This window comes from Tinamus guttatus, unplaced genomic scaffold, assembly GCF_059628265.1.
Source record: "Tinamus guttatus ecotype Peru unplaced genomic scaffold, ASM5962826v1 Tinamus_guttatus_pri_ptg000314l, whole genome shotgun sequence".
NCBI classification, from domain to species: domain Eukaryota; kingdom Metazoa; phylum Chordata; class Aves; order Tinamiformes; family Tinamidae; genus Tinamus; species Tinamus guttatus.
The window spans coordinates 8,519,353-8,633,031 of NW_028288848.1; the positions used below are offsets into that span (position 1 = coordinate 8,519,353).

Below are 113,679 nucleotides of genomic sequence, written 5' to 3' on the forward strand. Positions count from 1 at the left end.
CAGGGTCGCAAACCCCTTGTTTCAATAGATTTAGTTCATTATAAAGGCAATAGTCGTTAATCAACACTGGTGGTGCATAAATCTAGACAGCGAACTGGTACTGTGACATCCCTATTATCTCCTTAAATCATTTTGATAAAGGAAAAGGCTTTTCAAAATATCACATTTTTTCTGCTTCATTCTGTCATTTTATTGCCCAATTCTTTGTTACAATTTTCCAATCACTTTACATAACCAACCATTTTTATCATTGCCACACTATTGTAAACCACATCAGCAAGTTAATACATAAAGCTTTGCATTTCAAAAAACTAGACACTTTAGTAACAATATTACAAAGATTTTAGCTTCAAAAATAACTGAAAATGAAAAAAATAAACTTTTAAAGAATTAGCATCATAAAATTAATTTATTCCAAGTAAAAATACAAAATAATATTAATGACATTGACCAGATATGAAAGTCTCTCCCAGAAACAACTATATTAATGGTTGAGAAAGCACTCCTTAAAGAAAATACGAAATAAAAATGAAAAATATGTAAATATGTTTAATTTTTTTCTTAGCAAAAAATCTTTCTAAAAATAACAATGAAAATTTGTCTCAGTACAAAGGCTACATTACTATTGAAAAAATACCAGCATGAAGAAAAGGTACATATTTGACAGTAGAAAAATGATTTTAGTGAATCACAATGTCTAAAGTCTGCAATGAAAATAAATCTGCAATAAAGATTTATGCCTTTTTTCTTTTCATTTTTCTTTTTTTTTATACAAACAGTACAAACAGTATTGCACATAACAACAAATAGTCGAGGTTAGGTTAGCCTTCAAAAAAATCGACTAGTTCAAGTCTCACATCAGAAAAGGCCACAATAGGACCTGTTGTACCCAGGGGCTTCTTAAGTCAAGTTGCAGTTCAGAACTCCATATTTTAAAAAATAACTTTTTTTTTTTTTTTGAAGGACCCTCTTTTAATATAACATATCAACAACTCGGGGCACATTCATTTACAAAACAAAAGGGAGCATGTTATAATTTAATAAACTAAAAAAAGTTCTCTTTAAAAAAATACAAACAGAAGAACTCTCACAATTCTGGTCAGTCGTGCAGAATCACACTGATTATAAATATACAAATTAAGGGAAAAGATTTTTTTCACCTTCTATTCACAACTTTCAGCACCAAATGGAGTTTGTGTTTACAAGTGTTCTTTATGATAACTGTTTTAGTTTTAATCCAACATTACGCTGTATTGTTCGTTTTCCAGCTTCTCTCTCTCTCGCTCTCTTATTTCGCTCGCTCTCGCTCGCTCTCGCTCTCTCTGGGGGTGTTTCTACATGAAAGAGGGGGTTTTCTTCAAAAACTTCTTTCACATAATTAGGTAGATTTCTGTAGGTTAGCTATGATCTTTAATATTACAGTTATAAAGCTCTAACTTCTTCATTTTTCAAAAAAACTCAAATAAGCATGAAAAAAATAAAGTTACCCATCTGTTAAATCATTTTTCTTGCAGAATTAAATTAATATATATTTTTCTGAATAAACTTACTTAGAAAATATCATTTTCTTTCCTATATTTCAAAATTGAGGTATTGCAAAAGATCATGTCAGTCAGAAAGCATGCCTTTTTCTTTAAAAAAAATCATCAGCCGACTGTTGAAAACTGTCTAGATACAAAAAGTAGTGCATAACAAAATGTCTTGTACAGATGAAAAAACAGAAAAGACACCTGGGCTGGGAAAAGCAATATCACAAAAATGCCCAGAAATAACCTTGAAAGGGATCATTATAATAAGCATTTTAAACCAGTAAAAAACTATTTTTTCTTTTTTTTTTTTCCAAAAACAGAAAAGTTCCTTTCAAAGCCAATACGCGCAACAAAACACTGGGAGAAAAAAAACCACAAACAAACGAACAAAAAAAAAAACAAAAGAAGAGCTTGCTAAATTAGACACAAACGAGGACATCACAACAAATAAAACCGACATTTAAATCTACTATGCGGTGTCATATCCAGTCAGATTGTCCCCAGAACTGCAAAACCCAAAGGAGGCAAAAGGAAAGGACATAGTGTACACATTCTCACAATCGTTAGGATACCAGGTGTGTGTGTGTCATTGTTAGCTATCCGCAGCCCCACAGTTCATGCTAAAAAAATGTCCACTGTGTTAGCGGCTCTTGCTTGTGTTCAAGCTTCACAGGATGCAGGGGCTGGGCGAGATAACCGCGTGCACAGAGCGGAGCTCTCGTGGTAACGGGTTTGTGCAGACATTTCTTTAGCACCCCTTTTTTCCCAACTTCCTTAATTTGTGCCTAGTCTGTGAGTCTGCCGGGCGCCTGGGCGGCAGCGCGGGGCGGCCAGGCTGAGCTCTTTGGTGTCCGGGCCAGGGTCTGCGGCTACGGGAGGGCTGCAAGCGTTAGGAGAGAGGTGGTGCCTAAGAGCTCATTCCTGTTTATGTACCGGTTATGAACTGTGTTAATGTTGGATACAGAGGCTTTAACAGTTAAGTTTGATCACAGTACTAGACATAATCACTTTACTATATAAAATAAATTGCACGATATATAACAGAGCACCGCAAAGTACTTCATCTACCATCCACAAATTTGTTTTAAGAATATCCTACAGCTAGTTTTTAATATTTGTTGTAATATAGGTCATTCTGTAATGGGCTGATCCTAATTTCAGAAGCATTACATTTACTGAGGCATGCCTTCCTCCAGTCAGTAATCGATTTTTTTTCTTTTGTTACTGAGTATTTTTTAGCCTACATAGATTCATAATTTGTGCATTGTGGGCAGGTTTTACATTAGACATATATAAAATTTATTGCATGCAGCAACCTGATTAAGTAAACATGCAGTCAAAATATTGACCTTCCTTGGAAGCTTTTCTGTATGCTATACTGATCTCCTTTCAGCAGCCATCACTATTTTAATCACATATTCATTTTTTAATTGATACCCTAGCCTGAATAGAGTATTATGGTATTAGTAATACCATTTTAATAGCAGCAAAAGCTATTGCAGCATACATTTACATAACACTAAAAGACCTAACCAAAAAAAACAAAACAAAACAAAAAAAACAAAAACAAAAACAAAAAAAACCCTCAGCAAAACAAAAGAAAAAAGTCTGATCCAGCTTATGAGGTATCATCCTTACAAGTCAAAATGGAGAGCAACTAAAGGCTTATTTTCTTTAAGGGTTATTACTACTCTAAATGACCCAAACTAATGATTGCTGAATATCCTTTTAAGTAAGTTTTTGCTACATCTGCCACCTACTTGTGAATATTACCTTTGGTAAGTCATCTGCTAGGGGCAAGTCTAAATTTCTGAAAATAAGTGCATGCTCCAGTTTCAAAATAAAAATAATTATAATAAAAAATCTTCATCACATACACATCAACCCAGTGAAGGCTGATGAGAATGGCAGTCTACATAATGTCACTAGTGACAAGTCTTGTGTAGGAAATTAAGGTACCAAGCAGATGTTTGTGTGAATCAAAGTGCAAAATCAGTACAGTTACACTCTGCCGGTTTGTATTATACTGGACACTGAGTTCAGTAATGTGACTGTAAATAATAATAATAGTAAGAAAAAGACCCATCTCTTCATTAAAGTCGAGGACGAATGCACAGATTTCCAGAACACTAAGCCCTGAGGCAGCGCTCGCTTTTCCCTCGATTTTATCTACTCCGGGCCGCGGTGCCGCCGGGCCGGGGCTCAGCTCCAGCGGAAGGGCACATGCCGGGGCCGGTCACCTCCCTCCTTCACCAGGGGCTTGTGGAACTCGCGGCCGGCGCGCGAGTGGATGCTCGCCCAGCAGTATTCGCAGTAATACTGCAAGCAGGTGACGTTGGCACAGAAGAACGGAGCAAACTTCCCGCCGCAGCGCGTGCCCTGGCATTCGTCACACATCTGATCATCCAGCACGTATGGCTTCACTTCCACCTGCAGCGGGAAGAGAGGGAGAGCCGTGAGGCGGCGGGATGGGACGGGAGAGCCTGGAGCTCCCTGGGGCACCACCCTGGGGCTGCAGGAGCCCCAGGGCTCATTTAATCGTGTTTAACTGGAGTCCCCCGTGCAGCCACTATGGAACTGCTATGGAACTGCTGGAATTGCTAAAATGAAAAAAAAAAAAAAAAGACATATTTTAAGTTACACTGTACTATTAGTATTCTGGAAAACGGTCTAAATATCTGCCATGCTGCGTATCAGGTACTTAGTAGGTTTAGAAGCATCATGTAAAATAAAACAGTCCTGTCTCAACTGAACTTGGAAGCAAGCAGATCCAGAGACCAGCATATGTCCAAATCCCTGCCTACTCACAATTCCAAAGGCTTGGAATAGATTCTCCCTCTCTCCTTTGCTTGTTGGGATTACTAGTGAAAGTCATTTTAAGGATGTGTGCTGCACAATTGAGGAATTTTAATCACCACCTGTCCTGATGAAGGACAGAAATAGGAGAGTTTGCACTTCAAATTCAAGGTGCTTTAAGTAGTTTTATCTGTGAAAACAGTGAAAAGATGATTAAGTAAGCTTATATCCTCAATCAGCCATCTGGGAAAAGTACTGGCTGCAAGGAAACAGCTAACAGCTAGCATAATTTAGTGGTATATTTTAACACTTATGAGAAAACAAGATTTTAATCATGGATGATATTATATAAATCTCAGAGGGTTCAACAGTCTGATTAAGAATCCAAAATTAGTCTTGCTATTCTTACCAGAACAGTCTCTCAGTGAGAATGTTCAGAATTCCTTGGACAAGCAGTGCTGAAGAACAGTCTCGTCTTAGTTAAATCATAAGTAGTGGAACCACAGAAAAATAATTGGAGAGATAACTGCAATAACTCACCAAATTTCAGGAAAGAAGGTCAGACTTTTAACAAGAAAATGTAAGAGCTGAGATTCTACGGGTCTGTTTTTAAATACACACTGCACACACAGGCTTTCCCAATAGCTGTCCAGCTGCCTCCTCAATAAATAATCTATAGCAGATTAAACAGGAAAGCAGCCCTCCTTATTTTAGCAATAGGGAAGGGCAGTGCACATGCTGTGCTCTTTGGAGTAATTTCAAACACTGAGTTCTCAAAACCAAAGGTGGTGTTTGCACACGCAGTTAGAGGCAAAGTCAGATGGTCCAGAGAAAAAAAAAGTTTTGTGGAAAAAAATAATAGTTTCTTCTAATTCTTCAATTCGGATCTCATGAAATATATTAACTTCACCCCGTGCTTGGGAAAGCTGCTTAGAACCCAGGAACTTGTAAGCTCTGAAAAATGGTTTTTCCCTCTTTTGCCTGTGAAGCATCTCCCTGGATCTGTTCGTAGTGAAACGATCCTGGAGACTGCCGAGGTCGGCACTGATGTTATCACCCTGAGCCCCGTGATTTGGAAACCTCAGCCTCGACCCGTGGTGGAGAGGGAGAGCATTGCCTAAGAACAGCATAAATGCCACCAACTCCAGGCTGTTGACACGCAGTGACCAAACATCCAGAGGAGGAGAAGGAATGGTGCACGTCACCGGGAGCATTGCCGAGGCTCACGGCCAGCCTTCCCGGGTGCTGCACAATCAGTCAAGATCTTTAAGGTCCATCGGCTTCACTCTGCTCTGGCCACTTAAATAAGCTTTTACGTAGTTAGCAAACATCATCTGAAGAACAGAGGTTACAGTGCCCTCTTCCATTATATTCTTGCAGGGGTTTCTCCTCCTTTCCACCCTCGGTTTACTCACCCGTTTGTCAATGTCGTTGTGCTGGAGCTGCACAAAGCGAGCGCTGATGGCAGCGATGTAGCTCTGCTGGTTGGAGAAGGCCACGCGGCCAGCGCCTTTCGGGTACTTCAGCTCCGGGTCTGTGTCGATGCCCGCGTAGCAGACACCTCCGTATAAACGGTCCATAATCATTGCCAATTCAACTGCAAGGATGCAATCGTTACATATTACGTATTCAACAGAAATGATACTTTTCTGTTTGCGTAAGAGAAAAGCTCTGTTTGTTGTATTGTGCTTATCTTTAAAAGTGCAAAATAGCAAACATAAACGTTGGTTTGAAGGTGAAGACAAAAAAACAGAATCTGTCACAAGAAACTCAGTGTGATGGTGTGAAAATATTAGATTTTTAATGTATTTATGAGGCCAATATCACTCAAAGAATTTATCATCTTGGTGACCTGGTCATTTGATAGTCAGGATCTCCCCAGACCCAAACAGGCTTGGTAATGCCAGCTAACGTGTAGGCCCCGTACAGATACACAACATAGTTAGGACCAGGTATTTTAGCCTACAGACTAGGAGACTGAAAACACAGTAGCAAAGTATTCTGTATTTAAAACAAAAGCTGGTGAAACTTTAAAAGTTATGCTTCAGGAAGCCTAAATTTGGAGCCCAGTTTAACATGTTTCAAACTTAATTCACTATCTTTTAAAAGTGCTCTTTCTCTAACTAACAGCTTTTAAAGCATAAAATCTGTTTCCATATTTATGACGTGTTTCTATCATAACATAGAACAGGTTGATTGAGCAGCTGAGGAACCATACAGAGAGATTAAGAGAAAGCCCTGAAGGAAATGGAACAGTTTACACAAGCACACCCTTTACATAATGATAACCGTTGTCAAGTTCTCTGTAGAAAGGGATAGACACGTTTGTTAGATGGAGGACAAACCCTCACAAATCAAGTTACTGGGACCACTACAGGCTCCTGCCAAATCAAGCATTTTTGTTCTGTGAATGCATCAAAAGACTTTCAACAGAGCAAGTTTAAACCTAGCTATGCAAGACGAAGTGAAAAGTATACTACATTTTAAAATCCCTGTAATTATTGCCAAATTAGTTCATTATTCATAAAACAGACACAATTATTAAAATAAATACGCATGTGCGTATAAATAAAGCGTCTGTGCCACATTAGGGAACACCACATGCCAATTTGTCCATTTGCAGCGAGCAAACAGAGGTCTGACTCATTCTGCCGAGCTAGGCGCAACAGATCACGAGGGATAACGGTCACACAGAGTGTAGGGACTTGGGGATCCTCTTACTTCCTAATGATTTATAATCATCACTTAGGTAGTGATCCCAGAAAACAGCAGAATGGACTGAACATCAAGAACAGTTAAAACAGCAGTTTCAATAAGATCCTCCTACCACTGGGCAAAGGTAGTTTGCACGGTCAAAACCGCAGAGCTCAAACTCTTGGACCGAACTCCTGTCTCAGATTTGGAAAGGTGCACACAAGAAAAACTGGAAACTCTGTCTGCCTTGAAAAAAAACACTAATTCAAGGCATTGGCTTCCAGGTATAAGGTATAAACAAGCTAAGAGAGGCCGAATGACACTTCTTTTAAAAAATGCTGCAATTAGAAATGAGTTAATGTTTAACTATTATTATTTACTTAATTGCTCTTTCTTACAGTTTTGCTTTATTTTAAATGGGAAAGAATTAGGGGCCACCGAGAAACCTGGTCTTCCCTACAGCTCTCTGAGAGCAGCAGGGCTAGGATCAGGGTGGGGAGACGGAGAAAGTGAGAAGCTGCAGGCGGAGGTGGCTGCAAAGGGGCTCGGAGAGCTCCGAACAAAGTGTGGCGGGACTCACCGCCGGTGCAGCCAGAGAATCAGCATTGGGGCTAAAATAGTATTTATTAAGGAAAAAAAAAGACAGTTGTAGGATATTATTCAAGCTTGAGTCTTTACGAAGACTGTTTTTAGTGAATATACTAATCAGTAACCCATTTAAAAGATCCAAAGTTTAGTACAGATTTTTCATTTTGCTGCGTTTCTTCTACATGTATTTTATATAACCTTTCTCATCATTTTTGCTCAATCTCAAGGTCTGTGCTACCGGCCCTGCATTTATCTTGCACTCACCAGCTCGGAGGGGCCGTGGAACTCCTCCAACAAAGATAGTTTTCCGTGGGTCCAGAGGCTGAGACCCATCCATCACAAAGTCACTGTCACTTAGGTTCCATGGCCGAATTTGCACCTGAAAAGAACAATAAAAATTACTCTTCGTAGGGAAACTTGACAATTCAATAAGCAGCAATAGAACAACTGCCTGATCTTTCTAAAATTGAAATTATATTAAAAGCAAAAGCAGCAAATTGGTGGTATAGCCAACAAAACAATTCAAGGACACAGCTTGTCTAAGGGTTTAAATGAAGGTGGACAATTCACTTATTACCTCTAGAGGCCAGGCTTGAGTTAAATTTCTTCAAGGCAAACTCTCCTACCTTACTAATTCCCTGCCTCCAACTGCCATTGTAATAAGAAATCTGTTAAAGGACTTGCAGAACATTTGGCCAGCTCTGTGCTACTACAGGTGCAGTTTCCTGTAATCACATACAGCAAGTCACTGATTTTAAAGCACTGATACAAATAGGGAGAAGAGAGAAAATTAGTTCTTGTGTTCTTAAACAGGAGTTTGTAAAAGTGTGCCTCCCTATTTCTGTTTAGCCGCAAGCAACACACTGGAAGAGGAGGCACACAGTGGAGGAGGCCGTGCTCAGGGTGCTCTGGGGAGAGGCTTTGCTTAGCCAGGCCAACTCCTGAGCGGTGCGTGTCGACAAGGCAGCACGGGATCATGCTTCTTTAGAAGACTATGTATTAAGTACGGGGTAATTATTACCATTAGATAAATGATTGAGACTTCAAGCATGCATGTGACACAAGGAAATAGATCTTACTAAGCTTAAATGTTTGTAGGACTGGGAGCAACACTTAGTTCCATTAAATGTTTAAATAGAAAATCCTGAAAAATATTTTGGATATGGTCTGAGGGAGTTGGTAAACTTATATATTTATTCCTGATATCTATTTGAGTAATATTACGTATTGTATTACAAGTTTCAACATACTGATACTACTTATTTTACTCTCTACTTGTTACACTTAGGAAGTTGCTACTCCACCAAATAGGCACTATTTTTAAAAAAATCAATAATAATCAATAATTATTATTCAATATATTTTCAGCACTTTTATCTACTTTGTACATATCCATGGTCCAAAAGGCAAATAGTAAAGAAAGATAAAAAGGTGAATATAGGAACAAGATACCATATCTTCTGTTCTGCAATAGTGTCTCCATACATGTTTTTACTCTAATTTATATAGGCTAATCTACTGAAATCAGAATTGCTCAGCTATCAAATGTGTGGGGAAGCAAGAAAGAAACCTAATGAAGCACTGGGTTATCTCTGAAGCTTGTACAATTTGCACATTTATTGCATCAGGTTTTAGGGTTTTTTTGTTTGTTTGCTTTGAACATTATAGAAGGAAGAACCTTAATTTGATTCTCTTTTACAGCTAACCCTGTAAAAGGATGCATACGCTTACGAGATTACCAGAAACACGAAATCTAAAAGGTAATTGAATGTAGCAGTTATCAAAGAAGCAAATGTTAAAGCCATGTTATGCTGATACAAAAAGCCAGTGAAACAGAAAGGACAGCAACAGCAAATGGATGAGCCAATTAGCTACAAGTAATTTTTATTTATTTATTAACTGAAAAGAGCAACAGCAACTGGGTTAGCAGCCAGCATAAGGGTCATGGCCTAAGCTACTTACTGGTTTGTCCTTAATTGTGGGACTTGACACACACAGGTAAAGTTTCCCATCTTCTTCCAGACAGGCATCTATCAGGGCTTGTACTGAGCTTTCCTCTTGGAACAGCAAGAAGGCATAACCTTGGAAAGGGCAAATGCAAAGAAAAAGATGAATTCTTAGAGCATTTTTTTCAATAAAGATAACAACTCCAAAAATTAATAAAATCTAAGAAGTTACAAATAACTGTTTGTTTTCATAAAATTAATTCACCTAGTATATCACGCCCTTACTTATTTTTATTTGATTAGTGCATACAGTATTGATTTCGTAAGGGAGAAGAGAACACCTTATGGGTGCAAATGTATTTGATTAATGATTTTATGCAGTAAGTATATAGGTTGTTAAATGAGGATTTCCTATTATCCAACAACTGCATCTGAGCTCTTTTTCTGCTGGTGTCAATGATTACCATGTCACAGTTGAGGCACTAGCATCCGGAAAAGCGGACAGGCAGACAGACGAATACATCGGTGACACAAGACAAAAATAAAAGTTAATACTAATTCTTCTTATTTAGTCACATTTAACAGGGTGTCTTACATTTTCATAGGAAGTTCTAAAATTCTGAAATCTTTTCCACATAGGAACATACCAAAATTCTGCAAATTCTCCCCCTTCTGCTGAAAGCAAAGCAATTCCAAGCAAAGGCAACCTCTTCTGATGAGAGATTAGTGATTTAGAAAGAAACCTACGGCCTTACAAGTTACAAGCATGCTATAAATAAGGCACTGCCATAATTCCGAATCAAATGGTAACTTTTGCTGAGTACACCAAGGAATAAAAGAAACTCTATACATTATAAGATAAACCTTAAAATAGCTATTACTTTAAATTTACAGCAAGGAGAGTATTTCCATATTCATCTACTTAGCACTGTTTAGAAAAACAATGCTTACCTAGAAATAATAAGCATGAGAAAAAAAGAAGCGTGTTTGTTGTATTTTGAGCCAAAGACCTGCTGTTGTTATTTACATTTAAATGCAGCAGTTCAAGAGAAAGAAAATATCCCACAAAGATTCCTCCAGGCCCCTCAGAGCTCTGAGACCCGAAGGCAGCGGGCAGGGCAGCGGGCACAGCCAGCTGTGCCAGGCTCTGCTCGCAGAAGGCCGGCTCCAGCCTTCCCCGGCGCAGCCCCGCGCCCAGCCCTGCTCCCGGCGAGGAGGACGCTCTCCGCAGCGCTCCTCACTCGCGCCGGCATCGGGCCGGGTTACCTCGCTGCCCGTGAAGCTGTTGGTTTGGATCTCTCTGTTTGCCCTGCGTGTCCGGGAGGCTGCCTCCTTCCTTCCCGAGGCGGCAGCGGGAGCGGAGCAGGGGCCCGCGCTGCCGCCCGCCCCGCGCTGCCCCACAGCAGCCCCTGCGGCGCCCGGCACCGTGTGGGGCTGGCGAACGGGGCCGAGACGGAACGAGCTCTGCAGCACCTCTTCGGTGAATGCCGTTAATGTTTGCTTTAGGTAAAGGCTACACAAGTATGGTTTATTAAAAAAAAACAGCAAGACACTGAAATTATTATTGAACTAGTTAGCTGTCACCCTATATCTCTAGTTCTTTGTGAGTCTGTGTGTTTTTAATTCCTTCAATGGAGTTTAAAACATTAAAATCTATGGGGCCATCTTTTTTTGTCCTTCCCCAGAAGCCAACAGAAATTTGCATTATCATCATTATTTACTGCCCAGAACAAGCCTAGAAAGACTGACCTCCCCAAGAAGACAAAACCGCTTCATCATCACCCCTCTCCAGCAAACAGGGATCAACCACACACCTATACTTGGAGTTAAAGACACCAGGCCCAATACGAGGTGAAATACTTCATGAGGAAAAACATTGGTTTTCTTTCTAGCAGGCATAATACTTTATAACAGTGCTCAAAAGATATATAAAAAACAAGCATTTAAAATGTAACTTTCTAAAACTAATTGCATTTAATTATTAAGAAAACAATTCACTTGCAATCATTGTCATCTCTAGCTTCACGTTATTCTCCACTCATGCACTTGTTTTACCTTCTGAATGCTGTCCCTTCTGAATATATTTGATAATAACAGCCCAAACTTTTATTATTTACATCAGTTTCTTTTGTTTAGCTGTATTCTTTCTGTCTCACGCCAAATCAAACAAGTAGACCCTAGGAAGAAACCACCGCAATGCTCCACCTCTAAAACCAACCCATATCCTTTTGTAGTTCAGGCCAATTCAAATTATATATTTTATTATAAATGGCTTACGAGACATCCCCATAGAGATGCAGTACAGATCATTAAATATTAAGAATATAAATATAGATATTAAATATTAAGAATATAAATAAGAATACATTTATGTTTAGGTATACTGTAAAATAATATTTCTTGCAATGTATTTAAGGGTTTAGGATTTATCTCCTGAACAGGCCCTAAGATTTGAATTCCAGGAAATAAAAGCTTGTCCATTTCAGATTTTTCTAATCTTAAACCATCATTATACCTGAAATCCTTTTTTGCATAAAATCCAAGTCGGGAGATGTGCTTTGAGGCTTAACTATTTAGTAAAAATCTGGACAACAGCTTGGGGTGCTGCTGCTTTCTTCTACGAGCCCGTGCCAGGGCCCTGGGTCATGGCAGAAGGCTGCAGCTGTGGCCATTTCGGGACAAGGTAAGTGGTGCCATCATCATGTTCACGAGCCAGTTAAAATTAACCAAACAAATACTTGGCAATTCTGTTTGGCTGATAGATTACAAGGGCAGCCCCGGTTAGTCAGAATTCAGTTTTCTAACCTGCAGTTGGCAGCAGCTGGGAGCATTAATAAGTTAACACGCTCCGCATTTCCCGAGGCAGAGGCCTAGGGAGTCAACGTATTTCGCATTTTTAATCCTCTACAAGATTCCTTCTGCCTCGGAAGCCTGTTCTGGTAGCGTGTTCCTCAGCCAACCTTCCTTATCTGACTGGACAGTGTGAAAGAGCTCACAGGATTCTCCATGACAGAGACCTCCACCAAGGTGAAGAGCCACCGTACGTGAAGCCGCACAAGGAAACACCCGGGCGAGGGCCGATCCTCCTGCATCCGCAGGGAAAGGCTTCCCGGCACAGCACCAACAGCCCCGCTCGTCCCGCTGCTCCGCGCTGCCCGGAGCGCCCCACCAGCATCCCGCTAGCACAAGGCCACGTTCCTGCTGCACAGAGCCCCTACAACCTGTAAAGGGCGACAGCAGCTGAAGATGAGCAGAACATTCATTCCCCCCATTCTCAAGCACAGCCCAGGTGCTCTTCATTCCTGAGTACAGGGATCATTGGTTATTTTATGAAAAGCAGCTAAGAGCTGAGCTCTTTGTATACACGCCAGTCCCACACCTTAACAGTGACATGATTTCCATGTGAAAGAGTATTTTGTCCAGGACATCTAATTTCACTTACCCTTGCTGTGAACAAGTGGCAAAGTCTGGCACAAACTCATCACTTGAAGGGCAAGACTGCTTGGAACAACCACCTGATGTTGCTACTGCCTGTAGCTGGTGTTCAAGATACCCTTTTGTCAACCTGGAAAGTCGGGGATCTCTCTGCTTCACGTACTGGCATCAAAGACCTCTCATTTCTAACGATGGGGACCCTTCTGTATTGCAGGGAGCACGTGTTGCAGTAAGACTGTACAAATTACAGAATTATAGCCAAAAAGTGCATCATGTTCTGCCCATACTTTCACCAATTTCACTCATCTACCAGAGTGAAAAGAACTTCTCTGGAACCTTTATTAGGGTACAATGTATACTGACCATTCAGCAAGGAAAAAATAAACTTTTTTAAATGGCGAGGCACGCAACTAGCTAGTAGAGTTTATCAGAGAAGACTGCTGCCTTGACCGGACCAAAATTTTTCTCAGAGTTAAAGACAGGCCACTTCCATGGCTCACCAGAAAAAAAAGCTTTTTGACTGCATTTCAGAGCATTCAAGGACAAAAGAGTTAAAAACATCCAGCTTTTTTTTTTTTTTTCTTTTTTTCCTTCCTTCCTTCACACTTGCTGACACCTTCCTTGTACAACTGAAACATGAGGCACAAAGTCTGCTGAAGTAAAATGAAATCACTGATGGTGTTTCTTAACCTCTGGGAGAAGGTAGGAAGGAAGCTTGGGGTGCTAAAATTTTTATACTCCTTTCATTTTAAGTCATTAGTTACTTAGGTTGTGTGAACGGTCTCCAGTTACTTAATGATAAAGGAATATTTCAGAAAGGCATTAACAGAAAATCTGGGCAGATCTCATGCTGGAATGAACTTTAAAATACATTTTATTCAGTCAGAAGATTTTCAAACATTTCAGTTAATTGACAATTAGTTCCATCTCTTCATCTTATCAGAAGTTTACCATTTTATGTTCAGCTTCTAGACACTAGAAGTAACTCATAAATGCTTTAAATCTTGCATTTGAGAGAGTATATAAATTGCTTTTCAAATATGTCAACCATGAGCTATGTCTTTTGATATAAAGCCAGCATTTTAGGATTCAAACGTTATATAACCCATAGTGAAAGATTAACCTATTTCTGGCTTTTAGAATCACAGTTACTTTTCAAATATAGAAAAATAAAATGTAACAAAGAACGCTATATGAGATCAAAGACTGTATTTGAATATCCATGTCAGAGGTCCCTATATCATCCCTTGATGTCCTGCATTGACCTCGGGCACACACTGTCCCAGAGCTCGGCCCACTTTGCAGAGCGAGGTGCAGAAACCCTGTGCCCAGGGGCTGGCTGACAACTGCGTTATCAGATCCGCGCCGGCGCTGCTGAGCCGCACAGCCAGGGCGCGGGAGACCGGGGCTTTCTCAGGGGTCCCTCTGCACACCCCTTGAACCATCACGGATATTCAATCTCACAGACAAAATGGAAAGATGACTAACTTGGAAATAGCTAAATTACCTTTGAAGAACGTTTTCTTTCACTCTGCCTTCTGCAAGCTGAGAGAGCATCTCCTGGGGTTTTGTGGGCCCCTGATGTAGTTCACAGATTACAATAAATCTGCCACCCAGTGAAGATATTGCATATATAACATGGCAATGTATTTCTAACTTCCATTTTTATGTAAAAAATACAGTGGGAGTTAACCTGACAAAGAAATTAATGTTCTTGCCCCACATTGGTGGTTATTTTTATACAGCTAAGATGGCTACGTCAAAAAGCAGATTTAAATGGACTTAATTTTTTTCTTGAACTATAAATAACACCTTCACTCCACTTTTTTCTGGAGTTTTAAAAATAATTTTGAATTGAATTACAGTTGCATTTACCAGAACTTTTGAAATAAATTTGTTTTAAAAACCCACAAAAAAGGAACACTTAGAAACAGTTTGAACCAAATTTCTATTTTGGTTAATGTGATGACAAAGGGTCATTGCTCAAAGTCACTCTTAGTAATCTTATTAGAAAATGCTTTGAACATGAATAAAACACATTTCTAAATCCAGAGATGAAATGACTATTAAAAATGAAACTGATGTTTGAAAAATAAAAATCCAAGGTATTAAAAAAATGCAGACTTTCTTTTTAACATTGCAGTGACATGACTGGATTTTCAAAAGACATCAAAGGCTTTAAATGCTTAAGAAACCTCAAAATAGAAAGGACTGTAATCTCACTTAGCTACTGCAGAAGAAGAGTGAAATTATGTATTAGTCAGGGCTGCAAAGATGAATTTCTTTAGTTAGACTAATTTTAAGTGGCAGTGTATGACACTGTCAGCTGGTTTATTTCTCTAAAAAAGGATGCATAAGAAATGCAAGTAGTTTAATATTTTACAACTGGATTCCTATTCATTTCACATGGTTTTCATGAGTATTAGACTTCAAGTCTGAGTAATTTGATATTTAAGAAGTTCCCCGTATGCCACATTAAAAGCCAGGGTTTAGGGTAGGTTTGGTCTGTTTGTTTTTAATTAATGGTATGTAGTTCATCTCCTCAATTGCAAAACTGTGAGAAGTACCTGTGATCCTAAAGTCATATGGCAATTAAATGGAACTTACTCAGTTAAATGCAAGAAAAGTCCTTCACCAAGTATATTGCATGGCAGAACACAGTGAAAACTGAGGTTCTTGTTCAATAATCTCTGTGAAATAAATTACCCGATTCTATCATAATCCCTATGTTACCATTTGATAGTCCACATCATGGGGATTGCCAACAGAACAGAAACAAGCTTGGGTCTTCCCATAACATATACACAGGGAAAAAACAAAGCAAAAAACCCTACAAAAGCACTAACTTGATCCCTTGTAATAAACACTATAAGGACTGTATTTTCCCTCAGCATCTCCTAATCCAAGCGTGTTTGCTGCGTGATGACAAACGTTATTTCCAACAGCGGAGAGCGCTGCCCGGCAATTCCCTTCATTTCGGCGCTCACAGGGGAGGGCAACCTTTCCATAGCGCGTGCATACATATGGAACTAAGGATTTACCAAGGCCTTTCAATTCTGAAAGGTGCCGAGGAAGAGAAAGGATTAGCAAGTCCCCACTACGTGGAAGTGCTGCGCGCTCTGGTCCAACCAGCCTGCACAAACCGCCTCCATTTGCGCGGGAGCAGGACTGTTTCCCCCCAACTCCATTGAAGGAAACGTGAAACGCAGCGTTTCTTGTTTTGCTCTGTTTTTACTGAAAGGAAAATATTCCATAGGGGACTAAACCGTGTCTTTTTAGTTATCTGACATTTTAATTCTACACTAGTTTAAAACATTGCAACAGCAAATTTATAGGGTTGTCTCTTCTTTCAAAGGTCACAGCCATTTTAAAACTTCAGACTTTGGACTGCAACATGATCCATAGCAGGTATAAATCAGAATTAAAGGGTATAAACAAATAAAAGAAAGGCTGTAACATATAGTGTGGTTTATTATAGTTATAATAGTAGTCGCATGAATTAATCATATGACAAAGATTAAATTTTTGATGAGGCAAGAGCTATTTTTGTGAAGCTTACTGGGTCAGCAGCATGAAATTGCACACATTCACCTTCATAAGCAGCAAAAAAAGTCAAGTAACCAAATTCAACATTGAATTTGTCCATTTCAGTTTTGAAGTGCAATATAAACGGTGACTGCTCTGGGCAAAGAAGTTCATTTTCGTCAGAGGTGGCTCAGGTTTGCTGCTACTGCTTTAACTCTGAGCAAATAGTTGGAAAGAAGATCAGGTTTCAAATTTGAAGAAAATGTTTATTTTTCTTCTTTGCTAAATATGCCAATTTCTAATTCTACTCCTAGCAAAATTAATATAGAAGAACTCTAGATAAATATTAATCAATAGTTTATTTAATTTTAGCATCCCCTCCAAGCGTACCATCAAGCATGATACCAATCTAATCTTACCATTATTAAAAATATTCAGCACAATCTTCAGGGGAAGAAAACAAGATCAAAGAATAGAGGGAAAAAAAACAGGCTGCTTTTTAGCTGAAGTTTTAATTATGAAAATTTGTCAGTAAGTTTCATGATATCTCCCCTCTTCAGTGATACTTTTCTTTAGAATTTTGTTTTTTAAAAACAAAGGAAATGGACCTTCTTACAGCAAGGGGTGCACGCAGCACTCAGTGCCGCTGTGTAGTAAAGAGGGGCTTCATTCAGAAAATATAAGCAGCCTCAACACCCAATGTCACCTACATCAGCTAAGAATCCGCGGGACATTTTCTGATTTCCTGTGATTCCAGCTCTTCTAGGGGCGGATAATCTCTGCTTCACAGGGCATTGAAGACTGCCTAGAGAGGAACTGAGGTTGCAAAACATTTCTTAGGACAGAGCACAGATGCTTGGCAGGATAATTCTGAGGGGGAAAAGAATGAAAACAAGAAAAGCACATTTTGTTCCTGCAGTTGTTGAAACAGGTTATGTTCTACATCCTCTACCCTAAGGCTTATCTTCACTCACATGAGAGTTGCCTAGAAAGCCAAAAGCTTAGGAAAGACTAGGACTCTGGGTATAAGCTAACTCTGCATTACTCCTTTTAATTCCCTCAAAATAGCACCCTGAATTCTATGCATTGTTCATCTAGGGGCCAAAAAAACTAGCAGAAACTCCCTGGTTTTACTTGTGCTAAAGAGCTTTCACAAGCAATTTTTCAGCATGAGAAGCATCAGTCTCCCGCACCCGAGAACAACCCTCCTGCTGCTGGTGCGCAGACACGCGCCGGCACCACAGTTAATAAAGGAAACGTCGTTACACGGGAGCATCCAGCCGGGCACGGACACCGTCCGCACGGACACCCGGGCTGCACGGCCCGGCAGAACTGCCCCGAGACACATCCACACAGGCAGAGCCAGTAACGCACGGAGAAAAAAACCAGAGCACAAAACACCATTACGAAGTCCTCATAACACCACTACTCAAAGGGTCATGTTTATCTTGAGGCCCATAATTTTTGAAGATCCACTACGATACTCACACTTGAAAATGAGGAAAAGGCAACACATTGAAAACAGAAGTTAGATTTGATGGTAGTGGGTTGAAAAACGAAAACAAAAAAAAAAAGCAGACTGTCAGTAAAATGTCTCAGTTTTAGAAGCAGTTAGTGAATATCAGGCTGAACTATTTACTGTTTTTATTTGGCAAAGGTGGTCTGGTTATTTCCTACAAACAAGTAAATGAAACCTTTTCCTGTACTCTGAGTATCTCCAAATCTGCACTGTATTTTTGCAGCCTTAAACCTTTATTAGCCTGCAGGTCATTAGTGGCTTTCAAAAAATGACTAGAAACACCGATTGACAAAAAATCCCTAAGTTTTATTCTCCTTCAGGGCACTAATAGTCTGTTGATCTAAAACAATTTCCACAAAATCTATTTTGGCAACAAGCATCTCTGTGCTAAAGTAGGATCAATGGTTATTTCTGGGAGACTTCAATTAAGAAGGGCTTTAGTGACCTTTCCTGAAGATAAAAATAAAACGCGTGTGTCAAAGTCAGATGTCTCTCTTTTCTAATGTTAGGCTTTCTGGATCCCTTATTACATCATTAAACACTACGAGAGGTTGAGAGCTGGGGTCTTGCAAAGACATCGCCGTGCTATCGATACAGCCACAACATCTCCAAGAGTCCGGAAGGGAAACACGGTGCTTGGAGATCGGGGGGGAGGGCAGAATAGATGCTTGTACGCAAATAGCTACACGAATCTCGGACTATATTGATAGATTTAGCAGCATGTTGAGCAACCTCTCATGCTTGCATGTATGTAAATGTGAACACTACAAAAATATCAACTCCAAATTTTCTTTCTATTTTTCACAATCTATTTTCCACCACGTATATGTGGACATTTCCGTGATCTCTTTTCTGGAACAGTGATTCCCTTTCCAGGGGCATACTGAATATTTGGCGTGAATACTTGACTTTTCCCACAGTGTTGCTAAGGCAGCATGTGTCTAGAGGACCTACAGAACACAATTGCTCTGATGTCTGTCTAAGCACCTGAAGGGGAAACTGTATTGTAAGTAATATGCATTTATTTGGCCTATCTATCTTGAATTTACAGGTTAGCACAGTAAAACTTTTTTTCACTCCCAGATATTACATTAGTTTTCCTGCATAGTCGACAGTAATGGGTTTAGGTTGGAGAAAATTGTTATTTGACTACTGCTGCTGCCCAAGCCTGCCACAGACTAACCAAAAATGAAGAAATTGATTTGAGAGAGAGGTTAGCCAGATACTAGGAACAGGCAGTCATTCAAATTGGAAACAGCAGCTTTTTTTTTTTTTTTTTCATTTGTGTACTATGAAGTGACTACAGTCAAGGAAAAATGTATTTTTCAGTCCAAAATTCTTCAGCCCTTATCCCGGGAAAAATTACAGTATGAACAGCTATGTGGAACTATTTAATAAAACTCATTTTAGCTACAGTATCTATTATTTTAACAGATTACGAGTAAGAGAGTTAACGATTGGAAGCCATAGGTTCTTCCCTCTTCTTTTCCAGCCCCCATGCAGACACATTTTAGCAGCTACAAACCCGGTGCGATGCCCCCACCTGCCCGGGCACCTCCTGCCAGAGGAGGCCACGTGTGATGTGTCACCTACCCCGTGACTCAGCTTGATGTAAGCAATGTAATTGGTTTGATTACATTCAACTGGTTACAGCATATCTTCAAGATCTCCTATTTCTGTGCAAAAGGGACACCAGGAAACTTATCTGAAACATACACTTTTTGGCCAATATCAGTTCTTCAGTCTACTGCATCACTTAAACACTTGTCTATTTTCCATCAGAGTTAAGTCTGCAGGATGTTCAAATAAGACAGAATTTCAAGAATTTTCACTGCATAACAACTTCACAAGAGAGTAAAATGTATGGGGACTGTGCATAGAAAAGTCTTTTTGAAAATTCATAGTCAGTTCTTACTTGATTTTGTTACTTAGCATCCAAACAGCAACAGTTAGTTTTCTTCTCAGCAAGCGGATGTCTGGAATCCCTATTGACACAGAACCTCCTGATTTAAAGCTTATGATCAGCACCAGCTAAAGGCAAATGCAGGAACCCAACTACAACCATCTGTGCTTTGGTTTTTGTCAACCACAGCCCTGTTGAGAAGTGTCTCAGCACAGGAAACCCTGCTGCGATCCCAGCCCATGCAGGCAGCGAGTGAGAAAGCAACTTGCCTCTTGGGCATGTGACTAAGAGAGAAGAGTGGAGATGATTTGTGGGCAGGCCTTGTTCTGCAAAGAGAAAGTGATGCAACTGCAGCACGTGGCCTTGAGCTTTCCCCAAGGAGCCGTAAGGCTTATGAAGAAACCCCTACCAGTAGCTGCAGATGTGGCGCATGCAGCTTCAGAGCCGGCTTGGCTGGAACCCACATCGGTGGGCTAAGCCTCTCTCCTCAAAGCGCATTACGTAGCAGATCAGTCAGAGCAAAACGCAACGACATAAAACACATTTTAATAGAAAAGCAATGCAGAGGCCACAGACCACAGCCCGGGCTTCAGAAGTGTGCCTGCTTTAATCGCTGCAGACACATCAGTTAGGCCTCTTAGAAACCTGAAAATTGTCTGCGGGAAATTAAGGCCTTTCAGTGAACAGAACAGAACACTGGGCTACCGAGTTCCCTGACATCCCCACTCAAATAAGCCAAGAAAGGAACTAAGTGTGATTTTTAATATAGCAAAACGATCTTCCATATTGACATGTGTTTTAGTAAAGCGATTTTTCCTCTATATCAAAACCTCTGAACAACCACTGAACACTGAAGACCATAAAACTCTTCTAACAATTTACTGCCAGTGCTGCAAAATGTAGCTACTTCATGGGTAAGCGCATTCGAGCCCTTGACTATATAAAGCACTTTCAAACAGGCTCAGAGAGGAAAGAGGTTGGTTGACAGATGCGCACCCTAGGCTGGGATCACAAACATCACTCGGGATTTGCTTTGGCAGCTCTTTCTGGAAACTCTGGGGACTAACACAGCAAAAACAAGTTGTTTCTTTGCTGAGCAGAGAACTGCGGCCATGAGAAACTGTAGCTTGTATCACCTTCAGATACCAAGTACTAAAATCTTCCTGGTCATGTGGATAACAAAGTTCACCAGTTAAATTCATAATTTTGACAACATTGAAAAAGCTACTGAGCAATATTGAGCAGTACTTGAACTCCCCCTTCCAAGAGAAACTTTCGTACTCAAATATGTGCTTGAGCAATGAAGAGGGTCCTAGATGATGGCAAGATACCAGATTTATTTGCTATATGACTCACTAGCCCTAAACGTGTGTTTCTTTAGAACACCTGGAAAAAATAGGTATTTGTCTGTTCATACAGTACACAACAATCTATCATCTAATATGATTTGACTATTAATCCTAAAAATGTTATCCATTGGAACAGACAAACTGCTGAAAAATCTAGAACACTGGAGAGGATCTGTTCAGGATATATCGGAGACATCTTATCAGCTTTGAGAGAGAAAAAATGAAAAAAAAGGAGAAAGAAAGGAAAATTTATTGACAGAACAGATATCTGAATCTGCACAACAGCCACCTTTGGGATGAGAGTCAGAAATTAATGGACCTTGGTCCCATTACCTGCAAATTTCACAAGAGGCTACAGCACTTGGGAAAATGACAGGCGTCTTGTCAAGTCCATAGTGTTACAACGTAATTTCTTAGAGAAGAATGAAGGTTGGCAGAAATCAGAGGAACATGCATCATTTTTGAGAGCTGCTCACTACCAGTAATTGTAGCTCCGTCCTTGCTGCTCCCACCCCCAAAACAGTGCTGAAAAGGAACCAAAGAGGAAATCATGGACATGACATTTGTGATCTTTCGGTGGGAAAAAGCTTTCTGATGACAGATAAAGAAAGGAGCAAAGCAGGCAGAAATGTTTTGGAAAAGCAAGACTTCACTCTAGTAAGAGCACTTGCTCTACACTAATGAGGAAGGTGCAAGTTGCTACCCAGTGGATCTACTGTTTTGTGACTGGAGCCCAGAAACCAAAATTTCATTCCTGAATTTTCACTCATGACTTGTGAAATTGGGCCATTCTGGCTCTCAAAACAGGGTTTTCAGTAACAACCTGAACTACCTGGAGAATATTTGGCTACAGTCATGATGTTCTTCTGGTAATAAATAGCTATAGTTATTTGGTTACTACCGTCATACGCAACCAGAGAAAAGTGTCTTTCCTACTGAACTCTTGTGGAGCCTATGAGGGCTGATGCCCATCGGAAGAGATCTGGTCATCCCTTCCCTCCGGCATCACAAGATGCTGAGCAAAGAAGGCAGGACCGAAGTTCGTGAGGAAATTATGGTTTCTTCAGGGTTTAAAAAGAAAAAAAAATCTTGCAATCTAGCATTTCTGAGAGAAACAGCATGAAAGCTGGGAGAGCCCAATCCTGCAAAGCTACCTCTGAATCAGATTTGTTCTGCCTGGGCTTGATTCTGCAGAAATATCTTTATATTGTTTCATGAGAGTCTCATTTACCCTTAGAATAAGAAAAAGCAAGCGGCACAGTACTAGGGACAGGGACAGCTTCTTGCACGTTCTTTGACAGCCGGCCCAGCAGTCCCAAAGTCCGACATTTTAGCATCATCCGTAGCAGCTCTCCTCTCGCAAGGGCTTACTCTGCAGTCAGTTAGCACAAGGCTGACAGAAACGGGGCAAAGGAAGGCTTACAGAAAAGCTATCTAAAGCCTAAAAGAAAATTCTATACTGCAAAAAAACCCTTTTAGAAAGATATTGATATCTTTCAAAATAATATCAATATTTACCATGCCATGTCTTTTTGGATAAGGAATTTCAGGTCTCCATTTCAGGGCCTACCTCATGTTACCTTAGGGAACATGAGGAATGCTCATACAGTCCCTCCCCCTTTGTGGCCTAAATTAAAGCATGACAACAACTTCACCGTGTTATCCTCTGCAATCCGACATGCGCTATTTTCTCCTGCGTGAGATTTTGTCACTGATTTTCACCCTTAATGTCCTCTTGGGAGCAGTGTGGACAAGTATGTTTATTTTTGTCAAATAACAAACTGAGGGAGAGGGTAAATATGAGAGGATCAGGCCATCTGTTGCACTTCACATCCAAATCGGTTGTAATATCAAATCATTCCTCCCTTTTCAAACCCACACTGTCTCTAGTTCCACCGTGCTTCATTTTCTCATTTTTATCCAAACATCAGTCTTCCTAAATGGAAAAGAGCACAGAAAGATTCCTGCGTAGTTTTGTTGTTTTAAAATGAGTCATGCAGTTTAATTTCTGGAAAAATAATAGTTATTTAAAAAAAGAAAAAAGATGGTTTAAAGCTTGAAATCTATTAGAAAAATAAAATGAGAATGTTTTCAAAATGGCTAGCACCAGCTTTTTAATAAAAGAAATAAGAAAATTAACTGCAGTTAGCATAAACACTGCTCAGCTCCTTAGACCTGCAAATGGTCAAAAGTAGCAACGTATATTTTAATTAAATAGGAATTAACAGGATTTTGCCAGAGTAAATTGAGATGCACTAAGAGGACTACATCATGGTAACATTCAACTGCATTCAATAACGCTCATTAGATTATTTATTGCCATTTGATAGGTACTCAAAAAAAAAAAAAAAAAAAAAAACCTTAACCACAAACCACATTTAATTCCCAAAACTGTGTGGTAAAAGCCAAGTAAACACATTATAAACTGGGCATCTGCTTACCCAGGACCAGCACATGATTTTTATAATTTTGCAAGTTCCGTTACAAACATATCCAAACAGATGCTGAAGTTATCTGAAGACTCTTCAAGGCAACCGTAATAAATTGGCCTTATTCAGAAGCAAGCATTAAAATCACTGCATGGATGACACCAACATAAAAACATGGTGCTAAGCTTTTCAGTGCATAAGAGAAGGGGCAAAATAAAATAAGGCAATAATACAGATGCTCAGAGCTAGAAATAGCAACCTCTTATGCACATTGTCAGCTGTTACCAACTTCTCTTGCCCAAGTGCCTAATCTGCACTTTTAGTGACAAAACAGCTGGGTGTCACCAGTACCACCTCAGCAATCCAAATATTCAGCTCACTGGCAACCAGCTGCACCCCCATGGGCTGTTTGAGCTATCAGATACTTGGGGGTTGTATTTTGATACCCTAAAACGTGAACTGTTGACCAAGCCAGATCTCTGCCTCTCGAACGTACACCCGTGTGCACGCGCGCACAGCGTGCGTTTGCCACAAGACACAGACAGGGTAATGAAGAGCTGGATATCTGGGAAAACAGGAAAACCTGGATAAGATAGCTGGCAACGTGCTTGAGGAATGTGGTGCAGATGCATCCACACTGATCTGCAATTCACTAAGGTCCAGCAAAAGGGCCCACGAAGGCTCAAAACAGCAGAAGCGGAGCCTTGGGGCGGCACTGAAATAGCCCGTGTGCAACTCACCGTGCCAGAGAAGAGTCCAGCTTCTCCCACACAACCAGGGCATGTCCCTCAAGTCCAGCACTGATCCCGAGATCATCGCGGGGCTGTGGTGACTACACAGGGCCAGAGACACCAACCTGCTCAGGACACCGAATTCAGGCACCTTCTTTGTTCAACTTAACAGCACAGAGTGTTTCAGGACCCCAGTTGGTCCTGAAAGTAGCTTATATGACACTGGTGAGTTAATCAAATGCACCTGCTAATACACTGCATAATAAGGCTGGCTGGATCCAGACTGACTACCCATCTGTGGCCTGACTTGCCACTAAACCAACCAGATAAACCACTCACAGCAAGGAGAGGTCACTGGGCTGGTGAGTGGCACTTTGTTGTCACCTTTCTGGTCACATACCTTACCGGGTGAGCCACAGCTAAAGTTGCTCGTGCTAGAAAAGCTCCACGTGGGTGCTGGGAGCAACTACCATGTGCAGGAGGCCGACAAAACGGTCCTAATGCAGTGCAACCACATTGCAGCACCATAGTAAACACTTCACAAATTCCCTCTTTTGCCAATGAGGCACTGCATTTTTCACATGCAGCAGATGACAGGATCTGGATGTAGCTACGAAGATGCAAACCCAGTGTAAAACTCAACTGATTGCTGCCTGCTGAGAAACTACTGAATAAACCTGCTCCAAACCTGGAGCTGAGTGCTTACTAAAGCAAACAAAAATCAAAAGTTGCTCTGAGAGTCCACCGGCCTGACCCCACAGAAATGAAGGAGCAATGAAAAAGGCTACTATCAAATGGGCACTGAAAGCCGGCTGGAGGTGAGAACAAATTTTCAGAAAAGAGCAGGGTTCAGTTTTACTGCCAGTAGGGCAGGCTCTGATAAGTGGGAGAAACTTCAAACTCAGATTCTCAGATTTTATTAATGGGCAAACACAGATTAGCCTCCGCATCCTCCCACTGCATTCCCACAATCCAGTTTTTTGTTTTCCTTTGGGATTGCTAGAGCACAAAAAGTAACTCTCTTCTCCTATATAATTTAGTGCGTGTCTTCTTTTCTGGTCTGATTTTCACATTTTCCGGTTCAAAATATCAGAGAATTTACGCATTAGCAATATGACATGGAAGAGCAGATACTAGAGCAAAAGAAGAGAGAACATTTTAATTGAAGAGTATTTAACTTCCGAATAAATTGTTTCACTGAATTTTTTACCCGAGGATAATTTCAAACATCCCTTTCACATTGTTGCATTTTAGGGAAATGCCTGATAAAATAAATCAGAGCAGCTTAAAATAAAAAGTTTTTGAAAAGTCTGTTTTAGTTCTAAAGGAGTTTCTAATGAAAAACAGAAATGGAGGCATTTTTTGTAGTACTTCTGTCAGTATTTCCATAATAACTTTTGAAAAAGAAAGTATTCTTCATGTGTATAACAGATCAAAGAGAAGGAAATATTCAGAATATATGCTCTGACTTCACCGATTGACTCCAGGTAATAACATTTCTATCTTCTATGCGGATATGATCCATGTGGGACCACAGTCAATCAAGGGTATTTGACCTACCACGCTGAACATGACTGTAAGTGAAACTCAGAGACAGGAATGCAGAACGTATGATGCTGAAGCCCTGATTGATAACTCAGAAGTCAGTTATAAATAAATCAGGAACAGTTGGGAGTGACTGTTGTTTAGCACTTTCAGACAGACATTCAGGGCAACTGGCAAGGGCTTTGAAAGCTGTTTCCTATATTAGAAGCATGACAGAAATAGAGGAGAGGCTGCATTCCCTTGTCTTCTGCTAAAATAGCTCTTACTCAAAAACATTTCTACAAGTTTGGCAAGGCTTAACTACTGCACTGTCAGATGCAGAACAAATTCAGTTCTAATTAGAAGTATCATGCTGATCTGCCATAAATATATAGTTACTTACTAAACTAGCAGGAACAATGAACTGGGTAGGACTAGCAGGTATTATGGACAAGCAGAAGCTGGTTTTATAACTGTTTCTAAACTTTTGAGTGAAGGTGCAATCACATTTTCCTAGCCAGAAAGATCCTAAAGACTGTAAAAATGAAAAAAGGAAAGTATACCAACTATGTGTAGAAATATATGCTAATGTTTTATTTATGCAAGAGCACATGTTGCATAATAGCTATGGACAGGAAGACTCAGTTTTGAGAGAGGAACAGGAAAGGAAGAGCATGTATTTTTTGTTCTGTTTTCAAGTAAAGTATCTTAAGTTGTGCTTGCAGGGGAAACTGTTGTCACAAGGCTACCTTGCCTCTAGCTTTCACATAAGTGTAGTGGGGTTTTGTTTAGGGTTTTTTTTTTTTATCATCAGGATATATCCATAAAATACTGTAGCATTTGCTAGTTCATTCACTGAACAACTCCATTGTGCTGCCAAATTACACAGTGACTTTAAGGAGCAGTTAGAAGTTTGCAGGATCAGAGAGAGTGCAAAAATATCAACACATAGATCCAAAATTCTGTGTCTAACTTCATGCCACTGTTTCAGATCCATAAGTGAACTCAAATGATACACAAGTTCCCGACTTGATTGAAAACAAAAAGGATACTGTACAGTACCTACAAATTCTTGGAAGAGGACAGGAAACAATAAAAATCAATTGGCATTAGCAAAGCAAACCTGTTTTTTCCTCACCCCAAATGCACCTGCATAGTATTTTGCTGACAGATACATTATTATCCTACCTGCACTTTAGGTCACCCTGAAACAAATACCTCCAAACTAGCAACTCCATGACCAGGGAGTGCAACACCAACCCTTGGCAATTTTGCAGGCTCTTAGCAGAAATGGGTGCTGTGGTTCAGCACCCAACTAACCGCTGATACAAAACTTTGGTTCTGAGCAGGATCACAGCTTCTCAGCAGACTCACATTTCCTGATGAAATACCATGTACCCCATCTACCAGCAAGTTTTAGACCCTGAAAAAAGATCTTGTCTACACAGTCGTTCCAATAGTTTCTACAGAAAACACACTGCAGATTCAGCATTAGAAAACATAACTTCCTCCTAAAGGAAGTTCCTTCCTTCTTCCTTCTAAAATGCAACTTTCCTTCTAAAGTTAACCTAGTATAAATTAAGGCCCAGTTCATGGATTCTAGGCTCAACCCTTTTCACAGCTGGACGTGCATACACAAGACCACATCTTGTTCATTGATCTGTGTTTCTCCCATCATGACAACTCCTAAAAATATGCTTACTGAAAGAGAAAGAATTCATCAAATCCTTTCTTTGTTATGGATCACCACATTGCAGAAATAGTTTCCTTTTACCAGAACAGTCTGCATACATGTATTTTAAGTTAATTACCTTTAGGTGGAAAATATGACTTGCTTTCAGCTTTGTGAGGCCAGTCCACCACAAGAGGTCCAAACCTACGAAAGCTGGCAGTGATCTCATCTACAAAATACAAATGAGGCACCTTAGAGAAAAACTGAATACTGACAGTGGCAAACATTCTTACTTTAAAAACATTACAGATGGTTTTCCGTATGTTTTAAAAACAAGGAAAATTGAAACAATATACGTATAAAATGTCCAAATATTCCTTCATCTCTGTGTTATACTCTGCTACTTAAAAATGGCTTTGCCTTCCACTAATGCAGGGTTGCAGCAGGATTAAATGCAAACATGATCTATCAAAAGTGAATATGCTTCAGCTGTGGTCTACTTCTAATAATAGCCACAAAGCTGGGTCAGATGCAGCCACCTGGGACTGATGGAAGAGCTACATGTCAGCATGGCCACTCCTTGTTGCATGACCTAGAACACAGGCTGCATCAGATGACATGACTGGGGAGGGCTACACCTTCCTCTGTCCCCTCTGAGCATTTCCCCTGAACTAACAAATTATTTCTTTGCTTTTGAAACATCATTTAAAAAAAAAAAAAAAAAGGAAAACACCTCTCTCAAACCTTTCCACAGGACAATCTGTACATGCAGATGTTTCTGGAAAAAGCATGTTCAGTTCTGTTAATATTTTTGTCTGTATTAGGTCTAATGTGATGCTAGATAAATGAGTGACAAACCATCAAGGGAAAAAAAAACAGTCTGAAGAGAAAGGAAGTGGTTTCCTAACTTTTTGATTGCAATTTGAGATGCAGACAGTTTATGTGACCCAACAAACTGCACTAGAGCCACAAAACACATACACGTCCTCAGAAGCTGAAGGAAAAAGGTGTTATTGTAGTAGGTGTCTCATAGGAAGGTAATAACTCCCAGGTGGCCACGCTGCTTCCTTGTGGGACAAGGCCGAGTGCGTATTTTGGTTCGGAGCGCCCAGCAGTGCTCATGGCAGCAATTCCTGCTGACTGGCTCCTTCCAAGAGCTGCGGAGGGAGATTTCCCAGCAGCAGCAGCCCCGGTTCCAACGGCCCTGCGACTCACTGTGTGACACGGGAACTACATTCGAGCTGTTGGTAAACCACAGGCTGCCAATGTGTACTGTTCCTTTATGGAAATTGTGCCTTGTTTAGGCTTAGCAAGGCTGAACCATATAGCTATTTCTTTATTAAAACTATATATAGTTTAGGCTTTTAAATTTGGCAGAAAATCAGGATCAGTGATGCCTTTAGGCTGGGTGGGAAGAGTGTTGGCATGTACAAGTAAAGGAGGTATGGACTGGAAAAATGACTGTTCCTACTAAGATAGTTATTATAACCATATGAAATGGCCTGCATTTGCCAACTGAATCACTGTATGTAAGTTGGGGATGAGAGCTGTTTAAGTCCAATTTATGATTATGGTCAGAATCCATTAACAAGTTACTTAGAGTACCCAAAAATTTTTAAAAGAAAAGGGATAGAGTGCAGAGGCACAAATGATAGCACAAATCTCCCTTTTTCAGTTTTCCCACTTTACACATACAGACAGGCACTTCTGTCCTTATCTTTTCCGATCTATAGTACAACAGAACATCAAGTAAGTTTTCAGATCTGAGGGGGATTTGGTTTGTTTTAAATAATGCCCCAAACACTACCAATGGCATACCTGAAAAATACACCTGTTTTACAAAAAGGTGACCTTTCCTAAGTAATTATATGAATGCCAATGCCCCCCACCATCATAACTCTTTCACAGTACCTTCATCAATGTCAGGAGGAAGACCTCCAACAAACACCTTTCTAGAATAGCGTTCCACTCTTTCACCATTCTGACAGCGTGTTGGAGAGCTGAGACCCGATGATAACGACTGATCACCATGACTGTCGTCTAGGAAGCCATCTTCAAAAGGAAAGAGTGAAGACCGACCTGTAACAGATTTTGTAGTATCTATAGTTAAAGCTATTTTCTCGAGAAATAAATCTTTCAGTAAAAACCTAAGTGTTATAACTTTTTTTTTTAAGGTTCAGCTTTGTTTTAACAGAATTTGCATTATAGGGCTCAATTAAGTACCTCAGTAATCCAAATTATATGTTCATTAGTATTTCTTATGTTTTTCCAGTATTTAACTGTATTATTCTTAGTAGCCAAACCTAACAGCTTTAAAAATAGAAGTTCTTATAAATGCCTAATAAATAAAAAAAACAGGTTATGTGATTAAATTGTGTGTCATAGCCGCAGAAGGAACCTTTGCAAGATTTGTATTTTAAACCAATTCTGAGAGGTTTAAATCTTCAAGACCAGGTCTTAAAGAGCAGATCCCTCGAGACGCTGCTCGGAGGGCCCGCAGGGTCCCAGCCCCGAGGCTGCATCATCTCCTCCTCGGCACAGAGGGGCTCAGGCAGGGCAGAGCAGAGGGGCAAAGAGCAAAATAAGCAGAGAAAAGCTTTGGGGAGTTGATATTACGCAGGTAGGCGAGGCAAGCAGCTCGGATAATAGGATCTAATCTTTAAGAGATTTACTAAATAAACCACAAAAGCTTACATTCTGCCTGAAGAGAAAAGTTGTTAACTGGGGCAACCTGTTAAGCTGCTACTCGGTGTTAAAACATACTTTCAGTAATGAACCAACACAAACCAACATAAATGGCTGCTATTTGCCTGATTGATGAAAATACATAAGTTAGTTGCTATTGAGCAGGTATGCAGGAATTACCATAAGAACAGACATTCAACCAGAAGATAGGAAAAGTATTCAAAGGCTTTATATAAGGAGTACTATAGCTCATGCCAACTTTAGCATTTATCTCCTTATACCTGAGCTGAAAACTAAATTTTTTAATATAGAGAGACATAGAAATGGAAACCACATCTGAGCTCTGAAAAGGCTAACTGCCTCCTCATATCATGGAGGATTGCTTCCAGGAGCAGAATTATAATTGATACAAACAGTTTATAGCAGATTTAAAATACCCATATATAATATATATAATTAAATATAACACACATGATTAAATTCAAAAATAATGAAACACATTAAAGTGACTTCCAGCAAAAGCTAAGAAGAGTTAATCTATATATTGGTGTTAACAATATATGGAAGTACAGAGAAGTAAAAATGGGAGCAAGGAGAAAAATCAAGATGTGCAGGAGCACACTATAGAAAAAAAAAAAAAAAAAGTCTATCCTGGGAGAATCAGTAACAGAAACTTCAGTAGTAAAGCGTAGATTACAAAAAGAAGCAGTAATCCTATTTATGGAGAACAAACAAATGAAAAACAGAAAGATGTTCTGACAGACAATGAGCACCAGCCTGAGCTTTTACGCACAACCAGGTACAAGGAAAGGATTAGAACATACAGAGTGCATCATGTTGACAGAGACCTGAGGTGCAAAATCTACTGAAGCGCTCCATTATTGTGCTTGGAAGCACCAACATGAGAGTTGGTGCTTCCAACTGCTTCCATGTGGCAAATGCCACAACTGCAAAAGGGTTTTGAGATGCTGTTAGTTGAAGTCTAGAACAACTATTATCTGAAATGGCAGCTTTATGCCATAAAATATGAAAGACTATTCTTGCTGAACTGCTCAGTAACACGCTAGCAGGTCATGCATATACACACAGACACATTTTTGTGTAAGAGCAAATGCATGAGGAGAATAATTAGGAAGGCTAAAATAGGGTAAGAGTATCAAATCTGAAATCTCCCTAAAAAGTAGGCAATTTGAAATATGGCACTTTTAAGAAGCTAAATAATCTGTTCTAATGTATTTTCCCCACCAACTTACCTTCACATAAAAAATTATTAGCCATTAACAGAATTTGACATATCAAAGGAAGGCATGCTGGAATACAAGAGGCGATTTAAAACTTTATAATTAAATAAGATATATAGATATTTAAAGGGACTAGGATATGCTTGTTCACCATCTTTTCCACACAGCACAGGCTTTTTAGGATGCTAAGAATTTTACATGGGTTCAGAAAATGGAATGAGCATGAGCAGAAGAAAAACACATCCTATTGCAATAAATATCGGGACATCAACTCAAAAAATCCCCAGAAACAGATCTCTGGGGAGTATTATGGGAAGGCATCTCTAAATGCCCTGTTTTCTATGCTGGCTTCCTTCACCTGGAACGTACAAGCTGTTAGTGTACCTGGGCTGCCTTTCCATGGCTTTGCTTACACATCTGATAAATTGTTGAAAACAAGAGCAGCTCTAAGCAGCAAGGCTGCAAAGAAAAGGCTCTTCTCTGCTCAAAGAGAACAGGGGATCAAGCACAGCACAGATAGGCTATTGCAAACCACAAGAAACTTCTGACAAAGCCTCTTCTCACTAAAGATGCTTAGTCACAGTGTTAAGACCAAACACTAATATTGTCAATTATAATAAACTAAGAGAGGCCCTGCCCTGATCTGCCTCTGGATACTACAACAGCAAAAAAGGTAAAACCACTAATTAGGAGGGAAACATGAGACCATTTGACAAACAAATCTTATAAAATAGAGTATGGTAGAATTTCACACCTAAGATAAGAACACTCAAAGCAACATTATAAAATTCAAGGTAATGAAAAAGCATGAATGCCACAGACTTAAGTACTATACAAGTAGGCAAGTCACAAAATCCCTAACATAGATGACAAGACAAAAAAAAATCTACTTGTTACCACAGAAAAGACAATTTCACACAGCAAAAATATTATGAAGTGAAACATGCTTTTTAGTAGCATAAAAAAAAACTGAAAGTCCAACACATTCAGAACTTGCTTGCCCTGTTTTGTTATTACTACAATTTGCGTAAGACACTCATTTTACAGCCTAACTTGCATCTATCAAATTACTGCCACATCACTGTATTTCACTTCTACAAGTAAATATGAATTGCAGCAAGTCTATTGTGTCCAACTGATTCCCAAATTCTCCCCCATTTTGGTGCCATTTGATCAATCTGCAAACATTTGCCACAATCTTTTAACGAGATTAATCAGGGTTCCCATTCATAGAGAGGATATTTTATACATGACAATCTTTCCAAGTGGTGTCAGTACCATGGAGGCACTGAAGAAGCAGAAGCATTGGGATGCTTTCAACATCTGTAACAACCACCTCTTCTCAGAAAAGATGGGCAGGGAAGGAGGGCCACCAAAAAAATTGTTTTTTAATACTACATTTTTTAAAAAATAATTTTTGCTACTGAAGAAAATACAAATATTTGGATTTGAACACAAATAGTTCAAAATCTGTATTAAAAACTGCACCAGTATAGTCTGTATAGCTAACTACAACTCAGTCTCTGTATATGTGCAAGTTACAAGCTAATTCTAGACTACCGGTTTGCTTGAACAGCTAATTTTGTCTCTAAGCTTCCTCACAAATCTGCATCTCTAGACTGTAGTGAGGGAAAAAAATGACATTCAAAGTGACACAAATCATATGCTTAGCTGTCACAAAAATACATTTTTCATTTGTTTCTTTCATAAATCATAAGAAGAAACAATGAAAGTGCTCAGTTATTTTCTCCATAAGAGCTGCTTGTGTAAGCTGCAGTACAGTATATAAAACAAGATAAATCAGTAGCTTTTTTGGTGGTCATTAAGCTTGTTATTGTCCATGTTCATTAATCTCTCAAATCAAACTTACATGCAGCACTGTACTACATTTGTAAAATATTTTCAATCTGTTTTTATTTTTAGGGGTTGCTTAAACAATGAAATACAATTAGAAGAGGCTCAGTCAAATGTTATTTCTTTTCATTATAAACATTCAGTGCTGAGGACAATTATTGGTATTTCACCATGTCCCACCTCAGGCAATCCAATGCAATAGCTAAGTGTAACATTAAGTGAAAGAAAAGATGCCTCACCAAGTACTCAAGTGCTTTTGAAGTGTTCAATGAGCTAATTAAATGTAACACTTCTACCCAAAAAAAGAAGAATCCTTTTCAGGACCCTACATATTTAAATTCATAAACATTTATCTTGGAAAAAAGTCTTTACATTTACTCATCTGTCAATTCACTAGCAGTAGCAAAACATTTCAAGTTACCTGTTCAAAATCATCATTGTTTTAAGCTGGTCTTAATTGGAGATATTTTGCAAATAAAAAAATATCAGATTGATTTATAAAAAGCAATTGATCAACAAAATGATTAAAATGGTAACATCATAAGAAAACTAAATATTTATTCCTCGCACTATTCAGCAAGTAAAACATTTAGTAAATACTTTTACCTCTTCTCCGCCCATAGCTCCTGGCTGCATGTAAACACAGAAGAAAATTGTCGGTATAGCTGACATTAGATTTAGCTCCAAAAGCAAAGAAAATGTAGCTTCGACTTCTTCTCTTTCTCCCTCCCACCATAAAGAAGGAAAATACATTTTTAAAAGTTCAAGATGAATTTCAAACCACCCAGGACAAGAGAAAAAGTTTCAAGATGACACAGCCAGGGGAAAAAAAGAACATACCTGCTGTGCAAGTTTTCTATATATCAAAGTATTTGAAAAAATAAAGCAGGCAAATCAGACTTATAACACTATAAGACTTCTGAATTATGGTTTTAAGAAACAGTAAACATCACCATCTTAATTAAAATAATTCATTTCTCATTTGTGGAGTTTGTGGAGTTGTGGAGTTTATCCAAGTTTGTGGATAGTATTTTCCAATTATTTTTCAAGTTAAATAGCCATCTGTAAATGCTAAAATCCTAACAAAATCAAACTCATTATTCAATAGGTCCAGACTAATAAAAACAGATTGACTTTTTTTTTTTTTAAATAACCATCAGTTTTTTTAAATAACCATCATATACCATTTCAATATGACATTCATCTATGGCAAAATCCACAACGTTGTACAAGTGCAGAAGTAAGCCACAGAGCAATCAAATATTTGATAATATGAACAGAAATGCAAACAGCAGCACTTTTTGTTCTGAAGCTTTAGAATACAAGAAAATTACCTGAAAAACATTATATTTACACTACAGAGGAACCTCAATATTACAAGAAATATCAGTGGCCTTCCCAGGTAAGCAAATGGCTAAGAGTCCCGCCAGGCTGTTCCACCAGGAAGCAGGGCCAAACCCAGCTCTTCTCCTACGCCCTACGCAGCACCCCCAGGAGCTGCCCAGCGGCTCGCTCTTCCTCGGGACTCCTCTCTCCGTTCCACTTCATCCAGGTCCTTCATCCACCCTGCTTCCATAAGACCCCCTCCTGTAAAACCTCAGGCCTTCCCATATAGAGACAGAGATGCACTTTCTTCTGTCATTCATACTGAATGTACGTGTACTTTTGCAGCTAAACAGGAACCTCTAGTTGCACAGAAAACATTTCCAGATGGTTTCAAAATTCAACACAAGAAGTCATTCCTTCCTAGGTACCTCATCACTTTCTAGGTACCATCACAGTGTTGATGAAATGTAGCTACTTTAAGAGGCAATGAATGGATTTTACTAAAAAACATTTAAACTGATAGTTGCAGGCAGAAACCTATTGATTGTGCAACTCTGAACTTCACTGAATGATCATGATTGCATTAGCGTTTCTCCATCTCTGTGCAGTTTTCTTCAACTCTGACAAGCAGAATAAAGATGCATAAACACTATGGCCTAAACTGCATGCATGAATTAGAAAGGTACCTTATTTTTTTTTAATCTTCTGATAATCCTGGAACTGCAACTAAGTTTGCAACTAAGATGAGAATTGTTTCAATGAAACAAACTCAACTGAAATGCTGCAATGTTAAAATACAGCTCAAGAAGAGCTATATGAAACTGATGAAAGAGAAGAACTTTAAAAGCTTGAATTTGCAGTGTCTTATCTGGCAGTCAAGGGAAGGGTTCTCTCTCTGGCATAAAAAACGCACTTGCAAATTTTTATAAAGTTTATAAATTTTACCTCCTCAACCATAAAAACACCTTTATTCTAGTTCACTGCCAAGACTGGGGGCACGTTTGGTTATTTCCGTATTGTTTAAGTTGGAGAGTTCCAACACAAAAGGGGACATCTGTTTAACAAAGCAAAATGTGTAAATAAATACCAGAATTACATAAATGATTTTCCAGAATTAACAAGGCAGGTTTCGGCAATTTACTTGAAAGAGATGAAACTAAGAAGATAGCTAAAGAAAATAAAGGACTTTGACTAAACAGATTCTCACAAACTAGGCATCACCTAGTATATGTCTATGTGCCCACTGTACGTAGGCCTGAATCACATGGCTCAGCTAGAATACCTGAAAGAAATCCTAGGAAATGCCCTACTGGGTAAGCCTTAAGGGTCCGTCCAGACAGAAATACTCTGCTTTCAAGAGGGGCACTAGAAATAACATGCTAGACTGGCCACTACTCTCTCTCCCTTAGCATCCACGGTATCAGGAGGCCCCTCCTGCTCCTACCACATCCCCACCTCATGATCCTGCTCCTACCACCCCCCCGACCTCATGATCTAAAGCCTTTTTGAACCTGCTGATATCATCCACTGCCACAAGTTCTGGAGGCAGCAAGCTCCAAAAGGAGATGGAAACACTTATTTTTGTGGGCTTTAAATGGATCTACCGGAAGTTTCTCCAAGCACCTCTCATTTTGCTGTGGACTGCGGCCCTATGTTTCCCTCGCCTATCACCTTCGCTATTTTGTAAGGCTCCATCTCACCTGCCCTCAGGCCTTCTCCTCCCCAGACTGAGGGTCTCTGCTTTTTAAATCCCCTATTATATGGCTTGTGACATACATTTTTCACAATAGATTTCAGTTATAAGGTAACAGAGGTAAAATTATTGGCACCTCGCAAAAATAGACAGCAGTGATGACTACATGAAAATTCTGCCTAGGATTGTGCACTACCTGACACGGCTCAAATGGCTCAATTAAATGCTGTCACAGGACATCAGTACAAGAAGGTGTAATGATATTTTATAGCTCAATATCCCCAAGAACCAAGCCTTTTAAGTTAAGAACAACAAACACCTTACTAGATCTCCTGTTTCCCGTAGCAACAACAGATGTTAGCCATGTGAAGAAGCAATGAGTTTCCATTCTGTTTTTTTTTTTTTTTTCAATTCTAGTTAAGAGCTTAATTTTTATGGATTAGAAACTGTGGGGAAGAGCTTTCCTAGAAAAATAGCCGGCTGTACATGGGAGAAAGCCAGTAAAACAATTAAAAAGTTTCACTGACACACCAGCACATTCTTCACAATTTTTAATGCAGCTGATCACATGGTACTGGTATTTATTGAGCATGTGAAAATCACTATCATTAAGGAAATTACCTCTATAGAAATTTGAGTATTTGTCAACTATGTCAAAAAGATCAAAAGTTTTCAGCAGCTTCATTATGGCCATATTAATATGCCAGAGAACCTTCAGGAAACTTCTTTCAAATGCATCAGACCTTATTAAAAATTTGATCTTATATCTATAGACAAGTCAATGTTCTTCCAGTGTGTTCATACAGCAGATACTATTGCCAAATTAATTTTGTTACCCTGCCTTTTAGTCAGCTTCTAACAGAAATATATAACGTACAAGCTGTGAAAGCTTCTCTTTACAGATTGCAGCAATGATATAGATAGGATTATTGTTTTTCCCTTGTGCTAGAATCTGGGTGGTGCACAATGGTCTTTACTGGAAAAAATGAGACTATTAGAAAAAAGAACACAGTTGTTATAATGCTATTGCATTATAGCAATTGCTATATGCTGACCTGTGAAAATAATTTTGACTGGTTAGGTAAACCCCTTAAAAGTTTGGTTTATTTTAGACAAACTAAAATGTCTAAGTCATGACATTTCATATGACAAAGCAGATAGTGAATTATAAGTTAACCATCTGTTCTACAGATTAATTTTTCTGTCCTCACAGAGATGTCTTTTTTCTCTCTCTCCCTCTCTCTCATTCCTTTGTTATAATATGGGGCCAATCTGCCTGCCCCTTGTCTGTGATTAAATAGATGGTTAGCATTTCAAGGAAATCATAGATTTGTGAATCCAAAAATGGCTAGCTCAAAAGAGCTAGATCTAAACTATTTCTAAAACAAAGCTAAAGGTGAACTCGATCAGGATGAAGACATAAGGAACATCATTTATTTATATTATTGCATTTTACAGAACACTTAATAGAAAGTGTTTTGAGAATGTTAGCAACAGTTTTTCTACACTGTTAATGCTAAATCTTATCTTGTTCTACAGTGATAATGTCCACAATATCAAAGACACACATCTTAAATATTAGTAAAATAGCATTATCTCTATGGAAAAAAAGAGTCAACATTTCAAAATATGAAATTTGGGGTTAGAAGGGTTAAAGAAAAGCTTATTTGACATGACTGGGAACCTCCTTGATTTATAGACTACTGGTATCTTATTTCTAACTTGGAAAACTCATTTGACTTGAAGCATTCAGCAGTTCAGAACAATACTTGCTTTAGGACAGTATGAGTTATGCAATAACATTCTAAATTTGGAAAGGAAAATATGTCAGGCTTTTTGTTTTGAATAGTTAGTCTCTGAAGTACTTCAGAGATCTGGAAGTTTACAACTGAAACAATTCCAGGGAAAACTGAAATAATGAAGCCAGAGAAGGTGATGGAATCGAGGATAATCACACAATGTATCTTTGCTATAACAATATCTCTGTAACACACAACTTGAACTCAGTGAAGAACTATTTTTGTTGAACTAACATTAAAGAGCAAATGAACAGAACAATCTAGGAATCCTGCTTTTATACTGTTAAAATACTTAGACCATGAACAAGTATTTGTGTGTATTTAACAAGAAAGCCAGATGCTAGAAATATATGCGACATAGCCAGAATTTCTGTCATCTGCTTTAAAGACCTCATTCGGGTTATTGGGAATTTCTAATATTAGACATATGAATATTGCATCTTTGTAAATTACTAGATTGTTCTTAAATATGAAAAATTGAATATGCTCAAGATTGTTTAATGAACTGTCAAAACTCAGTCAAAACTCATAAGAAAAACTCAGAGATAAGTAAGGAATGTTCTATTTAAAAAGTGGATTTTCACACAGTTGGATGCATATGACCAGCAGTAGCCAAATCTGAAACAACTTGAGTAACTGATTTTGTAGCAAACCAAAAATTAAATATGAATTTGTGCTCATAAACAGAGTTTAGAATCAATTCATCATTTCTTTCAAACTGAAATAGCAGTCAAGATTGACAAGAACAGTTTCCATACAAAAATCAGGCAGATGTTTAATAAGAACAGCATAAATGTACTGCAAATAAAATACTGTTCTTTGGCTAACGATTTCTAGAGAAGAAACAAGCTGATAAAGGAATGCAGCATGATAAAACTGAGCTGGTCAAATGTGTAAACATGTGGAAAAATAAGAACTGTACTTGGAGCAATAAAGAATAAAACATGGTTCTCTATTAACTTTTGTGTTTCTTGCATTAGTATGTTTGTACTGAGCACTATAGGCATAGAAAACTATTTGTTTCCAAACAAGTTTTCTATACATTCTATCATTTGTAGATATTGCCCACCCTACTTTGTCCAGGATATCGTTTAAAAATATTTTTATTCCATCATGTTTCAGTGTTAGAGATTTGGGGGGCCTGTTTTCAGTGATGAGCAATGCAACAGAGCAACTTGTATAGGAAAATATTGTTCTTTCTTTCCCTTTTTGTATGTCTGCCCCAGGGAATAACTTTACAAAAGACAAGACTTCTGACCTCTACCATTTGTAAGAGGTGTTTGAAAGAAAGGATTAATGCAAGTAATTGAGATTTAGGGATTGGGATGAATTGTTGTCCATTTATGAGTGGTTTCAAAAGATCGTTCTCAATCTCCACTGATAGATAGGCTGGATGTGCAGATGGCTGTTAGGATAATTTCGTGATATCAGCCTCAACAGTCCCTTCTGGTTCACTTCTTCTCAATGCTAGCAGAGCAAGTGCTCCAACTAGCTCCTTGCCAATATATGTTGGCGTGTCACCAATTCCACAAGCTGAATCCCATCACTGGTAAAAACACAATCTACTTGCAAGCTGTATGCAGCTTAAGGTCCACACAGACGACCTCAAATACTCCATCAAGACATGTGAACTGCAAAACGTCTTTTTAATCTGCCATTTGATACCCAGCCATAGCTCCTCAGGCACATTTAATGGTTTAGCATCTGCGCAGGAGGGGAGACTTACCTGTTTTCATTGTTTGGTTAAGGAAGTAGATAAAGCTCACACTCTTAACAGCTTGGATGACAGGAACTATCTTCATATTGCCTCTGAACTACTGAATCTAATCCCTGACTGCAAGTCTCCTCACTTCAAGCATCATGCATAAGGGTTATGGAAAAGTTTGGCAAGGCCTGATCATAAATGCTGCAGAAACAGATGGCACTCGTTCACAGTAGAGCGGATTGCACAAATGAAAGGAATGCACATTGCTGAGGCTGCGAGGCAGCAAAAGTTGTGGAAAAGCAAATAAGGTAGTGAAGAGCTGGAAAGTGGGATTAAAAAGAAGAAATGTTAAGAAATTTGTCTCTCCTAGAAAAAGCAGTTTCAGCAGTCAATGATAAGAGATACTGCTCTCAGTAACAGCCAAATCAGAACTCCGAAAATGCAGATGCTACTATAAAAACTTGATAGGGAGAAAGAACTGAGAAGGATTTCTAATTGCTGCCCCCATGAATTATTTTATGTTATTAAACACGTATAGAAGCGACTTTGAGGTATCATAGAGTCCATTTCCTCAAGGCAGAATCAGGATTAACTATTGTTCCTAACAAAGTTTTGTATATATATAAAAAAAACTCTGAAAACCTAACAAGGCTAAATATACAGTGACAGTTTGCACACTCTGGGACACTCGTGAACCCTTTGCTATTCCATCATCGCTCCAGTGAAATAAACTCCAGGCTCTTCACAGTTTAACTAGGTTTTGCTTTGAAAATCTTAAGCATCTTTTATTCCTTTATATTATTCCCTACATGAAAATGAATCAGCAACAGATCAGTTGACTGACTTCATAACAGAGCTAAAGATTTCACTGAATTCCAGTAAGAAGGTACCAATTTTCTTGCAAAATTTAGCAATTTATCTTACAGATTGTTTGAAATTTGGAATTGAGCTATATAACCAGAAATTGAGTAAGTATTTTCACATCTGATACTGATTTTTCCAATCAGTATTTTCACAAAGACGGAGGGTTAAACTCATTCCAGATAGCCTTCAATTTTATAGCAAATTCAAGCATCAACTTTTGGACCTCTATCCAGTAAAATCATTACTCGCGTAAATCCTACTCAGGATAGGAAAAGAAAAGAAAAAAGAAAAAAGAGAGAGTGAAGAAAAAGAAAAAACTATTAGACAAGAGAAACACCTCTGGCAAGTTAGCTGCATATTCACCCAGAATGTTATCGCTGCAAAAATCATGCTTTTGTCAACTACTAAATTGCCACTAAGCTACTGAACTGAGGATTTTGGAAGACAAAAATAATTCAATAAATCTATTAAGAACTGCTCATTTCAAGGTGTATCAATTAAAACAGCAAAAGATTCAAACACAAGACCCTATTTCAGAAACTTTCCTATAAGGTTTGAAAAAAATATACATAAGATAAAGAGCCAAGTACAATAGATCTCAAGAGACAAAGCAACTTTAAAAGCCATAGAAGCAAGTAAATACAAAATCAAATAATCTCTCTGACACTACATTCTTTGTCATAGCACAAACAATTCCTCACCTAACTATTATTTATATTAATGAAAACAAACTCTTCATACAAATATCAAAAATGTTCCCCAAAACAATACCTCAATACACTTCTCAATCTATTTTATTCAGATCAAATTATTAAATTACACTTCTATGAAAAACAGGAAAGACAATCTGATGGGGAGCAAACAGCACCAGGCCTCACAGATGATACATGTCCAGAGGGAGCATCTGCAGCTCAATTGCAATGCAAAGTCATCGCAGGTGGGATCTTTAGGAAAAACACAATTCTAGCAGGTCACAAGTTTGTTTGTTCTTAAATCTATTTTTAGTGCAAACTCATTTTATAGAAGCTAATACAAGCCCCCAGTAACAGTGCTGGGCTTCTTTGGGGAAGATCTCACCCCAGTTGACTCCCCTTCTCTCCCTTTACCCCATCCACCACCCTTGCACTCAAGTTTGCTGTTGGCTTTTTGGAGTTCACCAGAAGCACTGGTGGTAGCTCACCAGCTAGCATGCAGCTGATCACTTACTTCTAATATAAGTTAAAGGACTACATAGTAACTCAAAAGAAAGCCCAGTATCCCATGACATAACCAATAGCTGTGGAAATGTTTGTTTTCAAATGGCAGCAAATGCTAGCAAGAAAAGGGGACAGAGAAACCCAGATTTTATTTAAGCCAAGCAAATTAACTTATTTTCCATTTTAATTAGTATTGTAAACATTAACTTAAGTTGTCTCAATCAATACTTAGTGTCTATAAGATCATAACAAATTTACACAAAAAAAATCAGTAATTCCATTTATGCCACTGCTAGAAATTATAGTATCACATTCATCTAATAAGTTGCTGTAGCTAAATGTTCTCTTTAAAAAAAAATCTTGTATCTTTATCTCAAGATTAAGATTATATTAATTAAAACAGAGTTTGTAATCAAGTAGTGATATTATTTGTTACTTTTTATTTTGAGAAGATTTTTTTAAGATTAAAACTAGTTATTAAAATTAGTTACTAGTTTAAAATTAAAACTTCTTGTGTAAATAGTAGTAAAGGAGAAAGTAGTGTATGTAAATTTACAGAAGTTAAATTTTATTCGGTATCAGCAAGTTCTTCAACAGTAAATATATCTAAAAACATTAGCTTTCCCTCTTCTTGTCTCAGTGTTTCCAGATGGGAATATTTTCACCTTGCTTTTGCTTATAAACTCTTGAGGTTTAGACTCAGTCACCCTGAATATTTTGCGCTGCACTTTCCTCAGTAAAACCCTTACTCTTGTTTTGACCTTCAAACCTCACTGTTCTATAAACCTGCTCTTATATATGCGTACAAGCACAACAATTAACAACAAGAAAAGCATTCATAGGATTCTAGGCATTTACAAACACTCTTTGCTGTCCCACTGATATTATAATTTCAGGTACTCAGTGCTTTGAAAGGATGACTTCCCATAGGGATGACCAAAATGGTGGTAGCAGGGCTTCCCTAAGAGAGATTTTAAGGTCAGCTGAACGGCACATGATGCCTGCTCTCCACAGGGCAACCCCGGTAATTCTACGCAGGGGCTCAAGGTGACCAGTAAGGGAAATCCCATGTTTCAAAAGGTTGTAATCGATACCAGCTAGAGCACATTTGGAAGTGAGGCCATGGCGGATGAGAAGGAGGCAAACAGCTGAACACCACTCAGAATAGCTGCCCTCTTACTCAACATTTCGAGTAAAGTTTTGTATTGCTGCAGGCATGAACTTAGACTGTAATGTAACTTCTGAGAGGTCATTATACCATATTTTGAAAAGTCTGGGGGATTATTACTGATTCTTAGCAAGAAGAGATACAAATGCTTATGTAGTGACTATAAAAGTAATGTGGAGGTTATGTTTTGTGAATTCAGCAGCAGCCAATGTTTGGTTGTATAGAAATTATATGTAGACATGACAAGTATTGTCATGATTTGAGTAAGTTACCTAAATTCTCCATTTTCTTCCAAAAATTATTGAGCTAGAATCTCTTTTGGGAAATTTTCTTTATCCAAACTGTGGCCATTCTGGCAGAAGTAAGAATAGTTCTCCTTGAATTACGATTTCTTATTGTATTTCACCAAGGCAAAGAACATGGATCATATGCGAGTTACATAGTTCCAAATTTGTTAGTTTTAGCTGCATATAAAAAGATTTACACGATCAACTACAAGTAATTTCTAAGCCTGTGTACCCAAACACTTGCTTTTGATCTTAAATTTTGAGAAATCTTTAAATCAAAGATTTAAGAGCAAAAAAGAATAGCTTCATAGTACAATAACTCTGGCTTCTGGGCACTTAGTAATGGCCAAAAATTGTTTGACTTCTAGTAAATAACGAGAGGCAGAAGAGATGCAAGAGACAGACAATGTAAAAGTCCTTATTTAATGCTTTGTCCTGAATTTTACTGAAAAGAACAGTATTGCTAGTATTTTGTATAAATTGTGTATTTATGATTCCACATCTGTAAACAATTAGTATTAAACAACTTCATATTATTTTACATTGTAAAAATGTATAAACATGTTTTGTTTAGGATCATCAGTTATTTCTGCTATTCTTTTAGCCCTATACCAGGTCTATAGCAAGGAAGAATCTTCATTTTTGCAGATTACAGAGACAGATTACAGAGCTGCCTGTAAAAATTCAAAGGCATTAGACAGGAAATTAGAAAATCATTTTTTTAAAATTTTGTTTCCACTAAAAAGGCAGTTTCTTCTATAATTTGTCTATCAATGAGAGAAACTAGAAGAGAATATATTCATCTACTTAGGGATAACAGACTCAAACCAAAAATTGCCGTATCATGCAAAATTAGAGACGTTTCATTTGGGGACTCACTTTGATCCCATCTTTCAACAATCCCTACTCTGCAAGAAATATTGCTACATATTCTATAATGGATGGATATCAATTGTTTTAAAAATTCAAATTCAACTTATTGAAATCATCTTATTGGAATGCCCACATAAGAACAAAAAAAAGCATTCTGAGACCAGAAATGATGTCAAAGCATGGCAGACTGTGCTGGGCAGAACTTATTTACACAGACCCACACATATACTTGACCAGCTTTCCCATTCAAAAATATCTTTAATTAGATGGAGCATTCTCCCAGTTAATTACCTGACTTCAATAATTTTGTGGGCCCTCTAACAAAATGTGGCGTATGTCATACCTATGACAACAGAAAGTGCCAAAAATTCATATAATTAACTATGTAAGGCTAAGGGAAAGAGTACTAAGGGTAAGTATTATACATTTTAAAAATTGTGATTAAATGTCTAAAGCTTAAAAGTTATAGCTTACTCAACTGCATACTTCCTTGAAAATGTCTATAAGGAATTTTCCATGTTTCATTTACAAAATTAATTTTTAATTACGTTTGGTACTATACAAAATGTAATTATAGGAATCTAAATATCTGAAGCTTTCAACAACACATAAAAGTAAAATTGTAAACCATAAAATATTATAAACAAGTTAGTAAACTAATGCTAATACATCTGACTAATACAACATTCTAAGCAAATACTCATATTTCAAAATACTTTCTTTTTTCTGTGAAGATGTAAATTCATTGCAGACTTTTTTAAAAAAAAAAAAAAAAAAAAAAAAAACGAGGAATAGCTTGCTGAACATTTCCACAAACATCTTTTCTTTGGGTTACACATATGTGGCAGGGAAAATTTCTTCAAAAAAATCAAGAGAAACCAAAAAACTAAATGCCACCAGTAGATTCAATTTTAAGTAAAAGTTGTAACACTTCCCAACAAAATCAGCAAGTCTGCAGAGATATCAGAAATTAAATTTACAGAAGGAACACGTGCAGAGCCACGTGTGCACGGAAGGAGCAGAACCCTATTCCAGCTGCATGACGTGCTCAGCCACCAGCTCTACCCGGGAAATCACAGATAACTGAGTTATGAAGTTATTTTAAGAGAGTGCACATAAAGCTCAGTTAAACTACTACCACTGCACATTTTTCATTTGGCAGCATAGCCGCATATACATATGGATAGTATGAGAAAGAATATTGAACATGATTATTAGTCATTAGATATTAACTACTTACTATTAAGAGCCATAATATTATCTGTTCCTGGATGATGGAAGTTTATTCCCATACGCCCTGGAATGTAAATAAAAGTTATTTTAAATATTTTTATTTCAAGACTAAATTAACTTCATGAATATTAAAGATTGCCAAAAGGGATGAACAGTTGGGGTAGCTGAAACTTCCATCTATAAAAGATACAATCCCGAGAGTACATACTTAAGATACTTAACACTGGCGTAGCTTTTATATTATGTATTTAAAATAATGAAAAAAAATTACAAAGTAAACAATATTTTTAGTACATCCTTTGTACAAGGAAAATAGTATGCTTACCCTCTCAAAATGGGGCTGCATAGCTCAGCCCACTGCTTGCTGCAGTTTTGCTATTTAAGATTTTAGCCTTCAAACAAGAAGTATAGCATTAAAAAGTACACATCATTGTAATGGCAACACTAAGTCACTACTTTCTATACCACCTCTGACACCAGAAGTCCTTGAGTCACAGATCACAGGAGACTGGGAATGCTTACCCCATTTTTATATTTAACCTTAAGAATCTGCTACTGCTCATTGTTTGAGACAAGATACAGGGCTGCAGGGAGCACAGATATTCATATGTACATATTTACTGCTGGTCCCTAACACGAGAATGTAACATACAGAAGGTTCTCCCTGAAGCTCAAGCAAGCCCTGCTGCTCTGACACAGGTTTCCCAGGAGCTAGAGAGATGCAAAATAGCACCAGTTTTCTCAGGTGAGATTTCACTGTTGAAAGGCTGGCTGAGATGATCTCTGCTGATTTCAGGAATTGGAAACGGGAGGAAATTTAGTTACTTAGCTGGAAAGGTGCTAGCCCACAAAAAATCTGCTCTCTTTCAAAGGAAGAAATGAGCTAATTCTACTATTCAGGTTAGTTTTAGTTTCTTAGATTCTGAAGCTGAAGTATTAAGAAAACAAACCCTAAGGAAACAGGGAATTTCTTCAAACCATCCCCCTCTCCAGAATTGAAAGCTGTAATTGATATTAGTCCTTGCTTGGAAAAGGATTTTAAAAAGATCTTTACAGCCACTTAAAAATTATTTCCTTTTTATATTTTAGTTATGTACAAGGGCTGTAATCCATTTCATTTACTGCTTCTACGGTTAGATTTGGGGATATGCTTGGGTGCTAAGGAAGTAGATTTACTTTTTTTTTTTTTTTTTAAAACACACGGGCACTGGAGCCTGGGAGCTCAAGATCCTGGGCTGTACCAACGAAACAGAATAGCCAGCAAGCTCCTCCTGCGTAATTTCCCCTCTCTACTTCTACCAAAGCAAGTTTAACAAATCTGATTTCATAGAACAGTACTGAAGCCAATCTTGAGGTTTCTTCTTCTCCGATATTTTCAGCTCCTACCAAGGAAATGAAGCCTTCTACTTGCAGCCACAGTGACTGCTGTGCGGTAATTAATACACTTTCTGAACAGATGTAACAAGAAGTTTCAGGACACTTCAGAAACCAAGACGCAAGCAGTTTAAAAGCTAATATATTTTCTTCACATGATAAGTTTCTCATTCCTTTAGGAAAAAAAAAATGCCCCCACAGTAGGAGGGTAATGAAGGAAACAGCACCTCCAGGAAAGAAGCACGAGGGGAGAAGAAAGGAAAATAAAACTTCCATTTCACTTTTCAACCGCTTAGACAAAACTCCTTAGGAGATTGCCTATTGATCACAATATACCTCTACATTAATCTGACACAGCAGGACCATTAAACCTACCATTATTTCAGTTAGCCTGTTCTAAATATCTCAGAAATCTTGTCAGATTGATAGCAGTTCCCATTGCTTAACAGTATATTAATGAGCATGAGGTAACAGGTATTTTTAGAGATTGGGCATATATATTAACCTATACTTGCAAATTAATATTTATAAAAGAGGGGGCTGCCATGAAAAAGATCGAGTAAAGCAGGCAGGCTCCGTGGGGGCAGCCTCTCCTCCCTTGCTTTGCTGAAGCTGAAATTGTTCTGTTTGAGCAGCTACAGAAATAGAACCGTATCTGTGACATCTGGGTTGGGGTTTCTCTCCCTGCAGGCAGTTGCTGAGCCAGGTGCTGCTTGCCTGACATTTTATCACCTGCCCTTGGCCTGCTATTTTTAAACTGTTGTCAGCTATCTTTTAAGAGCAGCAGCAAATACAGGCACAAGCAGGACGTGTTCTCATATGAGCTAAGCGATAGCGGGGGCTAATTCTGGGCGTCTTCAGAGAACCCTCAATCCCACAGCAACAAACCAGGGAAATACTATCAAAACACACTTGTACTAAAAGCATTCAAAGAGGCTGGTAACGCAGCAGGCATAGGAAAATTAGTTACCTTTTTATACAGCCTTTCATATTAAATACATTACTTGAATACATTACAAATTATTCACGCGAAAAAAAGCCACATGAAGAAGTCAGGCATAATTATCTAAGGAATAAGAAGAGAGCATGAAACTAAAATTATTAATTTATATATTGATGCAGCATAAAACTGCACAATGCAGTTAGAAACATTTGAAGAAAAATATCTGGGTTAAATGCAAGACAACATGTCGCAGTAAAAGCACCTGTATGCTGCCTAGCCCTCTAAAAAGTCTGCATAAGCACACGTTTCCAACTATAGCTTTTATATGAAGTCTCTGGATAAAATTTCTACCCTCCAAGACCCTTGAGCACAAGCAGAACTGCACCTCAGTTAGGGCACAGAGGCTACTCCAGCCGTTCCCTGAGGTCAGCAGTAGGAACCCTTCCAATAACAAGGGCCCAGGGTTTGTATTCAGGGTACATCTGCCACTTTCAGTCTGCTCATCTGGGTTTCATAACTGTCTGCCAAATAGATTTTCAATTATATACTTTTATAACACATTTATTACTGTACTTAGGCTGCAACAAAAGCTCTTTAACACAAGTCTCTTCAACAGCTAATTCAAAAAAAAAACAAAAAACCCACCCTGAATCCAGTTGCATACTTCCACTCTTGAAGTATTTCAGAGCACAAACAAGGGTGCAAACATTTCTACATAACCCAGACTGCTATTTGCATGATCCTTAGGCCATCACATCCCCTGAATTCTCTCTCCTAAGGGCCTGGGAAGGATTTCCCTGCCTAGATGCTGTGTGCCCAGGATCATGCTTGCCATGGCAAACACCTCAATCTTCGGGGCCATCCCAAGCGCTCCAAGCACATACATTTGTTCTGAATGATAATACAAATTTCTGAAGTATACTGAAAATAACAGAATATTAACTTAGATGAATTAAATGAATTTATATCGACTATTTTCCTGATATATTTGTTTTCAAAATCATTTCAGAGCTGTCTATACTCTTGGCCAGTTTACAATTACTTAGGTGGAAATGCTTTCAACAGAAGATAAATTTAATTTTCAATGAGAACAGGTCTGCAAATTTTACAGTGAATATTGTCTGCCATTTTTCCTGTTTTCCTATTTTCTAAATCCAGACAACACATCTGCCATAGAAAAACACATCCTTCACTTTCTTTAGCTTTGCCACATGCATTTCTTTTACTCTGTTCCAGATGTTTCTAAAGAAACTCCGAGAGGGCATAGGTCAGGGGCTGGTGATTGATACTGTGTGCAAAATCATCACTGTTTGAACTCATCCTTTTCTCTCTAGAAGAGAGTGCTGTGATTCTGAAACAATTTTTACATCTTCTCCACAACTGCAGGAAGGATACTTTTCCCACAGTTGAACATTCCTATTAAGACTTTGGCAAATAGGTAACCTAATTCTTTTTTTTTTTTTTTTTTTTTTTCCGAATTGTCTGGATAACTTCAAGTTACACAAACGCTATTCAGAAAGAATGTAGTTGCAAAAATTATAATCCTGGATATCAGGCCCAGGTTTACTACTATCACAGGTTTTGGCAGTGTCACGCTTGCCTACAGTGGTCACATTCTTCATTTTAAATCCTCTTAGTGAGCTGTATATAACTATCAGTAAAATTGATCTCCGATTTCATCATTGCATTTTTGTGATGGTATTGCTATTATTTTTCTTTGTGTCTGAAACATAACTTGGAAACACTAATCACCAACCAGTTCCAGATCTGCAAATAAAAATTTTGCTTTAAGAGACTTCGGAATGGTAACAATCTTTCCTTAAGTCCACTAAATGCATTTTTGTCTTTTTTTTTTTTTTTTTGCACTTATTTTTAACTATTGGACATCAACATCCACACAGTGAAGGATTTTTAACAGTATAGTTAGCTATTTGCATCATTTTAAGTAGACATTCCAAAAATCTTTTTTTTTTTTTTTGTTATACACTCAGGAAACTTCTTGCACGCTGTTACACCTCATGACTTTCACCAGGACTGACCAGCTACACTAACACAACAAATGGTATTTGACATGACTGTCTGAAACAGTGAAGTTGTTTCCTACTTCTGATCTGTTTGAACTTCCTGGGAACAAGAACTTGCTCTCACATTGACTGGATGTCAGCTACAAAGTTAGGTCAAGAGGTTCCAATGGAACTGGCAACAGGACTAAGGCAACTACACATCCTTTCTGTATTTGCATAATAAGTATTCTATATTTTTTACTTCTTCTATCATAGGTTGACGCCATCCATAGACTTCAAGGTTGGTGCCAACAAAAATCAATGCAAAGCAGCAGCAGTTATTTGGAGGAATAGGTTACACGTGTGGTATAAAGTCAAGCTCAGGCACAGAAAGTGCAAAACTCAAAGTATGGGCATCCCTCCTTCAGACATCTGCAACGGGGCTCTAGTTTGTAACCCAACTCAGCAAACAAAATACTACTGGCTCACCCACAAGCCTCTGCCCCATGGTTCACAAATGACCAAAAAGATGCTGAAAAGTAGCAATGATTTAAATTGTTACAAAATCATTTAAATTATTTTTACTTCAGTAGACCACAGATCATTCCCTCTTCCTTCTTTCCCCAAAAATAGAGACACTCACACTGATGCTGCACTAATATACAGGCCTCAAATAATTTCAGCCAATGGGCTCATGTAAGGGTCTGTAAGCACTTCCATAAGGAATCATTAGAGAATTTTATATATATAATATATATATATATATATATATAAAAAACTCCATGAAGAAATTTCCTTTTTTTTGTTGTTTTTGTTTGGTTGTTTTTAAAGTGTCTCACCCTTTTAGTCACACACACAATGTAGACGCCTGGTTGCGACCCAGGTCTTTTTCAAACATGCTCAGAATAACAAAAATACCATTGTTTGTCTGGAGGAAGCCATGCACATCTATCCTGCTTGTACAGTTTATATTTTTACTGTGCAGATACATATTGTGGCCATGTGAGCAGAAGTGCCTAATTATCAGTTATGAAAATCAGGAATAAAGAATTAACTTCTTTCTGTCATTGTTGGCATATATTTGGTAACTCAATCAGTAGAGAAAGTAAGCTATAAAATATGATACATTACTGTGAAATGCATTCTTTATAAGCAAGTTATATTGCTCTGATAACACACAAAGGTCTTGTATATCTTCGAGTAGCACATTTTTTTAAGCTTGAAAGCAATTATATTTTCAAAATATTAGTATTTTAACAGCAAGACCTGTTGAATATAAAAGGCAATCTAGCTCTACTTATAAGCTGTAGACAAGCATCTATACACAGGTACCTATACCACATTTAGCTCTAGAACTTTACTTGAAAAACAATTACAGATTGTCTAAAGGAGGTGGATAAAACTCAACCAAAATGAAATCATTTCCAACAGCAATTTACATTAAAGGATACCAAAATCCAAAAACTGGGTGGGAAGGAAGAGAGAAGGGAAAAAAAGAAAAGAGCTTTAGGTATATGCGAGGCTAGTCCTCAGCAGCATAATGAAATAATGGAAATAAAGCAAAGGAAAAATTGATATCTGCATCACCAGACCCCCTAAAATATATATATTTTTAAATCCTTCTGAAAACAGATTCAGCAGGTCAAAGACAAGGTCATGCTTGGTGCCAGCTGCAGAATTAAGAAGTATGCTCACAGTACAGGTTCACAAAGTAAACATTATTTCTAAATTAAGAAAAAAAAAAAGAAACAAAGAAAGAAACCTTTAATGGTCATATTCTGTCCTGCAACAAAGATTAAAGAAGGATTTTCTTGTATAAGCAGTCATTAAAATGCAAAGGAAATAGAGTATGTTTCCTTTAAAAGGATTAGCTCGGGTGGCCTAATTTTACACGTAAATAGAGGCGCAAACACATCTGTCTACTCACTCTGTTTTTCATGGGGATTTATGGAAAGGAGTCTGATGAGCATCTAGATTTTACGCCCTGCCTTTACAGCACACTTTTTCTACCAAAAGTGTTGCAAAGAGCTGTGCCTAGATGGCACCATTTCTAGGGCTGGGATGACATGGGCTCTATTTGCACGACCTTTGTGTTCGGCTGCGGGCCGGGAACACAACTGTGGTCATTCACCTCCGCCTCCCTCAGGTCACGCAGCGAGCTTACAGCAGCTTTGCTTAAAAAACAAAAACAAGGACAAATCAAAGAGTAGGAACAACTAGGCCAGAGCAAAATTGTGCCATGAAGACCATGAAGATCAAGATGGAAAAGTAAACATCTATTCTAGAAATATTCCAATGTTCCCTAAGTCACATACGATTTTCACTGTGCTCAAACCTCATAAGATATCGTTCAGTTGCTTTTAAAAAAACAAATCTTAAATTCCAGTGTGGTAGTACTCATATAAGTACTGAAAAACAAAATCAAAGGTTTCCCCATAGAGAGTATTTCTCTCTCTGAATGGTTGTACACTGGTGTTCCAAATCTCTATCTCAAGCCAACAAATACGCAGGCAATAAGTGTGTACTCCCTCCTGAAATATTTAATTAGCACAAATTCATTATGCATCACTTCTGGAGTTTGACAACCAGTAAAATTAATTCTAATAAAATCTACTATTGAAACTCTCCTTGTACATCTGATTCCTCCAAATGCTCATACTTCTAGACATCCCACATTGATACATCATAAAATCTCAAAATTTTGGATTGTTTGGGGATTTGAACTTATGAAGTTTGTTATCACTCTGAATGAAAAACAAATAAGTTATCTACTATAATGGTAGATGAAAAATATTTCAAATGGTGATGATTTCTCACCTCATTTTTATATTTTTATTCAGTTTCATGACTAGTCAGTAACACATGATCTAACACAGCTGAAACTATTTAATTATTTTAAAATAGGACAAAGGCAGCTGATAGTTATTACTGATCAAAATATTTTTATAGATTAAAATGCCTCTGTTTATGTTGCAATACAATAGGTTGAAACTGATAAACAAATTGCAACACTGACATGTTACACCACAGACAGGAGACACTAATGCAGGAAGGAGAAAAAGGTTTAGTCAGCAATAAATAGCCAATACCCATAGTTATTTTCATAATTCAATGTTTCCTGGAAGCACTTAGTATATGCAGTGATAAGTACCAACAGGTCATAAAATATTGCAGATACATACTTTCCTCACTCAAGGAAAAGTCTCTCCAATATTTTTGTAATATATATTTTATTGGTAACCAGGAGAGTAAGACTGGCAGTTCAGGACAGCCATCTTAGAAAATACTTTACACTTCTGCAAGGTAGGCCTGGTTATGAGCGACACACAGATCAGCTAGATGCCCATGGAACATCTGATCAGTTCCTTTATTGTACTTTTTTCACTTTTTTTTCATCCTCTGAGAAAGGATTTATGAGCACTGACTGAAAGAGACCAAAAAAAAAAAAAAAAAAAAAAAGTTGAAATTGGTCTTGAAAGCAGAGAAAAGGGGTAGGGAAGTCTAATTGTCTTCAAAGAATAAGATGAGACCTAAAATAATATTAAGCAAACAGTTTACAGTCTGTAGCTCCCAAAGCTTGAAAAAGTATAATAATTTGCAAAGCTACACAATTCTCAGACTACAAAGACAGAAAGAAAGGGACAGAAAGAAAGCAGGCCATCCCTAAGCAGCAGGAAAGACTGATGGGAGAAGAAAAAAAGAAAAAAAAAACAAACAGTTTTGGATAGAGACAGTACAAGAGTTGACACTGAAAACCTTCTCCCAAGGTCTCAAGATAAATTGCAGCACAGAAGGGTAAGTTGTTAATTGGCCTAAGTCCAGAAACCTCAGAGTTAGGCATCAATTCTCTCTTACAGCAAGACAGACCAAAAAAGAACTAAATGACCCTAGGTAGAGAGGAGCAAGCGAGGCTGCCAGTGAGACTGGGATAGCACTAGGTCAGGACAAGTAATTCAATACTGCAAGACTGAAGATCATTTCGTTTCTGCAGCACTAACAATCCTTCGGTCTCTCTTGTTCCACGCTTGAAAGCAGCACCAAAAAAAAAGCCACTGAATCACATGCCCTCCCCAAGCCAAGTGGAGCATTTAAAAAAAAGTGACCTGCTTCAGTGACCTTGAAGCAAACTGTCAGCTCGTGTGGCCCACAGGACGCAACGACTGATCATGCCGCAGCTCCAGGGTGGCTACGAAGCTTCAGCTACCACAGAAAAGATGAGAGACTCTTCCTTTCACACCCTCAAACTCTTCCTCCACCCCCAGAGACCAAAGCAGAGCATGAGCAACTTATCTAACCCCAAAGGAGAAAATATCCCAGAACCACCTCACTCTGGTCTTTGTATTGCAATCCTCAAAGTTAATCCTTGCATTCACATTGTAACCAAGAGCTGTTGCTGTTGCCCTATAAACAAAAGTACCGTTTTCCCACTTCAGGTACCTGTTTGGATGTGAGGGCACACATATGACACTAACAAGGGCTATACTCCTAGCACAGTTTCTACATTCAGACACACTAACAAATAAATACCAAGAAAGTACTTCTCGAAACATGCATTTGCTCAAAACTTTGCTGCCCAGTGGTGGGTTGTCATCACGTGGAACTGGCAGCACCAGCTCTGCCTCACACACTGCAGCTTCCATGGCACATGTAGCTCCCGCTAGAATGGAATCTCTCCATCTGTTTTCAAAGACAGAGGCCCTTGCTACTCATCTGTTCCTCTCTTCTGTTTAAAAAATTGTATGGTTAGTATTAAAACTAATAAGCCAAGTGGCATGTAAGTATTCCTACCAAGAACTGCCCGAGAAAACAAGGCTCATTTACCAAAAGGTGAATGATTAAAAAGGTGATTTGAGGGGAAGCCATTTCCTTAGTTTTTTGCTTGGCTTGTTTAACTATTTTTTGTGGTAGTTCTACCTACTAACTGTACAAGAAAAAGCTGCACAAAAACTAGGCGAGAGTATAGCCACAGATGACAAAAGAAGGCAAGATTTCAAGAAAAACAAACCAAAACAAAACATAGTTGACTATAAAAGGAAAACAAAGATGGATTACTAGCTCTGAAATTTGGGTAAGTTCCTATATTTCTGAAAGAGCAGGTTCCATTTAGTACCAGAGGCGTTCTCACTGGAATGTCTATGGGGAACTGAAAACCAAGTTTCTAAAGCATATAAACAGTTTATTCAAAAGGCTTTCAGAAGAAAATAGATGAAGAAGCAGCAGCTGCTGGACAAGGCAAAACCAAGCATAGTTGAACACATACTTTCTCAAGGCGTTTACAGCCCAAAATGTGCTGCTATTGCAAGAGGGAGAGGCAGGGGAATGAGATAAAGAAGAAGGTGAGGTACAAGATGATGTGAAATCTGAGGAAGATGTAGAGAAGGGCAGCAATCTGCATCTATGGTAGGGGAAAAGGAGAAGGTATGAGGGAAGAGTCAAGATATCAACTGTTTCTAAAAAGACAACAGAAAAAAATGCAATAGGAGAATGATTTGAGTGTTTTAACTTTGGCAGAGAAAGAGTTAGATTTTTTTAAGCAAAGAATTAAGTAAAAATAACAAAGTAGATCTGTTTAACGCAGAGGGAGACGACACTTCTTGTAGGAGAGAACAAGCCCGTCCTGAAGCAGCCACTCCTCTGAATATTGCCAGTCATGCTGCATAGTGCGAAAACAGGAGGAGGGGAAAGTGCACGCTAGGTCAGGCCAAGGCTGGGGGTTAGCGAAGGCAGCGCACGGCTCAGGGAGGAGGAGAGGAAAGCAAGGGAGGGAATTAGCTCTAGCAGTGGAAAAACAACAGCTGGGCACAGATAGAGCGAGAGAACTAACAGCAGACAGGAATGCGCCAACAGCTACCAGGCAGAGAGCTGGGAAGGACCTAGGGAACAAGGCTGGGGACAAACTGATGGCAGCACCGAGCAGGACATGCTCCAAGGTGGAGAGAGGGTGGTCAGCAAGCAACAGAAAACATTGGTAGAGAGAAAATGAAGCAAATAGAAAAGACTAACTCGAACTTTACAATTAATCCTCAATTCTTCGCTTTTCCTCTTTGAGCAAAGGAAGAACAGTTGCTACTGCTTTCAAGTATCTCCTTAGACTAATAAGTCTTCTACATAAATTTATAACCTAGCAAAGATTAAAATAATAAGGGTTTTTTGGGAAAGGATAATTCGCTTGGAAAAGCATGAATTTTAATACTGCATGAATTTTTACTTCATGCATTGCAACATCAATAAAATGTCGATATAAAATGGTCTGATGACACACTGAGCTGCAGCTGTGGTATATGCCACTTACAGCACATAAAATAAAAATAGCTAAGCTGACTATTGGAAATTATTTTTGATAGGATAAGCAAGCAACACAGAAGAATGTAAGAGTTGTATCCACTATTTTGTGTGCCTCAGGTTCTGATCTGAAACACTAAAAAAAGGTTGAGAGACAGTGATAAAAGTTCAAGCAAAATGGCTCTGATACAAATTTAAAGTCTTTTTCAAGAGGAATACAACTTCTAATCCTATTTTCCTCATTTTCACTGCTCAGGTCCCTATGGAAATTCAGCTTTAAAAATGAGTCTCAATTTATATATTTAAATATATTTAGCTGGATTATAATAAAGTTAATGAGACATAACAAATGTTTAAGTCTCCATAACAGCAATTTGGAATTTTTTTTTATTGGACAGACAGATAAAGCTAGGAGTACAGAATCCCAGAAAGATGGTGAAAGAGGCACATGAACCAGAAGATACATGTATATATTTAATATACATGAGGAGAGGGAAAGATAAGGCAATTCTCTTAACAGGATGTATAATGCATATGCATAAGAAGTGCATACAAAAGCATATTTCTTCTTTGTTGTGTCCAGTGTCCTATTTGTTAGAGGTTGGAAATAATATGTAGCTCAATCCTTGTTTCTGTAGATGGTTTATTACTGAATTCACATTTCACAGGAAAATACTTAGCAACCTTGAGAGCGAGACTGTGTATTTGTTTTGAAATGTAAACAATGAAAGATTAGGATAGATGTGTATATAGATCAATTAGGAACAATTATTCATTGAAAAGTTGCTCTAATTCTTCATTATTCAGTGTCAGGTAAGTACTAGAAATAGTTTAACCTGCAATGCTGCAAACGATAGAACAGATACACTCATGTAACCTAAGAATCAAAATTTCCCAGCACTTAACACAGTCTAATACTCGTTGGCTCTCCTCTAGCCATGTGAAATCCAAATCAGGATACACTTATAAAAACAAATCTGAAAACTTGTACAGCATCAGCATGATAAAGGGTTTGTTTTACAACTCCATAAATTAGCCGACCATCTAAAATCAGAAGTAATGTTAATTTTAAACAAGATGTTGAACAGAACTACTGGACTGCAGTTTCATGACTGCAGTAGGAGACCCAACTGAGCAATTTGCTTACACACAAAATAAGTTTCAGAAATGCCAATTATTAGATAATATTATGATTATGCACTTATAATAAATGTATAGACATTTTACCTGACTCTCCTAGAAAACATTATCTTAAAATGGGAAAAGTTTTATATAACTGACAACTCATTCATTAGCAAAAAAAAGTTATAGCAATACTGAAAAGCTGATTTTTGTTTAAACACCAAGCAAGCATGGACATATGAATATTCCTAACCTGTAAAATGATTCCTCCACATTATATCAGCGAAACTCATTGGTGGGCCACTGGGAGGGTAGTGTTTACCTTTCAGAGGCTCATGATCAGTCCTTATCATATCCATTAAGGAATTTTCCAAAGAGTGCAAGTTAAAAGTGTCATAGGGCCTATTCCGGTCCTAAAAGAAAAAAAACAAGAGGAAGGAAAAATAAGACTGTTATAGAGTAATCATTTTCTAACATAGGCTAATTTCTTATTTTGTAAAACTCCAGCATGGAGTCCAACATGAGAAATATAAAAAGTGCTATCAGCAAAGAAACCAGCAAATACACATCTACAATAGCTAAAATGATAGTCTGTATTGCAGCCACTGCTTTCACCAATAATGCTAAGGCAGAGGGGCTTTCAGTATTTCTAAAATTATCTACAATCAAAACTTCATTCCAATCATTTCAGTAACAATTTAGAAATAGAACAGTATTAAAAGTTTGTGTTGGAGAAGTGAAGTTTTTCAGTATTTCAAAGATTTTGTTTCATGTTTCACTGGACAAGCTGAAACATTTAATGTCACATCTATACCCAGAAAATTCCTGGGAATTCTTTCCGGGAAGAATCTTTTCCACACACCGGTTACTTCAAGATAATCTCCTGGCTTGCAAAAATAAAATTTTAAACGCTTGGACAGTAATACACCTAAGTAACAGTACCAGTAGAAAATGTAACTCCAATTTTGTCTCAGTATATTCAAATTATAGAAAATATAAAATAGAGGGCGGGTACGAATTCACTGGCATAGTTAAGATTTCTTTCAATAGTGCTATTCAGAAAAATATTCAAAGTTTACAGCTGTAGATGCTTCTTTGAAACACAGATCCTCTTACTCCCAAAGATCACATGTTCCCACAGTATACTCTAGCATATTGTTGAAAGTTGAATTTTCAGTTTGATTTTATATTTTCCAAAAGTGGAGTAGCACTATTTATTTAATCTACTAAGCATTTTGTGATAGTCAAACATTACATACAAAGAATAATGCTTTTTTTCCTCGTAGAAACTGTAGGAAGCAATAAAAGTGAGCTCGGATTTTTATCACTTAATTCAGATGCTACTGTTTCTGATTGTTATGTTTTCTGCAGCTGATAAAAATCCTAACATCTGTATATGATCTGTGCATATTGATCAAGGCTAATTTGAAAAGAAAAAAAAGAAAAATTAGATGCAAAGATTTCTATTTTTGTGATATATCAGTAACTCGAACAGCGTCCATACTATTGCCCCAAAGAGTATTTCTTCCTTTTAAAATATTTATCTACAAATTTGTGGTGTAAGTATCCCAAGCGTTACAGCACTAGACTACAACACGTTTTAGAAGAGAAAGTATGGAAAGTAGCATGCAGCTTTTATCCCAAAATAGGGAGTTAGCGGTAAAGAAGTATTTTTCAGTCGGGTCAGTCCCCTGGTCTGATTTACTATCCAGCTGCAGCAGAGAGCTGAGCTGGCAGAGCTAACCCTGGCAGGACAGCAAAAGGGCAGGATTGTTTCTTTTGCCACAATGATAGTTTATTCCAGTTTCAAACATTCCTGAGATTACCATTTTGGAGGCTGGGAAAAGTGAGTTCAGAAGAATACACAGCCTATACATTTGATTTCATTTTATTAACATATACATGTTAGTTCTTAAGGCAAAAAAAAATGCATACACAACAACAGTATTTGAAGATTGTTGCCTAAATGTAGTCATTTCTTCTGAGAAGCCTGGTGCTCCTGTGTACATACAAGATGAAGTTTCGGAGTTCTCAGCATCAACAAGCTGGGTTTGGTAACTGATCCTGTTCTGTCTCCTGGTTTGCCCTTTGTATCCCCTCCACAGACTACCAGATCTGCTGCCAAATAACCAGAACAGACACAATTCATAGAGGTCCTCAGTAGCACATGAGAACTTGGCTAAGAAGTCCTTGAACCAGAAATCAAAAGATAAGTGACAGAATGGCAAAGCAGACTAAAGGACTTGGGAAAGCAATCTGAAAACCCAGCAAGTCTGGAAATTCAGCTCAGGGCCCAGAGGGGACAAACACCCTTACAGCTACTTAGGCATACTAAATTATGGACAAAAGAGACCTCTCTGGCCATGAGGCCTTAGGCTACACAGCAGCCATTGAGCCAGTGGAACAGGCAGCCCAGGCAGCCAGTGCTGGATCACACTTCTGCACTGCACAGACTGCGGCTACTTTCTTGTTAGGCGTGAGTGTGCAGGACAGCAGATTTCAGGTCTTGCAATACTGGTGTCTAGATCTAAAGAAAAACAGCTAAGAAGATCAGAGAAGGTAGGGGGGTCCCAGGACTCCTAACCCCAGCCCTGATCTGGGATTCATATCCCAGGCTGAAGTACAACTGTTACGTTTGCAGTCATGCTTGGCACAGTCTTCTTCAAAGATGTATAATTAAGCATAAGGAAGAATTACAAATGCACATGCAGCATCAGATTTTTGAAGTAACATAAAGTAAGACTGGAGCTCCAGATTAAGTTAGGTATGACATTTCTACCTTTAAGCACCTTACCTCTAAGACTGATCTAAAATGCAACAAGATATATGGTATCTATAATCTGTCTCTCCATTAAATACAAAAGAAAAAAACATAACTGCCAAATGATAACTGCAGAGTCAAGACATTTAAAGAAAATGAGAAAATATAATAGCTTGCATTTTGCCTAAATTTTAGACTTTCATGCCTATGCATTATGCTAGTCTTTAATCACATAAACATCATAATTTTTCAAAAGTCTCCAGTCTCCATCCAATGGGTATAAGGTCCCTGCCCCACTAATGAATGTAAATTGCTCTGTGAAGGAGCCTGTTTATGCCTGGGACAGACGTCCGTGTTGCTTCTCCCAGGAGCTGGCCGAGGTGTAAGCAATCTGTCAGCAAATTCCAGGAAGGGAAAAAATGGTCATAAAGTTAGGCTACCATAGGCTTAATGACAAAACAGAGATTACTTAGCTGTAAGTGGAGTTCTCTGAAACATGTAATTGCCACGTATGTGCACCCCGTAATTTGGGATCAAAAGATTTGAGTGCCGAGGAGGAGAAAAGACTACATGGACCATAAGTGCCTGCATGACAGCTACTCATAATATTTTTTTAAATGACAGCCCATATGCACGTACTTACACTCTAGATGTTTCCAATATATTTTGTCCTGTCCTATTTTATGCAGAGGACAGGTTTGAAATTCTTCATGCAAACAGCAACAGCAGTCTGACCTGGTGGCCTTCAGGGACAGAGATGCTGCAGTGGTGAGCAGAAGGATGGGGCTCCCCAGAGCTGGAAACTAGAAGCTGAGACAAACATTTCTCACAACGCTACTGGAGTTTGCTCAGCCTCTTATAAACTGCATTGTGACTGCAGAAATAGGTTCCACCCTTCAAGCCTCAAAAACAAACAAAAAAACACATCACCGCATCAAGGCAGTGTTCTCTAAAAAGGGCCAGGTCCTTTCTTCATTCAGAAATGGACATGAACTGCCTAGATTTCCAAAACATTGTGTAACAGTAATCTAAAGATAAAAGCCTTGAGAGAATGCAGAATAACAGAATCCATCTTGGAAGGGTGAGCTAAAATATCAAACTTGAATAAAGTAAACCCCAGGCATCAGTTTAAGCAGAAGCGCTGCACATGTTTTCAAAGACATTATCTTTGAAAAAGATACACCTACGTGGAAGGGCAAAGAACCTGGTGGGTTCAAAGAAGGAAGCCCATGAGAACATGTAAATGTAGCTTAAAGTCTGCACCGCATGCTGGATCCCTAACGCAGAGGCATTTTAACTATCCCTTTGAGAACTGAAAATTACAGTGACAGAAAACAAGACCAGATCTACAGCTAGGGCCATAACAGATGTTAAATGAACTTTAATGCAGCCTGGCTTCTTCACTAGCTCTTTCTCCTTGAACAGGTTGCTCTTGCTCGCAATTGGAACAGATGATTCAGAAAAGCAAATGACCAACACATCCCATGGCAGAGATAAGGAGAACAAGCACTTTGATCTAAGAGCTGAAACTACTTCTTCTTCCAATGCTTCTGCAGTGGGTCGTGGCAGTGAAACCACCTCAAAACTACAGCCACAAAGGAAAAAAATGATCCTGAGAAGGCAGGGCAGGAATCTAATAATCCATAGGATAAAGAAGAAAATGGCTGTCACATCAGCAATATTTTCCTAGTATCAGCAGCAGTTCTCACCAGGACTGCTGACCTCAGTCCAGTGGTACCTCTTGGCAGTCACAGGCTCTAGAGCTAGATACGGTTTTAATGGTCCTCTCAAACAGAAAATACTGCTGCTCAAACATTCCCGACTTTAATGGGGGAATCCTTTTCACTTTAAAAAGAACAGCAGACTGATAACTCCCTAGGAATTTTTTCTTTATCTAAAGCAGATGGATACAAAGATATCTTGTATGTGTGATGAAAAACAGAATTAAACCCTCCCATTTGTCCTAAGATGAAAGAAAGGGCTTTAGGAAGAGCCAGAGAGAAGAAAAGAGAGGGGAAAAAAAAAAAAAGAAAAAAAAAATAGTTGGCTACAGAGAACAAAATATTCCTTAACAGATTTTTTAAGAACTGAAATGACATCCAATATCCCACCCTATTTTCTCTGTGAATTCAGCAAAAGAGAGGGCAGAAAATCATCTTCCTCTTAAAGATACTGCAAAGAGATTGTTAAGACTACAGTCTTGAAAGAAGGGAGGGTAGAGACCTTAGCACAGGAGGGTTATCAACTGAAGAAAACTTAGCTTCATTCAGTTCTTGGATCTGTAATGCTGGACATGCTGTCCAAGTGAAGCTACTATCCATACTCAAAATCCTTAAATATGTATTTATGCACGTGCTGAACCCACACTGCCACAGCCATCTGCTTATTGAACACAGAATACATGCTGAGTTTAGAGATACACCCAGTCTGCCCATTTTGTACTATGCAAGCAGCACAAACGTGGGTACCTAGACTATTCCAATGACAGACCAAAAACTCCTTGTGCCTATATATTTCAGTCCATATACTGACTTCCTACTAAGTTTCCTATATTCTGAACATTTTCTGTCCACCAGGGCACAGACACCACACCTACTGCTTAGATCAGAGCAATGAGATTAAGCAACTTTCCTACCAACACAAGCTCTTCACCATGGTCACTGCACTTGATTTTTCTGAGGCTGACATAAATCTGGATTTACATGGCTGCACATGATTGCTAAGCATTGCCAGCTAAAGCTGAAGTCAAGGGAAGCAAGACTCCAAATAAAAATGCTGTAAAACTGTCAATATTGCTTTAACCTTAGCTCAGTGTCTTGCACACACACTTGCTCTTGTTCTCTTTCTCTGTTCCAGCACCTGCAAGAGTAGCTACTACCAGCAGCACAAGGAAAACATGTTGACCTCACTCCAGCATCCCAATCCAAATCAGGAACAGCAGCCATAAACAAAACTGCTGTGGAAGGTTGGCCTGGGACGTGCTCAATCTGCAGGATGGTGCACATGAACCACCACACAGAGCAAGCTGCTCCTGTTCCTGGAGCCCTTCTTCCAGCTCCTAGCAGGCTGTGGTCGCGCAGTCCCCTTAAACCTGCAGAGCAACCATTCTCTTTGCACTTGCACCCACAGTACAGTTCAAAGTAATCGTTTAAGAAGTAGGAAATCTGGGGAATATGGTCACACAGTAAAATAAAATGATCATTTTGCAAAAGAATCTAAAATACTTTAAAATAGTAAGTGTTACTTCCTTTGCAGCTTGGCGCTGGAATGCTGCCAGTCACAACATGACGGACAACACAGATGCAGGCAGAACTAGAATAACCATGAATTTCAACATTTTTTCCATTTAATGGTTTTTAAAAATATATAAAATAAAAGTGGATAAAATGTAGAAAAGAAGGAAAAACATGTTAGACTTTACTAAGCCCATGGTAAAGAACATTGAGTATAGGTACTGGTATTAAGCGTTGGTGGAAATTATTCCCATTTCTCTTTCTTTTAATCTTTTCAGTTAACTTTGGGCAGTATTAAATTAAACTGAGCACGATTCATTAGGTTCCATTTCAGGAACAACAACAAAAGATTGTTTTCTTATGCTATTCTTGTTCTTGGAATGTCCATGAACACTCCTGTAGCAATTTGGTACTTTACTTCAGTAAGTGTCTAGCAGAAGCTTACTAGGCAAAAAGTGATTCTTTTCTTCCCCCTGTAGCTTGTTGAAAAAGCTAGGAAGAAGAAAGAGAAAATACAAATACAAGACAATAGTCACCTTAACACATATTACAGAAGACTTCAACATTATTTGAACAATAATATTTCAGAATTCTAGTTAACTCTATTTAATAATCTGTATTGTATTACATAACTTTCTGTAGCTTTTATGCAAAACTAAGAATGTCTCCAAAAGCTGTGAATTTTTCAACAAAGGCCATTTTTCAGCAAGACTGCTAAAGGTTCTGTTCAAGTATTAACCCTTTACAAATTCTGCATTCCCAAGCTGTTCTTTTAACAGCTGCCAAGCTTGCTACATTCATCACTCTAACATTATTTCTCCATCTCAGATTCAAAGACAGTAAATTACCTAGTCAAATGCTTAAAATACCTAGCCTAACATTCCAATAGGGAACGCTATTTCTAGCCAACAGAAACATAAGGCACTTCAATATTTCAAATGTCTTCTTTAAAACAATTAGACAATGTGAGTGAAAAAAAAATCCCACAAAACTGCTATTATTCTTACAGCCATTACTCTGCTATAGGGAATTATCTGCAGACATTACGATTGACTGAGCACTTACTGACAGCATTTATGGGTAATTATTATTTTGTTAACATGATGTTTTAGATAAAAATCTGCCTATCGGTCCAGTTGCTGAATACATCTCAAAAGGCTGATGCATCCACTTTCTATTCTAGTTCCTGAGTCCAGGAACAAATGGTTCTAGCACTTGTAAAACAAAGGATTAAAGTAGCTACACCCAAGATCACCATCAATTCACAAAAACAAGCAAGTGGGAAAAAAAAAAGAAAAAAGACGTCAGCAGTAGGATTTGCAAGGCCATTCATTATACCCTTGAACTATTAAAATGACCTAATTTAACTGGTTCATTGGTCTGCTGTGCAAGAGCCCCAAATTGAGAAGTTACCTTTGAGCAGAATGTTTCCCAGGACAGGAAAGCTGACACGGACCTAAGAACTCACCCTGCTCACTATACCAACATGCAGGGGAGTGCTAACTTCAAATCACCAGATCAAACTCCTCTTAAGAGTCCAAGACTGCAAAGAGATGAAGAGGGGGGAGCTACTGCATGAATAGATCCAAGGGATCAAGTTTTGGAGTCCAGATCCCATAAGGTACAAAAGAATAAAAACATAATTTAAAGAAGCCAGTCTCAAAAAAAAAAAAAAAAAAAAAAATCAATATGAGCAGTCTATCTCATGATATTATGAGAATGAGACAAAATGGAGGTAGAAAATAATACAAGTAATAGTCATAAACATCATAAGCTCAGAAGTCTGGTTACCATTGCCCAGCATCCTTATTTGCTTTGGCCAGAGCAGTCAAGAATCTAAAGGATTTCTCTGAAACAAAAGCAAGGATTTTGTGTATGTTCACTGATAGTCACTGACATGCAAGATACTGCTGAAGTAAAAACGGTGTCACTTAAATTTTTAAGTACTGTGGCAAACAAAATATTGTGTCTGATCCAAATTTACTGTGTTTTTAAAAACAGCATGACTAAAACAATATCTGACTGGCATATGTCAAGCCAGCCTCCTGTTCCACTTCTGTGGTGTTCAGGAAATATTGCCTAAGTGAAGCAACTTGCAGGTGCCAGAACTAACATTTCAGCAGCTAACATTTCAGTCTAAATTTCAAACTAAAGATTTCAATCAAAAAGGGATGTTCATACCCACTGTTTGAAGAACTACCCTATAGCAGAGTACATATATATTTTTTCCATTTCAATGGCAAATAGTCCTTTACTTCTAACAGGAAACCAAAATAAGTCCAGTGGGAATAACTGTTCAGTTAGAAGAAGAAAAAAAAGGAAAGGTTACTGATGTTACCTTACATTTTTTTATTAAAAAAAAAAAAAAATACACCAAACCACACTTTGTATATTTGCATCTGTTCTTACCTAAGAGGCTCAGAGGCAAACACGAAAATAGCAACTATGTCACATACCATGCCTGAATATTCACATTACAATCCTACAAAAGAGGCAGACTGGATATAACTTCTCCCTCCTGGAAGAAGGGAAGCCATAGGCATTTGCACATTGTCAGCATTACAGATTATGCGTTACAGTTACTGCTGCACATTTGCATTTAAGTAGAATAGTTCAGAAATCACACACAAAATATACAAGTGCATACTGGTCAGACAACTAATCAAAAGGAAAGCTTTTTCTTGTTAACTCCTAACAGATATTACAAGGATACTCACATGAGCAAGAAAAACATTTTCCTATTATATTCTGGCAGCTGAAAATGATTCAGCACAAAAAAACATTAGTAAAGATTGCTCCAAACAGGAAAAAGTTAATGAGGAAAAAGCCTAAGGGATTTGCAACATAATTCTCCTATTTGTAATAAAGATTGACAAGTACCTTAAAAATGTTGCTATAGAGAAGGAATGTTCAGTCACTGAAGCACATTCAAGAAAAAATATATAGTAGGTTTTACATGAGTACCTTGGACAACAAATGCCCAGGAAAAAGTCTAACAAGGCTGATTAAGAAATTAAAGGAAAAATATTAGGCAAAAATAACCCTGCAGTGACTGAAGCAAAACAGGAAATTATTGCACCAATGCCAAAAAGCACTTCTAGTATCTATGACTGCAAGACAAGGCTGTTTCTCTTTTTAAAAGAAAAAGCAGAGCTAACAATGTAGCATGATACATTAATGAGCCCGTAGAGTATGATTTCTGGTTCTAGAAGGTTATAGGGCTGTTAAAACAAGAACTTCAATCTAGACTTTTATTTACACAGTGCAACAAGTAGAGTAACTATATAAATGGGGAAAAAAAAAAGAAAGAGAATTTGTGCAATTCACATAAGGAATAAAATTATAAAAAGAGGAAAGAAGTGATAGTAGTAAACAGAAATATCAGATAAAGGAAGGTGACAAGGTGTTTCTGAAAGACCAGTCTGGACATCAAATTCATCAGGAATGTTGACAGCTGGAACACACTAATAATATTTGCAAGACATATCAAGATACAACAGATCATATAGGAAGAACTGGATGACTTTGAAGAAGTATAGCAAAGAACTATGATGTTTTATAGGACAAATTACAAGATCAAGACATTCGGGACTCAATTTTCATTATAAACTGGGACCTCATAAACCAGAAAGAAGGACATGGGAAGGAGAAAGACAAGAGCTTACTAGTTAAGTTCCAGAGAACTGTAAAGCACAAGTATAAACATAGGTGTGAAAGGGCAAACACAATTTGCAGGCTGCATGAAACAGGGCCCTTCTAATAAGGGTTGATTTTTGCATCCCGCATTTGTATCCATAAAGATATTATTCCCCTTCCACACTTCCCACTGAGCTATATTTTGAAGCATTCAGTTATACCAATAAAAGTTTATAAGGTTACTACACAATTGAAACATCAGGAAAACTTCCAAGTTTCTCTAAGAACCGAACCTTTTCATACTAGCTGTTTCTTTTACAGTATTCTGTTTTAAATTCATTTTAACCAATGCACAGGAAGTCACTTCTTTACCTAAAAGGGAAAAAAAGGTTATGCAAGGAAACTTTTACTTGTGAAATAGTGTCAGAAGCAAGTGTTCCTGTTTAAACAAGGGAGGGAAGACTGTTCACAGAAATTTTGATAAGCTCTGCTGACAAATAAGGTCAATTTTATTACCTAGATGTTAACAGGTAGAGCTGCATTTGCAAGCAGTCAGTCAAAACTAGCAGGAGTCACTGATCCTTATTAAATGTGGAATCCAGCATAAAATTTGCACGATTTTATCTGCAGAAATTCTCATCTACTGAAAGCAGATGGGTATACTATCAGCTTGGATTCCCATTCATGAACACACCACACCAGCACTTTTCTTTCTCATATTTACTCTCACCCTGACCTGTTTCCTTCACCTCCTTGTCCTATGTTAGTCTACCAGGGGAATAGTTATCTGCCAATAGGGATTATGTGAGTTTTAAGGAAAAAATATATATATATTTTCGGTTACTCTGAGGGGTTTCACCAACTATTTAGATTTTTTTTTCTTTTAAATGACACAGAAAAAGTATGAGCTTTTTACAGAGAACATACAAATAACTGAATCATTTAAAAGACAAAATATTGGTCAGATTGTGAAACTTATCATACTGTAAAATTCAAACAGGTATTTACAAACAATTTAAGGAAAATGTCAAAGTCAAAACGTATGTTATAAACATTTGACAGACTTGAATATGATGCATCTGAAATGGTTACTAGGCACACTGGGTAAATGATATTATATTTGGTTATAAGCCATCTGTTAACATGCTGGACTCTAACAATTGCTTAATACATTAATCATTTATTAACCCTTTACAAATGTGCAATTAGTGCAAAGGTCACACAGTAAACAGTAGTAACACTAGCTACCCACTTGTTAGTTCATTAATGTATCTAACAAATATTTTTCACAAAGTAAAATACTATAGTAGAGAACCTGTACAAGAAAAACTCTGAATATTAATAATTAATATTACTCAACAGATAGATAATACTTTCTTATGAGACCCCAACAACCATAGTAGTTCAAGAAATCAGAATTAAGTTTCTGAAACATCTTCTGTTGACAGCTAAGGTCAATGAAGCACTTCATGATTATCTCTAAGAAAGGGCTTATCACATGCTGTTCTCTAACATGTTCTGGTTGCTTAACAAAAAAAAGGAGGAAAAAGGGACACACTCATTCCAATGACAATATTTATACACAGGAGTGTTCTTTATTCCTAAAAGGGCACTAATAATTATGACTCATATGACTCATAATATAGCAACACCATATCTGTTATTGAAAGCCCTTTTTGGAGACACACTTTACCCTCTCTTCCTTGAAGTGCTTTTTCAGATCACTTTTCAAACAACTGCTGTTGCTGCAGCCATTACCACTATGCACCTCCCTGCACTTGGGGAGAAAGAGTCTTCTATTACAATTCCTGGCTCCAGAACAGCTTCTTTCACCATGAATAAAATGATTATTAGGGTGAGAAACAAACCTATGCCTTTAACCCTAAGTAATGTATCATAATATACAATAAGCAGATCAAGTAGAAATTGTCACACTTTAATATGAGACAAAAATGTTACTGAATATGAAAAAATGTTATTTGAACTGAAGCACAAGTATCTGTTTGTAAATAAGGGTTGAAATTTTTTTTTTTTAAACTCAACTGCCTTTCTGACACTTAATCAAATGCCACATAAAGGATGAATTTTTAGCTTAATACATAGGAAATAGAAAAAATGAAAGAAATTAAGAGAAAAAGATCAATAGGAAAGAGAAAAGGAATGACTGAATGGTCATAGTCACAAAGTCACACAAGTCACAAAAAATGAGACTATCTAACATGCAGTAGACCAAGGGAGTAGAAGCTTGTTTATTTATGCATTGATGTTAGATATTTAAGTTAGTCATACAGTTTTGTAAGCCAAACTAAGCATATATAAGTTGAAAAAATACTATTTTGAATATCATCTGAAATGTGTACAAATAGTTCACAAAAATCTAAAATTCTGTCAAAGAACACCATCCCAAATAAGAATAAAAATATAGGAGTAGAGAAAAACTCTGCATGGCTGAGCTTAGAATTTGAGCTCTGCTGACACATGACACAGGCAAGTAAATTAGCATTTACTTATTCCATGTCATTTTTAATGGGCTAAATGCTCTGAAAGTAAGAATTGTTAGCTACACAAGTTGTATAACACATAAATAAAATTAAATGACAATTCACAGTCAGATACTGGTAAGAATGTCTTAGTGCATCACAATGACTACTCATTTTACAGGATAAAGAAAGCATGGATTTAAAATAAATTTTAAGTCTTAAATTGTTTTATAGCTACATAGTCAGACCAAACCAGGATTTATTAGAAGAGAAAAGCACTAGTTTAAAGGAACACTCATAAGACTTTTTAAAATGTTAAGAAAGACTTTGTAAAGAGGGGAAAAACTGCAATTCCTACTTCACAACATTGTATTAGTCATTTAGAACAAATGCATAGATACATAAAATGTATTTCTTTTTGTGGACAACTGAAAACTAAATACAAACACTAAATGAGTTGAAGAAAAAACTGAAAAAAAAAACTTTTTTAAAAAATAAATTAGGTTAGAGATTAGAAGTTCCAGTTTCCAGAGGCAGATTAGAGAGAAAAGGTCCAATATCCAGAGACAGAGGTTCCAGTTTCCATTCCTGAATTCTACGTCATCTACATATAGAGCACAGATTTAGTAGTGCTGATGTAGCAGCACTCATGATGCAGTGAAGATTTAAACTTCATCCCTAAATCACATCATCAAAATCACTGGCCTGTCTTTTTGAATTCCTATCACATAGGAATTGCATAATCATTTAAGGCAATATGGCAACCCTTGCTTTTTTATCGCCTGCTGATAGCTAATAAACAAGAGGAGCAAAGTTTCCACTCTTTCAAGCAGAATGATGTAGCAACTTCCAAACAGGAAATCAGATTTTTCATTTAATCTAAAATAATATTTTACTGTTCATGCCTTTTAAAATAGAATGTTTGCTATCTGTTTTATTTTGAATAATTCTCATAAGAAATCCACAGACCGCCCCTAGCAAACAAGCTTTACTTGAGCCAAAAAAGAAAAAAACATAGGCTTTACCACTCTGAACACAGGTAACAAAGCTTTAGTGGCTGATTTCCTTCATTTTGAAGAACACTTTCTATACATAGGAGAGAGGAATTCAGAAGCATGTAACATTACAGAGAGTGTCACTTTCTAAAGTTACCTGACATTTCCCATTAAAGGTCAGCTCTAAGTTGCTTACATTGTTGCCAAAAATAACTTTTTGGGGGTGACTCTTTAGATGGGCACCTCTCACAATAATTCTTCAGCACAGGAAAGGCAAATTTCACCAGACCATGAACTTATGAAGACTAAGCCATAAAAGTAAATTGTGTAAACAAACAATGTCCATATTAAAGACGTAACATTTCTGCTTGTTTTGCAGAAATACTCTTTTAATGTCAGAAGTGTCCTTCCATCAGGCTGTGTGAAAATCCATCCCAAATTACACTTTTTGGAAGTCAGGAGCGGAGAGGAAAAGAGAATCAGTTCAGCATGTTCAGGCTAACTGCTCATTTCCTATCCCTTGCTTGAGGTTGGTAAAATTCAAAACTTTTAACTAACATTTCTGAAGACTCCATTTTCCCTGCGTTTGTTTAAACCTTCTCAAAACTTGTGCTAATGAGTTTGCACAGGAGTCGTTCCCAATAGAGCAAGTGAACATGATTCTGCTTATGACTACAGGGGCTTATTGGGACTTCCCTTGTAGCTTTAAGCTTTGACATACCAAATGCAATAGGAAGATAACGCAAATGAGAAGTCAACGTAAAAAGGAGATCAAAAGGCAGGAACAGAAAGGAGAAGAGAAGTTTGAAAGCAGCAGAGGTGAACAGGTCAAGGCTAAACAAAATAGGAAAAAGGGACTATGCCACAAATCAGGCTTCAGGGAAAATCTTGTCAGGAATCCCAGGCCCCCAACGCCTCTGAAAGGCCCTGGCAGCATGTGCTACTCCCACCAGCTCTGTTACTGCGGGAACGAGCTACAAGCTTGATCAAAAGATCCCAGCTTGTCTGGTGAGTCATGTGAATGTCATCATAAGAGGCAACAGAATTTGTGGGTTTGCATAAGCATTTCACGTAAGTTCAAGGAAATTCAAAAGAACTCTACATTTTGCAAAGTCAAAGCCTGAAATTGCAAGAAGTGAAGAAGCAAGACTGCCTGGGAAATATGACCACCTTGCATGAATAAAAGACAGAGTCTAACTACTTGATTAAAAACATTTTCCCCTCAGAATAGAGAGGCACTCGGAATAAACCTTTTCGGTGACCATTCTGGGCAATTCTTTGTCTACAGAACCTCTACATTATTTCTCACAGAATTTGGAAGATAACATAGGGTCTGACATTTAGAGATATTATTTTTCCCTTCTTTTCCTTAATGAAGAATTATTACCACCTAAATAGTACCTGGCATACAATTTTGAACTTTTCACATATGACAATTTTTCTTCTTCATTTCTGGTGACTAATTTGAGATTCGCAGAAGACAGTCAATAAAGGGTCTGCTTTAAATAAAGAGCTATATATGGTAATTTTTTTTGAAAAATAACTTCAGGCTTCTCAGACTGAACACTGAGAAGAGAATATCTCCTCCAAACTCTGTGCACATACACATTTGTAGAATGGGAATGGCACCACCTCTCCGCCTTCTAACACTCTGGTGACAAAGCAGACAGGATTTCCTACCCTGTTCAGCACAGTGCGCTCTCAAAATGAGTGAAAGGATGAGCCTGAAAAGCATGCAATAAAAAGAGGAAAGCATGGAAAACAAAAAAATAAGAAAGGAAGTCATCAATTAGCTGTATGTTTTTAATGATAGCCGAAACTTATAGGAAAAGACAGAATCATATGCAAATGAAAGATGTGACCAAGTGATCTGTGTATCTTAAGATGCACAGGTGAAGTTTTTCCCCAATATTTTCCCTCTTTATTTTTTTTTCATTCTAAAAGCTAAAAATAATAATAATAAGGCAATAAAAGTGAAAACTTATTTCTATGAACAAAATAGCACATCCATCTAGCCACTTTATCTCGGGACACTGCTTATTATCATTATGTGTCGTATTCCACTATCAACTGCTTAAAAGCGATGCTTTTGCACATCTCTACTCAATTTCTAACAAGGAACATTTAAATGAAGAAATAATGAAACAAGACATGGAAACTTAAATCTAGTTACAGAATGTATAAAATGCAGAAGAAGCCTAAAAAAAAAAAGAAAAGTCTAAACACTACTCAAACAAATTTGTTAGAAAACAAGAATGAAAAAGATTATATTTCAACTTTGATAGCTGCTAGAAAAAAGAAATGTAGCTTAGACACAAAAGAAAGGTGAATTATTGCATCACTAGTAAATCACACTTTGCCACTATTGTTTTAAAGCAGATGTTATTGAATATTTTTAGAAATGCTTGCTGAAGAAAATAAACTATTTATACATATAGATATAGACTTTGTGTGTGTGTGTGCGCGTGTAAATGCATATTACATACATTTACATAAAAAATGCTAATTTTCCTATGAATGGGAACCTTTGCATTGTTAAGGCACTATTGAGGTCTCCCATACTACATGTTCCACTTATTGTTGCTGGCCACAGGAAAAAAAAGAACAAAAACTGTAACCATATGGAGCCATTTAGGAAGTTTCCTTATAGAAGGGAAGTTACTATTCTAAATAGCACCAGAAAAAGTCCAAAGGGACATTTAGCTGACCTTATGCTCAGTAAACAGGAATTAGAAGGCTCTGTTTCCTGCCCGTTCTGAAATTTTATTTCCACCCCACCATAGCAAACAAGTAGCTCGGGTGAGAAGTGGTGAGAATTGTTCAGGGCAGCATTTTTTGACACCAAGCACCTAAATGTTCTTGCATCAGAGAAGAAAGTCTGAGCACCTGACCCAGGGCAGGAACTCTTCTACTGACTTTGATCACTCTCCAATCTGAAGATCATACACAACTTGTTTACCTAGCTTGTCATACCTTCTGACAATAAAAATATGATGCTTTAAAGACATGAGTAAAGAATCTTCTTTCATGTGTATAGAATAGGCTGCTCCCTTTTTGGTAGGTAAACACAACTGAATTACACAAGAAAAACTTTCTAATATCAAATTCTGGGAGGTGAGAGATAGAGGGCAAGAAATAGGGAAGATGAAAAGAGATTCCTTAAATATCTAAAGGATATTTAATTCCTTAAATATCTAATATCTGCCATTATACTAAAAGATTGAACATCATATATTAGTATGAAAAAGCAAACTCAAAGAAGTGTGCTTATTCTGGGGAAAAAAAGAATAACGTTTGTAAAGGCCTTTATTTCCGGTGGGAGCTTGTGCCAGTTTGAAATATTGTGACAAAATTTCTAGGACAAGAATCTCACACTTACGAGCAGTACTTTCAAATTTGTAACATTAACTCAATTATCACAATGAAAAAAAGAAAAATAAAGGCCAGAAAGCCTTAGATCGTCTCTGAAAGTTAATCACTGAATAGGTTTGTCATGATTTTGTTCCCTCCAGCCCACTTAGAGTTTTTGAAGAGAGAGTCTACCTAGGTCAAACAAAATTCAGATGTGAACAGTTTAATATCACTTTGTAACTTCAAACCAAGCTCTCTCTTTTACTCCCCTTCTGTGTGCTGCATGTAGAGCTCTGAAGGACAGAAGAGCTATTTCACCAAACCTTAAAAAACAAATGGACATCATCCAAAATGCAAACTCATACTTTCTCCTTGAAAATCCCCTTGACCAGGAAAATATTAATTTTCCAGTTCTCTCTTCTTCCTACATTCAATTCACAAGAGAAGCCTTTAGGCAATAAACTACACCAGGGAAGATGACCAAACAAAGGAAGTAACAAAAAATTCCTGTGCCTTTCCCTTCCCTTCTGCCTTACCTCCCAGGACAAAGACAGATAATCCTTTTGCCAAATCTTCATGACAAAATTGTATTCATTGTATTTTATTACAGCCTTTAACAAGTTAAAGGAAGTCATGTCAGTCTAGTTCATTCAGAGTACCAACTGGATCTGAGCTTGCATCCTTGTCTCACCCTCAAAAACTCCAGTCAAGAGCTTGTCTATGATTCAGTTGGTTACTTAAAACAATAAGAAATAGCATTCAAATCATCACACTTTAAACATAAAACAGTAATGCACTTATCCTTCTACACTAATGTGTTTTAATTAATCTGAAAATTCGGACACTTAGAACTCTATGAAATTAAATATCACAAAGACTGCAAGGTCATTCACAATTACTAAAGTGAGCAGATAGTATATTGGCTGGACCTGATAAACTAGAGACTACTACAAGACCATGAGACAATTTCTCACATATTAATACTCATAAGCAGACAACATATCACATTAAGCAGAACTACAACGGAACTATGCAAGAAAGCAGGGAAGAAAAAAAAAAAGTGAGACTGAGATATTTCTACAATACCTAGATATATTTATTCCAGATAGTCACAGGCTCTCCACATTTGTTTATCTTCATATAAGAAATTAGTCTACACTTTAAGAAATAGTTTTCAAAATACCAATAATGCTATTGTTACTGTGTATGTTTATCTACTAAAATGTTAAGAATCTGACTCAGATTAAATCCCAATGCAAAAGCTTTCACTCTAGTTACCACCAATTCCTGGGTAATTAACAATCTTCTGTCAAAAGATGGCATGTTATAATTATCTTTACTCAGAAGACATACCCTATTTACTTATTTCTGCTATATATACATACACACACTGGTAAAGCTGATAAGAATTACTTGATTTATGCTAAAAACTTCAGAGTACCAAATTGCTATGCATTTTTTTTTAAATCTACATATTTGGGATTTTTTCTAAAACACATTAGAAGAGCAGCATACCTAACTGAACCTGAACAATTTATGAGAAATCTTTCAAGATATTATTAAATACTTATACTACAGAGCTCCTTAATTAAGATTCTGGTCTCCAAACTTTTAATTGCTTTTCTATCTTCTCCACAGTAAAGAGAATTTCTTTTCCATGCTTTCAGTGATCTATTTCGGGCACAATCCTGAAACCTCTACTCTACTGGTATGCATCATACAGCCAAGAGACAAAAGCAATGCACTATTTACCTGAGAGAACTGAAGGAAAAGGAAACTCGGAGAGCAGCTCTGGGGCAGATGACAACAGCTCTCCTGGAGCCTCACTGTTCTGCTGTGCAAAAGGACTGGACCATGGCCTTGGTACCAGGGACAATCAGCAGTGGCAGCCTCAAATGCTCTTGGTAGCTCCTTCATTTTACAGCCAGAAATGAGGACAACGTGGCATAACACTACTGCTTGTCACATGATAACCACCACTGAGGAACTTGGCCCGAACCACTTAAAAGCCAAACAATATGGAGCAGAACAAACTGGCCACCTCCCTATATTTCATATCTAACCCTTTTTCCACATCTATTTCTGTGATCTTATCGCCAACTCTTATCCAATATATTTTATTGCTTTTTCTGTTTGCCTTCTCAACTATCAACTTTGCATATTTAGATTTTATTTTAAAGTGCAATCAGTTTTTCCTAGCAACTACACGAAAATCTGCTTCAAAGCATTTCTAGTTGCCACTCAACACCATTCAAAATTCAGATACGAACAAAATTCCTACTAATTGATATTTTAAATGCTGCTATAATTCAGCACATTTCCTCAGCACAGATACCTCAGCAGTTTTGACAATCAAGGTACACTGATGTTTTACCCAAATTAGTAGCTATAGTAGTTATATCAGAAACTGATATCAGCTATCTATAAATATTATATATATGGAATACAGTAATTATAGAGGTTTCTGTTTAAAATTGTTGATTACCACAAAAACCTGAATTAAAAATATCATTGACGTTAATTCAAGTAATTAATCCACTAATGCCTTGCTTTTATTCAGAACATCTGTAGCTTCATATCTCAGTGTTTAAGTAATTAAATGCTATACATAAAAATGTATCTTATAATCTTAAACAACAGAGAAAATAACTGCTTGGTACAAAACAATTGCTAATGTGCATTAACATTTTGATATTTTTACTGGAAGGCACTTCTGAAACAAAATTAAAAAACTGGCAGTTATGAAAAGTAGCAGATGCAAATGGATAAACCTGCCAAAATTACTTGATAGTGCTGACAGGCAGAACCTACTGTGTCAACATATTGCCCAACTTTTAGGAGAGGAGAAAAAAAAGCACACAAGCCAAGCAACAAATATTATCATTCTTATACAAATTTGTTTTTATCAAACAAAATGTGAGCTAAACAGTTATTTGTGATCAATATCATAGCTTCAGAATTCAGAATGAGGAAGAAGAGCATCCAGCATTAACTCAGGCAGAAAACTCTCAAGCAAAGTTGGGTATTTTGTATTAATTAGAGCCTGCTAGGAAAAAAAAATGTACAAGTTTCACAAGCCTCTGAAATCAGACTCTTATTCCAGCTGGTAATGAGAGTAGTCGAAGTATTTGCTTTCAGTTTAACAGGCTAAATTTACAGAGAAGAGAAAAGAAGTTTCCAAATTACATATAAATGCACACCTTATATTTTCAGAACCCTAATTTTAAAAATCAAATGAACTTTTCTTTAAAAACATTATCGTTTTTTTCTCATGATGACTAAATAACTGTCAGCTTCATTTGTGACAATTTCTGATCGTTTTTTCTGCTAGATAATTCTAGCGTAATAATGATCTGAGAAAAATAAATACATAAATTATAGTTGAGCATGCATTAAAGCTATACCTCATCGCTCAAAACATAAAAATAAGACTCTTTACTGTTATCTTTCCTATAAATACAAATTCTTCACCAGAATACATGAAGCCTTACATTTAGAGAAATTCCATAAAGGAAAAATCATAAGATGAAATGCATTTTCCCTTCATAAAAAAGATGCGGAGCTATATGTAATATGTTTTGTGCTACTGTGGACTGTGCAACGTAACAGTTTCGGCAGGCGTATCATGTCTCAAGAACAGCCCTTCTGCAGACCTCAGTGCTACAGGGCCAGGGAGCAGCAGTTTTCCAGAACCGCCCGCCCTCGTTTGGGACAGCCAATAAAAAATTAGCAACTCGCCCTTTAAACAGAATGAAGCAGCAAAATGAAATTTCAGGACCGAGTATAAGATATCCGCTTTGAATGGGACTGGAAAGTGCATAGGAATGCATATATCCTACTCCAGCAATCTCCTAAAGGGATTTTTTTGTTTGTTTCTAATGCCAAGTGTCAATTGAGATATCATTCTTATTGCACTAACCAGTTAAAAATTCTTGACAGCTCAGACTTTGTTGGAAAAGCCGTTGTACTCAAAGAGAAAGTCTATATATCATTTCACTGTATTCCAAAATGGAAAACTGTAATTTATCTGAGAGTACAAAAGCTAACCTAGAAAACATTCACAATTCGCTCCACCTTGCACAGATCTAACTGCAAGTGCACGCTCTTCTTTTTCCAATCTAAAAATGGAATTAACACCATGACAGGTTTTGTTCTGCATTAAAATTGCAAATCTTCTATGTGGCCTAGTTTCAGCTGCAATTGATCTGCTTTGTCGTCATAGGTAGAAAAAAAAATAGTGAAGGGCACTGCAGCTTTAAATATTTCAGTGCTATGTAGCTAGTAAATAGACTCCATTGCAATATGGCTCTGAAGGTCGCGTCCTATTGTCTCTTTTCCCTGCAAATATTTTGAGAAGCACGAAAAGGTTTATTTTATACAATACTTCCCTGGTATTTCTAAATCACGTCAGTTGTATTAGGCATTTCCTTACTGGAAAGGACAGATACGCCACTCTTTCCATACACACCCACGCTGCTTCTAGATGCATTCAAATCGTACACCGTCAATGTAACACCACGGCCATATGGAGCAGACAAATACAGCATTTCATGCATATACCTTACACAAACAAGTCCCCCTTAAACCCACCACAACATAAAGACAGTTAGTATTTCAACAGGGATAAACTAATTTACTAGATTTCTACTGAAAAAGCGTGTTTGGATAAAACACTCTTAGAAAACGGCAACCAGCAATTTTAATATCTCCTCCTGTTTCTCACATATGAGAGATCATGAAAAAAATAATTATACAGAGCTCCGATAGAACAAAGTCTGCCAAACCTGTTTTCTCTGAAGGTTACTGCATTTCTAATGCTAATCATAATAATGGAAAATGCTGGTGATATTTAAGAATAAATTACAAGAAAGGTAAGATACTAAACCTTAAGCTAGAATTTGGGATCTTTGTGTACACACTCCCTAGGATCAACCCCAGTAATTTCACACAGGGTAACTATTTAGTGCAGATATAAGTTATGAAGATGCCTCTCAAGTGGAAGAGTATCATGAAATAAACCCCTCCAGTAAATATAACTGTGACAGCTGTCACCATATAGAAGGTGCATGCAGTCATTTACCTGAAAAGGCAACAGATTGTTGCCATTATCCGTCCTGAAAGCGTTGTCTTCCATCCAGGATTTGGGAGTTAAGGGTGCAGCCCGTGGGAACTTCGGAGGGGCAATGACATTGCTGGAGAAGGGTTTTTTAAGGGGTGAAATGGGATTGAGCGGGGAGGGTACGCCGACCCCCACGCCCACGCCAACCCCCACTCCAACTGCCCTGCGAGGGTCCCTACCAGCCTGCAGCCCACCCCAGGGGTTGGAGGGTGTACTCCAAGCCGCATTTTGATGGTTATTCCAGCTGGAGGAGGAAGAAGAGGAGGCAGAGGAGGAAGACGGCTTGCTGGTCATGATGGGCTGATGGCTGTAAGCAGCATTTCTCTGGGCAAAAGGTGCCTGATTAGGGCTCACAGGTGACCTCCGCTGCTGCTGCTGCTGAGCTTGCTGCTGCTGCTGCTGATGTTGGTGGTGCTGAGTCTGAGCTAGGCCAATTTGAGGCGAGAAAGTGCCACCAAACACAGGATTGACGTGGTGTGGAAAATTCTGGAAAAGCATTGTCCCATTGACTGGAGTAATCCCTTGGAAAAAGCTATCATCCACCGTGTTTGTGGTCCCTGTAGACCAGGTGCTGCCGAAGGAGGGAGACAAGGAGGTGCCGGCTGCAGGTTCTTGCTGAGGCTGGTGAAAGCTCAAGCCAGGCAAAATGGGGGACTCCATCTGCATCTTCTCCTTGCTATTTTGGGCAGGAGCTGCTGTGCCGATACTAGTCACTGGGCTGCTGTCTTCTGGTTTGGGTGTCTCCGACGAGATGGGCGTAGAGGGGGCTTCAGCTGAGTTTGGATCTTGCTGCTGCTGCTGCCGCTGCTGCTGGGGCTGGGCTTTGCTTTTGTCCATCAGTAAATCATCCTGCATGGTTTGCGCAGCTGAAACAGTAGGGGAAAAAACCACAAAGACAGATTATTAGCATTGTCATTCATACTACAAACCAGGCTGTTTCAATCATTTGCCTGCCAAAAATCTCGCCCTATTGCTACGCTACAGCGAGTTGCAAGGCGAACCCGAAATCTCCCCCTCCCCCATTTCGGAATATGTAACGCTTGATCCTGCCAGATTGCCTTTAAAATATATTTTAAGATGCTTCACCCTTTTTGATGCCTTGTTTCCCTTCAGTTTAAATGAGAGATGTGCTTATAGGGCAGAGATATACAGCAATTTCGCCACGTCTCTTTTCTCTTACACCGGAACTCAGAGCTCTCACCCTGCAATGAGAAACTGATTCTGGTTCCTGTTTTTCCAAGCACCCTCCTCCTCCTCCTCCTCCTCCCCCTGGTTATTTGCATACGTCAATAAATACTGCTGCGTCCTTCAGCAAGGTTAAAAAGACACCAGTCTGCGCTCCTCTCCTCCCCTTTTCCATTAGGGGACCTTTAAAGGAGCCGGGCGCCTCTTTTCCTTAACGAACAAACAAGCCTTCAAGTCTCTAAATCTACGCGAGAGAAGCACGCAGCACATCCTGCGCGGACGGCAGGAGCTGTTCTGAGCGGCACCATCATTTTCTGCCCTTTTCTTGCCAAGCAGCTGGCTTGCTCTTTGCACATGGGAATCGTCCTGGCGATGAGGCAGGGGGCAAATAGGCGTAGGGGCACTTCATGCACACCCATGGGCAGTTATATTGGCCTCTAGAGACCTTACAACCCTTCTGTTTAAAATAGTATTTTACGTCAAAGTAATCCTTGCCGAAGTGCATTGCTACTCACTACATTCCTATATAGGAGATATCACAAGGAGAGTAATTTCTCTAAAAGAAACAAATACGGTCAAAATGAGCAAATCCGGGAGATAGTATTTGACTCTAAAGTTTCTCATGCTTTTGCAATAAAAAATAAAAAAGGATAAATCAAAATATTTTAAATATGGACATGCCACATTTCAAAAGCCATTTTTAAATGCACAAAATAAAGATTAGCAATGCAATTTATATGCTAAATCAATACACAGGCAGAAGAATTAAGAATTAAATGCAAGTAGCATGAGCGAGTCTTATATCTGCTAGAAATGTACTTCATATAGAACAGGTCAATATCATTTGGATATTATTTTAAAATACTAGCACTAATGTTTATATGGATGTCAAGGAACAGCAATTGCATCAAACTAAAACAGGCACCTCCTCTTAAAGCAGACTTTATAATGATCTCAATTATAGAGATCATTATAAATCTAAAAGTACTTTAAATGAGCCAAAATCACTTAATTGAATAACCATGTCGAAGATAGTCATTGCTGGATACCTAATCACATTTCTATTGAGCTAATCATATGATGTTGTTTAATGAAACAAAGTAAACTTAAACCAAATCTATAAATGGATTAAGAAGGGTGTCAGTGCAGTCAATGACGCTGTGCTTTCTGGCATGAACTGTTTTCACAAGGTCCACACCTACCTTTAAGACTTGTTTTTTAATCTTCTCCAAGACATACACATTTGTTAATTAGAAATGAATGTCAGGACAGGTTTCTGCTATCACTTAGGTTACTGCTCAGGCTTTCTATTATTTCCCTGTTTAATACGTAAGCCTAATGACAAGGGCTTATGAACAGGCTACATAGAGAGCCAGCACTACAGCAAGGACCTCAAAAGAAGGGAGGAAACTATTGCAAGAGAGAAGGGCAGCGCTGCTGCGGGGTGCAGGAAGCTTGCGAGGCAGTTTAAAGCAGTGCTGCAGCAACCGTAACAGTCCAAGCTCTGGGTAGCTCTCTGTTAGCTGCATTTCTACCAAAGTCACCATTACTCTTAAGGCTGCATAAAATTGCTGATGATTCCACGTTAAAGAGAGAAAAAGGTAACGTTCACCCCTCCCCAGATTCTGAGACATCGATTTAAAAATACATTCAGGCAGAAAAATATAGCAGATGAAACATCAAAAAACTTGTTTTTAATAAAGTATATTTAAATCTGTTAGTCACCAGGTTATCTATAGTTGCTACCACAGCAGTTGTTTCAAGTATGTATCTTGACCTAGCTATTTGTTTTTGAACTTTATCCTGAGGACTGCAATCCACATTTGTTTTCATATTACTTCTTAAAGGTAAAATTTCTGCATAACTTAAGCCTCTCGTCAAGGTCAAGACCTACCTTTAATGAATGAAGCCAGTCTGAATGGAAAAACACTGGATAAGAAAATGACTTTGAAAGACAGGCCAGCCAATGTCTAATGTTAGACTAATATGCAGTACCTCTCGATTATTTGCTGGTGTAAGTACTTGTGCAAATTTACAATCCAGAACAGGAAATCTATATTCCCGTAGCAATACCAGCTTCATTTCATGCAGCACTCCATGCAGTCAATGCAGAAATTCTTAAGGAACAGTTACCTTTGGATTTTCTGTATTTAAAGATCAATAAAGGGACAGTGGTTTATTTCCTTCTTTAGGATTTGGCATATGACAAACAGGCGCCCACTGTGGCAGGAGCACTTTGACAAGTGGCAGGCAGCAGCGCATGTGCTCCGAGGAATTCTGGGGCTTGGAGTCTCACCCAGCACCGCTTCTCCCGAGGTCTGGGATGAGAATGGGTGCCTGGAAAGGAAGGGGCTTAAAAACATAGAAAAAAAAAAAAAAAAAAAAAAAAAAAACCACACACACACAAGCACCCTCTCAATCTCCAGGGAAAAGTCGTGTTGCAGTCTGACTCACTAGCTCTCGGAAAATAACTATCCGTCAATGTGAGCTGTGAGTCAATAATAAAATCAGAGCTTCTAATAGTTTAATTACCCAAATCAAATAGCTACCTAGTTAGAACAGCAAACACTAGCCAAACCAGCATAAGAAATTAATTATAAGCTGTAAAAATATTGCAGCTATTACAGATGAGATTGTATCATGAGTTTTAGCTGAAGAAAATATTAATCTGCTATAGTATCATTTTTAAAAACATATTCCAAAGCTCATACACAAATAGAGCATGCAAGTTTTTTAAAAAATAAATAAAAATCAGCACATAGGCATTAAATGATGCTATATAAATACTTTCAGATTTCCGAATCACCATTTTTCAATACCAAATTATTGTTAATTCCTTGGGAATCCTACCAAGAAAAAAGTAGACATTTTTCAATTTAAAATACTGTACGCCCTGTACTCTGCAGCTCCTGATTCCAGATGCTTCCCTTCCACCATCCACAAACCACATATCTCCAACCCTCCACTGCAGTACACATTCACAGTTCGATGATTAATATAGGTCAGATGGAGTATTCAGAAGGTAGTTTACAGATGCTCATGTTTGCTGTCTTATACATGAATAACCATGGTTCTGGTTATTCTGGACTGAGTGCTAATGCCTGTATGAAGTTACATAACTGAAATCAGCATTGTGAAAACAGCAGTGTGTTATAAAATTGAATGTTGATTGTTCAAAGGATGAAATGGACTCTACGCTTTATGGATGAAAGGGACATGGCTAAAGCCAAGAAACAAAGAAAAATTAGGGAAGTTGAAAATGGGTTACTGAAAAACAGGTCTTTGCTTTCTACAGTCTGTTTATGTTGGACTGTATAGTCTGCCTGCCTTAAATCAATGTTGTAATTAAGAGTTTCTCAACACTTGCTCTGATTTGTTTCTGCTGCTCTGAATCTCTAAGGGCCAGGAAAACTGCTTTCTTACGGCAGTTGAGAATTCCTCATTTACTGAAATATCCCAGCTAGTACTGGTCTCTCTGTGTTCACTGAGTACCAATCCTTTACATCCCTTTTCATTCCTGGGACAGCATGCTTCACTGCTTTTCAGATGATGTGAGGATGAGTGTGAAAGGGACCATGGCCTGTCACTTCTGCGCAGGGGGCAGCTTCTCTCAGCAGATAGATCATTAGGCTGGACTAGATGTCCAGAAATGGAAAAGCACTCTAGAACCAAGAAAGTCAGAATATAAAGGCAAGGTTTTTTAATATTAGTAGCCACTAGGGGAAAAAAAAAAAAAAAAAAAAAAAAGTTACTTCTATCAGTTACCTCTTCAGCCAATGAAAGTTGAAAAGATAATAAGAATAGCTGCATAAGCACATAAGACCTTCATTCAATCTGATATCTGAATTACTTGACCTGCACAAGTTCCAAAGAGACAAATATAAGAAAGACACAAATGAACCTAGCTAACTTGATGCATTTTTACTTTCTAAAATACACTTAGTGCATTCTTATTTCCTGAAAATCATTGTTAATTTAAGCCTACAATGGGTAATGACGTAAGCAAGTCTTTTTACTAGAAAGTGAAGATTCCAATTATCTTGAAGGCTAAAGGAAGCATTATGGTATTGAAAAACTTTTATTCCATAAACATTTTTCTCAGGTCAGATTTCCTTCATTTTATTTTCACTGAGGGCTCCTTGTCTTGTCATGATGGAATTAAGTAAATGTAAAAGGCCTAACTGAACTTGTCATTTATTGTATGCATTGCTTTCATAGCAGTTAGAATGCAGTATTGCCTTAAGAGAAGTAATACTTCCATATTGCCAGGTTACTTCACTTTGCAGAAAACAGTGAATAATTCCTGCACGATCAGTATTGTCACATCAAAAGAACTGCTTTAAGGAACCATTACTTCATTATTCAGCCTCTTTTTCAGGTCTTGCTGAAATGATTCAGTAAGAATTTACTATTATCTACATTATTTACATTAATTACTTACAAACTTCTTTATTAGACTTTAATCTGACCAAGTTTGTTGACAAAAGATGACCTGTCAATTTATAAATCTGACAGCCTAATTTAGTGGTGAATTTGCTAAGCTCTAAATAGCTTACATAATTTTGGTGACTTTTATCAAGCACTGTACTTCTCATGGAAAGTTTTATTTAATTCAAAATAGCTGCCATCTCCTGTTAGTATCAGTGAGGCTGAGCTCAGTCTAATCTCAGTTGGTTTCCTTCACTTGCACGGGTAAAAAGGAGTCTATTCCCCAGGGATTTGTGTCTAACTGGGCTCAGATGCAGCTCCAACAAGGTGAGGACAGAGCAAGACAATGCACTGAACGCTTTGGAGACAGAAAGGAAGAAGAAAGAGCAATTTAATAGCAAATAATACGGGGAGTAATCATTTAGAAAATGCAAAAGCAGCAAGAGGCAACCTGAGCTTTGGCAATAGTGGAAATTGCCAATGCAAAGCAGGAAGCATACAGAATAAAAAGTGCAAGGAAATGGAAGAGAAAAAGGGCGAAGGGGACAATGAATTGAAGGAAAAGACTGTTGGGGAGAATAAAGGAAGCATTTGAGTAGAGCAGCTGCATATCCGGCCCTGTTAGGGGGAAGAGATGAGGGTGGAATGACAACTCCTACGCCGTCATGCAGCGAGGAGGGCTCTCCCGAAGGCAGAAACAGTTACTTATGTGTGTGTTCGTATATCACAGAGCGCCTGCGATGAGCAGACAAATTGAGAACGCGTGCCCCCAGCTGTGCAACCAACCCTGCAGCAATATGGAGGCATAAATCAGCTTTCAGATTTCAGGATTTTAAGCTATTTATGGGATGCTTTGAGAAGTGATTTTTCATGCTTGATGTTTGCAAAAAGTATGATGTACGAGCCTGCCAAGTGTTTACCATTTGACCTGGTATTCAAGCTTTGACCAGTCTTGCCAATCAATGATAGAGCAAAGGAGCCTTATTCTTCAGCCTTGCATAGTAGCCAAATAATCCTGAATTTCTTCAGATAAGTATTGTTCATGCCATTATTATTGATCATGACCTCATAGCTTTTTCCTAAACGGAAGACAACTTCCTACCTTCCAAACAGAAATTCAGAAATTACACAAATCATATAACCTTAGGAATAAATCCAGCTTCCCAGTTCATGTCCAGCTTGCAACATTTGAGGATACATATATAAAACCTAAGTATCTGGCCCATTTGTCTGATCAGTACTCTGGTCAAGAGCCAACACACATAATCCAGTCCAAGATTAGATCCCAGGAACTGAGATAGCTAATATCTCTCTTGTAGTCCACACACTGCTGTATGACTAATTAGCAAAGGATGTATTGGGCTCTCTGTGAAGAACTCATCCATGTACAGTGTACCCAGGCCACTGCAGGCCCATGACTTCTCGGCAGTGCAAGCAAAATTGAATTTCTGAATTGAATTTAACTGTTCTCAGAATAAGTACCAAATTTTCTAGCATATCAGTTCGATGTCTTCTTCCTTCCTCCTCCTACTTCTGCTTCCAATAAAATACACTCAGATCAATGAACCTACTTCAGCATTCCCTCTTAGGATACGTAGAGATTAAAAACAAACCAAACACCTCCCACACTCACTCTATACATAAAGTAGCATAACTTAAAAGTCCAAATCAGCGTGTGAAAGGACAAATGGAAAATAAGGTCTGGGAAAGATACGGTCAGATACAAAATAATGGTAGAAGCTTAAAAAACACACATAATCCCAACGCATGCTTAGTGGAGGGGACCCAACTGTGCAACCAACCTCTATGTTTATATTATTCCGTAATCTGACAATGTTGCAATGCTTTTTTTACACCCATTTTTACAACCCCTCTTTCTCCCCACAGACTCTCAAAGCAATTTGTTTTCCGTAGTTAATGTGTTAGAGTCAGAAAATTCAGGACATTGCCAAGGATCACCTTCCTATTTAACATGATCCCTACAGACACGTATACCCACCACGCAAATGCTCCATGTCTCAACTGAGAACGGTCGCATGTTGATGCAGTTGCCTGTTTGTGGGGTGGGCCTGGAAAATTACCACCTTCTGCAGCAATTACAGCATAACCAGCTTACAACTTACGCAAGGGGACTCATTTCATGTAACTCAACTCATTACAAGGCCTAGTTATTAAAACAAAAAGTAGGCGTGCTAGTGGTTTAACCTGAGAAGTAAAGGCCACAGTCCCTCCTTACTAACGGAGCGTCCCAAGAATCCGGAACGCCTTAACCGCCGCTGCAGAGTGTGACATCAGCCCTCGCCAGGGAACGTGACACAACGCAGAGCCCTCGCACACGGGCCACGCGGTGCCCGAGGGGAGCGCGACGCGGACACCGAGTCCCACGCCTGCCCAGGGCAGAGAGGCCGCAGCGTCGCTCTCCTCCCGGCACCTTTCCTCTCTAAACACATTGCAGGTCCTAAACGCCTAGCTTCTCGCACTGTGATGCTGTGTATCAACTTCTGAGCATATGTCAGATTTTAAAATCACCTCAGAAGTTTTTCCTGTCTTTTCTTTTTTTCTTTTTTTACCCCCCTATCTCTACTGAAGTAACGGGTTACCACCGCCCTGTGCCTCACGCCGCCGAGAGCCGCTTGAGGGGCGGTTCTCACCTCGCCCCGCCAACGCGCCCGCGCAAACGGGCTCCCTTCACCCGCGCCGCCCTCCCGGGGCGACGGGCACAGGCACGTGCCGGGCCGCGCGGCTGCTCCCGGGCGGCGGCTACTCCCGGGCGGTGCCCGCACCTGCCGCCGCCGCCGCCGCCACCCTCCCTCTCCGCCCGCGCTGGGCGGGGCGGCGGTTGCGCGGCCGCCCCTCACGCGCCGCGGAAAGAGGCCACGCAGGGCAACGGTCGCGCCGCCGCCGGGCCGGGATCACCTTCCCGCCCCGCCCATGCCCCGCCCCGCACCTGCCCCGCGCGAGCGGTGCCGGCAGCAGCTACTCGGCGGCGAGGAGCGGCATAGGGAGCACCGGGAGCGGGGGGACGCAGCAGCCGCGGAGGAGAACGGGGAAGGGGAGGGAGGGGTGCGCCCCGGGGGACCTTTAAATCTCCTGTAGGCGCCGGGACTACATTTCCCAGCGTGCTGCGCGCGCCGCGGCTTGTGCGTGGCGCAGGCGCGGCGAGTGGGCGGTGCCGCGGCCGACGCTCGGCTCTTACCTCACAGAGAGTAGCGGCTGCCTCCCTCCCCCCGCAACCCGCCAACGGTCGCGGCCCAGAGCGGCCCCGTTCCGGTGCCGCCCGGGCGAGCGGCTCCCGCCCGCCCCGTCCCCGCCCGCCCGCGCAGGGAGGGGCGGCCGCGGGAAGGCGGCTGCGCTGCCGCTTCCCCGGCGCCGCCCCCCTCCGCCGGCCCCGCGGCGAGGCCCGCTCCTCCTCCCGCCGCCGCGGAAGCGCGGCCTGGCGCAGCCATGTCCGAGGAGACGGGCCTGGCGCTGCCGCAGACCATGGACAGGTAGGGGCGGCGCGGGCGGCTCTGCTCGGGCCTCCCGGGAGCTCGTGGGGCGCGGGGAGCAGCGCAGGGTAACGCGGCCGCGCTGTCCCTACCCCCTCCCGCAGCCGTGACCGGGCTGGGAAGGTCGGGGGCTCGAAGAAATCCCATGAGCGCCCTTTGGGGCGCGACTTAAAGGCAAAAATATCTACGTTCCAGGCTAAGATAATGTTACTTAAATAAAGGCGAAAACTGATGTTTAGATGCTTTTTATTACACTTACCCTTTATGCTTTTCTCTGAATATGCAGCACTTTGTTCTGCTGAGGGCTGATGATAGGGTACAGTTCGAGTTAACCATGAAGCACGTAAAGCCTGACCCCGTAAACGAGTATATTATTGTAGGAGGTGAAGGCCTTATTGCAGGAAGGATTTAAAAAGGTGGGGACCTAGCAGGAAACAGACTTCTATTGATGAACCTGCCAGGCATTCATCGTAAGGAAGCAAAAAGCCCAGTGTTTTTCATTTTTCCAAGTCATCTCTAAAGAAAGAGGATTTAGTGAAATACAGAATCTCATCAGGCAAGTGATGGACAGGTTCAACTGTGTAAGACAGGAGCAGAGCTGTATACAGCTTTGAAGGTGAAGATGAGGAATTTCAGGTTGATGTAGATGGAGAATATAAGAGAGCTGAGGGAAGGAGAGAGAAAGTTGATTATTTTAGAAAAACTGGAGTGAAGTGAGGAAAAAAATGGATAATTTAGATTATAATGTAGATTGACACCTGTCAAGGAGGATAGCATTCAGGAGGCTATAAGTGTTTTTGCAAGAAGTAACAAGAAGAGGATGGATTTTTAGAGATACTATCAGGAAAATATTTAGTTTGGCATATCTCCTGTGAATGGAGAATGGAGAATCTCCTGTGGTTGGAGAATGGTAGCATTGTTGTGTAGGAAGTTTTTTTAAAAAATGAAAAAGTTCAGGAAGAGAATCAGCTTCTCTGTAATTAAAATTTTCATCTTCTAAAGATTTTCTAAGAGACCTGGAAAATCACAATATTCTGAGTGGATGTCTCACTGTTTAGTATCATATCATGAAGTCCTAGTTAGTCCCATTGGACTTATGTGGTGTGAGGTGGTATTCTGTGGACTGCAAATAGATCCAACTTGGTTGGCACTAATTAATAAAATAGAAGCCTTTCTTTGGTCCCTGCATCAGTGTTTGGGACTGTGTCATGCAGGAGGTTGCAAAAATCTTTTTTTTTTTTTGGCATTTTTTCTGTCCTTGAAGAGAAAAGGATTACTATTGACAATGTTGCAATAAATTGTATTAAAAATTATTTGTGGAATATTATGTGGGGAGTTTAGTTAAGGATGTCATGAAAGATTTGGTATAACTAATTAATAAAATCAGAAACTTTTTTTTTAATTAGAGGCCAAACTTCTTTACTGTTCTTTAATTTTTAGGCCTAGTGGATATGTGATTGATATTAACAGAGTTGATAATAAGCAACAGTTAGAAAGACTGCCTTGCTTCCTACAAGGAAGTAGAAGGCTACAAGGGCTACAAGGACAGTAGAAGGCAAGAAAAAAAAAAGGTGCTTTAAGCATTAAGAAAGAGTGGAGCTTTCATATAAGAATTCATTGGGTTCAGTTTAAGAGACGTTAGCAATAGTTACATTGGAAGTAGTGAACAGAGTGGTAAGAGAACAACTATTTAGGATTTTAATTTAATTTGGAGCATGGTACAATACCAGTAGAAGAATTTAAGAATATTGGAGTAACTTAAACCTCTAAAAGCAGCCACTGCATTTTCCTGCTACCCTTTGTGTTTATCAGAGAAGGGATTACATTAGAAGAAATAAGTTTTTATTTTTTGGGTTCACACATATTTGCTTTTAGGCTGTACTTGGTGATCATTGAGATGATCTTCAGCATTTTCAGTATCTTTGTTATAACTTCTGTGCTTTTTTACTTTTTTTTAAATGGAAGCCATTTGGATTGCTCCAGTGTAAGAAGTATTTTGATAGCATTTCCAAATTTTTGCCTAGGGTTCATCATTCTTTCACGTCAACTGTGTTCCCTCTTTCCTTATTGTTTCATTATGCAAATTCAGTCTGGAAATAGACAACACATTAGCAAAAGGGTAAATAACTGTTAAGGTGACTCTACCACAAGAACTAACTTAAGTTGTGTTGAAATATCTAGCTAATAATTTTATACTTATCAGAAAGATTGGCTGCAGAGTGAGAAATGGACATGACCATCATGTTTTCTGCTTTCTGGAGTTCTGTCATCTGTCACCCTCTCCTCTAGCTCATGTTTTAAATAAGGGGCTAAGATAATACCCTTAGGCCACTAGCCTATTCTGCATACAGAATTCTTCAGACCATATTCCTAGAATAGTGCATGCATTGAAGGCAGTGGACTTTTTGTTTTTGTTTCATTTTTTTTTGTCTGTGTAAATAGTGAGGTTTTATTTTAATCCTTTTATTCATAGAATTTTAATAGATAAATTACAGAATGATAGGAATTTCCATTACAATTTGAAATAGTTTGGCAGGGGTGTTTATATTGTTAATCAATATAAAAGTGACTTTATCACTTCTCAAATGCAATTTGACTTTCCTGTTTCTATAGTCATATTTTTAAGCAGAGATTATGCTTGTGTCCTTCTTTTTTTTTTTTAATGATAATGGCTACATCTTACCAGTTTGCTATTTTATAGTTCTCTGTGCCTGCGCATTATTGCCTGGGCGTCAGTTGGCTTTGATAGTGTTGCACTAAACCTTCTCACAGAACAGTTGAGAATTGCCACAGGGGCTGATAGTTCTTCTTTTCTCATACTTGTTTTGAGATGCAGGCATTTTGTGTGAATGTGTTTTAGTTGAGCTGTTGCTTTCTGAAGTGACAGCATTTGAAAAGTTGGTGTTTGATAACCTTAAGGGAAGACAGTGGCAAGACCATTCTGTCAACCTGCAGTTTGCAGGTTAACTCTGAGTGCTGCGTAGTGATACAATGTAAAGATTTGATTAATACAGTAATATAGTGGAAGCTGTCGGTGTTTTGCTTTCTCTTTTAAGATCACTACACTTACAATAAATGTCATCCATCTGATTATCTCTAATTTATTTTCTGTGTTGAAAAGGGGCAATTTTCTGTCTTCCAAAAATGAACACTTAATCACACACCAGCTTTTCCCGATCTGTGTCATTGGCTATTTCTGCCTTGCTTAGTGTGAGCAGCAATGCTAAAATGTACTCATATTTTTAAGCTTTGGTCTCTTGACTTTAGTGGGATTATTTATGGATTGCCCTTTCTTTTTTAAAGGAGACAATTCAGCTGAAATTGTGAATAGACTTTGCAACCAATTAAAATAAATTCAGCATTTCGGCTTGTTTAAGAAATTACTTATACTTTCAATAGAAGAATACTGTTGCAGCTAAGATTCCTTTTGCCAGAGCACAGATTTGTCAGAAAGATGCTAGCAATGAGATCCAAAAGTTGAAAAAACAAATAACCAAATCCGTAGGTTTTCAGAATCTGTGGTCTGATTCTGTGGTGCCTGTTATTATTATTGCTATGCAATGCTTTCAGCTGTTCGTTTTCTTCCAGTTATTATCTGTGTAGTTGCTTTGGTTTGAATTTTGTCCTTTACCTTTTCTGAAGTGTGGTCATTGATTGGGATTTATTTGCACTGTTAACTGTTTGATACTTCAGGACCGAAGTCATAGGTTAGGATTTAGACCTTAAGGCTGCAAATCCAGCAGTGTAATTAGTGTAATTAGTGTGGCCTTCAACTCTAGGTTTAAAGCCTTTATTCAGAACTCCCAAACCTCTGCTGGATTTTGTATGCTGTAAGTAGTTTCACTGGCCAGCGTTGACCCATAAATAATCCTTTATAGCAATGGAGTGCAGCCAGTAAGAGATATGGAATAAACCATGAAAAAGACTTTAAAGGACAAGATATGTGTAGTATTTTTACTTTTTTTCCAAACTGTTTATTCTACTTCAGCTGATCAGGTTTGCCTGTCTTCAGTGCCCTTTCCCCAGAAATTGATTATCTTTCACACAGTACAAACAGTTTAGCAGAGGTTAAGATTATTATTGGAAGAGGACTTGCCACGGCTTCCAGCTGAAGTCTGTGAGTCTGACTTTATGTCCTTCCTTTGGAGTAGGATTCATGTGCTTGGAAAGAAGTGTCCGCATCCATAGAGGATGGGCTGTGTTGCGTTCATGTCTGCTAGAGAGGAAATAGGCTTCCACAGTAACTGGTAGGAAACTGGAACTGATAAAGGGTGAAAACAAACAGGATCATCCCTGCCTTGGGCATATTTTTGGGGGGGACGGGCAAGATGTTGCTACCCTTTATCCAGACACTCCATTCTTGCTGTCGTTTTAACTTCTCTACTAGTTGGTTTGTACTTTGCTTAGACCTTATCATGAACAATGCATTCTGTATTTTGAGAACTGAGTATTGGGAAACCATAATGTGTCTTACATAGTGGGCTTTTGTGTTTGTCATATTATAAATGGCTCCTCCTGGGATCTGAATACTTTGTTTAGAAGTGGATGTTTTATATTGGACTAAATTGTGCCAATGTTGGGTTAGCCTTCTGTGAAGGATATAATTACAGAAAGCCATGTGCTGAGTGCTTGTGATTGTTCTGCTGGTGAGTCATGCAGAGTCCACTCTGTTGAGAGCAGAGGAGAGCCACTTAATGCTCTGATCAGGCATCTTGAAATCCTGTTCACATTTATGTGGACTGCCCAGCCTTCCTAATTTTCATTGCCTGCCAAATTTGGGTGGTTATTTTTGTTGTTCTTTGGCTATTAGTGCTCTGACAAAATCATTTTATTACAAAATTTAAAGTAAAAAAATAAAGTTACACACTGAGAATCAACTTGAAGAGTAATCTCTATTATATAAACTCTGAATTCAAATCAATTTGCTTGCTTTGGACCCTTTCTGCCAATTCCTGCAGCTTTAGGACTGCACTTCCTATTTTTCTTCCCCTTTTTATTGAAAGAACAAAATGGACAAATGGCTTACCTACCCTGTTAGGTTGATTTAACCATGAAATTCAGTAGGTATATGTACAAAAGAGTTAAATTCTTGTTTCATGATTATTTTATCTAAGTGCTAAGAATGGAATGTATGGTAAATAGCCTTAAGTTTTGGTTTCTAAACTGTTTGAGTCAATGTTAATATATTTACTTTTAATCTAAAGATTAATTTATGTTTTTAAGTTACCTGTGTGGCACGGAAGAGATGCTGCAGGAATCTGAGTTCATGTAATGCCCAGTCTGTCAATGAAATTCAACTTTGTATTTTTCGACTTTTACCTTTTGCTTGGTATAGAAGCAGTTTAATATTTAATGTCATAGGAGCAGATGGGTACAGCTTTAGGCAGCTCAAAAATGCTCCGTTCTGTATGTATGTTGTTTCTGATGTTTGTAACATCTGTCAAATATTTTTTAAGGTATATCACAAATACCATTATATTTTCTGATGCAACTCTCTCCCCTTCATTCCCAAATGCACAAACTACAGTATTTTATGGTAGTTTAATGCTTGTTTAATGGAAACTGATTCTCTTTATTTTTAAAGACCAGCAGCTGCATTTAACATTCCAATTTGAAACAACAGCTTAAAAATATTTTGATACTGATCTCTGAATGCATAAGTATGGTTAGTGCTTGTTTAAGGAAGCTAATAAGTAAACGCCAACCTTCTGTTGCGGAAAAGTAAATCTTCCACAGGAGATAGGAGGTACTTTAATGTTTATTATCCCTTGGCACAGAATTTGAAGGAATAAAGGTTCTGGTTAAATTCCTTTAACTCAGTCTAACTCTTGCTGTGATTTGTGGGTCAATCACCTTGGTTATTGGTGGGGTGAAATTGATATTGCTAATCAAATGATATAGTTAATAGCACAATTCTGATGCAGCAGTGAAGCAACTGTACAGTAATTCTTAACCTTGGCCTGTGAGCAGCATTACCAAGGAAGCTGTTTGCTGTAAGCAGCGTTATTATGATACTGTGGTTAGCTGTAATGTTGGTAAGTTACAATTCTATAATGTTGAAAGGTTCTTTTCTCTGAAACATGGTCTGGGGAACCTCTTCAGTGTATAGTAAGTTACAGCGGTGTGTTGGTAGAGGATCTTATCATACTCTGATTTTTTTTTTTTAAACTAAGAAACAGCCTCCAGTATTTTAGAGCTTCAGACTGATTTTTTTCTATTGCATCTATTGGTATTTTTTACATAAACCTTCCTCTATCTTCTATTCAGCTCTCGTCATTTAGAATTACAAGGACAGCCAAAGAAATAATTTCCTGTACATTGGTCTTGATTTCTTTTTTCTAGCAACTTCTTCCTTACATTGGTGTTATTTAAGTGTTACTATGTCACGTCTAACTGGAGAAGGTATTGACTGAGCTACTAACAACAATGACTCATGTGCTCTTGATATATTTTTGCCTTCCCAAATGGAGTACAATTCAGGTCATGATGACTATGATCAAGGGGATAGCTAAAGATGTTTTTTCAAGGAGGCTTCAGACATGATTACTTCTGCTATCTGGCAAGTATATTTGAGGTGTTGGAAACTACAGAAACAGTCAAAAAGCAAAGCTTAACACATAATGAAATATAGACAGTATATTCCTAAGGAATGATTTAAGAATTTAAGTAATATGTCTTCCTTTTATTAAATCTGGCACTATTGCTAGAAGGAAGAATTGTTCTTTTAGCCTCAACTAATGATCCATTCTCCTTTAAATAATCTCATATTTGTGTGTAAGTCAGGCACTCTAGCCACTCAAAAGTGGGGGATGTTCCGCCTTTCCAGCAGGTCACATTATCAGTGAACATGTGTAGCCATCTTGCCATCTGGAGTTCTTGAAGCATCCTAAGTGCTTTTTCCTTCAGCCACGGTAAATATCTGGATATGAATTCTTGCTGATCCAGCCTTGCACTTCTTCAGTTATGCCTTGACACTGTGCTGCTCTGCAGCTAGACATTGAGAAGAGCCAAGACTTGGAGGGTTTTCTCCTGGTTTTTATTTTTCTCATCATTGGAGCTTCCAGGCAACTTCTTCAAATTCCAGTACAACATTGGAAATATTGCAAGCCAATTATTACTGAAACATAATGAAGATGTTTAAGGGAACATCCAAAGAAGTAATTTTTAAGCGCTCTCTACAATGTAATTTGGTAGTTGTCGTAAGCCCTCCATTACTTTCTAGATTCACGATTACCAATGTTTTTGTCAAACATTACTAAGGAAAATAATTTTCCTTATTTAGCATGCTATCTGCATTACTAAAAAAATGTTTAGGGAGTTAACTTACTGCTATGAGAATTCTTCAGTCTTTTCTGTGTATAGGTGTTATTTGTTCAGCCTTCCTTTTCAAATAATATTCAAGCCACATTTCAGTTCTGGAAATAATTTGTGTATGTGGGTGGGTGGTGCTTTTTACTGCTATTAGTCGCTTAGATTTCTTCCCGAGTCTGACTAGGGGAGTCAAATGCCCTCTAGCTGACACTCAGGATCTTAAATTATTAGAGTTGTGTAAGCTGCTAGTTATCTATTAGAGATGATGATAATGTTTTTATCTTATATGAGCAGTTTTTTTTTTTTACCTAATTTTCACATGTTTTAGAACAGTTCTGGTTTTTGTTATCTCCTTTAAGAAAAATAAATGTATGTAACAACAAAGTTCTTATATTTAAAGCTTTGGTGATTCCTTAGACTTGCCCTTTGGAAAAAGTGGGAGAGTATGATAATATTGAAGTCTTCTAAGACTTTAGTGAATTTTAAGTCTTTAAGTCTTTAAGTCTTTAGTGAATTTTGAGGCCTTTTCAAAAGGTCTGTGCCTGAAAATCAGATCCAGATCACAACAATTTAGTTTTTTTCATAATAAAAGGTTGTGTGTGGGGTTTTCAGGTATTGTTGTTTTGTTGGTTGTTTTCTCTTCCTTCCTCCGGAAAAGTCCATCTTGTCTTTGACAAGCTAAGAACTGAAACCTAATGAGAACTTGAAAGTGCTCGAATATATTGTATCCCCGTCTGAGGGGAATTTCTAATATGAAGAGGGGCAGACGTAAAGGGTCCTTTTCAGCTCAGCAGCCATCTGGCATTACATGGGTTTTGCTAATTTGCTTTACTTTGACAGCCCAGGGCGCTCTGTGTGCATGTGCTGAAACAAAAGTTTGTGTATGATTGAAGTGTTGGGCAATCGGACAGATAAAGCTTGGGAAAGCTGGTAGCTTTCTGCGAAATCACTGTGGTTAGACTAGTTTCTCTGCTAGCATTTTACAACAAAACAGGAAAATCCTGGAACTCATTGTTTTTTCAAATCATAGAAAATAAACATGTGTCGTCTTTCTTTTTTTCCTTTCTCCCACTAATATCTGCAACTGTTTGTTCTAATTAGTTCATAAGTTTCTATGTAACCTTAGCTGGGGATTGAACAGCTTTCCCGAGTCAGTGTATGTCAGTGGAGCATGAATCACAGTGACAGTTTAGAAGGGCAGACAGAGGATGTGGGTGTGCTTAGAAGAATCATCTTGAGAATAATTACTCCAGTATCAAAAGCATTATAAGTCATCAGTGTTAATGTCATTAGTTACAAGAGAAAATAGAACCCTAAATTCAAGCCTTGGCCAACTGTGCATTGTTATCTTTCACTTTATGGAATATTTAATTTATGATAAAGTTCTGCATTAGATTTGTAAAGGGCGTTATGTTTTTTTCTGAGAGCAGATGAAGCAGCTAGTGTGTCGTACTTTCTCCACTCTTGAAATAAGAAGGTAAATTAAGTTTTCTTTCTTCAGTGGGTATTAAAGAATACTGAAATTATAATGTAAAACCATAGCGTGGAGGAGAAGCTGAATAGAAAGCTGTGTTTAAAATCTTCTATACAGAATTAGATGATATGGCTTTTTTATAGCCCTAAAATCATTAATGGTGATTGTTCACTGATCCAGTGAACAAAGTGGTTTGTTGGGTTGTGTTTCTTTAAATTTCTACCATGAATTCATTTTATCAGAACAGTAGCAGATGTAGGTTAGGCATGCATGGTTTAGGACACATTCAGGGTACAAATATAAGAAAATAATCTCATAAAACTTCAAAACTAGAATAGTGTTTAAAATAGTATTAATTTGGTCAATGTGTCTTACTGTCACGCTGTTTAATTTTCTGTGTGTCTGAGTAGGTTAATTGCTGTAAACAAAGAAATCCTATTTTATTTGCTTTATTAATAAAAGAAATCTAAAATGTCACCTATCCAATTAGGAACAGAATTGGATGGCTGCAGCAAGGAAAGGTCTAGTAGTTTATGTGTTTTTTTTTTCTCCTTTCCGGGAGAGTTTAAAGGAAGACCAGTATCAACTTTCATGTGCAGCCTGGCATCTTAGATCAGCGGCTACTTTGTGTTAAATAGTTGTGTTTGTGTCTGATCACACAAAATTGTGTATGTGTGTATTTATATATCTGTGTTTATGCATATCAGCATAGGCTGAATGCAGCACTATAGTGCATAAAGCTTTGTGATGGCCTGGTTCAGCAGAACGGACAGTGGCTGGCAGTCAAGCATTTGATTTTATCCACGAGCTATAAAGCTGCCAGCAGGATTCTTTGAGCTGTCCTTTACTCACGTCTGCCTTTATATAGTGCAGCCAGCACAAGCTCAGACTATTTCTCCTTAATTGGAGCTATAGTTGAGTGTATATATCAGCAATTTATGGTAATCACCAGATCTTTCTAGTACCCATTCTGTTTTTCCATGTTTTGCTTATGCTGTTGATGATTGTGTGCTTACTGCCTTTTAGCTGTTCATGGCTCAAGTTGTTCAACAGCTTGACAAATACCTAGTTTAAAAAACACCAGCCTGTGGTTGGAGTTAGGAGCCCTTGTATGGTGTGGCCATATGCGCTTCCCCTATTTTTATTTTTTTTAACCTTTTCCTGATGCTTTTGATGAGAGCACCACTTGTATAGTCAAGTCTAGATTCCTATTGTTTCTAGATTCAACTGCTGCTGAGGAGAAGAAAATCGGGGATTGGGTCAGGTTAGCTACAGAAATATCCCTTAAGACTTTGTTTCAAGGAGACAGCACATTTTCTAGTGTAATGATCCACTCTAGCATGGCTGCCATATGAAGCTGCTTTAAAAAGGATACCCAGAAATCATCATGGAGCATCTTTCAAGACTGCCAGCTTTTTAGCCGTATCCCATTGGAATCTGCTTTTTGTGAGAGGGGAGTGGGGAATTCCCATCATTAGGACAGTAAAAGGACCTTTTTTAGGGGTTTAATAGACACAACTTGTGTTGAAGATAGTGTTTTATGCTGTGAGTGATGGTGAGGGCAAATGCTGGAGTAATAGTGATGCTTATTTTATAACCCTGATAGCTGCTGGCTTCATCTGCCAGCCAGTATGCTGGGTAGGAACTATATGCAATCTGTTATTGAGCTAGCTGGGTCATTTTAGATTTTGTAGCTGAGCTCTTATCTTTCAGCACAGGGATGACATGAGGTAGCATTCCACTCTTCATGGCCTTTATCAGGAATATGCAGGCGGCACTCGTGGCCCGTTGTGACCAGAAACTGGCCTTCCATCATAAGAGTCTTTCTCCTGCAAAACTGTCCAAACTCTGGAAGAGGAGGTACAAAAGCAGTAGTGTTTGCAGTGAAGCATTTCCTTCAACATTTTTTTCAGAGGAAAGTTTGCTATTTTCTCATACATAAAATCCTTACTTCAAAGCGGTCAACTTATGTTCTCTTCTGCTATATATCTTTTCTGATGTTCTGATGCTCCAGTCTTCCCCTTTGCATTAGATTTTTGTAGTGTTGGCATATTTAACGGAATTTATTGCTAATTTTCATCAATGATATTTTTATCTGTTAGCCGAGACAATGCATAAAACACATAATCACAGATGCTCATGAAGACTTTCTCTCCTCCCAAAGGATGTGGGTCATCCTTTGGACCAGTACTTTTTTATGACCAGATATCGAAATTGTTTTCAGGTCATTTCTTCCAAGATGTGCTTTCATGCTGCACTGCATTGCCTTGCCATGCTATTACTGATAACAGTTGTACTTCCTTTTGTTTTCCTGCTTTTTCTCTCCTTCTAGATATGAAATTTAGTTGTATTAAGGCATAAAATCAGTTACTACTTAGCAAAAAAAGATGCTTCGCTACCAGCAAATTCCTGCTGCATTGAGGAAAAGCAGTGTATGTTATGTGATTGAAATGCAGAAAAGGTGTTTCTAAAAGATACTTCTTGCATCTTGCAAAGGATCTGTTGCTGAAGCAAGAATGCTTCGTGGCTCATAGTTCTAGAGGACTTATTGCACGTTCAGGTTGGCAGTTCTCATGGTTATGCAGTGCTAGGTACTGCTAAAAGCAGTTTTTCTCCCAGAGGAGAAATTCTCTGGTTTTACTTGCAGTATATACATGTGTGCCCATCAGCACTGGAAACAAATCCAAGGTATTTTGCCTCATCTCTTGCAGCACTACACCATAGCAGTGCTGTCCAAATCCCATTAGTCATCTTCCCTTAATTGTTGTGAACACAATGCTTATAGGGCATTAAAGATCTCTGAAAACTCTTTTCTCTAATAATAACTAACACAACCCTTTTAAATTCTTGGCATTTTTTTTTAATGTTTACACAGCCGTTTGTGTCTGCTTGAAAACCAAGCTGTGTCGTAAGGAACTCCGCTCCCACCCATTTCATCTCTCATCTGAGACTTCTTGGGGGGAAGAAATAACCTTGAGAAACAGTTTAAGTGAATAAGGAGGCAAGCAGTCTGCCTCTAGCGAAGTTTTTTTGGTACTGATGTGTCTTATTGGTGTTTAGGAACTAAGCTCCAAGAGTGTGTGTCTTAGTGATGAAGAACTTGGAGAAATCTGTCTTTAGGCAGGCCTTGACTTGATATTAGGACAAGCTTTTTTGATTAGTCATGTAACATTTGGAATATAGAATCTTTAGTATTAATACAACTTCTGCTGTGTACGCTTTGTTCCTAACACACACAGTGTCCTGAAAAGAGTTTGTCTTTGGTAGAGTGAAACGGATGCACTAAATGAGTTATTCTTGGAGTGAGAATAGAATTTTTGAGATTGGAGAGCGTTAGATGCTAGTGAGATGAATTTAAAAGGCAATTATAATAAGTTCAAGGCTGAAGCAATGATATTTTCCTTTTTTTCCTTTTTGCCAATAAAATGTGGAAAAATACATTAGTGTTATTGATCTGGCTCTGTAGAAAGTCATCAAGGAAAAAGGTTTGAGTTTCTATCAAACAATGCTTTGTTCTACCTTGTCAGCCTTTTCTATTTCAGGTTATCTGAGTAGCAACCTGATTCAGTAGTAGAATCAAGGTCATATTTTATTCAGTACAAGAAAATGGAAAATCTGGCAAGAGCCACGATACTTGTTTTGAAATGGTTTTATTTAGCTCTTTCTGCTACAGCTGCTGTCAATAGAAAGAGATAAAGCTGATGACAGAATACAAGCAATTAGCTGTTCATTATTCATGGTGTGCTAAAGGTATAAGTCCATAAAGGATTTTCTTATTTTCTGCATGGGTCTGTCTGGCTTTCAGACATAGCTATAGTTGCTTGGCAAGAAATCAGATGAAAGAAAAGATGTGTGTGTGTTTGTTTTCAAACCTTAACAACAAATTTGAACAGAATTTAGTCTACAGAGTTTTCATGGACTAATTCAGTAGTTAAAATTGTACTGTAGCAGGATTATGTTCATGTTTAAATCCTTTGCAATGAGAACAGACTCATTAGGTTCTAGATTTATGTAGCTGGGTAGCATAATGTCTTAGTGCAGCCTATGGATCTGACAAGCTCTATTGTGAAGGCCTTAATATTTTTTGTTGCTATTGTTGCTTTTAAAAAAAAAAAAAAAGCTAAATTACAAATTTAGAGATGTTGCAGATCTAAATAGGATAAGGTGCAAAGGAGTGAAGGTTTGCCTCTGAAGGCAGCCAACAACAAAATTGTGTATAAAGAAAGATTATCAGTAGCATTGTGTTACATTGTTTTTTCTTCCAGGAAATGTTTTTTTTTCCTTAATGCAAGCAGAAATTTAACAAACCTTGTTAGAACTTCAGTACCTCAAGAAGTCCCTGGTCTAGTGCAGTGAATGAAAACGTCTGCCATGCTTTGTAAAAATTCTACATTTTAGTGGTGGTCTTGGCATTTTCATCTGGATTCTTACCGATTGTGGCTAATCTGTTTTTCTGCCTGCTTAGGAGGGTTAATGTCCTTTTGTTTAGGACTGCAGTGTGTGCATCCAGGCACTGTGAAGGTAAAAAGCATATATATGAAATCCAAGGAGTGCCACCCATCAGAATTCTGTGGGATGGGTTTTTGTTTGGTTGTTTTTCCTTTTTTTTAAAAAAAAAAGTCAGGCTTCAGCTACACATTAGTGTTAAGATGAATGAAACAAATTGCAGTTTTTATTCAAGGTGTCAGTCTTCAAACTGAACAGCCACCCTGAATACAAAATGATGCAGTTCAAGTTTGAGAGCTTTAAAAGGAGTAAAGCAGAGGCAACTTTGGAGGGGGCTCTGGTCTGATGTTAGTCTCCTGCTGTGCATGTAATTTCCTTGTAAGGTCTGCCAGGTTTGCAATTTTGTTGTTGTTTTTAAAGGGGGTAGAAAGGAAGAGGAAAAAAAATCTAGTACATATGAAGCTGAGTAGAAATTTTTCAGGTAAATTTTGTGGCATGTTCTTCAGTGAATATGCTCCTGTTTAGTTACAGCTCTAAGCTAGTATGTGACAAACTGGCACAAACTTCTAAACTGCACTTTCTTCTCCCCAACACTGGCAGAGGTTAGAAGTGGCTGGCAGAAGGGCAGAAACAAAAGATATGGAGGAGAGGGAATAAGAGTGAGGAGGAGCTAGGAAGCTCAAACAAGGACAAAATTTCATTGTAGGGGAGCACTTAAGGCATAGGAGGAAGGCTAATAACTGACAACAAATGCTAGGGGAGGGAGAGAAAAGGCATCATTAACCACTGTAACACGTTTTCATGTAGAAACGACAATTGCGATCACTCTTCTTGAATCTTAACGTTGTTTTGTTTGATAATAAAAAGCTGCAAAATTTGCTGGTGTTCTCAGAATTACCATCTGTTAGTAGTTATACATGAGAAGCCTTTTACTGTTTCATGTTAATCACATTTCCCAAGTTGTGAGAACAAAACTTCAGCATGAAAATAGTTCTGCAAAACTCTATTTACAAGATGATCTTTGATGAGACTATCTTGGTAGTTAGATTGTAGGGATGCTTTTGGAATACGCTTTTTAAAAATTTAACTATGAATTATTCATATAAAGCCTCTTAAATTGAAGTAGATTAGCTTTGCAAGAAGATCATTAATCATTAGATACTAGTTTAATCTCAACTTCACAACTCAGTATGGAAGTTATGGAAGTTTATAGAAGTTATTTCACTGTAAAATTAAATAATTATTGGGCCAGCATATTTGGTATTTTTGCTAGTTTTGATGCATGTGTCACTTTCTTTTGTAAGGAAGAAAAGTCTCCAATAATCTGGCCTCATGCTCAGAGCAGCTATCAAGGAGTTCTTAGCATTAGTTCTCTCCAGGTCATGTAGCCCCTCATGCTGGCATTTCTCCCTTTCCTAAGGGATTTATTGGGTAATAAATAAATCAAACACTTTGAAGAATTATCTGGATATAAAAATGAAAGAGCAGAGCTTTCCTTCTGTAGTGCAGAAGAGTAATATTTTTGAAAAACTTTGTGATTTTAATATTATTTTAATATCAATAATCATATAATAATCAGTTTTAATAATATCAATATTTTAATAACAGTACTCATACACTGAGTTATTCAGAGACTGAATACTGTAACCTCTTTACTTAGTGATTCAAAGTACATTAGAAACAGTTGCTTACATGTCTAAGATTATAACATACCAAAACCAGATTGTGGCACAAAGTATTTATATTTATGGTGGTTAAGAATAAATGAAAAAGCATAATCCTATCCAGGTGCGGATTTTGTAAATGTCTTCACATGTGAAACTTTAAATCCTTAAAAGGAGCAGCAAATATAAATGACTTCTTCTTCCTGCAATTACAGAAGCTGCTGGGTTTGTTTTGCTACCGATGAGGATGATCGGACAGCAGAGTGGGTGAGACCTTGCAGGTGCAGGGGATCCACGAAATGGGTTCATCAGACTTGTCTACAGCGCTGGGTGGATGAAAAGCAGAGAGGAAACAGTACTGCTAGAGTTGCCTGTCCTCAGTGCAATGCAGAATATTTAATAGTATTTCCAAAGCTAGGTAAGAAATGTACCACTTATAAACCATTATATTTTTGTTTAAAATCTTTCTTTGTATGGTTCCTGTCTTTTTTCTTTCCTTTTTTCTCAGATCTGTTGGAATTGTTTCCATTCTGCTCTCCAAACAGAAACAATTTGTTCTGCACACATCTGTGTTGCCTTAGTTAACTGTATCATAAAGATTGTTTCCTTACTTAGATGTATTGATAAGTCTTAAGTAATTGACCTGTTTAAACTTATGGTTAACATCATTGTTTTTTTGCCTTGCTGAACAGAGAGAGACTTTCAGCAATTGACACATTAGCACATTAAAACATGCCAGATTTATTGAGCCTGCAGAGAAACTGTTATCAAAGGAAATTTGGAGGAAGGAACCTTGCTGAGCAAGATGTTCCATTACCTGAAACGATATTTTTATTCTGCTTAGGAAGTAACAAGTGAATATTGTTCTAGATTCAAGATGTAAGAATATTTCTATTTGGTTGTTAGACAGTGCTCTAGCTCAGTTTGTCAAGGTGAAAGAGGAGCTGGAGATATTGTTCCAGAATCTACTTTGATGAGATGCAAGGAAGACGCTGCACAGTATATAGCAAAAAATGTAGCCGAGTAAACTGTACTGTAGCTTTATTTATTATTTTTTTCTTCTCCCTTCTTGCATAGAAGATGAAATAACTGCCATTTTTACTCCTAGAATATCTTACCCATACATTAAAGAGAAAATATAGTAAAGATGAATGTCTGTTCCCATCTGATACTGTTGTTCATGACTCATCTTTACATCAGTTCTGTATTTTGCTCATGCTATGAAGCTCTTTCCATAACTGCAGTAGCTGAAAACTTAAATTTTTATTATAAATAGCACTTAATGTGCTATATAGCAAGTGACTAAATCTTAGGGAATTTCAAAGACGACTTTTTACAGCTTGTTGTTTTCCAATTGGTTTTAACACAGCGATTGAAAATACCTTGTGCTGTCAGCTCTTAGGGACAGAGCCCCATTGTTAATAAAAGGCCTGACCCAATTATGAAGAGAGGAAATTTTATATGCCTGGTGATACATATTGACAGGGTGGAGCACTGAGTCATGGTAAAGAAAATACGATACAATAAATTGGCAATACTCAAAAATATAAAACAACATGTTAACTTACTAATAAGATGCTTGTATAGTAATCCTTAAGTCAGTTTTCCTGTAAGGATAAATTAGAGTTTTCCAAACAGTTTTCCAGATTTCCTCGGTGACTGTGAAAACCCTTCAGGGTATGGAAACTACTGTGCACTTAGTTTGTAGAGTTATGACCTTGATGCCACCTTCCACAAACTTAGATCAGCACGTTAAGTCTGGAAAGTCAAACAACAGTTGAACAGTCTGTTCTTTTATTTATTTTTTATTAAAATGTTCCCTCTTTGGAAACACAGTGGGATACTCGAGAATAAATTATCTGTATGATTAAGCTTTGTTAGTTGTATTGGAAGCCAAGTGCTGGTGAGATGCTTACTGTTTTGCAAGCCGCAAAAGAAGATGCTTCCAGCCCTTAAAGCTAGAGCGGCTACTGAAACCAAGAGTGCGCATAGCACTAGAAGAGGTAACTAGAAAAGGTAACCAATTTAAAATACATGAATAGTAGGGTGAAAACTGGAAGATGCAGCACAGTTGGAATAGAGATTGTGTTGAAAAACAGTGTCTAAGCCATTTAGAACGGCTCAGCACAGTTTCATACATAATTTACTCAGCCATGTTTGCATTACTTTTGTCAAGATTGCATATCACTTATAGATGTGTTTAAATTGTACCCTCTTTAGTATGGTATTTGCACAAATACCAATTAAAAAAAGCTGCAGTCCTTATATAAAGTCTGTGGATGTTACCACCGCTGTTCACATAAAATGTTAAATGCTATACTGTCCTTTTTAAAAATAAAAAAATGAGGAGTACCTTACAAGAAAACTAATACTGATTTTTGAGAAGAATTTTCATTAATATTTTCATTAATGATTTTAGCAGAGGGGAAAAAAAATAGAGCCCTAACAAGAACTATAATTCAAATTGTGAGCTGGAGGACAATCTTTATGTAGCAACATGTTTGCAGCACAATGGGAAGACACTAAGTTATCAACTGTACTTGTTTATTTTCTGTCAGGGTATGGTATAGTTAAGGTATTTGTTAGTAAATTTATTAAAATTTACTACTCTTTTGCTGTTTTTTCAGAAGGGTGAAAACTAGAAAATTCTTCTTAGAACAAATGAATTACTAGGATTAGCCTGATTAGGCCCCTTCTAGCTACACAGTTACAAAAAGCAGCCCCTCAGCCTCAGTGCTGTAAATCAGCCAGTGCAGTAACCAGTATGTTTCCCCCTCAGAAAGATGTTGCCGTGAATGCAATGATAGGTAGAAGCAAGTGAAGAGTTTAGCCCAGGAGCTGCTTAACAGCATGTTCTCGTGTAAATAGCGGACGCGGGATGTCAGGCTCATGTTTTGCCACATTCCCGCTTCCTTGGCAGCCATGCATACTGAGTTTCTTCAGGATGTTTCTATACACATCTTGAAACCTTGCTTCTCTTTATCATAGGTCCAGTTGTTTACGTTTTGGATCTTGCAGATCGGCTGATCTCAAAGGCCTGTCCGTTTGCTGCAGCTGGAATAATGGTGGGCTCTATCTACTGGACAGCCGTTACCTACGGAGCTGTGACAGTGATGCAGGTACACATATATTCTTCTCCAGATGTTACCATTTCTGGAAAGCAGTTTTTTCTTTTTTTAAAATCTGTTAAAAGCCTTCTTTCTAGTTTAGAATATCCTTTAGCTGCTCTTACCATTTGCAGTACAGTTAACAAATTTGCCAGATGGGCACATAGAAAGCTTTTTACGTCTAACCGATCAAGCAAAGGGCCACAGCTAATGAAGCTCATTACCGTGCACAGCACATCCAGCAGCAGCAATAAGCTGGTGAACTCTGCTGTTAATGGCCAGCCTCCAAACAAGGGTGTCCCATTGTTCACATTTGGCATAAGATCCATGTCTTGTTTACCTAAGGAAAAAAAAAAGGTTGCTGGTAATGCTCAAACGTTTGAGATGCAGTGAATTTTTCATGAACTTAACCAGTTTTGTTTTTTTCTTATCCAGAGAAGACTTGAATACTCTGAATTGTGTAACTTGTGCAAAAACAACAAATGCAAAGCACTGCATATTAATGGTTAATTTAAGTACTTCAACCTGCATGATTGCAAGCCACATAAGAGTTTTCTTTCTTCTCTTGAATTGTATGGTCCATCCATTTATTTCTACCTGTCACTGTCACAAGATTTTGTGCCACGTGGTTCTATTTGCACATGTCCTCGGAGCGGAAATGCATGTGATAACTGGAGGCCAGCCAAGCTGCTGCAATCTGGTGGTAGTGGCCTGTGTCAACAGGCTGCATAAAAATCAGATAATGACTTTTAATGCCTCCTCCCTTCCAGTGGATGATTGTCCAAATTATTTACATAGGAATGTTCTTAACTTCTTGTTGTGGCTCTTACAGTAACATTGCAGTAAATGCAGAATTTAGCAAAGGATACCAGTCCTTGGCTTCATCTGCTTGCTCGCTGCTATACTGAACCTCTTCTGTGGGAACCTTTATGACTTGGTTGAAGGACGAGAGAAGCACAAAAGCTATTCTTAAGCTTCAAACAGATAAAGACAAAATAAGGATTGGCATTGTGGCTGCAGTGATAGGCTAAGCCAGTAACAAATCCTATGGGAATGCTGACAGTTTTGAGAGAAATGGTGTCCTAAAGCAGGAAAGGGAAGGCAGTCAGGGATGGGGGAGTTGGTGGAAGACGCCTGCGTGGGGGGAAATGGATAGCAGCCAGGCACAAGTCGAGGGGGAAGGTGATGAAGAAGCTGGAAGACAAATGCTGGATATTTGTCCCTGAAGGAATAATCTTTTGGCAACAACAACATCGGTTATTCCTATTTGTAGAAACTGTGGTTAAAAAACAGCTTCCCATTTTAGAAGAAGAGATGGAAAGTTTTTCAAAACAAGGCTAGAGTAGGTGACAGACCACAGTATATTCAGCCCGTATCTTCTTTCTCTCAATCCCACCTATTCCTGGTACCAAGTACTGTGTGTGTCTGTCCTTTTGGTTTTGTTTGTTTTTTGCTATTGTCACATGGTCTTAACATCTCATCCAAGCCCTATGCAAGGGAAGGCCCTGACAGCTTTTTGCATATCTGGGTAAACAGCAATAAAAGACAAACACATCAGGAAACCCAATGCCTTACAAATAATTATGTTTTTAATGGGTTTTGTCTTCCTAGAGGCTTATGAGAAAAGTCATGAGATCCCATTCTTTCCAGAAGTGCTTAACAGTAGCTAAATTGCTGTTAGCATTTAGTAATTCTTATTTTGAGACAAAGCTGGAGGAAATCTACCATTGTTTTATTTTTTTTTCCTTGGATTATCAGACTTACTTTTGAGACTTTATATATTAGCTGTGTGTCTAAATATGTACTTGAATCCAGCCTTAACTTCTCTGTTTTTCTGAGGCATTAGATTTTTGCCCCCTGCAAGCCTGCCTTATTACTGAAGAAAAGCCAAAGAGAAGTTAGTCTAATAGCCGGTTTGGTTTCCTGCAGGCCCTCTGCACTCTCTAAAGTGAAAAATGTATACTTTTTAGGAGAGGGGGAAAAAAAAAAAAAGCTTCCTTTTGAAGTAGTTAATATATGTGTATTAAAACGAGCAAAGTCTGATTTTTATTTTGACAGAAGAATGGTCTTAGATGCTTCAATAATGACCTAGTCTAGTATTTCCTTGAAAACAGTAGCACTAACTGTGTTTGAAAATAAGGTGCAAATAAAGACATGCGGTTGTTACTTCTGCTAGAGTGGAAAATAACATACCACTTTTTGCATTATGTAGAGAACTAATACTTTTTAATGCTGTAATTTCTGCATCTAGTATTTTTAAATAATTGATTGAATTGCTTTTGATTTAAAATGTTCTGAGATAATTGCTATCAATTAATCCTTTAAACAGTAACATCTGATTTTGATTGTAGGATTAATCATTCTACACTCATACGTTTTCCTAGACACTTTGGAAAACCCTGTTTTTATATTTCATATTATTTTTGAGTCAAAATGCATGGTCTGTCCCCATGAAACCAGATGCCTTGAGAAGTGTGTTCTTTGACTGTGAACTCTGTGACATTTGTCAGTTACCCAGTCAGCTCCCTGCTTGTTTTCCAGGTTGTGGGTCATAAAGAAGGTCTCGATGTCATGGAGAGAGCTGATCCTTTATTTCTTCTGATTGGACTTCCCACCATCCCAGTCATGCTGATATTGGGCAAGATGATTCGATGGGAAGACTATGTGCTCAGACTATGGCGCAAATATTCTAATAAACTACAGATTTTGAACAGCATCTTTCCAGGTAATGTGACAAAACAAGTTTGCGCTCATGTCTTCAAGAGGTGGGTATAGACAAGTAGTTTTCACCCCTGTTAACTAAGAGGGATACCTTTTCTCTGTTTAGACTGTGCTCATACAGCACCCGGCTGCAGGAGGAGAGGAACATAAACCTGGCTTCAGTCAGGGGCATCTCCTCTCCTCCCTGCTACTGGCTGCTACAAGGTACTCTGAATCATGACTTTGGGTTTGAAACTGGAAAGGAGCACAATTTAATGGAAATAAAATACTTCCTGAGGAGAAGGTCACTGATTAAAAAAGTGATTGAGTAACTAAAACAGACTGTTCATAGACAGCAAAGCCAGTTTTCTTAGTGCTTCCTGTATTCTGTTTGTGGTAGTGGCAAAGCCAGTTTTTTTAGTGCTTTCTACGATCTATTTGCAGTAGTGGCTCTGTAACTCCTCTTCTCCTATCTTCATCCCTCTAGGCATTGGTTGCCCCGTTCCTCGTATTCCAGCGGAGGCCAACCCTCTAGCAGATCACGTCTCTGCTACTCGTATCCTCTGTGGAGCTCTGGTGTTCCCCACTATCGCCACGATAGTTGGCAAGCTGATGTTCAGCAGTGTTAATTCAAATTTACAAAGGACAATCTTGGTAAGATTTGGTATTGCTTGTTTCATAACTGGCTATAATAATTTTATAGGAATGTGGAGTTTAGTTGTGTGTGTGTGTTAAGGAAAGAGAGCATCAGCTGAACTAGAATTCAATGTGGCATTTGTTTAATGGCAGGATTTTTTTTTTTTTTTTTTTTTTTTAAAGATCCTTATCTTGGCAGTGGACAAGCATTGTGTTGTGTATGTGAGACCAACCTCTTGCTATAACAGAAATTGATCTCAGTTCTAGATAGGGTAGAAACTTGCCTCTGGTGCTAGTCAGATCTTAACAGTAATTTAATAGTGATAATGAAGGTGAGAATCTAGGGTGTTTTTAAGAACGATCAGTGCAAGGGAAAGCTCAAGGTTTGTACATTAGCCTTTTTGTATTAGGTTCTGAGTCCTATCTTTGAAAGAATCCACTTATTTCAATAAAGAGGGAAAAACGAACTCTCCAGAGAACTCGAATGCAGGGGGAAGAGCAAGGAGGGGTCTGAGACCATCAATGTGGACTAAAGGCCTCCTGGAATGTTTGTGTGTTGAAATTTCTAGATGAGGGTGAAGCCTTTATAAAGAAAGCTTCCTGGTTTACTAAGGCAGATTTTTGTCTCACGCCATACTTGCCTTTGGCAAGTGGACTTTGCCAGTCTGATTGTGGTAATGGTAACTAATATTTTGTCTTCTACAATATTTCTTCAGAGAAGGGGAGAAGAACAAATACATATCTGCATTTTACTTTTGTTCTTCAAATAGGATAGATTCTGACTTTTAAGAATATTTGTCAAACTGCCAAGCAAATAAAAGCTTTCAAAAAGATTTATAGACTCTGTATGTAATTGCTTTACGTAACATGAACCCCAGTAATACTGCATTGTGACAGAAAATGTTATGCCTATGATACTCATTTGGAATTGTCCTAATTGGCTTGACTTCAAAAGAAATGCTATTTGATCAGAAAATAAACAGTCTTTTCCCAGAAGTCTCTTTTTAAAAAGATAATTTGCAATGATATGATACTGAACTCTGTAGGTTTTAAAAATCTCCTTTTATTTCAGGGTGGAATTGCTTTTGTTGCTATAAAAGGAGCTTTTAAAGTTTACTTCAAGCAGCAGCAATATTTGCGCCAAGCTCACCGCAAAATTCTAAATTATCCTGAGCAAGAAGGAGCATAAGGCTGTGACCGCCGGATGTTGCACAGATTCACCTAAGATTTCCTTGTATTGATTCCATCATCATTGCACAGTAGTGGAGAATTGTGATAAGTTGCTGCTCGTATTTTTTTCTTCTTTAAAATAAAGCACTGTCTTGTGGCAGGGTAAATTCTTTCAGCAACCACTGAACCTAAGAATGTGACTTATTTTCATTATTTTGGGATATTTCTGTTGGGCAAGAGGCTTCTGAATTACTTTATTTGAGCCAAAATGCTGAATGAAAAGAAAAAGCATCAACTGTAGAGAACAAAGTATTTTAAACTGTGTAGCTAATTTAAAATGTTGGCTATGTCTGAATGCCTTTCCTATACTGTGTTTTGATACCCAGGCAAATCCAGTTCATTACTTGAGACGGGGATTTTTTGAAAGGAAATATGGGTCATTACTAAGGAGAAGTAATTGTGGGTTACTGGCCATTAAAATTTCTTTTTTTCTTTCTCTTGATGTGAAACAGGGAGTGTAAAATAGTGAGATGACAGGCCAGAGAGGCACAAGATGGATCACTTTCTAGAGGACCCATATATGTCAACTTTAGCCACCTAAGTACTAGGTTTTAAAATGAGCATGGCTTGTAGGTGATTTTTTTATTACTGTCCAGGAGTTTCTTAAGCAGTGGCTAGTGTTACTTTCTCGTGGCACTTTTGCTGTTTTGTGACTGATACTGGATAGCATCTTTTTCCACTCATGTAAATTACAAGGATCAGTGAATTTCAGCCACTCAGTTTGTAATTAGTTTGGTTTTAGAACAATTGTTTTGTAATTGCAAGTGCATTTGCTGTTCCTTTTGATTGTCTAAGTATCTGTACAATTAAAAATAGCAGAAATGTGAGGAAGCAACATTGGACATTAAGGCTGTATTTAAACTGACATACTAGGGCATCCTTCTAAACTTCCAGACCTAGGTGCCCAGCTCAGCCCTGTATCAGGACTAGACTCTCCCCTGCACCTGCAGCTCCCCTGGAAGGAAGTCAGTCCAGGTACCTTGGCTACACAGGGAAATAAATCCAGGTGCTTTGGCTGAAGCGGGGGCTGCACTACACTTGGAGGTCCCCGTTGGAGCATGGTACATTCTTGGAGGCTAGATGGTTTAAGACAACAACTTGGCTCCTTTTTGTAAAGGATGGATATTAAATGTGTAATAACCTAAGTTATTTTATTTATACAGTAAGCTTTACTGTTACAATATGTGCGGAGTAGCCTGCTGAAGAAGACATTAGCACTTCAGTTATTTGTCATATTTATAAACTTCAACAGAAATAAACTACAAGAAGCTAAATTTTGACAAACATTATAATAGCTATTTAATAGTCATACCAGACTTAACCTAGTTTTAGTACTTGAAGTCCTTGCTTTACAACCACCTTGTTGTTTATCTCATTTTTTTTTTCTTGTTCATGGTAGTATGTCAGATGCATGGGGAAAGGTAAAAACTGTATCTTAGTGGGAGTATTCATAAGTAAATATTGCTTTCCACCAGAAATGAAGTAAATACAGAGTGGACTTCATATTTGATTGCAATAATGTATGTTAGTGACATTCAAAATATGGTACCTTTTCTATGGTATGTTTATCTTCAATACTGCAATGTAATATTTTAGAATTGTATAAAAATGTATATAATTGCCAACTAGTATTCAGAATTACAGGTATTGAAAATAATACATTCATATCAAATACTTTGAGGTTCTTGCTATAACTGAAGAATTACTATAACCTTGTAGGTCTGCTGATTATATTTGTCTTAGAGTGGGCTGACTTTTATATTAAATCTTTAAATATACAGCAGCAACCTCAGAAAGTTGCTGCTTTCTGTAAGATAGTCTTAAAACAATGTAATACGTTTTTCTTACAGAATTCCTCATTTGGAGAACATCTTTTCAGTGGTCTTCACTGTATATATTTCCAACCAGTTTATTACTGTTTTTTAAAGTCTCACGAAGAATTGAATGATGCAAATTAGCGGTTTTGAAACTTGTTCAATGCGAAAGCTCATTGTCTTCTCTGAAAATTGAAGCTCTTGTAAAATACAATTGCAAAAACACCGTATGAATTATAGAACAATTGAACTGGGTGACAGAAGGTCATTACTTTGATTACTATGTTGTAAATCTTGTTTTTAGTATTGCAGACTATCGTCATGTTGAATTAGGTTGAATAAATATTTTTTACATTCCTTAGTGTTTTGTCAATTGAACAAAACCAAAACTACTGAATGAAAAATTCACATAGCTGAGGATTAAAATAATTCATTTTATGCTGATGGCTTAAATATCTTAGTGATAAAGGAGCACATACTTTAAGTCTATAAACTCACACTTAAGTATATTATATATTTGCCCTTCTAGTGATCAATGAAGATGTAGGGAAATGCATCTCAAACTATCGCTGTGATGCTCAGACAACGTCGTTTACAGCAAAAAGCTGTTTTAACGTGAAAAATAACCCAAAAGCTGGGCTATAGGATGTTATTACAGATCTCTGGGTTGGCTGAGGTGCATTGACCTTAGTCAGAAGTATCTGTGCAGAGGATGCAGTTTTGACCAGCTGTGTCCTGCAGCCCGGGCTGCTGGGGGTTTCCCTATCTCAGCACGTGCTGGGCAGCTCGGACAGCTGCTGCTTTGTGGAGTGCCTGTTTGGGAGCACTGGAGTAGCTTCTTAGAGTAAACTTATTTCTGGAAGACTTTTTATTCATAAAAATGTCCTCTTTGTAGACTGATTTTTATTGATGGAGACAACTGGGACCCACAAAAGTACAAGAGTCTTTGATCCATTAACCATTACACCAGTAATCTGGCTTGTGGAACCCCGTATTTAATGTTCAACCTCCACTGCCACCTTCTATTCAGGTTTTCTTTCTTGAAGAACTAGGTCAAACTCGTTTAATGCATCCGTGAGTATGTCACGCTATCTGTTTTTATCGAAATGCAGTGCTACCACTTCCTACTTGCCATTTTATGGATGCCAGTTGAACTAACATGCCTGGTTTTGAAATTCTCCCCTGGTTTGCAAATGCTGCTGATACTGTGCTTAAAGCATGCTGGCGAGAGGCTGCCCCACATCAAAGCTAAGAAATACTGAAAAATTATCTGCACAGTTTATTTGTCTTCTCATCATCATGGTCTTTCCTCTGTATCCTTGCAAAGTAGCTT

The 113,679-nt window shown here is 38.2% G+C and overlaps 2 protein-coding genes across 7 annotated transcripts; one reads left to right on the forward strand and one right to left on the reverse strand.

The window, feature by feature from the left end:
• Positions 1–2,508: 2,508 nt before the first annotated feature.
• Positions 2,509–80,146, reverse strand: CPEB3 (cytoplasmic polyadenylation element binding protein 3). 6 transcript variants are annotated; one of them, XM_088528767.1, is made up of 11 exons: positions 80,065–80,146; positions 78,825–79,729; positions 57,542–57,701; positions 45,572–45,628; positions 34,027–34,050; positions 29,552–29,719; positions 27,780–27,869; positions 9,570–9,688; positions 7,872–7,986; positions 5,741–5,922; positions 2,509–3,959 (listed from the first exon to the last, which is right to left on the reverse strand). In XM_088528767.1, exons 1-11 carry the CDS (start codon positions 80,144–80,146, stop codon positions 3,732–3,734), a joined length of 2,130 nt encoding a protein of 709 aa, XP_088384893.1. In that variant the 3' UTR covers positions 2,509–3,731. The 6 variants fall into 6 exon arrangements, with proteins under 6 accessions (XP_088384893.1, XP_088384890.1, XP_088384888.1 ...); XM_088528764.1 differs by having other exon boundaries at positions 57,611–57,701; positions 79,950–80,088; XM_088528762.1 differs by having other exon boundaries at positions 79,950–80,088.
• A 7,706-nt stretch (positions 80,147–87,852) lies between these two features.
• On the forward strand, positions 87,853–111,383 carry MARCHF5 (membrane associated ring-CH-type finger 5). Its single transcript, XM_088528784.1, has 6 exons — positions 87,853–87,964; positions 103,075–103,277; positions 105,848–105,978; positions 108,508–108,691; positions 109,154–109,320; positions 110,375–111,383. The coding sequence occupies exons 1-6, from the start codon at positions 87,921–87,923 to the stop codon at positions 110,489–110,491; spliced, it is 846 nt and encodes a 281-aa protein (XP_088384910.1). The 5' UTR covers positions 87,853–87,920; the 3' UTR covers positions 110,492–111,383.
• Positions 111,384–113,679: the final 2,296 nt, after the last annotated feature.

Bases quoted from the DNA above. Each gene is read 5' to 3' on its own strand.
- MARCHF5 (XM_088528784.1), top strand. From the start codon at position 87,921: ATGTCCGAGGAGACGGGCCTGGCGCTGCCGCAGACCATGGACAG. The intron at 103,278-105,847 runs GTAAGAAATGTA...TCTTTATCATAG, and splicing joins AATAGTATTTCCAAAGCTAG to GTCCAGTTGTTTACGTTTTG. The intron at 109,321-110,374 runs GTAAGATTTGGT...CTTTTATTTCAG, and splicing joins ATTTACAAAGGACAATCTTG to GGTGGAATTGCTTTTGTTGC.
- CPEB3 (XM_088528767.1), bottom strand. From the start codon at position 80,146: ATGCAAATAACCAGGGGGAGGAGGAGGAGGAGGAGGAGGGTGCTTGGA. The intron at 79,730-80,064 runs GTGAGAGCTCTG...CTACTGTTTCAG, and splicing joins AATCAGTTTCTCATTGCAGG to CTGCGCAAACCATGCAGGAT. The intron at 9,689-27,779 runs GTAATTAACTTA...GCCCTTTCCAAG, and splicing joins GTCATATTTTCCACCTAAAG to GTTATGCCTTCTTGCTGTTC.